Source organism: Dendrobates tinctorius, unplaced genomic scaffold (assembly GCF_039654945.1).
Source record: "Dendrobates tinctorius isolate UK_male_01 unplaced genomic scaffold, ASM3965494v1 ptg000111l, whole genome shotgun sequence".
Lineage (NCBI taxonomy): Eukaryota > Metazoa > Chordata > Amphibia > Anura > Dendrobatidae > Dendrobates > Dendrobates tinctorius.
In genome coordinates this window covers 30,633,850-30,769,121 of record NW_027361779.1, presented here as the reverse complement: position 1 = coordinate 30,769,121, position 135,272 = coordinate 30,633,850, and the positions used below count along the sequence as shown (strand labels likewise).

General features: G+C 44.2%; 1 protein-coding gene across 1 annotated transcript; it reads left to right on the top strand.

Moving 5' to 3' along the window:
- Positions 1–33,477: 33,477 nt before the first annotated feature.
- Positions 33,478–114,138, top strand: ZNF292 (zinc finger protein 292). The gene is made up of 8 exons (XM_073589619.1): positions 33,478–33,830; positions 66,114–66,268; positions 66,899–66,977; positions 77,195–77,330; positions 90,378–90,580; positions 99,618–99,754; positions 100,053–100,194; positions 104,720–114,138. Exons 1-8 carry the CDS (start codon positions 33,651–33,653, stop codon positions 111,686–111,688), a joined length of 8,001 nt encoding a protein of 2,666 aa, XP_073445720.1. The 5' UTR covers positions 33,478–33,650; the 3' UTR covers positions 111,689–114,138.
- The last annotated feature ends 21,134 nt before the right edge of the window (positions 114,139–135,272 follow it).

Genomic DNA, 135,272 nt, shown 5'->3' with positions numbered 1-135,272 from the left:
AAATGGTTGCAGCCAGAGTCCTCCACTCCAACCCAGATGGTCCAACCCGCGTCAAACGCAACATGCTGCAATTTAATGCGGTCGCCGCATCGTCAAAACGACGCATGCGGAGGTATCCACATACATCCACACGGCATGCATACCCAATGTTAAAGATAGGTACACAGGCCGCATGCAGACGTAGGCGGAGCTGACGGGAGGAGGTGCAGCTGTTGGTGAAGCTTCATAGAGGAAGTCCGCATCCCTCCGCAGCTCGGCCATTCACAAATGTGAACCTAGCCTTACCTGTTTGGTGTCCGAAAGTGCCAAATCCCCTGGCTTTTGGCAGAGGGTCGGAATATGTGACAGGGTCACTGGTGCCATACAAGAGGGGAGATATGTGTCACAAAGGTTGCTATCCTGCGTGATGTGAAAGCAATAAGTGTTTTCTCCAGCATGATATGTGCTGAGAGCAATCCAGTTGCTATATGGGCATGGCTTTTATGGTAGGTAGGTCAGAGATGGGTGGGACACCTACCCACCATATCTCCACCTCCAGGGTGTGGCTGGAAGTAGTTAAATATTTTTTTCTCTGTCTTTGTTGTGTGGAGATAGGAAACCTCCTGATTGCTAGCTCCTTCAAGAGCTGCCGTATGTGTTTTCCCAGAAGACCTGGGCAGGACTGTGTATGAACTGGTTATTTTCATTTTTAGCCAGAAAGGCTGTTTTTCTGTTACAAATTTGGCTTTTTGGTTTATGATGCAATAAACCACCCAGATATGTTAACCACACTATTGCAAAGGTCCACTAAGTCAGGCAACTTTCCTGATCACTGGTTACGCAGTTCCAGAGTTAGGCTCTTCAATAGTTCCAGGACAACCCTATTCATTCCTTCACATAATCCATTCTCTTGTGAGTGGTAAGCTGTCATCCTTATTATGCGACATCAGTATAACGCATAGAATTCTTGGAAAAGTTCAGCTTAAAAGGCTGGATCTTGATCAGTCAATATCTGGTTGGGGTAACCATGATGGTGACAAAAATGTTCTGTGGACACCTTAGCTGCTATCTTAACAGTAAGATCCTTAACTCATATGACCACTAGGAACTGGGGAATAATGGTCCGCAATAGTCAATGAAGACTGATATCCTGATTGACTGGGCATTAGCTTCACATGATCCAGGGCTACCATCTCCAATGGCTTGTGAGATCTTTCCCTTTTTAGTGCACACGGACCACATTCTATGTACCACTGCTCAACGGAGCTTCCGGCTGAAGTGGCCACTCTGATCATGGTAGGCTGTTAGGACCATGGGGACATCTTCTTTCAGTACCAACAATTGCCATATGACTACATGGGTCCATGGTTTGATGTAGCGTCGAATCAAATTTGCATTCTTTAATAAAATCTTTTTCTCTCTTTCCAGAGCTGATAGACGTCTGGGGGTTCTTCTTTTTCAGGAGATGATCCTCATCCATCGATCTTCATGCATCAGAAGCTGCTTCACGTGGCACAGCACTGGATCTTTGCCTTTGGCTGCCTCCCAACCGAAATGGACAGGGGGTCGGCAGGCAGTCTTCTGGACCCTGGAGGCTTCACAGTCATTTGACAGGAGTCTTGCTGCACAGACCCATGATAGTAAGCTGGCATTTCTACCTCTTCCAGCAAGATAGGGTCTTCTTCCCTTGTAGGAGAATTCAACATTTGAGACAACACATAAGCATTACTTTTTTTTTGCCAGCCCAATACTTTATCCGATTCATACAGAAGGCCTGCTGTCATGATCCAGTTTGGATCTGACAGTTTAAATTCACAAAGTGAACTTTTTTTCCTTTGGCTTGGTGCCAAAGTGGTGTGATTGCCCCCCGGTGGCCATTAGAATTATTACACGTGGTGTCGTTCATTCTAAGTTGCCCCGGTGGTGGTGAGCGGTAGTGCGGTAGTTTCTTTGGTTTAAGGTGCACTTAATTACAAATCAGGTGTTAGGCTCTATAAAAGAGAGTCAGGTGTGTTCAATCACTGTTGGTGATATTGTGTGTTCTTTTGGCAAGTAAGCCTGGGGTGAGGAAGGAGCTGAACATGAGTCCTGCGCAGCCCAGCCAGAGGGGATGAGTGGCAGCTATGTGGTCTGCAAGAAGGGCTGGCATGGCGTGGTGGAGTCACAGTTTATGGTGTCGGCAGGAAGTGCTTGCATGGCTTGGTGGAGTGGCGACGATGGAGAGAGTTGCACTCAGCATGCGGGACTTGGTTGCTGAGAGCTGGACTCAAGCATGCTTGACTTTTTGGGCAGGAGCTGAACTCATCTTTGGGACTCTGTTACTGGACTTCTGCAATTGGTGGTGGACTCTGCTCCAAGGCTACACTATGGTGAAGGATCCAGTTATGGTGATGGATCCGGGTGGAGGAGAAGATGCACGCAGGTGGTGGACTCTGTTGCTAGGAGCGTACGCAACAGAGCAAAGCTAAGTGGTGTTTCCCCTGTTTTGTCATCTTTCCTCATGTGTGTTTTAGTGCAGTGGTGGGATTAGTTTCTGCACCGACCAATTCCCTAGTGAGGGTTTAGGTCAGGGCGGGCTAGGGTTTTTAGGTTCCTGTGCGCGCCCGGTGCGGAACCGGCATAGGGAACGTTAGGAGTGCAGGGACACTGGCTCAGGGGAGCTCAGGAGGTCTCCACTTCCCAATTCCCTATCGCAGGGCCCACCATTGTTAATGTTTCCCAGGTTTCCCTTATTGTTTAAATTCGCCTTACTGGAGGCGGGGTTTCCAGACTTGTATATACGTGTAATGTCTAAATTCGCCAGTTGGAGGCGGTGTATCCAGCTGCACGTGTTTATTATTTAAATTCGCCCCACTGGAGGCGGTGTATCCAGGGTCACGTGTGTCATATGGGTTCGCCTTGCGGTACTCGCTGCGTCCAGACACATGTGACCGTGACACCTGCTATGCACTGCTCTTTTATCATTTTATCTGCCTCTCAGATGCTTCTAGTCTGCTGAATGGCCCTTAGGCCCTCTTGAAGGGGGTATACTGATGAAGGAGTATCTGAAACGTGCATAGGGGCGGGTGGGCCAACTCCTGAAAATTCCACTACTACCACTGTAAGTTTATTAATGACTTGAGCATTTTCTTGTGCATACCTTTTTGAGCCACTGGTCATTGTACCATATAAATCCTATACCCATTCATTAGCTCTGAATAGCTATATTTGTATCTACCTATATTTAACTAATTAATTATTTATTGTTTGAATATTGCTATGTGGATCCTTTTCATGGTGGTATACTGAATTGTATTGTGAAATGCACTAGATGACTTGTCGTACCCACCCCTGGCACTGCAGGGCTGGTTTTATCCACCTTTTAACTTCATCCACCTTAACTTGTGTATTTGATCAATAAAAATAATTTGCACTGTATACATATGGACTTTATGATTGTTATTTTGGTTCTTTCTTCCCCCCTAAGAGAGGTAGAACAGCTAAGACTTGACAGACTGCAGATTAATAAACAGCTGCAGGAAATGGGAAGACTATGGCGACCATTTTCAACCCGAGGTATAGATAGACGAAATGGTTCTCTAAAGACTGTAAGTACTCAGTCTGAAGCTAAAATGGAAAGTAGAGAAAAATGGAATGATTGGCCTCTGGTTGATAAAGACAATAGTAGAAATTTCCAACAGAGAGACAACCGAAGGTGGCTTGATGAAAGACACGGAAGGGTTAGAAGTAGTGACTCCTCTGTTAGCCCAGTGCTGAGTGATCTAGGCAGGAGACCCTGTAGCGGATGTGGTGACAAAGAGTCAGACCAGACAGTAGGTATGAATGCAAGGGAATCGCAATACCGGACTCACCTCCTCTGACAAAGGGGATAGCAAAGCCACTAAAGAAGACTTAAGGTCTCCAAAAATTCATTTTTAAACAGCAGACAAAAAGGCAGCAACACTTACCTGCCCAGATTTAAGAACAAATGCACTGCAGGGTGCAGCCTGCCCATAAAGCAAGATGTTAGCAACACAGGTGCTAAATACCAGAATAACAGCCACTTTCCACCTACCCATTCCTGGAGGGGGTGACTTCCCAGTATACAATTGCACAATACAGGTCCGCATAGGGTGCTGTTCACACAAGGAAACTGCATAGTGTCTGGTTCACAGTCTATTAGTCACGCCCCTACTATTCGATTAGGCGGGCTGGCCAGCACACCCTCAATGCATCCCAGTGTGAACACCCCTCATACGAGACCAGACGTGTCTGGGCTCGGCTGCACCCCGCAGTGGGTGCTTTATGGGCTGGCTGCACCCTGCAGTGCATTTGTTCTTAGATCTGGGCAGGTAAGTGTTGCTGTCTTTTTGTCTGCTCTGACAAAGGGGCAACTCTATCAGAGGAGGTGACGGAGTCAGATGACGTTTTGTTTCAAAATGATTCAGTTACAGTGCACGATTTTGACAGACGGGTTTACTTTCAAAGGCAACCAAGAAGGGTTTCTGGTCGGGTAATGGAAAGTGCCACGCCCCACGGGTTTAGGCAGAGGGGGGAGGTATGTGGTATAGCGACTGGTCATGTGGTTAATGGGCAGTATGTGTCACATAGGTGGGTGGGCTTTGTGATGGAAGACTGAGCTTGTTTGGCTCAGAAGATCTACTACTGAGGTTGGATTATATGTTGGGCAGGCTTCCAGGTGACTTGGAGTAGATGGGTGGGTCCAGTCACTTACACACCCAATCCAATAGGTGTGTTTCAACACACAAGATGGAGCCTGTGTTTTGTTGACCCAGTTGGCAGTGCTGGCTAGTCTGAGCCAGAGTGAGGAGGCCTGTGATATACCTCCAGAGAGGACGGCTTGGCAACCGTGAGTGATACTGACCAGTGTCAGCGAGAAGTGCTTGTAGGTTGCCTCTAAGGATAAGAGGTATCTGAGAACCTGTGTGGTCGCTGACAGTCAATGGACAGTAATCCATACTACATACACAGGGCTGCACATTAGGAATTTCCTGGAGAGTGGTTTATGTTGTGCTCTAATAAACCGAATAGACTTTTCAACCCTGAACCTCCAGGTATATTCCTCAATGACCAGCCGAGTGAGTACTCCCTGTCAAATAGGTGAACAGGGAGTAACAGGTTATGCATTCTTCATCACTTCCCACACAGTACACGGCAGATACGGACTGGGGCAGAAATTCAGTCCTGGCATTTGAAATCATACAGACCCATGCTGTCCCCGTCCCCGAGCACCCGATGGGATATATTACTAATATTACCCTGGATGGAGGAAAGGAAGATTTTCTACAAGACCAATATTTCTAATGATACCTGTGGCCTGGTGGGGTAAATGACGGAGTCAGCAACTTTGTGCTCCGTCACAACTCTTAACAGTATGAGTGTCTTGAGAACACCAATTCTGTTAACAACGTAGCAGACAAGGCAGCCCATAACCAGACAGGCCCTTCTGGCATTTGCCAGAATTGCCAGATGGCCAGTCCGGCCCTGGTACACAAGCTACATTATCAGAGTTACAGTTTGCAGTTTGTTTCTGGCAACAGGTATGGCACAGTAATGAGGACAAATCTTAAATACCTGCATTTCCTTAGAGGTAGGGTCATACGGGTCCATGTGTGTCATTATGCCCTGATACTCACTGTCCTTACACCCAGGGGCCACTCACAGAAATGTGCTCCCTATTATAGTTCCTGCAGCAAGGTGATGCCTTATCCCCTTCTATTTCTTGCTGGACAGCAGTACCTTCAGTACCCACAGCAGGGTGCTACCTCGTCCTAAGGTCCCCTTCTTTCTGGACAGTACACTTTAACTAGATCCTTTTCCTCATGAGCATTGTAGTTCCACATTAGAAAAAACTTGCCTTGCCTTTCCTCCTTCTCTTCCTCTTCTTGACAGACTAAAATGGAGTCCCCTCTCCTCTGAATCCACAGAACTCTCTCCCACTATGGGCTGTACTTTAACCCCTTTGAGACCTAGACTGTTTTCACCAGGCCAATTTTCACAATCGTGACCATTGTCATTTTATGAGGTAATAACTCTGGAACGCTTCAATAGATCCTGGTGAATCTGAGACTGTTTTCTCGTGACATATTGTACTTTATGATAGCGGTAAAATTTCTTTGATATTACTTGCATTTGTGAAAAAAACGGATATTTGACGAAAAGTTTGAAAATTTCACAATTTTCAAACTTTCAATTTTTATGCCCTTAAATCAGAGAGTTATATCGCACACAATAGTTAATAAATAACATATTCCACATATCTACTTTACATCAGCGCAATTTTGGAACCAAAAGTTTTTTTTTGTTAGGAAGTTATAAGGGTTAAAAGTTGACCAGCAATTTTTCATTTTTTCAACAAATTTTACAAAACCATTTTTTAGGGACCACATCACATTTGAAGTCACTTTGATGGGTCTTATATGAAAGAAAATACCCAAAAGTTACACCATTCTAAAAACTGCACCTCTCGTGGTGCTCAAAACCACATTCAATAAGTTTATTAACCCTTCAGGTGCTTCACATGAATTTTTGGAATGTGGAAGGAAAAAATAAACATTTACTTTTCTTTCACAAAAATTTTCCTTTGGACCTAATTTTTTTTTTACTTTCGCAAGGGTAACAGGAGAAAATGGACCATACATTTTGTTGTGCAATTTCTCCTGAGCATGCCAATACCCCATATGTGGGGGAAATCTGTTTGGGCACACAACAGGGCTCGGAAGGAAAGGAGCGCTATTTGACTTTTTGAATATATAAAATATGCTGGAATAATTAGCGGCCGCCATGTCGCATTTGGAGAGCCCCTAATGTGCCTATACAGTTGGAAACCCCAACAAATGACACCATTTTGGAAAGTAGACCCCTTAGGTAATTTATCTAGAAGTGTATTGAGCACGTTAAACCCCCAGGTGCTTCACAGAAGTTTATAACGTAGAGTCGTGGAAATAAAATTAATATTTTTCCCAAATAAATATTTTTAGCTTCATATTTTGCATTTTCAAAAGGGTAATAGGAGAAATTGCTCCATAAAATTTGTTGTGAAATTTCTCCTGAGCACGCCGATATCCCATATGTGAGGGAATACTACTGTTTGGGCGCACGGCAGGGCTTGGAAGGGAAGGAGCGCCATTTGACTGCAAAATTTGAGGGAATAATTAGCGAATGCCATGCCGCGTTTGAAAAGCCATGATGTGCATAAACAGTGGAAACCTCCCACAAAGGACACCATTTTAGAAACTAGACCCCTTAAGGAACTTATCTAGATGGTATTGAGCACCTTGAACCCACAGGTGCTTCACAGACATTTATTACATAGAGCCACGGACATAAAAACAAAATCACATTTTTCCCAAATAAACCTTTTTTAGCTGTGAGTTTTGTATTTTCACAAGGGCAAAGGGAGAAAATGGACCCCAAAGTTTGTTGTGCAATTTCTCCTGAGTTCATTGAAGCCCATTATGTGGTCAAAAATTACTTTTCAGGCACAGTGCAAAGCTCAGAAGGGAAGTAGTGCCATATTACAGTGCAGATTTTGCTGCACTTGATTGAGGGTGCCATGTTACATTGACAGAGCCCCTGAGGTGCCAGAAAAGCAGAACCTCCATAAGTGAACCCATTTTGCCAATTAAACCTCTCAATAAATTCATCTAGGGGTGCAGTGATCATATTGACTCCACAGGTGTGTCACAAACTTTTATACCATTGGGCAGTGAAGAAAAAATAATTTACATTTTTACCACCAAGATTGTGTGCTAGCCCTAAGTTTTACATTTTACATATGTGGCTGCACAGTACAATTTTGCCATACGGAGTGATTCGGCAGGGACAGAATGGTATTTGTCTTCTAGAGCGCAGATATTCCTAGACTAGTTTGTGGATTCCATATAAGGAGCCCCTAAGTGATAGAAAAGTAGAATCCCCCTCAAGTGACCCCATTTTGGAAATTACAATCCTTTGGGAATTTATCTACAGATGTAGTGAAGATTTTGACTCCAAGGGTGTTTTCCAGAAACAAGCAGCAGTGGATGTTGCTGAGTGAAAATTGCAAGCTGCCATTGTAGTGACCAGTAGATTATGCCCAGCTATCTGCTTCTGGAGACATACACCTGTAAATTAGGCGGGCTCTCATCACTACAGAAATGCCAAACATGTGGGTGCTAAATGTTGCTTAGGCACACTGGGGCTCAAAAGGGAGGGGGGCATTTGGATTTGGGAGAGGAGAATTTGGTGAATTTCTTTTGGTGGGTGAGGAGCCATTTAGCTTTTCCAGAGCCTTTGTGCTACCAGTAACGTGGAAGCCCCCTATATTTCCATTAGCAGATGACAGATCTGCATGGAGACTTGCTTTTTTTGTGGATTGAGTGGAAGCTTTCATTGGGAACATTTTACCTAACATTTGGGATCACATTTATCCGATGCTCATCGCTGATCACTTACTTTGGGGTTTCCATCTAATTCTCTGAGTGACGTGATTCCGATGAAACCCCCGATGGATCCATTCAATATAGTGAGGCAGCAGAGTTAATCTGGACTCCGTCTGACCTTTGTTTAGCAGTGTCCTTCTTTTCAGAAGTGCACAAAACTGTGGCCGACAGCACTTTTATGCAATCCTAAAAAGACGGACGCCGCCTGATCTCAAGTCAGTCAATGTCCACAGTGCCTCCATCTCATTATAGGGAATCTTCAGCCAGAGGTTCAGTCTGAATCACATATTTCAGATATTTACACAGAAACTCCAGTGTAAGCGCTCAGCACAGAGCGCAGGATAAATGTGCGCCGAGCCTTACTGCGATCTTTAGGAAGTAAAATTAAAAATTCAACAGCATGTGAAGAATTGGTTTTATTTATTTTTTATGCCATTCCTCGTGTGGTATAAGTGATAAGACAACGTTATTCTTGGGTCGGTGTGATTACAGGGATACCAGATTTATATCAGGTTTTATATTTGGCTGCTGTCACACACTAAAAGACTCTTTTTATTGCGAAAACTACTTTTTGCATCACCATATTTTGAGAGCTAAAATTTTTTTATATTTTGGCCGATAGAGTTATGTTTGGGCTTGTTTTTTACAGGACGAGTTAACGTTTCTATTGGTACCATTTTCAGGCATATGACATTTTTTGATCGCTTCCTATTCCGATTTTTGGGAGACAGAATGAACGAGAACCAGCAATTCAGGAATTGCTTTTTTTTTTTTTTTTTATACCATTCTGCGTGTGGTCAAATTGGTAAGGCAGTTTTATTCTTCGGGTCAGTATGATTACAGCAATACCTCATTTATATGTTTTTTTATGTTTTGGTGCTTTTACACAAAAAAAACTATCTTATTGAAAAAATAATTATTTTTGCATCGCTTCATTCTGAGAGCTATAACTTTTTTATTTTTCTGCTGCTAGAGCCGTACGGCAGTTTGGTTTTTTGCGATACAAAATGACGATTTCAGCAGTACCATTTTTATTTAAATCCGTCTTTTTTATCACGTTTTATTGCACTTTTTGTTCGGCAATGTGATGATAAAGCATTGTTTTTTGCCTCGTTTTTTACGTAATTTCTTTATGGTGTTCACACTAAAGGGGTAACTAGAGAAAACAAAAAGCAAAAAACACAAATATCCTGAACTAAAAGTAAAAAATATACTGCAAATAATGCATAAAGGTAATAATAATAATAATAATAATAATAAGGGTATTTAGTAAACATAATTTTGATCAAAATAATGTACAAGCCATCCCGCCACGTCACGGCAACCCTTGTGGGACAGTCCCTACTCTAGTATTTAAAACCTTTTCACTTGCCAAGTGGCGTGAATGTGAATAAGGGTCGAGCGGCTGAACCACTTGTAACAGCTTAGGCCAGACTGGATGTTTTTTTTTTTGTTTTTTTTATTAAAGGGGTAACTAGTGGGGAAGTTTTATAGAGCAGGTCATTACAGACGTGGCGATACCAAATATGTGTACTTTTATTGTTTTTTTATTTACAGAAATAGATGTAGTTATTGTAAAAATATTTATTTTTTATTTTTTTCTTTATTTAGAGATTGTTAAAAAATATTTTTACACGTTATATTTTTTTTTTTTTACTTTTTTTTACATTGTCCCAGTATGGACACATCACTGTACAACACTGCACTGCAGAATATCAGATCAGCGATCTGACAGGAAGAGAAGGAGGCATGCCGGCACCTGCTCTCAGCAGGCACTCACAAGCCACCCCTCCTTGCAGGACCTAGAAGGATCCCACAGCCATCTTGGAACCAGAGGTCTCTATGGAGACCACCAGAACAACTGGCAGGGAATCCTCCTCCCTGCGCGATGCTTCTCTATACTGACAGTGGCATCAGAGCGGCTAAATGCCCACAATTGGTGTTAGTAAAGTGCTGAGGAATTAATGGCATTAAATGAGTAAAATAAATAAAAATAAATGTGATGCTCTGTCACCACTGTGGATGTGATGTGGAGACATGTGAAGCTCTATCACCACTGTGGATGTGATGTGGAGATATATGAAGCTCTTTCACCACAGTGTATGTGATGTGGGGACATGTGAAGCTCTATCACCACTGTGGATATGATGCTCTCTCACCACTGTGAATGTTAATGTGGAGACATGTGAAGCTCTTTTACCACTGTGGATGTGATGTGAGGACTTGTGATGCTTTATCACCACTGTGGATGTGATGTAGGTAAATTTGATGCTCTATCATCACAGTGGATGTGATGTGGGGACATGTGATGCTCTCTCACCACTCTGGATGTGATGTGGAGACATGTGAAACTCTATCACCACTGTGGATGTGATGTGGAGACGTGATGCTCTATCACAACTGTGGATGTGATGTGGGGGATATGAGATGCTCTCTCACCACTGTGGATGTGATGTGGAGACATGTGATGCTCTCTCACCACTGTGGATATGATGCTCTCTCACCACTGTGAATGTTAATGTGGAGACATGTGAAGCTCTTTTACCACTGTGGATGTGATGTGAGGACTTGTGATGCTTTATCACCACTGTGGATGTGATGTAGGTACATTTGATGCTTTATCACTATAGTGAATGTGATGTGGAGACATGTGATGCTCTATCACCACAGTGGATGTGATGTGGGGACATGTGATGCTCTCTCACCACAGTGGATGAGATGTGGGGACATGTGATGCTCTCTCACCACTGTGGATGTGATGTGGAGACATGTGATGTTCTATCACCACAGTGGATGTGATGTGGGGCATGTGATGCTCTATCACCACAGTGGATGTGATGTGGGGACATGTGATGCTCTCTCACCACTCTGGATGTGATGTGGAGACATGTGAAACTCTATCACCACTGTGGATGTGATATGGGGACATGTGATTCTCTCTCACCACTGTGGATGTGATGTGGGGACATGTGATGCTCTCTCACCACTCTGGATGTGATGTGGAGACATGTGAAACTCTATCACCACTGTGGATGTGATGTGGAGACGTGATGCTCTATCACCACTGTGGATGTGATGTGGGGGATATGTGATGCTCTCTCACCACTGTGGATGTGATGTGGAAACATGTGATGCTTTCTCACCACTGTGGATGTGATGTGGAGACATGTGATGCTCTCTCACCACTGTGGATGTGATGTGGAGACATGTGATGCTCTCTCACCACTGTGGATGTGATGTGGAGACATGTGATGCTCTCTCACCACTGTGGATGTGATGTGGAGACATGTGAAGCTCTGTCAACACTATGGATGTGACATTAAACATTAAGGTTTCAGGTTTATTAATCTTTTGATTGACTGACAGGAGTGGGGTAGTTGGCCATAGGATGCACAACTAATTCATCAAAAGTTACGCCACCAAAATGTCATAAATGGAAACAGAAATGTACACTAATTAGCAGCTTGAGTTCTTGCACATTATGCCAAATGAATTGGACACATCTTACTCCATAGCGCTGGCATGCAAAAAGCTAGTCTTGATGAATCAGAGCCTTAGTCTGTGGCGCAGTATCACTCAATGACTGGCAGGCTTTTGTTCATGAGCAGAGATTTTAATCAAACAATAACTAGTTATCCAGAATCTTTTCTCATAAAATAATATATTAATCTGCTCAGCTCCTCCGGATCTGCCGTCTACAAATATGACAGCGTGGGAAATGTGACAGATCTAATAATTGGCTAAGTCACTTGTCATGTTCTCTTAACATTCATTAAGTTGCTCTTCAAAGGAGAACGCAGTCAGCAATAGATTGATGAGGGAAATCAACGTACAGCCTGTGATACCGGCTAGTTGTTACAAGCTGACTCATAACCTGAACTCTGTAATTCTGTTTTTTAAGCATCATGTCCCTAACAACCAGCGTGCTACAAATGACAAGCTACGCCAGCGATCTGGTGCACTGCCAGTGAGCGGAGAAGGGAAAGCTGTGGGAGACAGTGAAGCTGCGTCCTTGCCCACAGCAGCTAACCTCAGTGATTCTATAAAAGTCTGCAAAGCCTTTACTAAATCTCGTTTTCAATACGTCTTGGCTTATGGATGTCTTTTGGAATGCAGAATGATTTCATTTTTTATTTTAAATATTTCCATTTGTGGAAAAACAATACATGAGAAAAATGTAATGTATAAAGAAATATGCAGAAATATTCCATTACATTGTCTCTAAACAATACAAACACACATAACGTCGTGAACCTCTTCAGATGCACCTATGATTTCCTACATTTGGCCAGACAACACAGATATTGAGTCCAATAAGTAGATGTTTGTTACGTGTGATTTCTTTAGTCACATTTAACCTTCTCTACAACCTTCATTATGTGTAATAAATACAATTTCTCTCTCCTATTCTTGCCCCCAATAAAGTCAGCCATATTTGTTGTCCATTCGAGGCTTCCTTCCTTCTACTCATTCTGTTTTTATCCTAAAAAAAAAATGTACAGCCTAGGGGAGGGGTGGGGGGAACATCACATATACAGTTCTGTAAGTGTCTCCGAGGTCAGTTGTGTATCTAAAAAAATACTACATTGCATTCCATATATTCCTGTTATTTGAAAATTTAGAATTGCATCCTAGATGCATCAGATCATAGCTGGATACATGAAACTGTGTTTACGCTTGAAAATATTGAAGATTCACTCTGTGTAAATGTTTTAGAAGACGTTTGAGCGATTCTCTCGGCCTCTTCACATACAGAGGATGGAAGCAGTCAGAGATTGTGAGCTATAGATACACAGGATGCATTTTACTTGACATTTTAAGTATCTAGTTGATAGGAAATTGAGATTCAATTCTTTATTAGTAGTTTAGGCCCCAACTTTACAACTACCCCCTCTATGTTTGTCCACCATGTCATGCCGCCCCTCCCTTGTGTTCATCCTCTACCGAGTAGCCACTCCTTCCTCTACAGCCTTGCTCTTTCACTTCATTACTGACTCTCTGTCTACTCTGCAATCCTCTGTCTCTGATCTCTCTACCATCCTAACACCTCCCTAACAAGCAGAATATTCACTTATTTCCTAAGCACAGCACTGAAGTCTATGGGAAAATCAGGACATTTTCCAGTAAAGTGGAAAGGCTGCTCTTCACCCTTTTAGACAAAGCCATCTTCCAGCTCTTCCTTGCATTGCAATCTCTCAGCTCTTTCCTCAGACCTTGGCTTGTTTGCAGTTTCCCCAGCTATCATGTTCTTCTGCCATTCAGGTCGTCATCTTTTCCAGCCCTCTGTGTAATGGAAACTGCTGAAGACCAGAAATATGTGGCCCCACCTCTATGTGACACAGTATCAGGAGATCAGGAAACAGAAGAGGATAGACCAGCTTGCTTCATACGTAAGGTGCCTGCTCCTAGGAAGTAATTGAACAGGAGGGAAAAGTATGCATTTTGTCTATACAATCAGCAATAAATTGGAACTCCATTAATGAAGTTGAAACTTTGGGTTGCTGAAACTACAAAGGTTCTTCCCAATTTGGAAAGAAAATGCGAAAATAAGACAATATTGAGTATGTTTCTACATAGACTGAAAATATTGGAAGTGCAAACATGCACTTGGGGGCTACATGGCTTTAAGATGTGTGAATGGAATACTGCAGAACAAGGAAGAAAAAACAGGACAGCATTTGGTTCGGGAGTGTTTTTATGCCCAGTCTGCATTACACTGCTGCTGTTTGAGCTTCAGTTAAGGATATTCTGCAACCATGTCTACTTTTCTGTAACCGGATGTAATGAGACAAGCAGTTGTCACGCCGGATCCTGCAAAATGAAAGCATGACACATGGAACCAATGGGCCCAATTCAAGCAACAGTTCTTCAAGGACCTACTTCTAAAAGAACATAATCCATTTGCTGGTTCCGTTCAATTGAGACAGGTACTACAAATCGAAAAAAATCATCAAAAATTAACATTTCTTACAGCTAAAAGTAGTTTTGGCGTTTTATGATGTAATGTTCACTATTTTACAGAAGGCCTATGGAGGATCTGCAGCATGTGCAGTTTTTATGGCCTAGACAGAAAGTATGTCTTGTTTTCAAGTGACCTCTCTTGGAAAGCATGCTTGACACGGTTGTTTTCAAGGTTGAAGTTGTGGCCTACCTGGATATCTCATAGCCTTGTAATATGTAAGATTTCCATTGTACATTTAGAGGTGGGGGACACTAGTTCAGTCCTCACCCCCATAGTACATTAATATCTTTTTATACGTGAACAGGGTTGGAGATTATGTTCATTGTGGATCCAGTAGGCTAACTCTTCTTTTTGTCTTTATATTTGGTCTAGACGTCTAGTTGTTCCTGGCATTTGAGGTATCCGGCAGTGGAAGCTGCTGGCCTATTGAATTGTGCAGAGAGGAGACATGTTTTCAAATGTGAGTCCCAAATTGTAACCACTTGCAAAGTGGTGGTTAAGATTTATTAAAGCTTTTACTCCAGTAACCTGGTGTAAAAAAGCTTTTAAAAGGTGCAAAACGAAGTTGCACAAAAATTTTGAAAGTTTGCGTTTTCTCGCCAGTTTCTCCCAGCTGTATCAATATGGGGGCGTGGGAGTGACACCATAATGAATTCAAGATGCCCTGTAGTGACCCTTATGCCACAAACGTGTTTATCTCTAACATGCTGCAGAGAGAATAGTTGGATAATCAGGTCCCCGGTAGATTCTTCCAGCCAGCAGCATGTATAGGAAGAGACCTGTCACTCCAGGTCAGCGGGAGAGGAAAAGCCGCTGGGGAACCACCTGTCTGACTAGTCTCCCATGCAGCTATTAAACTGTTTTTTTATAAAACTTTGCAATGTTTCAAAGTTAACCCATTCCCACCTTAGACGTATCCATACATCCAGGTGGCCTGGTACTTTCCGACCTGGGATGTAATGGATACATCCAGGAACAGACGCTGTACGCGCACGATCACCGCCCGGTGTCCGCTGATTCTGATAGCTGACACACAGCACTTAGTGCCAGGAGTGGTCCCGCTCCCGACACTTTAAGTTCCTAAATGCTGCGATCGAACTCGATTGCAGAATTTCGGGAACAGGCAGAGGAAAGAAAGCACCTCTGCCCATGGATCAGAGACCCCATGACGTCATTGCGGGGTCCCAATCGTTACCATCATAACCCGATGTCGGCATGACGACATCCGGGTCAACAGAGCTAGCAAAGTTGCTAAATCATGCTCAGAGCATGATGAAGCAAGTTTGTCTGTCAGTGCAGTGCTGACAGCTTACATAACATAGAGATGCTCCTGCATCCATATGGTATACAAGCGATCAGCCTGCAAAAAATGAAAGTCCAATAGTGGGACTTTCATTGTGAAAAAAATCAAGTGAAAAAAAATAATTAAAAAAGAATAAAATATATTGTACCCATAAATTAATATTTTTATGAATTTTAAAAATATAAACAATTATGCATGAATAGTTGGTATTGCTGCATCCGGAACGACCCGACCTATAAGGCTATGTGCACACGGTGCGGATTCCGCTGCGCATCCACAGCGTTTCTGGCACTGCGGGTCCGCAGCAGTTTCTGCTGCGTTGTACTGTACCATTCTTTGCAATGGTAAAACCAAAAACAGTTACAATCCGCAGCATGTCAATTTTTTGTGCGGATCCCGCTGCGGTTTCACACCTTCACCATTGTGAGGTGTGAAACCGCAGGGCTAAACCGCAGGCTAATCCGCAGGTATTTTGACCTGCGGATTTACCTAGGGAGTTTTCAAAATCCGCAGCACTTCCAACTACGTGTGCACATAGCCTAAAACTGTCCCACTAGTTAACCCCTTTAGTGAACACCGTAAAAAATAAAAATTAAAAACAAGGCAAAAAACAATGCTTTATCATCATACCGCCGAAAAAAATGGAATAAAACGCGATCAAAAAGACGAATATAAATAGACATGGTACCGCTGAAAGCGCCATCTTATCCCTCCAAAAAATAAAGTGATGCAAAAACAATTGCCATATTTTTCGTACTATAAGACGCACGAAAATGGGGGGTACGTCTTATAGTCCAGATGCACCGGCTGTGGTAGGGAGGTGGGAGAGCGGTTTTGGTGGAGCTGCAGGTCACAGAGGCAGGAGCCGGCTGCTGCAGCTACCTCCTGTGCCAGATGCTAAAGAAAAATGAATATTCATTGCATTCTATGCCCATGGGTGTGGAGGACAATGAATATTCATTTCTCTTTAATGGCATCCTGGTATGATGGGCCCTCATCCCGGTCCTGATATGCATGGTCCCATCCTTTCCTTTTCCTGGTATGATCGGCCCCTACCCCCTTCCTGGTATGCATGGCCCCATCAGAAAACATTAAAAAAACAAACCATTACACTTACCTTCCCGGCGCTCACTCGCAGCGTCCTGCTCTGATGCCAGCAGCTGCTTAATGCTTGAAAGCAGAGCATGGCAGGGACGTTGTGTGCTGCTTGCAAGCCGAAGGGCAGCTGCCGGAATACTCAATCCTCTGAACACCGGGACTGTGTGCGCGCAAAGCAGTGAGTAATCACTGCCCTCTAGCAAGCATAGTGTCAGCCAGAGCCTTCCTGCTGCTGCCGGGCAGTCACATGTGCCGCTGCTTAAGAAAAATGAATATTCACCCCATTCCATGAATATTTATTTTTTAATGTTTTCTGATAGGGCCATGCATACCAGGATGGGGGCGGTGACCAATCATACCAGGACCAGGATGGGGGACAATCATACCAGGTTAAGGATGGGGCCCTGCATACCAGGATAAGGATGGGTCATGCATACTAAGACGAGATGAGGACCCTGCATACGAGGATAGGGATGAGGGCGATCATTCCTGCCAGGATAGGGATGAGGGGGACTATTCCTACCAGGAAAGGGATGAGGTGGACCATTCCTACCAGGCTAGGGATAAGGGGAGCATGCATACCATGCTAGGGATGAGGAGGTATGCATACAAGGATGGGGATGAAGGCCATGCACACCAGGATAGGGATAAGGGTGGCATGCACACTAGGATAGAGATGAGGGAATCATCAATACCAGGATAGGGATGAGGGAGCAATGCATACCAGGGTAGGGATGGGGGGGCCATGCATACAGAGATAGGGATGAGGGGGCCATGTGTATCAGGATAATACCAGGATAGAGGATATTAAGTACAGAATTGACCACATTTTTGCTTCGATTTTTTCCCCTAATTTCCTCCTCTAAAACTTAGGTGCGTCTTATAATCCGAAAAATACGGTATTTTTTTTCTATAAAATAGTATTTCTTGTGCAAAAGCGCCAAAACATAAAAACACTATATAAATGTTTATTGCTGTAATCGTATTGACCCTAAGAATAAAGCTGCCTACCACATGCAGAATGAGAATGACATTTAAAAAAAAAAATCACGAAATGCTGCTTTTTTTTTCATTTTGCCTTCCAAAAATCATAGTAGAAAGCGATCAAAAAGTTTCATGTGCCCGTAAACAGTAGAAACAAAAAAATTAACTCGTCCCGCAAAAAACAAGCCCTCACATGACTCTGTCAGCCAAAATATGGAAACGTTATAGCTCCCAAAATATGGTGATTCAAAGACTAATTTTTGCAATAAAAAGCAGTTTTTTAGTGTGTGACAGTTGCCAAACATAAAAACGCGATTTAAATCTGGTATCGCAGTAATCGTACAAACCCGAAGAAGAATAAAGTAACCTAATCATTTATTTTGCTAGAGGAACTGCGTAAAAACAAACTAAAACCAATTCTTCACCTGTTGTTGATTTGTTAATTCTGCTTCCCAAAGATCGCCAAAAGGCACGGCTGACATTTACTCTGCGCTGAGTGCTTACATCGAGGTCTCCATGTGAATCTCTGAAATACGTGATTCAGACAGAACCCACAACAGAAGACTCCCTATGATGAGGCATATGGAGGCACTGTGAAAACCATCTGGTCTGTGATCGAGTGGTGTCTGTCTGTTTAGGCGTGTATAAAAGTGCAGTCAGCCACAGTCTTGTGCACTTCTGAAAAGAAGGACACCATTGAACAGCGGCCAGATGGAATCCAGACTGACTCTGCTGCCTTACTGTAGTGAATGGATCCCTTGGGTTTCATTTGAATCACGTCACTCAGAGATTTAGATGGAAACCCCAATGTACCGTATATACTCGAGTATAAGCCGATCCAAGTATAAGCCGACCCCCCTATTTTTGCCACAAAAAACTGGGAAAACTTATTGACTCGTGTATAAGCCGAGGTTGCACAGTGAGTGGCCCCAGTTATCTGCAGTGTGTGGCCCCAGTTATGATGCACAGTGAGTGGCCCCAGCTTTTCTGCACAGTGAGTGGCCCCAGTTATCTGCACAGTGAGTGGCCCCAGTTATGCACAGTGAGTGGCCCCAGTTATGCACAGTGAGTGGCCCCAGCTTTGCTGCACAGTGAGTGGCCCCAGCTTTTCTGCACAGTGAGTGGCCCCAGCTTTTCTGCACAGTGAGTGGCCCCAGCTTTTCTGCACAGTGAGTGGCCCCAGCTTTTCTGCACAGTGAGTGGCCCCAGCTTTGCTGCACAGTGAGTGGCCCCATCATGTTGCTGCTGCCGCTGCCTCCCTTACAAAAAAAACAAAAACCTGCATACTCACCTCAGTCGCTGCCCCCTGTTCATCAGCGTTGCGCTCTGCAGTGACTGTGCAGGCAGAGAGCGATAGTGCCCTCTGACCTGAATGTCACTGCAGAGGACACAAGACAGCAGAGCGCAGGGACAGGTGACTATGCCTCCCAACCCCCCGCGTTCATACTCACCGGGTCCTGGCGCTTGTCTCTGCAGCTCCCCTGCTTGTTGTTCCATGTTGTCGGCGCTGCTCTCTTCCTGGTTCAGCGGTCATGTGGTACCCACTCATTAAATATGCGCATATTTAATGAGCGGGTACCATTGACAGCTGAAGCAGGAAGAGAGCAGCGCCGACAACATGTAACAAGCAGGGGAGCTGCAGAGAAGGGTGAGTATGATCTGACACCCCCGCTCCCCCTCCCCTGCCGATCCCCCCGGTATATGACTTGTGTATAAGCCGAGAGGGGGACTTTCAGCCCCAAAAAATGGGCTGAAAATCTCGGGTTATACACGAGTATATACGGTAAGTGCTCATTGTAAAATGCAGGATAAATGTGATCCCAAACATTATATAAAATGTTCCCAATAAAAGCTTCAACTTAATCCACAAATAAAGCAAGTCCCCACTTAGGTCTGTCATCTGTTAACAAAAATATAGGGGACTTCCATGTCACTAGTAGTACAAAGACTGTTGAAATATGAAATGGCTCCTCACCCGCCAAAAGAAATTCAGCAAATTCTGCACTCCCAAATCTTAATGCCCCCTCTCCCTTCTAAGCCCCAGTGTGCCTAAACCACATATTGCATCCACATGTTTGGCATTTCTGCAGTTATGAAAGCCCACCTAATTTATGGGTGCGCATCTTCAGAAGCATGAGCTGGGCATAATGTACTGGTTACTATAAGGTACTGGTCACTACAGCTTAATGGTCAATACAACAGCAGTTTGCACTTTTCACTCAGTAACATCCACTGTTGCCTGTTTCTGGAAAACACCAATGAACTCAAAACCATCATTACACCTGTACATAAATTCCATAAGGGGTATAATTTCCAAAATTGGTTAATTTGAGGGAGAGATTCTGCTCTTCTGGCACTTAGGGGTTCTGTATATGGAGTCCGCAAACTATTCTTGGAAAATCTGCGCTCCAGGAGGTAAATAGCGCTCCATCCCTCCCGAGTCTCCCTATGTGGCTAAGCAGTACTGTACACTGGCGTACTCAGGAGAAATTACACAACAAGTTTTAGGGGCCATTTTCTCCTGCTGTCCTTGTGAAAATAAAAAAAATGGGGCTAAGATAACATTTTTGTGGGAAAAGTTAGATTTTTTTATTTTCACTGCTCTACGTTATAAACTTCTGTTGAGCAGCTGGGGGTTCAAGTTGCTCACCACACATCTAGATATGTTGGGTCTAGCTTTCAAAATGGTGTCAATTGTGGGGGTTTCCACTGTTTAGGCACATCAGTGGCTCTCGAAATTAGACTTGACACCAGCAGACCATTCCATCAAAGTATGCATTCCAAAACGTCACTCCTTTTCTGAGCCCTGTCATGAGCCTAAACAGTATTTACTTAGGAGAAATTGCACAACAAACTGTAAGGTGCAATTTCTCCTGCTACCTTTGTGAAAATGCAAATTTTAGGGCCAAAAATAATTTTTGTGGGGAAAATGTGATTTTTTTTCTTTTTATGGCTTAATGTTATAAACTTCTGTGAAGCACCTGGGGGTTCAAGGTGCACACCACACATCTAGATAAGTTTCCTGAGGAGTCTAGTTTCCAAAATGGGGTCACTTGTGTGGGGATTCCACTGTTTAGGCACATCAGGGGCTCTCCAAATGCGACATGGCATCTGCTAATCATTACAGCAAGTTTTGCATTCAAAAGTCAAATGGCACTCCTTCCCTTCAAAGCCCTACTGTGCGCCCAAAAAGTAGTTTTCCCCCATATATGGGGTAACGGCGTACTCAGGAGAAATTGCAGAACAAATTGTATGGTGCAATTTCTCCTGTTACCCTTGTGAAAATGCTAAATTTGGGGCTAAAATTCATTTTTATGGGGAAAATGTGTTTTTTTTTTTACTTTCACAGCTCAATGTTATAAACTTCTCTGAGGCACCTGGGGATTTAAGACGCACATCACACATCTAAATAAGTTCCCTGAGGGGTCTAGTTTCCAAAATGGGGTCAATTGTGTGCGGTTTCAACCGTTTAGGCACATCACGGGTTTTCCAAATGCGACATGGCGTCCGCCAATTATTCCAGCAAATTTTGCAGTAAAAAAATCAAATGGCACTTCTTCCCTTCCAGACCCTAATGTGCACACAAACAGTAGCTTTCCCCCGCATATGGGGCATCACCATACTCAAGAGAAATTTCACAACAAATTGTATGGTGCAATTCCTCCTGTTACCCTGCTAAAAATGCAAAATTTGATTTTTTATTTTCACGGCTCAATATTATAAACTTCTGTGAAGCACCTGGAGGTTCAAGGTGCACATCACACATCTAGATAAGTTGTCTGAGGAGTCTACTTTCCAAAACAGTATCACTTGTGAGCGGTTTAAACTATTTAGGCACATCTGGGGCTCTCCAAACGAAACATGGCGCCTGATAATTATTCAAGCAAATTTTATATTCAAAACATCAAATGACGCTCCTTCCCTTCCGAACCATGCCGTGTACTCAGTGGTCCTCTCCCACATATGAGGTATCGTCTTTCTCAGGAGAAATTGCACAAAAAATTTTGGGTTCCATTTTTTCCTGTTACCCCTGCAAAAATAAAAAAATTGGGTCTAAGTAAAATGTTTGTGAAGCCCCGGAAGGGTTAATAAACTTCTTGAATGTGGTTTTGAGCACCTTGAGGGGTGCAGTTTTTTGAATGGTGTCGCTTTTAAACATTTTCTGTCATATAGGCCCCTCAAAGTCACTTCAAATGTGATGTGGTCTCTAAAAAAATGATTTTATAAATTTTAGTTGGAAAAATGAGATATCACCTGTCAAAATGATTTTGAAAATTTTAGTTGGAAAAATGAGAAATCACCTGTCAACGTTTAACCTTTATAACTTAGTAACAAAGAAAAATTATGTTTCAAAAATTCTGCTGATGCAAAGTAGTCATGTGGGAAGTGTTTTTATTAACTGTTTTGTGTGACATGATTCTGATTTAAGGGCATAAAAATTAAAACTGTGAAAATTGAAAAATTTTCCACATTTTCACCAAATTTCAGATTTTTTCACAGATAAACCCAAGTCATATAGAATAAATTTTACCACTATCATGAAGTACAATATGTCCTGAAAAAACAGAATCAGTGGCATCCGTTGAAGTGTTGCAAAGTTATTACCATATAAAGTGCCACTGGTCAAAATTGTAAAATTTGGCACGGTCATGAAGGTAAAAACAGGCTCAGGGATGAAGGGGTTAATGTCGCCCACAATCTGTACAATTCCATTGAAAAATAAATCTTTTTGGCTGGAAAAATTGAAATAAATTAACTAAAATAATGTAGTTCCACACACCCTTAGGACTCATTCGCACGACAGTATTTTTGCATCCGTGTTTGTATGCCTAAGGCTGGGTTCACATAGCGTTTAGGGGCTGCGTTTAACGCATCTGTTACATAGCGGCATTAACACTATGTAACGGATGCGTTAACGCACCCATTCACTGCTATAGACGAGCGCATCGCTAACGCATGTCATAATCGGCATGCGTTAGCAATGTGCCGTCATTCTGTGACAGACCCTCAGATGTGGGCTGCAGCATCCAAGGGTCCGTCACTGCTAGCGCGGATGAAGCATCTGCGCTAGCGGGCTCACATAATGCGATCGCGTTATGTGAGTAGCGTTAATGCAGTCTGTCAACGCTATGCGTTGAACGGACTGCATTAACGCTATCTGAACCTGGCCTAAGCCAGGAGTGAAACTTACAGAGAAAGGCTTTAACTGAAAAAATGACAGCTATTCTGTGGTTTGGAGACACTCCTGGTTTTGGCATACAAACACTAATGAAATACTGATGCAAAAATACTGACATGTGAATGAGGCCTTAAACCAATATTCTGTGGTAGTAGTCTTTGAATAAGTGACAGCTTTATGTCTTTTTTTGGTAGTAATCTATCAGCATTGCACATCTAGAATTGGCAACCTTTACCCAGTCTTCCTAGCAGTAGTGCTCCAAATGTGTCAGATTGCGAGGGCATCGCCTGTGTACAGCCAACTTCTGTCAACCCAAAGATTTTCAACTGGATTCAGATCTGAGCTCAGACTAGGCCATTCCAAAGCTCTGATCTTCAGACTAAGTCATTCTTTTGTTGATTCTTTTGTTCATTATCATGTCGAAAGTGGAAATTCCTCTTCAGCTTTTTAGTAGCTTTAGCCTCAAGGTTTTGTTGCAAAACTGGCAGATATTTGGAATTGTTCATAATTCCCTCCATTTTGACTGAAACCCCAGTTCTAGCTGCCAAGCAGCCCCAAAGCATAATGTTGCCTCTACCATGCTTCACTGTGGGTATGGTGTTCATTTGGGAATGTGCAGTGTTCACTTTGAACAACACATACAGTACCTTTTGAAATTTTGGCCAAAAAGTTAAACTTTGGGTTCATCAGATCATATCAAGTTTTACCACGTTTTTGACACACTTCATGTAGGTTTTTGCAAAACATAACCAAGCTTGGATGTTTTCTTTTGTAGGAAAAAGCTTCCATCTTGGTACTTACTCCACAGGCAAGACATATGAAGTATATGAGAGATTGTTGCCACATGCTGTACATGACGATTACTGTAGTACCTTGTGGCAGTCTCCCAAACTAATATTCTTCATTTCTATTCATCAATTTTTGTGCGATGTTCAGATCTAAGTAATGTCACTGTTGTGACAAATTAAAGCCACTTCTTGAAGACCGTCTTCACAGTGTTCCATTGTATATCTAATGCCTTAGACTATTTTTTCTCCTATCTAATAGCTTTCAGCAATGAGATTCCTGTGCTGTATTATAAGCTGTTTACAGACCATGACTTTTGCTGTAAAATGCAACAAAAAATGACAGGAAAATCCTACTAGAACAGCTAAACTTTATATGGGGTTAGTGAGAATCACTTGATTTGATATGATGGCTGTTGGCGACTGGCTAATTTTGAACCCAACCATATGCCAAATATAACAGCAACCACATTATTTTAGAGTTATGTTTATTTACACCCACAACATAATTTCATTTTTTTTCTCAATGGATTTGTACAGATTTTGGGTGACATTAAAGGTAGAGAAAGTTCTGAAATGAGTCTTTATATATATATATATATATATATATATATATATGTGTATATATATACACACACACACAGTGGGGAAAAAAGTATTTAGTCAGGCACCAATTGTGCACGTTCTCCCACTTAAAAAAATGAGAGAGACCTTTAATTGACCATAACTATTAGAGTCAAATTGAGAAAACAAATCCAGAAAATCACCTTGTCTGATTTGGCAAGATTTATTTTGAAAATTATGGTGGAAAATAAGTATTTGGTCACTGAAAAACATGCAAGATTTCTGGCTCTCACAGATCTGTATCTTCTTTAGGAGGCTCCTCTGTCCTCCACTCATTACCTGTAGTAATGGCATCTGTTTGAACTTGTTATCAGTATAAAAGACACCTGTCCACAAACTCAAGCAGTCACACTCCAAACTCCACTATGGTGAAGACCAAAGAGCTGTCAAAGGACACCAGAAACAGAACTGCAGCCCTGCATCAGGCTGGGAAGACTGTTTCTGCAATAAGCAAGCAGCTTGGTGTGATTAAATCAACTGTTGGAGCAACAATAAGAAAATGGAAGACATACAAGACCACTGATAATCTCCCTTGATCTGGGGCTCCACGCAAGATCTCACCCCGAGGGGTCAAAATTATCACAAAAACGGTGAGCAAAAATCCCAGAACCACATGGGGGACCTAGTGAATGTCCTGCATAGAGCTGGGACCACCTTAACAAAGGCTAACATCAGTAACACAAATAAATCTTGCCAAATCAGACAATGTGATTTTCTGGATTTCTTTTCTCATTTTGACTCTCATAGTATATATATACATATATATATATATATATATACTGTATATATATATATATATATATGTTGTGGTAGATCGGCTCACTCGGCTGTAAACGGAAACACTGCGGCTTTAGGAATGCACTTGGTTTATTTAGATGCGGCAATAAACCAAAGTGAGGCACAAAGTAAACACAACCCTCTGGGCAAAACAGTAAAACAAAATGGTAGCACTAGGCACAGTTCTTGTATTAGCGGGGATCAGCCCCACAGGATCAGCAAGGCCCATGGCTCAGGCATAAGAAAAAAAACACAAACACATCTTTGGAGCCACTCCTGCCTCTGGAGGCCAGCTACTTAAGCCCCATACCACACCCTGGGGTGGAGATAAGGTGGACATGGATGTCCACATAAAAGCCAGCCCATTATACAAATTAACTTAACCCCTCACCGCACTTAGTGTGCTGGAGGAAAAGCTCTGGGTTTTAATCACTGACGTCATTAAGCGTAGTGAAACATATCTCCCCTCCAGCACTTTACCAGTAACTTTGTCACAATATATTTATATATATATTGTAAGGTTTTATTCACTTGGCTTTTCATAAAATGTTCCATCAGGTTTATACGCTCCATAAACCTGCTTAAGTTTAAGCAAACAAAAGATAGCCTTCTGTGGCACAAAAATGGAAAACGACCAGAGAAGCAAACAGTTCATATATCACTGCGGGTCCGCCCACTCAGGTCAGTTTCTTAGCACACACACACACTGAAGGCCGCCATGCCTCCAGTCACAGACCATGTGCCACACAGCAACCTCCATTATATCGGCTGTAACCACACCCAGAAGTGAGGTATGTTGATGTTAGGGACGGCGGAACGCACTAAATATTAAATAACATAAAGTGCGTTCGACGCCCGGGGTCCACTGAGCAGAAGGTGTAAACACTGCTGCTAGATAATGGCGGATGTGTAATAAGGCGATATAACGCACGAGGGTTAGACGTCACCCAGGGTGCGCTGAGCAATCTCTGTTTATTCACAGAGACGCCTAAGTGTTAAACACAAAAGACTGAGCCTGTTAACATCACAGGTCTCAGAGGAGTGCACGCACGGTATATGGTCACAGGAGCTGGGCCCTACGCAGAGGGTCAGAGTCCGTCTAGACCTACCGTGCGTGCGGCGTCGCAACCGCGGACGCCAAGAGCTGCTGACTGCAGCGCGGCGACAGACACTGCCGCTATACAAAAATGCCCGGTAGCAGTCGCACTGTCGGACGCTAGCACTGTGGTGGATGAGTCCTGTGGCCTGTAGCGTGCCACTGACTGGCGCTGACTCTATTACTAGATCCCTATACACACTCGTAATATCAGAGGGAGAGTAATCTTAATGAGTTATTTGCAGTCCATACATCCACCAACATTCACACAGTAGCAATTAGAGCCTATACTAGTGCATGGCCGAGCGGCCATGCGAACCTTTTATAGCCGGGACTTTCCGGAAGCTTCCAGATCCCTGAGATGGACCAACCAGATCACGAGAAGGACCTGGGCATGTGACTCCCGATCTCCAATGGGAGATCGTCTTGTGAGCATGCCCAGTAGAGTGGCGGTGGGACTTAGCCTCTGGAGAGATTTGCTGCTGAGCAGCCTGCATTGCTATTGCTGACCCAAAGGTGGCAGCAACTGCCAGACCCACAGAGCAGGACTGGGCAGAGCGTCTGGGACGCCGGGACTGCTGAGCAATCTCCTCTGCGGTCGATAGATAATGGAAGACCGCAGAATGTAAGGCTCTGGATTCCTGTTGAGCCGCTGCAGGAACCCGACACCTAACATGTGGGTAGCCAGATCCGCACATCCCTCATAGCTACCCGCAACCCGGTCCCAGGTGCACCAAATGAACCTCTTAGTGCTTATGTGCACTAAAGTAAATACTCCGGGTTACATCACAGAGAGCAGCCATCTCTGTGACACATACCTCCCATCGACTACGCGACCAGATAAGCTCAATCGGCTGTACATGGAGGTAGACACAAGAACACTCTAGCTTTATGAATGTCTTTGGTTTATTAGATGCGGCATTAACCAAGGTGAAGCACAAAGCAAACATGGCCCTCTGGGCAAAACAAAACAATAATGGTAGCAGTAGGCACTGTCCTTGCAATAGCGGAGATCAACATGCTCAAGGTTAGCAAGACCTACGGTTCAGGTATAAGCAAACCACAAACACATCTCTGGAGTGTTCTTCTCCAGACACTGAAGCACTACTTCCTCTAGAGGCCAGCTGTTTAAGCCCCACACCACACTGTGGGGTGGAGATGATGTGAACATCCTCCAACCCTCTCTATGGATGTCCACATAAAACTCAACCCATTATACAAATTAGCTCTAACCCCTCACCACTCTTAGTGTGCTGGAGGAAAATCTCTGGGTTTTATATCACTAATGCCATTAAGTGCAGTGAAACATTTCACCCCTTTGACAATTAACCAGTGACTCTCTCACATATCCCCCGCCCAAAGCCAGGGGTTTTGGTATCTTCACTCGCTAAGCAGGGAAGTCTGTACAGGGCATGTTCGTTCCCATGAAACTTCCCTGGCCTGTGCTCGACATGAAAATTAAAGTCCTGGAGCACTAAAAACCATCTAGTCACCTTGGCATTCTTCCCCTTCCTTTCCCACATCCATCTCAGGAGCGTATGATGAGACTAGCCTGAACTTCCTGCCTAACAGATAGTATCTCAGGGTGTTGATTGCCCAGTTGATGGCCAAGCACTCTTTTTCTACGATGGCATAGTTCTTTTCACAGGAGGAGAGTTTCCTACTCAGGTATAGGACTGGATGTTCGTCCCCATCTATCTCCTGGGACATCACAGCTCCCACCCTAACGGAGGCATCCGTCTGCAGCATGAACTTCTCAGTGAAATCTGGTGCGACCAAGACTAGCTGTCTGCACAGGGCGAACTCCTGGAATGCCATCTCAGTATCAAAGGACCATTTGACCATCACTTTATGATTTTGAGAAGATCAGTCAGGGTGGCGGCTATCATCGCGAAATTCAGGATAAATCGCCGATAGTATCCCACAATTCCCCGAAATGCCCTGACTTGCTTTTTGGAGACCGGTTGTGGCCACTTTTGGATTGCCTTTACCTTGCCTACTTGCGATTTTATCTCACTCCTCCCAATGATGTGGCCTAAGTATTTTGCCTCTTCTTTCCCCATGGCACACTTCTTTGAGTTTATTGTAAACCCTGCCTTCCTCAGTGCATGCAGGACCGCATGGATCTTCTGCAGGTGACATTCCCAGTCTGGGCTGAATATCACAATATCATCCAGATAAGCTGTGTTGTACTTTTTGTGAGGGGCTAGGATCCGGCTCTGGAAGGTAGCTGAGGATCCTTGAAGTCCGAATGGCATCCGGGTATACTGAAAGCACCAGTCAGGTGTAGGCGGCTTCTTTGTGTGTAGAGAAGGCCATCTTCTCCTTGGCACTTGGAGACACAAGAATTTGCCAGTAACCTTTCGTTAGGTCGAAGATGGTGATATATCTGGATGACCCTAGCCTCTCAATAAGCTCATGGACCAGGGGCATCAGATATGCGTCGAGCTTGGACACATCATTGAACTTCCTGTAATCCATACAGAAGTGCCACTCTCCATCCAGCTTCGGCACAAGGAAAATAGGGCTGGACCAGCTGCTCTTTGACCCCTCATTGACACCCAGGCTTAACATTCTCTTCACTTCCTTGGAGATCACCTCACGGCGGGCTTCGAAAATCCAATACGGCTTTTGGTTCACCCTCACATGCGGTTCAGTCCGGATTTCATGCCCCACAACCTGCATACATCCTGGTAACTTCCAAAATAAGTCCCAGTTCCGCTGAAGCAGCTCTCGGCACTTTTGTTTCTGGGCCGGAGATGGTGTCTCTGCCACTGTGACATCATCGACCCTGGCTTCAGGATGGGTCCCTAGTTGCTTCTATTGAATCCCTGTCTCGCCCCGGTTTCAGTAGGTTAATGTGGTTCACTTGGTACGGCTTTCTTCTCCCTGGTTGGTGAGCCTTGTAATTGACGTCACTCAACTTTTCTACCACCTCGTATGGCCCTTGCCACTTGGCCTGGAATTTACTTTCAACTGTGGGGATCAACACCAACACACGGTCTCCAGGGCTAAACTGTTTCAGTCTTGCTCACAAATTGTAGACCCTAGTCTGGGCCTCTTGTGCTTGGAGGAGGCTCTCCCTCACAATATGCATCACACTCGCGATCCCGTCCTGCATCTGGGCCAGATGTTCGATAATGTTTCAATGTCCAGAAGCCCCCGGGGGTGCCGTCCGTATAACAGCTCAAACGGTGAGAACCCCGTAGAGACCTGTGGGACTTCTCTAATGAAGAACAGTAGGTATGGCAGCAAGCAATCCCAATCTCAGCCATCTTTCTTCACAACCTTCTCCAACATAAATTTCAAGATCTTGTTGAACCTCTCTGCCAGGCTGCCATCTGTGGATGGTACACCGACGTCCTGGGTAATCTGGAGGGCCTTACACACTACCTTGGACATGAACGGTGTCCCTTGGTCTGTCAGGGTCTCCTTTGGCATGCCCGTCCTGGAGAAAATATGAACTAGCTCTCATGCTATACTCCTGGTGGAGGAGTTTCTCAGTGGTACAGCGTAGCATATGTACCAGGATGTATTGATGATCCCTCGTTGACTTAACTAAGGGCGTGACCAAGTCCATGGCAATCTGGTCAAATTGGCCTTCGATTATGGGCAACGGCACTAGCGGATTGCGAAAATGAGATATGGGAGCAGTTAGCTGACAGGTAGGGCAGGATCGGCAGAAATTAACAATTTCTCTGTGACACCCAGGCCAGTAGAACCTCTGAAGTACACGCTCGTAAGTCTTGTCTACTCCCAGATGCCCACCCAAGACATGAGAATGGGCCAGATCTAATACCCTACGCTTAAAGGGACCCAGCACCAACACTTCCCCTCAAGGTTTGGTGACCCAATAAAGCAGTTATTCATTTAAAGTGAAATATGGAAACCTGTTGTCGGAAACGGGCACTTGAACAACCCCATTTATCACAGTCACATTGTCAAACACATTTTTTAAAATAAGATCCTGCATTTGGGCGGTCCCAAAATATCACACAGAAACCCCCAACTCAGGAATCTCGGCCTCATTGGTCACTGTCTCGTCCTCATCACCAGCAAGAACACACAGGGTGAACTCATCTGCCTCCAACTGTGATGGGGAATCTTTATGGGTGGACTGGCTCCTGTCTGCGTTAGTGGGTACCCTCGCTTTTTCCCACAAGTCCTCCCAAAACAGGCTAAAGTCACGCCCGATGATCACTGGATGTAGCAAGTCTTTGACTACCCCGACCTCATGGGACTCAGTACCATGGTTTACTTTAATTGTCATTTTGGTGACGGGGTAGTCCTCGGCGTCACCATGGATACAGCAGACACCCATGTGTTTTCCTGGGATCAACTGGTGGGAAAGTGTGGCCCTTATCATGGTCACCAACCTTCCTGAGTTCTGACAGCAGGACAGCTCGACTGACAGCAGAGCCTATACACCACATAGCGCTGTACTGACAGCAGAGCTCATACACCACATAGCACCATGCGAACAGCAGAGGTCATACACCACATAGCACCGTACTGACAGCAGAGCTCATACACTCATAAAGTATTGCCACACTGTTTAACCGTCACCCTGTGTTGTCTGAGTAGTATTACGCTCACAGTAAAAGGAGAGCGGGCGTTTGGTGGGATGAGCTCTGGTCCATGCAGTTTCAGGCTAGGGGAGTAGAGCACCTTCTGACCCCCGTGTCTCCTCATTTTGGTGGCAGCAGTTGGATACTACTCAGCCTGGATGAGCTGCTGAAGTCTGGTGTTCTTAGACAAAGTCCAAGGGCTACACAACCAGGGAGGCATACAGACAGACCCAGCAGACCATAGGTGAGGCATACACAGGTTTCGGACCCCACTTTGTCCAACCCCACCAGCTCTGCCTTGGGAAGAGTACCAGTGTGGATGTATAACCTCAACAAGAAATGGCAACTACAGGAGCTGTGCTAGCTTCGATGGACTGAATTCCAGGCCATTGACATTCGATTAGATTTAATCTAGGAACCACAGGGTGTGGAGAACACTGTGTGTGGACGCAATGGATATGAGTCGGTTCTTCTTAGTAACGTGTGGAACGTATCCTCAAGGAAGACATGGAATATGCTCTGAGGAAACTGTATGAAACAAAGTTTTGTTCACATGAATGTGAGAGATACATCATTGGATTCAGCTTCTCTTTACCACCTTCATTACGTGTATTACTACGTGGTGGTCTCTCCCCGCAGTCCCTGTATGGCTACGTACCCGTCTCCGCCCGCAATTCCTGTAAGGCAGGGGTGGGGAACCTCAGACCTCAGGGCCATTTAAGGCCCTCGATGACCTTTTATCAGGCCCCTGAACAGATCCTCAGGGACTGCATTTTGATTGCCACAAGCTCATTAATTTCTTCTTGCTCTGTTAGCACACACACGCAGTGCTCACTACTGAACATTGAAGGGCATGAAATGAAAGATTAAGTCATGAAACCAGTGTTAGAGTCAGGATGTACTTTGTGGGCGGAGTTTGTACGGCCCCCAAAGGATGGTATAAATATCCAAATGGCCCTTGGCAGAAAAGATTCCCCACCCCTGCTGTATGGCTACATGCTGGTCTCTATCAGCAGTCCACATATGGCTATTTGCTGGTTTCTCCCTTCAGCCCCATGTATCATTTATAATCATAACAATTTATTATGGGTTTTTTTTATAAAGTGTCCAGAAAAAATAAAGTCAAGTTGACAAACCTGCTGATTTCTCCCCGCAGTCCCTGTATGACTACATGTTGGTTTCTCCCCTCAGTCCCTGTATGACTAAGTACTAGTCTCTTCCCACAGTCCCTACATGACTAGGTGCTGGCTATTCCCCAAAGTCCCTGTATGTCTACGTTCTGGTTTCTCCCCGCAGTCCCTGTATGACTACATGTTGGTTTCTCCCCTCAGTCCCTGTATGACTAAGTACTAGTCTCTTCCCACAGTCCCTACATGACTAGGTGCTGGCTATTCCCCAAAGTCCCTGTATGTCTACGTTCTGGTTTCTCCCCACAGTTCCTGTATGGCTACATGTCAGTATCTCCCCTGTCCTTGTATGACTATGTGCTGGTTTCTCCCCAGTCACTGTATGATTAGGTCCTATACTCTTTCCACTGTCCATATATGACTGGGTGCTGGTCTCTTCCCTCAGTCCCTGTATGACTGGGTACTAGTCTCTTTCCACAGTCCCTGTATGGCTTGTTGCTGGTTTCTCCCCACAGTCCCTGTATGACTAGGTACTAGTCCAGTGGTTCCCAAACTCCAGTCCTCGTAGACCCCAACAGGTCATGTTTTCAGGATTTCCATAGTGTTACATATGTGAGAGAATTCCTGATGCCTTGATGATACTACCATCACCTGTGAAATACTAAGGAAATCCTGAAAACATGACATGTTGGGAGCCGCGAGGACTGGAGTTTGGGAAACACTGTATTAGTTTCTTCCCACAGTCCCTACATGACTAGGTGCTGGCTATTCCCCAAAGTCCCTGTATGTCTACGTTCCGGTTTCTCCCCACAGTTCCTGTATGGCTAGGTGCTATACTCTTTCCACTGTCCATATATGAATGGGTGCTGGTCTCTCCCCTCAGTCCCTGTATGGCTTGTTGCTGGTTTTTCCCCTCAGTCCCTACATGACTAGGTGCTGGTCTCTTCCCACAGTCCCTGTATGGCTTGTTGCTGGTCTCTCCCCTCAGTCCCTGTATGGCTTGTTGCTGGTTTTTCCCCTCAGTCCCTACATGACTAGGTGCTGGTCTCATCCCACAGTCCCTGTATGGCTTGTTGCTGGTCTCTCCCCTCAGTCCCTGTATGGCTTGTTGCTGGTTTTTCCCCTCAGTCCCTACATGACTAGGTGCTGGTCTCTTCCCACAGTCCCTGTATGGCTTGTTGCTGGTCTCTCCCCTCAGTCCCTGTATGGCTTGTTGCTGTTTTTTCCCCTCAGTCCCTACATGACTAGGTGCTGGTCTCTTCCCACAGTCCCTGTATGGCTTGTTGCTGGTCTCTCCCCTCAGTCCCTGTATGGCTTGTTGCTGGTTTTTCCCCTCAGTCCCTACATGACTAGGTGCTGGTCTCTCCCCTCAGTCCCTGTATGGCTTGATGCTGGTTTTTCCCCTCAGTCCCTACATGACTAGGTGCTGGTCTCTTCCCACAGTCCTTGTATTACTTGTGCTGCTTTCTAGCCACACTCCTTGTAATACAATGTGCTAGTCTCTCCTCGCTGTACGTGTATTACTAAGAGCTGGTTTCTCTCCGCTGTGCCTGTATTGCTACGTGCTGGTTTCTCTGCCGGCCGCGCAATGAATGCGAAAGGAAAGGCCAAGTCACGTGAGCGCTGATAGCACGTGACGCTCACGTCAGACCTAGCAGGCGCAACTCCATTCTAGACACGACCGCCGAGTGGCGGTGTGTGAGGGAGAGAGAGTTTGTGTGTACGAGACGGAGCGGGGTGTGAATATGGCGGACGGGGAGGCCGAGAGGGAGAGCGGCCTCAGCTCCGGCCCCGACGTCTCCGCCGAACTCCCCCACCTGGAGGAGAGGCTGCAGGAGCTAGAGAGCCACCTGCGGACGGTAGGAGGCGCGGGAGAGGACGAGGCCTTGCAGGCAGCCAGCGACTACTGCCAGCGCTTCTGTCAGGTCAGTAAGTGTGGCGCTGCGGGAGAATGGCCGCTCCAGGCGGGTCTGGCTCCCCCTCTCCCGCCGTGTCCCACCGTGCATTGTGGGCACGGGCCCCGCTGCCGTAATGGAGGCCCCGGGTACTGGGCGGGACCGCGGCTCCTTTGTGTGTTTACATGCTACATACATGTGCGGGCCTGTCACCGGTGCCCGCTGCACGTCCTGCCCTGCTCAGGAGCTATTGCGTGGGCATCACGGGCACGGAGAGGCCGCTGCGAGCTCCATGCTAGGCCGGAGACCAGAGGTGGGTAACCCTGCACGGAGGGAAGGCCACGGCCATTGTACGTGCGGCTCCGTGACCTCGGCCCACAGCACTGGCTGGCGGACATCCTCCGTGGGGCTCCACGCCCTCCTGCTGTGGTCGCGGCTGCCCACCCCTGACAGTGCAGCCTGGGAGTGAGGGTTGCATTGTGAGGGCAGAGATCGGATTGTGCAGCCCCCTCCCATCTCCATTCAAGCCTGAGCCAGCTGCAGCGGAGCCTGTGAGGGGATTATGGATTAACCCTCTGCCTGCTGCTGACCCTGATACTTGCCCACAAGGCCCAGTACAGACCTGCCACTGGGCAATCACTGGTTGCATGTTGTCAATACTTTATGGCTTTGTTCTCTCATACATTTATATAAGGAATCCTTGTTGCCTTTAGCAACCAAGCAGGGGCAGCATTTAAAGGGCACCAGTTACATTATGCACATGACTGCTGCAGCCAATCACAGAGCTCAGCAATCTCATCGTGAGACCAGTGATTGGCTACAACAGTCACATGATGTCATTGCTGCAGTTAGCAGGTGAGTAATGACTGTTTCCTGCTGTTAGGCCGCTATCCTAAAAAGGTTGTGCACTACGGGCCAAGCCCATATTGATGAGTCTGGGGTACTCTGCTATTTAGTATTCAACCTTGATCTGATGCAGAATTCGGTGGTGCCCCCGCTGGAAGTTGACACCAGCAGAGGACACAGCGCTGGTCCAGGAGGTGAAGCGTTCATTATATTTTACTCACTTCCCTGAGCACCCTTCATGACGGGGCCAATTTCCATTTTTGCTTAATCATTTTTTTCCTCCCCTTCTTTCCAGAGCCATAACTTTATAATTTTTCCGTCCCTATAGCTGTATGAGGGCTTGTTTGTTTTGTTCGGCCGAGTTGTACTTTTGTAATGACAGCATGGATTTTGCCATATAGTGTACTGGAAAACGGGAACAAAAATCTCAGATGTGGAGAAATTGTGAAAAATAAAAACCTCAATTCTGACTGTTTTTTTGGGGGGGAATTTGTTTTTGCGGTTTATATTTGGTAAAAATGACCTCGTGATATGATTCTGCTTATCAGTACAATTACTGCGATACCAAGCTAATAACATTTTTTTATTATTATTTTAGGGTTTAAAACAAAATAAGAAGTGTGCCCCAAAAAATTTTGGTGTGCTTGTTGACATTTTTCAAGACTCATATTTTTTATTTTTCAGTCGCTGGAGCAGTGTGACATCTTATTTTCGTGGGGTGAGATGACATTTTCATTGATACCATTTTGGCATAGCTGTGAGATTTTGATTGCTTGTTATAGCATTTTTTGAGGACTTGCAGCTACCCAAAAAAAACTGTAATTTTGCTGTTCTTTAGTTTTTTGTTTTTTTTTTGTTTACTGATCAGGTTAATTACTTATATATTTTGATTGGATTTCTCTGAACACAGCGATACCAAATGTAATTTTTTTTATCTTTATTTTAAATAGGGGAAAATTGGGTCATTTTAACTCACTTTTTTTCCCCACTGTTCTTGTTTGTCTTCTTAGGCTGGTTTCACATTAGCGTTTTTAGCGCAGCGCATAGTGCGCGTCCTTGCGCCCCTATGTTTAACATGGGGGCGCATGGTCTAGCGTTTGCACGCGTTTTTGTGCGCATGCGTTTTTCGTAGTGTGCGCCTAGGCGCGCCGGACGCAACCTGTTGCATCTTTGATCCGTCCAACCTGTGTCAAAAGCACGCATGCGCAAGGAATGTGCCAAAATAACATATTACAGTCTTTGGGAACGCAGGCGTGCGCATGGACATGCGCATGCCTGCGTTTAAAATCGCATGCGTTTTAAGAGTTAACATGGCTAGAAACGCATGCGCCTAAATAAAACAAACAGGCAAAACGCATGATGCGTTTTTTGCATGCGTTTCTATTGCGCACGAAGCGCAGCGTTAAAAAACGCTAATGTGAAAGTAGCCTTAGGGGGACATAAAGCTGCGATCATCTGATCACTTGTGCTATATGCAGAAAAGCAACAGCATTGCTGTAAGTGGCAGCAATCGTGGTCTCCTTTGAGGCCCAGCCACAGGCAGGGTTTAAAAGCAGCCCTGTAATGACAAGCATTGAGGTAGGTCATCAATAGGCCATCTTTGCTGGCATAGCAACCCATTGGCAACCAGTGATCACGTCACAGGGGTGTCAGTAGGCTCATAGAATGATGTGCTCCCATTCCCACGTGTTAAATGCTGCTGTCAGGGATGCCAATATCTAGATTGTGGGCAACATAGATGAATTCTAAAAAGAGCATCTACAAATGTGTCCTTGAATTTCATTGTTTAAGGGACTCCAAAATGCTATTGTGTAATTTTTCCAGGATATTTTTTTAATTTGATTAGACATGACACTGCGCTTTATACTATGACTAGAGATGAGCGAATTTGATTGGGTCCCTTCTTATTTGGAAAGCTATAGCGCTTGCTGAATAAGCTGCAGAGGGAACCCGGATACATGGAGTGCGGCAGCTGATCAACTGTCCGGGGCCGAAGCTGCATGTGTCATCACTGTGTCACTGTCACAGCACATGCTATAGCTTGCCGAATAAGCAGGGACCCGATCAAATTCGCTCAACTCTAAGGGTGTGTGCAGATGCTGCGGATTAATCCGCACGGATTTTGCAAAAACCGCAGATAAACCGCAGGTCAAAAGACCTGCGGATTATCTGCGGTTTTGCCTGCGGTTTGGTCCTGTGGATTCACCATCTCCACAGAAAGAATTGACATGTCACTTCTTTCTGCGGTTTCAAAACCGCAGCAAATCCGCGCTGATTTTTCCGCAACGTCTACACAGCGTTTTTTTTTTTTTTTACCATTCATTTGAATGGTACTGTACACCGCAGCTAAAACTGCTGCGGGTCCGCAGCGGCCAAAACCGCTGCGGAAACGCAGCAGAATCCGCAGCGTGTGCACATACCCTAACTATGATTCTACACAAAGGCTAGACGCAGAATAGCATATTTTTTTGTCACTTGAGAAAATTGGATCAATTACCGTATACAAATGATACTGACCAGAGTGCAAATAATGTGATCCAGTTTCTCTGACGTTGAGACGATAGAGAAAAAAATTCTCCATTCTGTGAGTCTGTGGAAATCGGACTGCACTTTTTTGCCAAGGTCTTGGCCGAGTGCAAATAGTTCACTTTGCCATTTCTTTCCCCGGACAGTCTTTGTCGTAATTAAAACCGGAGAAGTGCACTTGCCCGATAGACTAACATTAGTCTGAGTGCAGTCAAATGTTTTGTTGGATTGCACTCAGACCGAACATACAATTGTCTGTACAAGCCCTTTCCATCATGTGAAGCAGTTTTAGCTTCACCTATGACAGCAAAAGCACGAATGGATCTGCCCCAGGACAGGAAAACTACCGTATTTTGCAGACTCTAAAATGCATAGAACCATTAGATGCACCCCAAATTTTGGGGAGGAAAATGGGAAAAACATTTTTTTAAAAAAAATAAAATTGTGGTGCGTCTTATAGTCAGTCCAACTTTACGGTAGCTTACCAAGGGGTCAGCTGTTGTGGAGCAACGGGGGTCCCAGGAGACAGGGTAGCTGTTTCAGCAGGCCGACGGCAACCAGGGTGTGGCAAAGCTGCAGGCCCCGGGCTGAGAGTAAGGGGGTGTCTGGGTGCTGTGGGCTCTCCTAAGATGTTGTTACTGTGCGGAGTCCCTTTCCCATTGATTTCCCAGCGGCAAGCTGTGGGAAAATCGGAGGCACATTCGCAGGTTGAGATCTATGGAGATAAGTTCTCATCGGTCCACCCCTCCTCTCCCCAGCAAGCTACCTTCAGATTATAAGATGCACCCCTACTTTCCTCCCATATGTGTGCGGGGGGAAAAGTGTGCCTTGGTACTTCATTAATTACTATAATTTTCTGATTATGAGGGGCCATATTCACATGCAACGGATTAACATTTTTGCACTAACAACATAAAACTGGACACAAGGATTTTCCTGCTTTTAAAAAGGAAACTTGTAAGTTGTCATTTCTAGTCCTCAAAATCGCCTCCACGTTTTTTTACTTGGAATTCTGTTCACGCAGTGCATAGTCGCCCAGGTAGTTCAGAGAGACCCAGCACATGCGTACTGCAGTACTTTGGTCTGCACTCAACAGGGCAGATAGGTACGCCTGCGCAGGAGTGCAATGCCGGGAGCGATGATGCAAACAGGAGGGCGTCGTCACAAGAAGATGGATGGTGCTGGACCCGGACCTGCATCACCCATCGGACCGGACCGCCCCCCTGGGTGAGTATGTTAAAATTCACATGTAAAGCGCCATGGAATAAATGGCGCTATAAGGGTATGTGCACACGTTGCAGATTTGCTTAGGATCCGCAGTGGATTTTCCGTGCGGATTCGCTGCAGATCTGCAAGTGTGTGACCAACCAATGTAATTCAGTAGGAAAAAAAAGCTGCGCACGATTTTTTTTGCTGATCCGCATGCTTTCCTACACCCATTCTATTAATGAAATCCGCAGGGCTAAAAGCACATGCCAATCCGCAAAGAATCCACACAAAAAAACACAAAATCCGCAAAAAAAGCGCAGATTTTAACCTGTGTTTTCTGCCAAGAGATACAGATTCCGTGCAAAAAATTTTGCAGGCAAATCTGCAACGTGTGCACATAACTTTTATTATTATTAATTCTAAGGTTATTTTTCTTCACTTGCACGTCTGATCGGGGGCTTATCTACAGCATTATAGAATGCTGTAGATAAGCACTGAAAGGCAGTGTCCACATCTTATAGCGGCCAAAACAGGTGACAGGTTCCCTTTAACCATTAAGTGAATGTCAGCTGAACTTACCAGTCACTTAATGTGTGGGGGGCATGTAATGAATTTTTTCTATCATCAAATATTTAGGAGGGGGGAGGAGTCAAGTATGTTGGATTAAAACATGCACAATACACCAACATTGAGAATATATGCACACTGTATACAGCTGATCATGGTTTTGTCTGGAAGAACAGCTTCAGTCATCAACACCTCCAAAAAGAGAGGTTAACAAACACACAAAAATTGCATGAACTTTTCAAGGGAACTTATCATTTCATGACCAAGGCTGGCTGCAGGATTGTTGGTCAGTTATGTTTTTCTCTGAAGTGCTCCGTCATTTGAGAAAACTTAGTTTGATCCAACAAGGGGGACTATAGGAATAGACAATACTAGTGTAACGCCCACCTGGCAGGCTTCTCCTCACACCACTTCAGTTGCTTGACAGGACTTTTCCCACTTGTGTACATATAGTCGTGCAACCAGATTCTGATTCATGCTGCCAATGGTTTTGGCAGTATGAATCCACTGACATTTTCCATTTAAAGGGAATGTGTCATGAGAAAATGCACATTTGTTTAACCCCTTCGCACCCGAGCCTGTTTTTGCCTTCGTGACCGGGCCAATTTTTTCATTTCTGACCAGTGTCACTTTATGAGGTCATAACTCTAGAACGCTTCAACGGATCCTACTGATTCTGACATTGTTTTCTCATGACATATTGTACTTCATAATGGTGGTAAAAAATTTTAGATATGATCTGCGCTTATTTGTTAAAAAAATCAAAATTTGGCGAAAATTTTGCAATTTTCAAACTTTTAATTTTTATGCCCTTAAATCAGAGGGTGATATCGCACAAAATAAATAACATTTCCCACATGTCTACTTTACATCTGCACAATTTTGGAAACACAATTTTTTTTTTTAGGAAGTTATAAGGGTTAAAAGTTGACCAGCGATTTCTCATTTTTACAACAAAATTTGCAACACCATTTTTTTTAGGGACCACCTCACATTTGAAGTGAGTTTGGGGGGTCAATATGACAGAAAATACCCAAAAGTGACACCATTCTAAAAACTGCACCTCTTAGGCTACTTTCACACATCAGGTTTTCGGCGTCAGGCGCGATCCGGCGTCGTGCCGGAGCGCCGGATACGGCAAATATTTCATAAAACCGGATGTGACGGATCCGTTTTTCTGCCGGATCCGTCTTGTTCTTGACAGACAAAACCGGATCCGTCTCATCCGGTTCATCCGTTTTTCGATCCGTTTTTCGACTGATTACGCCGGATCCGGTTTTTAAAAACACCCCTTGTGGCCTTCCGAACGGGATTGGCTACTGGAAAACTATATATAGCGTGTTCCTACAGCCCTTCTTTGACAGGTTGTAGAGGAGAAAGTGCAGGTTGGAGAGAAGAGCAAGTTACTGGCGAAGATGGATGTTGTCATTGGAAATATTTTGAAGAATTTGGCGGATTTTACAGTGGAGGCGAATCGTTTGAGGGTGATTGTTCTGGAGAAGGAGAGAGCGAGACAGCAGCGCATCAGGCATCGTAGACGATGTTTGTGGATCCACCCCATCACAGCCAAGAGAATGACGCGTGCGGTCTATTCTACACTCTGCATGGACCTTCGACGAAACCCGGATACATTTTTTGGATATGTTCGGATGAAAATGGAGAATTTTGATTACTTGGTGGAGCGCATTGCACACCTCATAAGAAAAGCAGACACCTATTGCCGCTCCTCTGTTTCACCCGCAGAGCGTCTGATGGTGACTTTAAGGTAAGCCACATTTATTGGATATGCTCGCATCAGAGCACACTTTCACTGCAATCTTGTTGGTGGTAGTTTGTATCTCCAAGTGTTATAGCTGAGTTTTGGTATGTAATGCTGTGATTTAAAACTAATTGATTGTTTTTTAATTCCCCACAGATTTCTTGCAACTGGAGAATCCCTTTCGTCACTGCATTTCCAGTACAGACTCGGGATTTCCACCATATCTGGAATAGTGAAGTACACATGCCGTGCACTGTGGGACTCCTTAGCTGAAGAGTTTTTACCAGAGCCCACAACAGAGAAGTGGATTGAAATTTCAGAAAAGTTTCAACAGATATGTCAGTTTCCCAACTGCTTGGGCGCTGTGGACGGGAAACATATCCGCATTGTAAAGCCAGCCGGATCGGTATCGGAATATTTCAATTACAAGAAATATTTTTCCATTGTCCTCATGGCCATCGCTGACGCGGAATACAAATTTATTGCTGTTGATATTGGGGCCTATGGCCGCTCCAATGACTCTCAAGTTTTCAAACTGTCTGCCATGGGGCGTAAACTGTATGGAAACACCTTCCAGTTCCCACCCCCTAGACCGCTGCCGCAAACATCTGGTCCACCTATGCCATTTGTCTGTGTAGGGGATGAAGCCTTCCAGCTGTCAGAACACCTTTTGAAACCGTACGGTAGCAGAGGATTGTCAAGAACAAAACGCATTTTTAATTACCGCCTCACAAGAGCAAGAAGAATGGTTGAATGTACCTTTGGTATTCTGACAGCCAAATGGCGGGTCCTATTGACTGCGATCAACCTCAAGACAGAATCTGTGGACGAGGTGATCAAAGCTTGCGTGGTACTCCACAATTTTGTTATCTGCAAGGAACCCATTTCCATTGAGGACACCTCTGAAGAAACCACCTTGCAAGATTACCATGACATTACCACTAGAAGTTCTGTGACGGTTTCAGTAATGAGGGACAATTTTGCACTATACTTTGTCACCTCAAGGCAGAGTACACTGGCAGGATGACAGAGTGTGAAAGATTTGTGCCCTTAACCAAAATTGTGTACCTTCTGTACCAACAGTATATAACTTTGCCAACCAAAGTTGGCTATCTTGTCATGGTCTTACTATTTTTAGCTTTAGGCCACAGGTGTGTACCTGGTTGTGTTTTATGCAAAGTTTTTCACCTTTTAACAAAAGTTGTGTACATTGTTAGGAAATCACCAACAATAAACACAACTTTTTAGGTGAAATACTTTGCTTCAAACACAACCAGGAACACAACTGTGGCAAAAAGCTAAAATTTACCCACAGTTATATACCTAGTTTTGAATACCATTTTACCTTTAAATACCCTGTATTTAACCTTTTTGGCCGCAGAAAGAAATGACAGACAACCAGTGTAAAATAATTTAACTTTTATTGAAAAATGTTTTTTTTTAGTAAACTGTTTTTAAATTTTAATAAACTTTTTTTAATAAAGCTTTGAAACCAGAAAACTGGTCATTTTTATTAAAATACACACATATTATAAATCTGTGTAGTGTGGGGTGGAAATACTGCTGGAGGGGCTGCGGGACACTTTGACACTGGGAGTGTGGAGAGAGGACTGGGATCGTGGTGGGGAAGGAACAGTTAGAGGTGAAGGTGTGGAAAAAGCTACAGAATGGGTGGACATGTGGGAGGCAGAAGAGGTGATGGGCGGTGGAGTGGAGGGTTGGGCAGGGACAGTAGGAGCAGATGATGTTGATGGCAAGTTGTATGGGGAAGGAGTTTGGTATGGGGCAGGTTGCTGGAAGTGGGGAGATGTCTGGTACTGGGGAGGTTGCTGGTACTGGGGAGGTTGCTGGTACTGGGGAGGTGGATGGTATGTAATAGGAGGGGGAGGATGGAAAGTGGCTGGAGGGGGTGCAGGTGGAGGAACTACTGGGGTGGGAAGAGGAGGTTGGGAGGTAACGTGCTGGAGAGCACCGTGGCATGAATGCATTACATGCATCTGCTGGGTAGGAGATAGCGTTTCCATGCGCTCCACAACAGACCTGAAAAAGGTGTGGTTTGGCGAAGATCTTGCTTCTGAATGCATGGTTTGCAGAAGTGTCTTCACCTCCAGAATGCTGGAGTTGATCTGCTGAAAGCCTGCGGAGATTTGCTCTGACAAGACTTTTAGACAGTTCTGGAAAGATGCATTCAGATGCAAGAACTCTGGCGCATAAGTCTTTTCCTGACCCCTCTGCCGCTGCCGCTCAGTACCCGCAGGTGTACTAGAGGTGGCAGGGGCAGAAGGGTGGGGTAAAGGGAAAGCGATCTCCTCACCAGCAGCTTCATGTAATGTAGGCGGCCACGATGCTCCTGTGCTGGTGGATGGGACAGAGGGGTTGAATGTGTGGGAAGGCTGTGAAGGTGCAGATGTACCGGGGCGGTCGAAGTGTCCCTCGGTGCCGGTCTCCCCAGGGATCGCCTCAGAAGGGTCCAACCGTGCAGGCTCCCGAGTGCTGCTCGTGCTGCTCACCGTGCTGTGGAATAAAGAGAAAAAAAACAATTAAAAAAGTGACATGGCATGGCCCTGGCTGAAAAAAAATTGTTACATCTAAACATTTTTTTTCACATGTGGTGTGTAATATTTACCTTCTGGTGACCATTGTATCCCGGAGGAACGACAGGGCTTGTGCGTACTTGTACTTGCTCCTGCGTCCTCCAGATCCACTCGGCGCCCGCATCTCTTTATTGAACTCCTTCTTGAAACGATCCCTCACAGACCGCCACCGCTTCACAATTCTGTCCCCTGAAACGAGAAAGGAGTGGTTAGTATACAACATCAGTGTTTCCCAAACTCCAGTCTTCATGGTCCCCAGGGGTCATGTTTTCAGGATTTCCATAGTAAATAGAAATCCTGAACACATGATCCGTGGGGACCACGAGGACTGTTGTTCGGGAAACACTGGTTTACATCAAGCAACCGGTACTGTATATACTTACGCTCTTTAATCTGGGCCCGAGCATCGAGGTCCTCCCAGCGGTCCACAAGGAGCGAACAGATTTCCTCCCAGAGTCGTCGGGTAACGATCAGGTCAGCGTGGCGGCGGTCAGCCATATTCCAGAGCGGCTCCCTTTCTCTGACGAGATCGATGAGGTGGTCCACATCGATTTCTCCATCCTCACCGTCCGAGTCGGGAGCACGCTGTGAAGGCTGTTAAAGAAAAAGACAAAAATAACATAATTAGCCTCCACAAAAGAAATGAAATAAAAAGTGCAAAAAAACAAAGCAAAAATATTTATACTTACACGCTGGTGACCGCCGCGTTGCTGTCGCCGACGACCCTGGGAGGCACTGCGAGGACCTCTTGGCCGAGCACCAGATTGGGAAGACTAGAGAAGAAAACAAAAAATGTTATGTCTTTGGATGTAGGCATTTGTTTGCTGTGTGTGGTCTGCAGAACATTGTTTTCTATGTGTTGTGTGTAGTGTGATGTTGTGTTTCTGCGTTTGATGCCAAAAACTTACCAATTGTGAGCCCACTCCAGGTGTCTGTCCACCCCTTCCTTCTTCTTCTGGGAGCTCCTCTTCATCTTGTGATTCCTGTTTTGAAATAAAAGGCAATGAATAGACATATATTACAGAGATGATGGATTTTGGAAATAAAAACTTACCGTCAAACGCTGACGATGAGAGGGAGGGCTCCCAGAAGAAGATGTGCTGTCTTCCTGCTGGCCAGACTCCATGCCTGTGGGTGGTGTTACAGCTGCTGCCAGTGCTGCTGCTGCATCTCTTGGGCGGCTGTTGAATAAAGAGAAACAAAGGGCCAATGAATATCTTGATATTCCATGGCCCTAGTTTGGAGGAATGGGGGATTTGATAATTACCGTCTCTCATCTGCTGCTGGACTCCCCTCCTCAGCATGTTCCATTTGCTGCTCCATTTGGCGTGGTGGTGGTGCTGATGGTGCTGCATTGGTCTTCTGCCTTCTCCTGCGCCTGGTTCCTGTCTTGGGTGGCATGTTGGGTGTGGCTGAGGGTCCCACTGTCTTGCTTTTATATATGTGTCTTGTGGACAGAGCTACTGAGCATGCTCAGACCAAAAAAACCGTATCCGGCTGTCGCCGGATCCGGCGCATTGCTGCGCTCATAGGCTTTCATTGTGTGAAAAAGCCGGACGCGCCGGATCCGGCGTGTCCGGCTTTTTCACCGGAGACAAAAAACGTTACAGTAGCCGTTTTTTCCAGACGCCGGATTGCGACACATTGCCGGATCCGGCGAAAACTGGATGAAACGCATGGCCATCCGGCGCAAATGCAAGTCAATGGGGGGGAAACCGGATCCGGCATTGCATTTCGCCGGATCCGGTTTTTGTCAAAAGCGCCGGATCGCGCCTGACTGCGAAAACCTGATGTGTGAAAGAGGCCTAAATGTACTCAAAACCACATTGAAGAAGTTTATTAACCCTTCAGGTGCTTCACATGAATGAATGGAATATGAAAGGAAAAAATAAACATTTAACTTTTTTTCACAAACATTTTACTTCAAAACCATTTTTTTTTGATTTTCACAAGTGTAAAAAGAGAAAATGAACCACAAAATTTTTTGTGCAATTTCTCCCAATACGCCAATACCCCGTATGTGGGGCTAAACCACTGTTTGAGCACACGGCAGAGCTCAGAACGGAAGGAGTGCCGTTTGACTTTTTCAATGCAGAATTGGCTGGAATTGAGATCGGATGCCATGTCGAATTTGGAGAGCCCCTGATGTACCTAAACAGTGGAAACCCCCCACGTGACCCCATTTTGGAAACTAGACCCCTTAAAGAACTTATCTAGATGTGTCGTGAACACTTTGAACCCCCAAGTGCTTCACAGAAGTTTATAAAGTAGAGCCATGAAAATAAAAAAATCACTTTTTTTTCTATAAAATGATCTTTTAGCCCCCAATTCCTTATTTTCACAAAGGTAACAGGAGAAATTGGACCCCAAAAGTTGTTGTCCAATTTGTTCTGAATACACTGGTACCCCATATGTGGAAGAAAACTGTTTGGGCACACGGTGGGGCTCGGAAGGGAAGTAGTGATGTTCTGGAATGCAGACTTTGATGGAATGGTCTGCGGGTGTCATGTCGCGTTTGCAGAGCCCCTGATGTACCTAAACCGTGGAAACCCCCCCACAAGTGACCCCATTTTTGAAATTAGACCCCCCCAAGGGACTTATCTAGATGTGTGGTGAGCACTTTGAACCCCCAAGTGTTTCAGTAAAGTTTATAATGTAGAGGCGTGAAAATAAAAAAAATCTATTTTTTTTTTCACAAAAATGATCTTTTAGCCCCCAATTTTTATTTTCACAAGGGTAACAGGAGAAATTGGACCCTAAGTTGTTGTCCAATTTGTCCTGAGTACGCTGGTACCCCATATGTGGGAGAAAACAACTGTTTGGGCACACGGTGGGGCTCGGAAGGGAAGTAGAAATGCAGACTTTGATGGAATGGTCTGCGGGCGTCAAATTGCATTTACAGAGCCCCTGATGTACCTAAACAGTGGAAACCCCCAATTCTAATTCCAACCCTAACCCCAACACACCCTTAACCCTAACCACAAACCTAACACCAACACACCCATAACCTTAATCCCAGCCCTAACCCTAGCCCTAACCTGTGTACCTGCTTTTTTTTTTTCTTTTTGTGACAAGATCGCTGCCCTGCGATCTGACTCATAGTAACGCCACTTCTCCTCTGATCTCACACTGACAGATGATCAGAGGTGAAGCAGCGTTACTATGTGACAAGATCGCTGCCTGGCACACAGTAACGTGACTTCTCCTCTGATCTTACACTGACAGATGATCAGAGGAGAAGCAGCGTTACTGTGTGACAAGATCGCTGCCTGGCACATCTGTGCCAGGCAGCGATCAGCTGTGCCAGGCAGCGATCTAGTCACACAGTAACGCTGCTTCTCCTCTGATCATCTGTCAGTGTGAGATCAGAGGAGAAGTCGCGTTACAATGAGTGAGATCGCCGGGAAACAAGCAGCTTTCCCAGCGAGCGCTCTCATTGGCTGCTGTGACGCTGACGTCATCAGGACCTGGACCAGAACCAATCAGGTCTCGATGACGTCGGGGGTCCCAGCATGCATTGTGCACCGGGATCCCCGCGTTATAAGGTATGTGGAGGTCCCGGGGGGCACAAAACCGCTGACAGTAGATAAACGTCGGCGCTGCACAAAGCCCAGCAAGCGCCAACGTTTATCTACAGTGGGTGGTCGGGAAGCGGTTAAATCAGTCTTTTGTGTCAATGTAAGGCCTGTTTCACACTTCAGTTTTTGATGTCAGTTAAAATCCGCCAAGGATTAAAAAAACGTATCCGTTTCCGTTTGACAACAAACGGATGCACCGGATCCGGTTTTGACGGATCCGTTTCAGCCACCAATGACTGAAATTTAAAGCAATAGGACTCTGGAAAAAGGAGGGAGAGAGATGTTTTTTGGCTGCCAGAACGGGTTTTGGGGTTAAATATCATCAAAGGAAATTCTTCCGGGCATTCTCAGTATAAAAAGGTGGATCCGTTGGCGAATTCCGTCAATTAACGGCAACGGATCCGTCGCCCATAGGCGTCCATTATAACGCATGGCGAACAGCTGTTTTAACACAGACAAAAAAAGTTTCATTATCCGTCCACTCCAGACAGCGGACACCAAAATTATGATGGATCCGTCAAACGGACGCAACTGATGACCATTCGTCAAAATCCGCCGCTATTGCAAGTCAGTGGGAAAAAATGGCGGATCCGTTTTTTTTTTTTTTTTTTTGCAAAACGGCGGATTTTGACTGACGTCAAACAACTGAAGTGTCAAACAAGTCTTAGGGTATGTGCACACACTGCGGATTCTGCTGCGGATCCGGAACGGTTTTGGCCCTGCGAATCCGCAGCAGAATTAGCTGCGTTGTACAGTACCATTATATCCTATGGAAAATGGAAACCGCAGTGCAGACAGTGCGGAATTTTCCGCGCGGTCTTTGCTGCAGTTTCCAATCCGCAGTACGAATTGACATGTCATTCTTTTCTGCGGATTCCGCTGCGGTTTGCCATCTCCTCCATTGTAGAGAGGCAAAACCGCAGGCTAATTCGCAAATAATTTTGCAAAATCTGCAGCGTGGCACATAGCCTTAAACACACCGACTATTACCCTGCATAAAGGCCATAAAGCAAAAAAGAGATAATGTAGCACCAAAAAAAGCTTTACGCACAGCCAAATAACAATAGTATACTTTATTGAAAAATATATACTAAAAAAATTATAAAAACATGGGGCAAAACACCACAAATACCGAAAAGAAAGGTGGTAACATGCGGAATTATAAATACAACCGTTTTGTAAATATGTGTACACCAAAAAAATATTAATGACTAAAGCCCATAATTCACAAATAAATAGAAACCAACCATAGTAGTAGAAAAAATATCAGATTAACGCTCACAGTAGGTGCTACCAGTAGATTTGTGCAGCAAGGGACACATCGAAGTATATGTGTAACAAATAAGGCTATATATATATATATATATATATATGTGTGTGTGTATATATATCTATCTGTATATACAGTACAGACCAAAAGATTCACTCTGAAGGCATCAAAACTATGAATTAACACATGTGGAATTATATGATTAACAAAGTGTGAAACAACTGAAAATATGTCTTATATTCTAGGTTCTTCAAAGTAGCCACCTTTTGCTTTGATTACTGCTTTGCACACTCTTGGCGTTCTCTTGATGAGCTTCAAGAGGCAGTCACCGGAAATGGTCTTCCAACAGTCTTGAAGGAGTTTCCAGAGATGCTTAGCACTTGTTGGCCCTTTTGCCTTCACTCTGCGGTCCAGCTCATGCCAAACCATCTCGATTGGGTTCAGGTCTGGTGACTGGAGGCCGGGTCATCTGGCGTAGCACCCCATCACACTCCTTCTTGGTCAAATAGCCCTTACACAGCCTGGAGGTATGTTTGGGGTCATTGTGCTGTTGAAAAATAAATGATGGTACAACTAAACGCAAACCAGATGGAATAGCATGGCACTGCAAGATGCTGTGGTATCCATGCTGGTTCAGTATGCTTTCAATTTTGAATAAATCCCCAGCAGTGTCACCAGCAAAGCACCCCCACACCATCACACCTCCTCCTCCATGCTTCACGGTGGGAACCAGGCATGTAGAGTCCATCCGTTCACCTTTTCTGCGTCGCACAAAGACACGGTGGTTGAAACCAAAGATCTCAAATTTGGACTCATCAGACCAAAGCACAGATTTCCACAGGTCTAATGTCCATTCCTTGTGTTCTTTAGCCCAAACAAGTCTCTTTTCCTTGTTGCCTGTCCTTAGCAGTGGTTTCCTAGTAGCTATTTTACCATGAAAGCCTGCTGCACAAAGTCTCCTCTAACAGTTGTTGTAGAGATGTGTCTGCTGCTAGAACTCTGTGTGGCATTGACCTGGTCTCTAATCTGAGCTGCTGTTAACCTGCGATTTCTGAGGCTGGTGACTCGGATGAACTTATCCTCCGCAGCAGAGGTGACTCTTGGTATTCCTTTCTTGGGGCGGTCCTCATGTGAGCCAGTTTCTTTGAAGCGCTTGATGGTTTTTGCCACTGCACTTGGGGACACTTTCAAAGTTTTCCCAATTTTTCAGACTGACTGACCTTCATTTCTTAAAGTAATGATGGCCTCTCGTTTTTCTTAGCTGCTTTTTTCTTGCTATAATACAAATTCTAACAGTCTATTCAGTAGGACTATCAGCTGTGTATCCACCTTCTGCACAACACAACTGATGGTCCCAACCCCATTTATAAGGCAAGAAATCCCACTTATTAAACCTGACAGGGGACACTGTGAAGTGAAAACCATTTCCGGTGACTACCTCTTGAAGCTCATCAAGAGAATGCCAAGAGTGTGCAAAGCAGAAGTCAAAGAAAAAGGTAGCTACTTTGAAGAACCTAGAATGACATTTTCAGTTGTTTCACACTTTTTTGTTAATTATATAATTCCATATGTGTTAATTCATAGTTTTGATGCCTTCAGAGTGAATCTACAATTTTCATAGTCACGAAAATAAATAAAACTCCTTGAATGAGGTGTGTCCAAACTTTTGGTCTGCACTGTGTGTGTGTGTGTGTGTGTGTGTGTGTGTGTGTGTGTATATATATATATATATATATATATATATATGTGTGTATGTATGTGTATATTGATCAAAGAGACAGATATAAATAAACGTGGTACCGCTGAAAACATCACCTTGTCCCACAAAAAACAAGTCCCGTCATCAGTGAAAAAAATAAAAAAAAGTATAGCACTCAGAATAAAACGATGGAAAAATAATTATTTTTTCATATAAAATAGTTTTTATCGTATAAAGGCACCAAAGCATAAAAAGGATATAAATGAGGTATTGCTGTAATCGTACTGACCCGAAGAATAAAGCTGCCTTATCAATTTTACCACACGCGAATGGTGTAAATGCCCCCCCCCCCCAAAAAAAAAAATAAAATAAATTCATGAATTGCTGGTTTCTGCTCATTCTGACTCCCAAAAATCAGAATAGAAAGCGATCAAAAAATGTAATGTGCCCAAAAATTATACCAATAGAAACGTCAGCTCATCTCGGAGAAAACAAGACCACACATGACTCTGTGGGCCAAAAAATATGGAAAAATTATAGCTCTTAGTGTGGTGATAAAAAAAACTATTTTTTTTTCAATCAAAAGCGTCTTAGCGTGTGACAGCTGCCAAACATAAAAACCCGCTACAACGCCTCTTTCACAAGTCCTGATATTTTCGGTACCGGAGATGTCAGTGTCTGTGTGTGTGTGTATTACTTGTGGCACATGTGGATGGACGCCAGTTAAGCCATGCAGTAAGCGCTGTTCCGTGGCGCCGGGTGCTGAAACGCGGCTCTCATCATTCTTCCCTGCTCTGCAGGAGATCGGCGCAAGCAGGAGAGAATGGTGGGAATTACATTTAATCCCTTAACGACTGCTGATACGCCTTTTAACGGCGGCAGTTAAGGGTACTTAAACCACAATGCCGCGCTTTTTTTTATTTTTTTTATTTTTTTTTTTAACGGCGCTGGGGTCTCGGTTACCAGGGGTAGCCGAGACCCCAGAGAACATGATTCGGGTCGGTTTTTACCGACCCCGGAGTTGCGATTGCCGTTATTAACGGTATAACGGCGACCGCAAAAAAAAGTCTCATTTTCCATTTAATTTCTCCTCTGATGTGCTGAGAGAAATAGAGTCCCTCAATTCCCCCCCCCCCCCATACCTACGTTGTGCCTGGAGGCCTTCCTGAAGTTCCCTGGGCCGCCGGCTTCTTCGGGGAGAAAATGGCGGGCGCATGCGCAGTGCGGTGTCCGAGATCTGCTGGCCGACACCCAGCAACAATAAGAGATTTTTTACCTAATGGTTAATTTTGATTGCTGTGATAGACCCTATCGCAGTGATCAAAATAAAATAGTAAATCAAACCCCCCTTTATCACTCCCTTAGTTAGGGAAAAATAATAAAATAAAAATAGTGTCTTTTTTTCCATTTCCCATTAGGGTTAGAGTTGGGCTAGGGATAGGGGCTAAAGTTAGGGTTAGGTTTGGGGCTAAAGTTGGTTAGGGTTGAGGCTAAAGTTAGGGGTAGGGTTTGGGCTAGAGTTGGGATTAGGGTTAGGGGTGTGTTAGGGTTAGTTTTGTGATTAGGGTTATGGTTAGGGCTGGGATTAGGGTTGGGGTGTGTTGGGGTTAGGGTTGGTTTTAGAATTGAGGGGTTTCCACTGTTTAGGCACATCAGGGGCTCTGCTGTGCGCCCAAACAGTGACTTATTGGGTATCAGCATACTCGGGACAAATTGGACAACAACTTTTGGGGTCCAATTTCTCCTGTTACCCTAGGTAAAATAATAAAAATTGTATCTGAAGTAAATTTTTTGTGAAAAAAAGTTAATGTTCAATTTTTTTTTTTTCAAACATTTCAAAAATTCCTGTGAAGTACTTGAAGGGTTAATAAACTTGAATGTGGTTTTGAACACCTTGAGGGGTGCAGTTTTTAGACTGGTGTGACTTTTGGGTATTTTCTGTCATATAGACCCCTCAAAGTGACTTCAAATGTGATGTGGTCCCAAAAAAAAATGGTATTGTAAAAATGAGAAATTGCTGTTTAACTTTTAACCCTTAGGCTGTGTGCACACGCTGCGGATTAGGTGCGGATTCATCCGCGCGGATTTTGTAAAATCCGCAGGTGAAACCGCAGGTCAAAAGAACTGCGGGGTTTTACCTGCGGATTGCTCTGCGGTTTGGCCCTGCGGTTTTTCATCTCCTCAGTGGAGGAGATGGCAAACCGCAGGGGAATCCGCAGAAAGAATTGACATGTCAATTCTTTCTGCGGATTGAAAACCGCAGATTGAAAACCGCAGATAATCCGCGCGGAAAATTCCGCACCGTCTGCACTGCGGTTTTTGATTCCCATAGGGAATCATGGTACTGTACACCGCAGCAAAAACTGCTGCGGGTCCGCAGCGGCCAAGGAACCGCAGCAAAATCCGCAGCGTGTGTTTCACACTAGCGTTTTTTTGCACTGCGCCTCGTGCGCATACCAAATGCATGCAAAAAAAGCATCATGCGTTTTGCACGCGTTTGCTTTTTTTGCGCATGCGATGTAACCAGTTTGTCACCATGTTAACTCAAAAAACGCATGCGTGTGCATGTCCCAGCGCACGCGTGCGTTCCCATAGACTGTAATGCTGTTTTTTTGCGCATTCTGTGCGGTAACGTGCACATGCGTTTTTTGGAACAGGTCGGACAGACCAAAAATGCAACAGGTTGCGTCCGGCGCGCCTAGGCGCACACTAGAAAAAAAAAAAAGCATGCTCACGAAAACGCATACGAACGCGTGCATGCGCTAGACCATGCATACCCATGTTAAAGATAGGGCAGCAATGCGCATGCGCACGAGGTGCAGCACTAAAAAACACAAGTGTGAAACCAGCCTTATAACTTCCTAACTAAAAAAAAAAAAAAAAAAAAAATTTTTGCTTCCAAAATTGTGCTGATGTGAAGTAAACATGTGGGAATTAAGTATTTTGTGTGACATATTTCTGTGATTTAAGGGCATGAAAATTCAAAGTTGGAAAATTTTCAAAATTTTCTCCAAATTTCCGTGTTTTGTTTTTTTTTTCACATATAAACTCAAGTTATATCAAAGAAATTTTACCACTATCATGAAGTACAATATGTCACGAGAAAACAATGTCAGAATCACCGGGATCAATGGAAGCGTTTCAGAGTTATTACCTCATAAAGGGACAGTGGTCAGAATTTTAAAAACTGTCCCGGTCATGAATGTGCAAACCACCCTTGGGGGTAAAGGGGTTAATCTAATAGCACACGTGTGTGCTGAGGCCTTATACCTGCAGACTGTACTTTTTTCCATTACTACTCCAATCATTTACAACCACTGATAAAAATGAGGGAGGAAGATGGGAAAATACCCTTTATTTTTTGTTTATTTATTTTATTCACTTATGCAGCACCATTAATTCCACAGCACTTTACAGGCAATATCGGCACTGTCCCCTTTAGGGCTCATAATCTAGATTCCCTTTAAGTATGGGTCCCGTTACATTTAGCGATGCACCAGCGACCCCGACAATGATACGACCTGGTCAGGATCGCTGGTGCATCGCTAAATCATCGCTAGTGAGCTGCCAAACAAGCAGATCTCACCAGCGACGCAGCAGCGATAAGCGATCCGTCGGCGGTCGCTGTTACCTTCCACACCACAGAGATGATGACGACTTCCCCCTGCGTCCATGCGTCGCTAGTTAGCGCCAGTGGGACGGCAATAACGAAAAAATGGCCCAGGACATTCGAGCGCGATCAGCGATCTTCCAGCGGGGGGGGGGGGGGGGAGGTCGGTTGCAGGTACGTGTCACACAAAGCGAGATCGCTGTTGCGTCACAAATTCGGTGATGCTTTAGCGATATCGCTAGTGATCGCGCTATGTGTGAAAGGCCCTTAAGTCTTTGTGGAGTGTGGGAGGAAACCCACACAAACACTGGGAGAACATACAGGCTCCTTGCAGATGTCCTTAGTGCAATTTGAACCCAGGACCCCTGCGCTGCAAGGCTGCATTACTAACCACTGAGGCACTGTACTGCCCCTTTTCTAATGAATTAGTGAGTAATACCATAAACTTAGAGCTTTACTTGTTCCTGTAGAGTTGTCGTTAATGCACAGTGCAGAGCTGATATGTTTGTGGCTCAGAAGAACATCTAGCCGCACGTGTCTGCTGAAAGCAATACAACAGTGTTGCTGACCTTGGAGTCCAAACAATGTAATATAGCCTTATTCGTGAATGAGTACTGATAAGGCAATGTGACTTGTGTGCGAACGCTCACGTATTAGAAGCTGGATGCATATCAATTCTCAATGCTGTAATTATGTGGAGTCCTGCCTTTTAAGTTTGGTAATTTAACCTTAGAAAAGGCCATCAGCATTAGATTGTTGAGTCCAACTATCCCCCTTCAAATCAGTTGTTTGGAGAGGCTTTGGCACAGGTGTTCATGCCTTTTTTTTTTATTCTTGCTTCATATTTTTTTAGCTGCCATGTAGGCTAAGGCTGAGTTAACACGTTGCATTTTTTTCGCGTTTCCGCGGCGGTTTTTGCGCGATTTTGCCGCGAAAACGCAAAAAATAAGCATCCCATGCATTCCTATGGGATTCCGCAATGCTGTGCTAATGCTGTGGTTTTTACCGCGGCGGAATCGCTTCGCGGTAAAAAACGCAGCATGCTCATTATTTTGCGGAATCGCGGCGATCCCACACCCATAGGAATGCATTGTTCCGCTTATTTCCCGCATGTGGCTGTGCCCACCTTGCGGAAAGTAAGCAGAACAATTGCGGATGGTACCCACGGTCAGGAGGAGAGGAGACTGTCCTCCGGGCTTTGGGTACCATATCCCTGTAAAAAATAGAATTTAAAAATAAAAAATATTGTTATTCTCACCTTCCGGCGTCCTGCGCAGACTTCCCGCCTCTCTCCACGCTCCGGTCCCAGTAGTCCTTTGTGAAAATGCTCGCGATGACGTCCGTTCTCGCGGGATCGCGAAGTCTCGCGGTCATTCGCGCGACGTCATCGCGAATTACCGCGAGACGTCGCGATCCCGCGAGAACTGACGTCATCGCGGGCATTTTCGCAAAGGATTACTGGGAACGGATGCGTGGGACGTCGGAGGGTGAGAATAACACCGTTTTTTATTTTTTTTTACATTCTATATTTTACTACTGATGCTGCATAGGCGGCCTCAGTAGTAAAAAGTTGGTCACACTCGTCAAACACTATGTTTGACGAGTGTGACCAACCTGTCAATCAGTTCTCCAAGCGATGCTACAGATCGCTTGGAAAACGCTAACATTTTGCAAGCTAAATACGCTTGCAAAATGCTAGTTTTTCCGCGGGAAAATCGCGGGAATTTAAAATGCGATTTTCCCGCGGACTGGAATTCCGGAATTCTCGCGGTAATTTCCGCGAGAGTTCCGGTACGTGTGCACTTTGCAGTATTGTTTCAGTGAAGTGAATGGAGTAATGTTACACTCTCTTGAACGGCTGTAAAAAAAACAAAAATATACTGCACAAGTGGGTACAAAACAGCCTGAAAACCTGACAAACTGTGAGAAGGGAGGGTGTGGCATTCGCATGAGTGCTGTTAATCGGGCCCCCATCTTGTAGCCACGGAATAAGACATCAGTATTAGAAGGCTGGATAACCCCTTTAAACTGATGACTGATTTCCTTTACTGGTTTTAATATTTTGATTGAATAAAGCCAGCTTGTAATCACATTGGCTCAAATAAAAATAGAATATTTCTCCTTTTCATGTTCAGTGTTTAATACAGTGGTCCCCAACCTTTCTGACCTAGAGAGCCACATTCCGATCTGTGAGAGCATCGCGAGCCACATACCGCTCTGAGACGACGTCGCAAGCCACATCTAGCTCTCTCCCCCTCACAGTAGTGGCAACCAGAGCCCCCATTATGGGTATAATGATAAACAAAGCTTTTCCACAGAAATCACCCCGCAGCAGTATAACAAGATCCAGCAGTCCCCACAATACTTCCATTCAGTATTCTCCCATCCAGCACTCTCAACACACTGTCATATCCAGCTTCAGACACCTTGTCCAACAGGTAGTATCATCCTGTCTCCAGCATATCATACTTAAATTATCTCTAAACCCCTAAGACCAGTATATATGCATCAGATCTGCTCTTCTGTGCAGGGCTACACACAAAATTCACCATTTTTAGATTTTATCCTCATATCTGTTTGCTAGACCTGCAGCTAATGCACCAAGCTAGCAGACAGCCGCGAGCCACGATTCATGGGGCCGCGAGTCACATGTGGCTCCCGAGCTACAGGTTGGGGACCCCTGGTTTAATACATTAGTCGCAACAGAGTTGTCATTTTTTTAGCTTCTAAAATAATAAACAAGCACCAGATAAATAGTCTCTGGAATCACTTGACCTGAGGGAGATGCTCTTCACCAGCCAGGCAGCCACGTGGTGTAAAGCATAGCTCTGTGATTGGTGAGCCCTTATGTATGACTGAGGTCACTCCTGGTCATTTTACACTGCACTCACTACTTCCCAGTACTGCCATGCTGGACTCCCATGAAACACTGGCTGTGTGACATCTTCAGGAACAGGCAGCAGTATGAGAGTGATCAAGACTACCTACATGCCTCCTTACAGCTTATGCAAATCACATTTTCAGAGCCATTTAGTAATATTTACCATAGCTCAGCCTAATAGGGATATTCCTATGTATGAGATGTAAAGTAGATGACAGCTTATGCTTACTGCACATGCACTGTTTTCATTGTTACAATTTTGTTGTCCATATGATTTTTAATCTTTTTGTTCCATTTTTTTGTACGGTGATATGGGCATTACTACTATTATTATTTTCCACTCCATTGAGTGTTGAGTGGTGGCACACTTCCTCCTTACATGTTCAGCATGAGTTGCCACTTTTGACAATTTTATTAAACAGATGTTAAGTGGCAGATGTATATATTTGTAGATGTTCTCAGGTGTGAGATTAACTGAATCCCATCCCATTGGACAGGGAGATAAGATGACAGAACAAGCCCCCCACCCTGTTGCTGTCCTCTTAAATGCTGCGGTCACTATTGCATCCAAGTTCCACTATCTGAGCAGAAGAGTGAAACTCCTGAAAACAAAACTGTACGAGTGTCAAAATCCGCTCCATGCAGTTTCTGTCCAGGTGTCCATCATTTTACTGAAAATTATTGAACAACTAAACATGCTCAATACATCGTCACAACTGCCACAGAACAAATACAGCGGATGGCAGAAAGGAATTGAAATGTATATGTGATGCAACTGTAAACATTTGCACCACATTGAGGAAAAGGTTAATGGAAAGAAGAGATAATTCTCTCTAGTGAAACTGTCATCAAATACATGCTGGTTGAGCTATGGGTGGAATGAGTAAGACACTGGCTGCGTGATTGTATCCTTTTGTATGCAACGTTTTAGAGAAAACATACGGTACTTTGAAATGCCGGTTGAGGTTTTCGTTCTTTGGCTGACTATTCTGAGGCCGGTTCCTGATGGCTTCTCCCCAACCTGATGACTTTCATTGACAAGTCTCTCCCTATATGTGTACATGCAGAGAGACCTATGAGACTTAAGGAGCTGGGAGTGGGGAAAGCCACTGAGTGCCTTCCTTGGACTAGTCATACAAGATGCATAGTCCGCGAGCAAGTTTTCAAGGAATGTTTTCAATAACGCAGCCATTGTCTGATTCATGTTTCCTGTGTCTCACAAAGCATATATCGGCTCACATGTTCACTTTAATATTTTTTTTTAGCAAAGCTTTCTTCTTCTGAGTTCTGATCTTATTGAAACTGTATGATATATACATTTGACGGTGGAAGCCTACTAGAGAGCACCATGGAATGAATTTGCAACTTTGTGATGATGCAATCAAAATCAACATGATCCCGTAGGCTCAATGCTAAATAGGGCAACAGTGGCCTAAGAACGGCTTCCATATCTGTTGTTTATTGTGGTATATTGTATACATATACCACAAAATCCTATTTAATAATGTAAGCCATCAGCTGAAAAAAATGGGCCTGCTATAATGCAGTAAGGCAAAACTGGATGTGTTTTTAAAGGTTTTTTCCCCATTTGGTTGGGGTCCAGTATCAGGCAATCATAAGAAAGAAGGGGACTCAAGACTGCATTCCATTCTATGTTTTTCTTATCCAACACTTCACATTTAATTCTCATTTGATCTATTGCTTCAATCTGTAAGTCCAAAGCAAGTGTGAATTGAACTTTACAGAACGTAGTTACACGTTGCAAAAACAAAAATGAAAGGCAACCTGTCAGTGGATATACGCTGGCATAACCAAGAGCAGCATTAACCAAGCAGACAGGATCCATTTTTACAAACTGCAATCTTTCACTTTCTATTGTTGGGGCTTTCTGAAGAAAACATAGGCCTTGTGATTCATCAATGTACATTTTCCAGAAGTAACTCTGAGGCGGAAAAATATTATTTCTTTCTTCAGTCGTCCATGAGAGCACCACCTGAGAGAGGGGAGCCGCCCTTCAGGAACAGGAAACCTACAGATACAAAAGGGCGGCACCTCTCCCACGCATCAGTTGGTTTCCTGTTCCTAGAGGACAGGACTCCCTACAGGTCGTCCGTCATGGATCGTCAAGGATTTCCAGGCCGGCTGACCGACCCAGGTGGGGGGGGGCTCCTACCTCGGTCAGTGCGGGGTCCCTGGAAGCGGAGGCATGTCTGAGCCAGGGGTGCCGTGCCGACTCCTTTCCGCGCACTCCCGCGGTCTCAGATGAGCGGTGGAAGGGGCGGGGCCGGGAACGCCGAATCCGGAAGTCGGGTGCTGGCCAGCTTTCCTGTGCGTGCCGTGGAGGCGCGGCTGTCCTGGGCGGCGGCCGGGGTGGGGGGGAGGCTGAAGGGCGGGGAGGTCGCGGGGGGGTCCCGGGTGGGAGGTGTCTCGGCCAGAACCCTGCTGACCCGGACATAAGGAGGCTTTATAAAGCAGGCGGGGACGCGGCTGGGGTGCTTCTGAAGGCCCAGCAATGGATACAACAGAAGCCCACATAGATCAACTGGACGAGGTGCAGGAGCACCCACAGAAACAGGCCACAGTGAAGCCTCATACGAGTGGCCAGCAAAAGAAGCAGAGACGAACGAGCGGACAGAGCCGCAGAAGTTCCTCCAGACTAAAGGATCCCCCTGCCTCCCTCCGTGATCCGGGGAGGAAAGCTACGGGAAAACAGAGGCACAGGGAATGTGCCCTCTGTAGTTGCCCCTTGCCAGATGGCCACCCTAAAAAGTTATGTCAGGCATGCGTGCGACAGACAGTAGGGGTTGAAAGGGGAACAATAGTCCAGGGGTGGATTGACAGGCCCTTACACTCTCCTCCATTTATACAGGTAGCAGAAGAGATGCCTGACTTCACTACAAGCCTGAGGGAGATAATCAGGACAGAGATGAAAGCCCTATCCCAAGGGGAATCTTCTAGGAGAAGAGAGGCTAGTTTTTCAGGCTCGGAGTCCTCGGTCGCCCCTAGGAAAGACGTTGACTCCTCGGAGTCCCCGGCATCCTCTTCGTCTTCTTCAGATGAAGACTAGCCGGTTCTGCTTCCCCTTAGACCAAATGGATAAGCTAGTCAAAGCAATAAGGTCCACCATGGAGGTAGCAGACACAAAGCCGTAACTCTCAGCACAGGACATAATGTTCGGGGGTCTAGACCCCAGGAAGCGCAGGGCCTTTCCATTAAATTATAAAGTCCAGAGTCTGATAGATAGAGAATGGAAGAGGCCTGAAAAAAGGGGCACCTTGCCACCAGCCTTCAAGCGGAGGTACCCTTTTGATGACCCAGTGGTGGGCAGATGGGATAAAGCCCCTAAGCTGGACGCGGCAGTAGCCAAAGCCTCCAAAAAAAATCCTCCATACCTTTTGATGGCATGGCCTCCTTAAAAGATCCGCTGGATAAAAAAACGGATTTAAAAGCGGATTCTTTCCTAAAGGGAACATGGGAGATGTCAGCGGGCGCCCTAAGACCTGCGATAGCTGCCACATGTACAGCCAGATCCATGATGGTCTGGCTAGATCAACTGGATTCTCAGCTGAAAGACGGAGCTTCGAGAGCATCCATTCGTAAAAATCTGCCGATCATCCAAAATTCCGCTGCGTTTTTAGCTGATGCTTCGGCGGACTCTGCAAGGATGGCGGCTTGAACCACGAGATTGTCTAATGCAGCTCGAAGGGCCCTCTAGTTAAAATGCCGGCCGGGAGATATCCAGGCCAGGTCCCGACTCTGTTCCATTCCATGTGAGGGGAATATCTATTCGGCCCCGTCCTGGACGAACTATTAGAAAAAGCCGGGGATGATAAAAAGAAATTCCCCAGTCTGCCGAACTCTTCTTATAGACGTCCCTTTACCAGGAAGGGATATTTCCGTAGAAGGCCGTCCCGAGATCAAGGCAGATGGGATGACAAAAGAAGGAAAGGTACAGGATTTGTGTTTGGAGGAAGGGGGCGCCAGGAAGGTCCAGCATGTGACACTAAAAAGCCGTCCCAATGACTAGTTGCTCCGGTAGGAGGGAGACTAGCTGCCTTCTACCCAGCCTGGTCGCTGATCTCCAGTAGCAACTGGATACTGGGGGTGATAGCTGCGGGACTACGACTAGAATTCTCCTGGGTTCCCCAAGATCGATTTAAGGTCACCCCACTCAGATCTTCCACATAAGAGCAGGCTGCCCTGGAGGCCGAGGTGCGTGATCTATGCCGCAAGAAGGTCCTAACAGAGGTTCCAGAGGGGGAAAGGTTTCTACTCCCCTCTGTTCCTGGTACGAAAGCCAGACAGCTCCTTCAGGACTATAATAAATCTTAAGGCCCTCAACGAGTTCCTGGTCATACGTCTGTTCAAAATGGAAACAATCAATTCTACAATAAAATTGCTGTTTCAAAATTGCTTTATGATGGTGTTAGATTTAAAGGACGCATACTAACATATACCCATTCATGCAGCTCATCAGCGCTTCCTCAGAGTGGCGGTTCAGTTAGATGGGTCAGTTCAACATTTCCAATATGCTGCCCTCCCCTTTGGGGTGGCAGTTGCTCCCCGGGTGTTTACTAAAGTGGTAGCGGAAGTTATGGCCCATCTACGTGAATCAGACATTCTAGTAGTCCCCTACTTGGATGACTTCCTTATTGTAGGCAAAACGGCGGATCATTGTTTGGAACAGCTACAGAGGGCAATGTCTGCCCTAGAGCGGTTAGGATGGTTGCTGAACATAAAAAAATCTCGGTTACAGCCGATGAGAGTCCAGCAATTCTTAGGCCTAATCCTAGATTCTGAGAAACAGGAATGCCATCTGCCTCCAGAGAAGCTTGTTCGCCTACACTACCAGGTCCTGAATGCTTCCAATAACCCCACCATGTCCCTCAGGAAAGCCATGTCCCTTCTAGGTTCCCTCTCATCCTGTATCCCGGCAGTCCAGTGGGCCCAGTTTCATGCAAGGAAACTACAGGGCGAGGTTTTATTACATCAAAGAGTCCTTGGGGGTTACTTAGAGGGCCAGCTAACCTTGTCCCTGAACACAAGGGAGTCTCTAGAGTGGTGGCTAGACAAGGATAATTTATCCAGAGGAGTACCCTGGGAGTATAACATAACCCGCATACTCACCACGGATGCTAGCCCTTCCGGTTGGGGGGCTCATATGGGTGAGATCCTGGTCCAGGGCCTATGGGAGCATCATCAGGTAGAAATTTCATCTAACCTGAGAGAATTGACAGTGGTGGAGCAGGTAGCTAAAAAGCTCCTTATGTATCTGCAGGGTCATCCTGTACGAGTGTTCTCTGACAATCAGGTCACCGTGGCTTATATCAACCACCAAGGCGGGATTCGTTCCAAGCCCCTGATGAATGTAGCAGAGTGTTTGTTCCATCTAGCAGAGCAGCTTTTTCTATCTTTAACAGCTCTACATATAAAAGGGAAAGAAAACATCACGGCAGATTTCTTAAGCCGCAATCTGCTAAAGCAAGGAGAATGGTCCCTAAAAACCTCCATCTTCAACCTGATTGTACAAAGGTGGGGACAACCAGAGGTAGATCTCTTCGCCACCAAAGAAAACAGGAAATTAAGACAGTTCTGCTCCCTAAATCCCAGAGAAGATCCTCTGGCGGTGGATGCCTTTCTGATAAAGTGGGACTTCAGGCTAGCCTACGCCTTCCCCCCTATCTCTCCTACCCCTGGTGTTGAGGAAAATCTGGAAAGACAGAGCAAGGGTTATAGTTATCGCTCCATTTTGGCCCAGGAGGGCATGGTTCTCATGCCTCAGGACCATGTCGGTGTCCGATCCTTGGGTTCTTCCGGACATCCTGGATCTCCTATCCCAGGGCCCAGTTTTCCATCCTCAGGTGGCTGGCCTACATCTGACGGCGTGGAGTTTGAACGGTCACTGCTAAAGGATAAAGGTTTCTCCCCAGACCTGATTAACACCCTACTTTAAAAGTAGAAAAATCATTGCTACCAAAATTTACGTCAGAGTTTGGAACAAATTCCTGCAGAACTCAGGAGTAGTCGCTGGGGATTCAGCGCCTATAATTCGAATCTTAGAGTTTCTTCAGAAGGGTCTGGACATGGGTCTTTCCACCAGTACCCTTAAAGTACAAGTATCAGCCTTGGGGGCCCTCTTTAGCTGCACCATCGCGGTTAATTACTGGGTCAGTAGATCCATTAAGGCGGCAGGTAGATCCAGGCCAATAGTGAAGGATAGAATCATGCCGTGGGACTTGAACCTAGTCCTCACGGCTATGACGGAAGCTCCATTTGAACCTATCTCATCAGCTTCAATAAAAAACCTGTCCCTCAAAGTAGCCTTCCTGGTAGCTCTGACATCAGCTCGTAGAGTAAGCAACATCCAGGCATTATCTAGGCGTCCTCCTTATATACAGTTTAAAGACGATAGGGTAATACTTAGGCCTGATCCAGCGTGCTTAACTAAGGTAGCTTCTAGCTTTCATAGGACACAGGAAATAGTCCTTCCATCCTTCCTAATCCATCTAACGAGAAGGAAGAGAAACTACACACCCTGGATGTTAGGAGATGCCTCATAGAATATCTGGCAGTTACCGATCCCTGGAAAAAAGATAATGCCTTAGCCAGGTGGATTAGAGAGGCGATTTCAATAGCATACCCCTCAAAAGGCAGGTCGGCATCCGGGAAGCTGAGGGCGCATTCAACCAGAGCCATGGTGACCTCGTGGGCTGAGAGATCGGAAGTCTCCATTGACCAGATATGTAAGATGGCTACTTGGTCCTCTCCGAGCACCTTTTATAGTCATTATAGGCTAGACCTGGGTGCTTCCGCAGACCTCTCCTTTGGTATAAGGGTACTGCAGGCTGTAGTCCCCCCCCCCCCCCCTAAAGTTATTACTCTCTGTAATTCTCTCAGGTGGTGCTGTCATGGACGACCGAATAAAGTCTTAGTTACTCACCGGTTAACGGTATTTTTCGGAGTCCATGACAGCACCCGTATATTCCCTTCCCTTAGTTAAATCGGGTGTGCACTTCTTCCTCTTGTATATGTCCACTGGTGATAAATATTTAGATAATAATAGTACTGTACATAAATCATGCATTAACCTTGGAGGTCCTCTTGTGCTCTGTAATCCAACTGATGCGTGGGAGAGGTGCCTCCCTTTTGTATCTGTAGGTTTCCTTTCCTGAAGGGCGGATCCCCTCTCTCAGGTGGTGCTGTTATGGACTCCGAAAAATACCGTTAACCGGTGAGTAACTAAGACTTTTGGCTATTTCATGACACATTTGTCCAGACCAACCAAAGTAGGTGGTACGACAGCAGATTGATGCCACAGATGATCTAATTCATCATGACCTGTGCTGTTCCTTACTCAAGAAATCTTCCATACCTGACTGGAGTAAGATTTTGTGGTAGTACCTGTACCACTTTTCAGATGCTCCTGATTTATTAAGAGGCTGGTGGGGAGCCTCCCTCATGATTTTTCTCATTGCTTTTTTGTTTATAACGCATATAAGTAGATTTGTCACCGGATTTCACAATACAAACCGCATTAATAAACACACTTTTCAAAAAAATAACGGGAACTCTAAAATACCGAAATATCACTGAATAAAAAAAATTCCTGTTGGAAATATTTATTCATTACATAGTGGAATGCATTGAGAACAATAAAACATAAAAATAATCAATGTAAATCAAAATTAATATCCCATGGAGGTCTGGATTTGGATTGATACTCAAAATCAAAGTGGAAAATTACAGGCTGATCCAACTTCAGTGGAAATACCACAAGACAAGGAAATGATGGTTAATAGTGTGTGTGGCGTCGTCGTGCATGTATGACCAATCTGCAATGCCAGGGGATGGTCCTGATGAGAAAGCAGATATTCTCCTGAGGGATCTCCTCTAAGACCCGGACTAAAGAATCGGTCAACTCCTGCACAGTCTGTAGTGCAACATGGCCTTGGTGTATGGAACAAGACATGATGTCCCAAATATGCTTGATTGGATTCAGATCTGGGAAATGGGCAGTCCAGCGCATAGCATCAATGTCTTCATCATGCAGGGACTGCTGACACACTTCAGCCACATGAGGCCTAGCATTGTCATGCATTAGAAGGAACCCAGGTCCCAGTGCACCTGCATATGGTCTCGCAATGGGTCTGAGGATCTCATCCTAGTACCAAATGACAGTCAGGGTCCCTGTGGCTAGTACATGGAGGGCTGTGCGGCCCTCCAAAGAAATACCTCCCTACACCATTACTGATCCACTGCCAAACTGGTCATGCTGGAGGATGTTGCAGGCAGCAGAACAATCTCCACTGTGCCTCCAGACTCTGTCACGTGCTCAGTGTGAACTTGCTCTCATCCATGAAGAGCACAGTGCTCTAATGTCGAATCTGCCAATTTTTGTGTTCTCTGGCAAATACCACTCGCCCTGCATGGTCTTGGGCTGTAAGCACTCGCTTGTGGATGTCGGGTATTCATTCCACCCTCATGGAGTCTGTTTCTGAAGACACATGGATGTTAGTGGGCTGCTGGAGGTCATTTTACAGGCTTCTAGCACTGCTCCTCCTGTTCATCCTTGCACAAAGGAGGAGGTAGCGATCCTGCTGCTGGGTTATTGCCCTCGTACCACCCCCTCCACATCTCTTGCTGTACTGACCTGTCTCCTGGTATCTTCTTCATACTCTGGACACTGTGCTGACAAACACAGCTACCCTTCTTGCCATAACTCGCATTGATGTGTCATCCTGGGTGAGCTACACTACCTGAGCAACTTCTGGTTGTAGACACAGCCTTGTGCTACTGTACAGTACCTCTAGGGGTGAGAACAATGACAATGCAAAAGTAACCAAAACAGAAAGGATGACAACAGAGAAATGGTCTGTCGTCACCACTGCAGAGCCACTCATTTATAGGGGTTGTATTTCTAATTGCCTATCATTTCTACCTGTTGTCTGTTCCATTTGCACAACGGCTGGAGAAATTGATTCACTATCTGTGTTGCCTCGTAACTGGACAGGTTGATTTCACAGAAGTGTGATTGACTTAGAGTTACATTATGTTGTTTAAGTGTTCCCTTTATTTTTTTTTGAGCAGTGTACATCTTAGGTCTCATAATAAGGCAGCTATCCTTACTTTACTATCCCTTAAACCACAGGAGATGTCAGGACCCCATTCTGGGGGCTAGTTAGGAATCCTAGCAGGTAAACGGCAAGCGATCATATATGAATCTTGTGAATGGGTGGTCATTTGTCTGATGGGAAATCCCTATGACATGGATTTTTAAAATAAGTTACCAAAATGAGGGTTTCCAAATCGCCTGTAAATTGACCGGTAGTCCACTTTTATCACCACCACCACTTCAGTATGTATTAAATTGAGTGCAGTGCAGTGCAGTTATGTCAATCAGTCCTGGACAGTGAATGGGGGAGATGGTTACTCATGTGCAGCACACCTCCAGTCATACATGGAGGGGATGTTGGGACCCCATTCTCTAGATTGGGGATCGTGCGATCATACAGTTATCCTATATTCTAGTGATAGTGGAGAACACCTATAATTGTAATACAATAAATTCCGCATTTCCCAAAGCTGCCAACCATCTATTGACTTTTGTATCATAAGAGCGGGTTTGATAAAGATACATATCTGATCAGTTATCACAGGGGGCACTGCTTTTTTAAACAGTTTTTATTCTATAAGTTTTATGTTAATGATTTTACATTGGTTGGATTTGTATGCACTATCTGTACGTTAGCCTAAATGTTCCTCCTTTTCAAACAGACTCTTCTCGAGTATGCTGAGAAATGGAAAGCTTCTGAAGACTCTCTGCCCCTACTGGAAGTGTACACAGTGGCTATCCAAAGTTACTCCAATGCCAGGCCATATCTCACATCGCAGTGTGAAAATGTCAGCTTGGTGCTGGAGCGGCTAGCTTTGTAAGTATGCTCAACAAAAAAAAAAAATCTTTTATCTTTTGTTTTCTTAGTAATTTTTTTGTCTGTCTTGCTAACATGATGTTAAAAAACGGCACTAATGTGAGGAGCATCTACATTTTTTTTACTACAGCATAGGATCCAAAATAATGATTTATTGAATCATATCTTTACTTTACTAAATAGTTTTAGGCCGTGTTCGGACAGACCATTGAAACCCAGCTACAATTTAGAGTATAGTGCTTGTGGACAAGGTTTTTTAGAAGTGGAAAAGCCATCACAGAAATCAGGGCACCTGTCGACATGTCATTCTTTTGTGAAAATGTTGCAATACATTTAGTTACATCTGCAGATAATTCTGTAAGTAGGAAAAAATTTGTAAGAGGATGCCTCTGTTACACTTGATTTTTCCCTTCATCTATATAGAAATTACAGGAAATATGTACAATTACAACCAATAGACAACTGCAAAATAGTTTTTATTCCCATGGGGTAATGGTTCTTGCCACCCAGGGAACAGCAGGGAAAAAGGCAATTAAGAAATGGACTCCTAAAAAGTTTGCATTATCTCTTATCTAATTTTTTCTTACAAATCATAAAAGCACACAATACACTTTCTCATTTGTTTTGTAGAAGCTGTGTTGAACTCCTATTATGTTTGCCTCAAGAGTTACCCAATGATCACTGGGAAAGATTTCAAGGCACGATAAAGGTAAAGTCTTTTATGTCAAAATGTTAAAGGGAACTTGTTGCCAGGTTTTTGCCACCTAATGTGAGGGCAGCATAATTTGGAGAGGCCTTGTTTACAGTCATGTGCCACTTACTTGAGCTGCTTGCTGTAGTTTTGATAAAATCACACTGTTTTATCAGCAGGAGATTATCATTAGAGGTCTAGTAAACCAGTTGCATGCAGTCCTTCACATTCATTAGCTCTGTATAACTCCGGAGGCTCAAACCATGATTGGCAACTTTCTGCCTATGCACAATGTACACAGAAAGCTGCCAATCTGTTTATTTTTTATTTTTTAAACTTTTTATTGAAGGATTCCACAATATAGTTGTCAGGAACACCGCACTGAGCTTGCTCACTGAGCCAGTGTGCGTGTCCTGAGTAAAGCGAACTGTGTTCAAAGATACCTGTGGAGCGGGCAGCAGCCGAATAGGTGCGTACTTCAGAACAGCAGGACCTGAAGCACGTGACTGCTGGGGGCGTGGCCTAAACTTTAGAGAGCAAGGAGCTGCAAGAGAACTCCTAGCAGGGTAACTGCAAGACAAAGTTACCAAGGGGAATAGACAGGGAGGATAGTCAGGATGTTGCCAATGAGTCATACCCAGAGATAGCTGCAAGGTACAAGAGGGGCGAGCAGAGAGTAGTCAAATAACAGGCAACGAGTCATACACAGAGAGGGTAGCGCAGTACAGAATCAACAGGCAAACTCACAACGGGGAACAGAACCATATAAACAAGCTATAACAACGAACAGGCACACAGAGGTCACCACACTCTGCCAAAGGCAAAGTATAACTGACAGGGATTGGAGCTTCCCAGGGGTTTAAGAAGCTCTCCCAGAACCAAAAAGAGGCCACAATCATTAACCTGAGGTGTGCAGGTCAAAACCTGCACTGAGCTCTAGACATTAACCCCTGACGTGCAGCTCAAAAACCTGCACTGGGATCATGACAGTACCCCCCTCTAAACGGGGGGTCTCTGGACCCCCAGGCTTCCCCGGGTACTTGGCATGGAAAGCCCGAACCAGGCGATCTGCATGTACAGAGCGAGCAGGGACCCATGAGCGCTCCTCTGGTCCATATCCCTTCCAGTGGACCAGATACTGCAAAGAGCGGCGCACCCGCCGAGAGTCCACAATATGTCCGACCTCATACTCCAATTGACCCTCCACCAGCACTGGAGGAACAATAGGCTCGGAGTCCTCTTTGACAGAACCTACGGATTTCAACAGAGATTTATGGAACACATTGGATATTTTTAAGGAGGCGGGGAGACGCAACCTATATGCCACTGGGTTGACTATCTCCATAATCTTGTACGGACTAATGAACTTTGGTCCCAACTTAGCTGATGGTACCTTTAAGTTGATGTTACGTGTGGAAAGCCAAACTTTCTCTCCCACCTGAAACATGTCTCCCGAGGCTCTCTTTTTGTCAGCAAAATATTTGTACCTCCCTTGGGCCCGAGAGATATTACGCTGGACTTCAGCCCAGAGGTTTTTTAACTGTTGAATGGACCCCCTCTACCCCTGGACAACCGGAATCCACCCGTGAAACCTCCCCAAAATGCGGATTACACCCATAGTTAATCAGGAATGGGGACATGTTGGTGGACTGACTCACCCGGTTGTTAAAAGCGAATTCCGCCAACGGTAACCCATCACACCAATCCTCCTGTCTGGCGGAGGTCAGACACCTGAGAATTTGTTCCAGGGATTGATTGGTGCGTTCTCTCTGACCATTACTCTCCGGGTGATATGCCGACGAGAAGGAGAATGAGATGCCCAATTTCATACAAAACGTCCTCCAAATTTTGGCCACAAACTGCACACCTCTGTCAGACACCACATTCAGGGGTACCCCATGCAATCGGACCACATGCTGCACAAACAACCTTGATAATGTTTCTGCTGAGGGTAGTGCTGCCAAGGGAACGAAATGGGCCTGTTTAGAAAACCTATCCACCACCACCTGGAAGGTGGAAGGCCGGTAATAGGCCATGGACTCATCTTTCCATGGATTTTATCGGGAAACGGTAAAGGTATGAGTTCCCCAGCCAGCCGGTTCTGCGAGCTTTTGGAACGGACACACACACCACAAGCAGAAACAAATTTCTTGACATCGGACCTTAGTGAAGGCCACCAAAAACCCCTGGCTACTGCCTCTCTAGTGGCCGTGATACCTGGATGAGCACTCAGTCTAGACTCATGAAACTCCTGCAGAAGTCTAGGCCGCAATGAATCTGGAACAAACAATTTATCCCCTGGCCTGGTAGCCGGAGCTAGGGCCTGAGCCCTTAGAATTTCTTGTTCCAACTCAGATGAGACCCCCGCCACTACCACCCCTGGGGGAAGAATGGAGGATGGCTGCTTGGGGGGTCAAAACTTCTGGACAGGGCATTCACTTTAACATTTTTGGACCCTGGTCGAAAAGTAATGGAGAACTGAAATCGTGGGGGGGGGGGGGAAAAAAAAATGACCAACGGGCTTGTCTAGGAGTAAGCCTCTTGGCAGATTCAAGGTATGCCAGATTTTTGTGATCCGTGGTAGGGTGAGCCGCCCCTTCCAAAAAGTGCCTCCATTTCTCAAACGCCAGCTTGACCGCAGTTCTCTATTGCCTACATCATAGTTTCTCTCAGCTGAAGAGAACTTCTTGCAGAAGAAGGCACAGGGTCTGAGATTGGTAAGGGTGGCCGGACCCTGGGACAGCACTGCCCCCACCCCCACTTCAGAAGCATCCACCTCCACAATGAATGGTTTGGATGGGTCTGGTTGGACCAACACCGGGGCGGACATGAAACATTTCTTAATAGCTGAGAAGGACTCCTTAGCGAGTACAGACCAATTTTTTACATCAGCGCCCTTCCGGGTAAGATCCGTGAGTGGTTTAACCACTTGTGAGAAACCTTTAGTGAATCTCCGATAATAGTTCGCAAATCCTAAGAAACGCTGGAGCCCCTTGAGATCTCGAGGCTGAACCCAGTCAGCGATCGCCAGCACCTTCCTAGGATCCATATGAAACCCCTCACAGGACACAATCGACCCCAAAAAAGACAGTTCCTGTACAAAAAACGAACATTTTTCCAATTTGGCGAACAATTGGTTCTCCCTGAGTCTCTAGAGAACTGTCTGTAGATGTTGCAAGTGAGATTGGCTGTCCGGGGAATACACCAAAATGTCATCCAAATAAATAATAACAAAACGGCCTATCAGGTCAGAAAACACCACATTGATGAAATTCTGGAAAATAGCGGGCGCTTAGTTAACCCAAACGGCATTACCAGGTTTTCAAAGAGTCCTTCTGATGTGAGGAACGCAGTTTTCCACTCGTCCCCTTCCCGAACCCTTATCAAGTTGTAGGCCCCCCGGAGATCTAACTTGGAGAACCATTGGGCCCCAGCTAACTGGTTACATAAGTCTGGGATGAGGGGAAACGGGTAAGTGTTCCTAACCGTTATCTTGTTAAGTTCCCGAAAGTCGAGGCACGGCCGCAAGCCACCATCTTTCTTCTTCACAAAGAAGAATCCTGCTGCCACAGGTGACACAGAAGGTCTGATATACCCTTTGCGGAGACTCTCAGCGATGTACTCCTTCATGGCTTGGCGCTCAGGCCCAGACAAATTGAACAATCGAGCCTTAGGTAACTTGTCTCCGGGTACTAAATCAATGGCACAATCGTAGGGTCTATGTGGTGGCAGCCCATCAGCCTCACTTTCGGAAAAAACGTCTTTGAAATCCTTCAGGTACTCCGAAATACCTTCCAGACCGACAGACGACACAGATACGGATTTAACAGCGTTAACAAGGTGTCCCAGGTCACCACATTTATCCTTGCATCCCCATTGAGTGATCTCCCCTGTAGCCAAGGCATCCCCAGTACCAGTCCTGCAGGCAAGTTATCTAGCACAAGACAACTTAGTTTTTCCAAATGAGTGGAACCCACTTTTAAAGAAAAAAGTTCAGACCTGCAACAGATACTGTCCTGGGTAAGAGGGGACGAGTCAATTGCCACAAGTTTAACAGGATCCTGAAGCCTGACTGTCCCTATCTTATTAAGAGTCATAATTTGGGTATCAATCAGGTTCACAGCAGAACCACAGTCAACAAAAGCAGTAGTCTGAACCGGACCATTACCAAGTTCCAGTTCCACCTGCAGCACCATTTTTGCACGTGAGGAAAATTGTACCTGAAGGTGTGTGTAGCCTCCTCGACTACTACCCAGACCTAGTAGTTTCCCGCCATCTTGGAGGATGACGGACAGGAGGGGCAGTCATTCTTCCAGTGTCCAGATTCCCCACAATAGAAGCACAACTGCTTCTCCCGGCGGCGTCGTCTTTCCTTTTCCTCACAGGTGACAATGCTCACCTCCATAGCCACAGGAAGAGTCCGGGTCTCATCTCCACTGAAGAATAATGGTGTTTCCCGTTGCATAACACCTCTAGCCCGTAGTCTGCGATCCATGCGAACCACTTGGGTCATGGCATCCTCCAGGGAGTCAGGTGGAGGATGGAGTGCCAAGGCATCCTTTAGACGTTCACACAGGCCTCTACGGAACAGCCCCCGAAGGGCGGCATCACTCCAAGAAATCTCGGCTGCCCAACGTCTGAATTCCGTACAGAACCATTTGGCCGAGTGCTCCCCCTGACAGACACTCATCATCTTGTCCTCATCCAAACGCACTCTATCAAGCTCATAAATAAGCCCTAAGGGTGTGTGCACACGCTGCGGATTCTGCTGCGGTTCCGCAGCGGATTTGGCCGCTGCGGATGCGCAGCAGTTTTTGCTGCGGTGTACAGTACCATAATATCCTATGGACAGTACCATAATATCCTATGGATATTAAAAACCGCAGTGCAGATGCTGCGGATTTTTCCACGCGGTTTTCCTGCGGTTTCTAAACCACAGAAAGAATTGACATGTCAATTCTTTCTGCGGATTCTGCTGCGGTTTGCCATCTCCTCCATTGTGGAGATGAAAAACCGCAGGGCAAAACCGCAGGTCTTTTGACCTGCGGATTTTACAAAATCTGCGCGGCCAAATCCACACCCCAATCCGCAGCGTGTGCACATACCCTTAGGCTTCAAAAAACGCATCCACAGACATTCTCTCCAGGGCAGAAGAGGAAAGCGAAAATGCCCAGGCTTGTGGGGACCCCCTAAGCAGGGACATAACCACCAACACCCTCTTTCTCATCCCCAGAGGAGCGGGGTCTCAAAGAGAAAAAGAGCTTACAGCCCTCCTTAAATGCTCTGAATTCATCTTTGTTACCGGCAAACGTATCTGGCAATTTAACCGGAGATTTGGGTGGGACTAAAATGACATCTCTATTCCCCACCTGCTGAAAGCCTGCGGAAAGCACCCCCTGAACTGAGTCCTCAACTCGCCGTTGGGACTGAGCCAGAGCTTGGTGTTCCAAACTTAGCTTCTACAGCGACTGAGTCAAGCATTTCACCTGCTCAGATAAAGCACACATTGGGTCCATGCTGCAGAAGTGAGGAGAGAAAAAAAAAAATTCAAGGTCAGTTATAATGTCAGGAACACCGCACTGAGCTTGCTCACTGAGCCAGTGCGCGTGTCCTGAGTAAAGTGAACTGTGTTCAAAGATACCTGTGGAGCGGGCAGCAGCCGAATAGGTGCGTACATCAGAACAGCAGGACCTGAAGCACGTGACTGCTGGGGGCGTGGCCTAAACTCCAGAGAGCTAGGAGCTGCAAGAGAACTCCTAGCAGGGTAACTGCGAGACAAAGTTACCAAGAGGCATAGACAGGATAGTCAGGACGTAGCCAATGAGTCATACACAGAGATAGCTGCAAGGTACAAGAGGGGCGAGCAGAGAGTAGTCGGATAACAGGCAACGAGTCATACACAGAGAGGGTAGCGCAGTACAGAATCAACAGGCAAACTCACAACGGGAAACAGAACCGGGTCAGAACCATATAAACAAGCTATAACAACGAACAGGCACACAGAGGTCACCACACTCGGCCAAAGGCAAAAGTATAACTGACAGGGATTGAAGCTTCCCAGGGGTTTAAGAAGCTCTCCCAGAACCAAAAAGAGGCCACAATCATTAACCCGAGGTGTGCAGGTCAAAACCTGCACTGAGCTCCAGACATTAACCCCTGACGTGCAGCTCAAAAACCTGCACTGGGATCATGACAATAGTATATCAAACATAGGACATTACAATATAAAGTCAGGGTTATTCATAGTGACATAACCATGATATTACATTTCCCGCAATAAGAAGCAAACAAAACAAACATAGTATTCTACACAATACATTATACCATTCGTTGCATCTTCTAGTTTACAGGGTCAATTTAAGGATCCGTGAGCTCGTATCAGGTCAGAGTATAAAAGATACACATTCAAAAATTCACACAGATCAAAACTTGCATTTTCTAGAAGTGATATATATACATCAGGGATTATATCTCGAAATCGAAGAAACTATAGCATTAGGAGCCAAGTGTGTCAAAAGGGAATCGCACCACCTTTCCCAAATCTTATGGAACTTCTGGGGACATTTTCTGTTTTTATACAGTATGTTCTCGCAAGGTATTATATCATTTACAAATTTCTTCCACTGATTGATTGAAGGGGATTTCCCTCCCATCCATCTCAACACCACTGCCTTCCTAGCCATAAAAAAAACCTCTCGAAGAAATATTCTATCATAATGAACCCACATCACTTCATCCACAACACCCAGGAGACACAGCTCAGGAGTGCATTCAACCGGTATTCCCAATATTCGTTCCAATGTATATATGACATCACTCCAATACCCTCGCATACCACCACAGCTTCAGATAAGGTGCCAAAAATCCGCCCCTGATTCCCCACATCTGTGGCATTCATCCGTTGCCCTTCTACCAAATTTATGAAGTCTGTATGGGGTCATATAAGACTGGTGAAGAATATACAATTGGATTAGCTTGTTGTTTGCAGCTGGTGATACCATCGTGTGTACCTCCAGGGCATCATTCCATTGTTCATCAGTGATAGACGGTATCAGATGGCGTCACTTAAGGTACTGTCACACTAAGCGATATCGCTAGCAATATCGCTATAACTTGTGACCTTATAGCAATATTGCTTGCGATATCGCTGTGTCTGATACTTACCTACGACCCGCTCCCCCACTGGTTATCGCTGATCGTGCGAGAACGTTCAGGACCGCTTCTCGTCTTCAGCTTCCTGCGGCGCTTCATGTGGAGAGACGAGCGTGGAGCCGGGCGGGAGGACGCAGGATCGCCTAGTGTGACAAGTAAGTAGCGACCCCCATCCCCAGCGGTGTCGCTGGTGAGATCTGCCTGTGTTGGCAGCTCACTAGCGACCACTTAGCGATGTACCAGCGATCCTGACCGCGTCATATCGCTGGTCGGGATCGCTGGTACATCGCTATGTGTGACAGTACCTTTACTTTCTACAGCGAGCTGAGTGTATGCGATAATAGAATTCAATAGAAAGGTATAAAGAGAAGAAATCACCCCCGTAGGTCCCTGGGTGGATAATATTCCAATCAATGGATATTTAGATATTCTCATTCTAGGAAGCGGGAACTGGTATATTACGCCGTGTCAGCTGCACAATCTGTTTATTTTTATATGTTTCCATATTGGACTTTCCTGGAGGCAGGGAATGTCACATAGGTGTATTTTTTTGGTTTATTATGTTTAATAAGAGAAAAATAGAGGGATTTGAACATTTTTGTTTTTATCATATTTTAAAACTTTTTTATTTATTGAAATTATTAGTCCTTAGGGGGCTGAAACCCGTGATCGCCTGCCTTGTACTATATGCAGCAATGCTATAGTATTGCTTCATATAGTAAAAATCATTTTCTCCTATGAAGCCTGGCCACGTGCTGGGTTTCAAGAGTGCTATGTAATGACACACACAGAGTTCTTCAATAGACCCCCGGCTGTCAAAGCAACCAACCTGCACACAAATCGCATCATGACAGTGCCAATGGGTGCATATGATTTCGCTCTGGAGTGCCGTTAATGCCATTGTCTGAGTTTGACAGCTGCCATTAACAGGTTAACAGTCATGGCCAGAGCCTGCAGGTCCTGGCTGTAACACAAAAACATTCCAAGTGATGCAAACTTCTGGGGAACAAAAATTCTATTGTTTTTTGGGTTTTGTGGTGAAAATGACCAGGCAACTTGATTCTCCAGATCATTATGATTATGGCAAAACCAAATAGTTATTTATGATTTATGTAATAAAAAAAATGTGAAATGTAGTATTAAAGAAAAAGAAACTTGTTTCCATTTTCTGAGACACACAGCTTTTATATTTTCATATTGATAGAGCTGTGTAAGGGCTTTCTTTTTGTGTCCTGAGCTGTTATTTTTTTATTACCATTTTGGGGTACATATATTGTTTTCTTATTTATTTTGTTTGGGAAGTGTGGGGACCAAAAAATGGCACCTCTGGTGACATTACAGTTCTTCTATGGTGTTCAGTCTGTTGGTGACTGGGAGGGGGGGCTTCTAATGTCATGTGTTGCAGTTGCAGGCAAGTGTTAGCTGTGCAACACAGCTGGCATTTTCCCAGTGTGAAGCAGGCTCGTCTCCTGAGCTGACTTCACACTTTTTTTTTTTTTAAGTGACTTATAATGTAACTTTCATAGGTCACTAAGAATTTAATTCAGTGTATGTACAACAACAAAGCAACCGTTTGTGGCATTGGTTGGCATTTTCCTGACGACTCAGTCTCTGTCGTCATATTTTTTTTTTCTTATCTGAGTCTGTGAATCTGTGTGTTTTCAGCCAAAACCTGAATACTTTATTCTCACCATGAGTTTCTCTACAGTATTTGCATCACCCCCCTCCATCACTGTGGACAGATGGGTATTTGCCCTATCATACTAGTTGATGGTGGAAATCTGACAAAGAATACACGCTTTCCAGCTTTATTGTAAGCTAAGGATGCTGTAACCAGCATGTAATGCTACTTCAAATATAGTAACAGTGAAAACCTTGGATCCTGCTGTTAGTTTAAGTCAAGATCAGAACAGAGCATTTCAATAGTAAAAAATCTCTTTTATTGAATTAAATATAAAAGTTAAGACTTTCATGTTTACAAAAAAGTATACAAGAAAAAAGGAACACACGACTCCCATTTACATAAGGTTTGCTGTATGGTATTGGACCCTATAGCTAACACTCAATAGAGCTGCATGCTTGAGTAAACTCTTTGGATCTGCCAGTATGTGCTGGTTGAATCCCATGAATAAATTATCTGCTGTCCCAAAAAAACATACCCGGGAACCTCCATACACAGCTGCTCGTAAGTGGGCTTTAAGTAACCACGGTTTTATACTAGCCACAATCATACAACTTTCACTTTCCTGAGAGTTGAATGGGCCATATCTTTATAAAAATTATCGCCTAGGGGCAGAAGGACGGGTCTCCCACAAGACTTACACGTAACGCTGCTAGGATCCAGGTAATGGCCTCTGTAGCTTCAGCTTAAATTTGATATAATTCATGCATTTTGTATGGATCGTTGTAGGCGATAATTTTTATAAAGATATGGCCCATTCAACTCTCAGGAAAGTGGAGGTTGTATGATTGTGGCTAGTTTAAAACCGTGGTTACTTAAAGCCCCCTTACGAGCAGCTGTGTATGGAGGTACCAGGGTATGTTTTTTTTGGGGCAGCAGATAATTTATTCATGGGATTCCACCAGCACATACTGGCAGATCCAAAGAGTTTACTCAAGCATGCAGCTCTATTGAGTGTTAGCTATAGGGTCCAATACCATGCAGCAAACCTTATGTAAATGGGAGTCGTGTGTTCTTTTTTTCTTGTACACTTTTTTCTAAACATGAAAGTCTTTTAACTTTTATATTTAATTCAATAAAAGAGATTTTTTACTATTGAACAGCAGGATCCAAGGTTTTCATTGTTTGTTATAAGAGCATAACATATATTGATTATTGTGGCATTTTTGGGATTGACTAAATATAGTAACAGGTATAATTCATGGGTAAAGGCACCCATACACATTAAAGTAGTCTGAACACACTAATTTCAGCTGGACCTGCCAACCATATGTTTTGTTTCTCTAGGAAGCCTTACATACCAAACTCCTGATGGGTAGAATGTGTTTGAGAGAATGTACTTTTCATTCAAATTTTGCATTTGTCCTTTTGGAGCACCTGCTAACTTTATTTCCTCTCTCAGGCCGCACATACTAAATTGACGGAAAATGGCAGTCACGAGCTTGTGCTTTTGTACAATATGTCTCAAGAAGATGGTGTGTGGAGGGATACAATTTTGGATAAAATTCTTAATGATGAAATCAAGGATCCTTATCAGGGTAAGCACTGCATGACCTCTGTAAAGCTGGAGTCACACATAGCGACTCACCAGCGATCCCGACAACGATATCAAATTGTCAGGATCGCTGGTAAGTCGCTATGTGATCGCTGGTGAGCTGTCAAACAGACAGCTTCACCAGCGATTAGCACAGCGACGCCGCGTGCGCGACATCGCTCTGTTCGTTAGCGCTGATGCCATATTCATGTCAAAAATAGAATTAAAATAAAAAATGTTGTTGTTCTCACCTTCCGACGTCCCGCGCAGTATTCCTGCCTCTCTCCACGCTCCGGTCCCAGTAATCCTTTGCGAGAATTACCGTGATGACGTCCGTTCTTGCGGGATCGTGAAGTCTCGCGGTCATTCTTGCAAAGGATTACTGGGACCAGGAGCGTGGAGAGAGGCGAGAACACTGCGAGGGACGTCGGAAGGTGAGAATAACAATATTTTTTATTTTTTTTATTATTTTACAGCTGATCACTGGTCTCCCGCCTGTCACACGCATCGATGCATGCTGGCCAGTGGGAGATCAGCGATAAAAAAAAATGTCCAGAGGTTTCTTGCAGCGATCGGCGATACCGGGAGGGGGGCTGGTCGCTGATCGCTGTCACACACAGTGATCTCGCTGGTGAGATCGCTGTTGTGTCACAAAAGTTGTGACTCAGCAGCGATCTCGCTAGCGAGATTGCTATGTGTGATGGGGCCCTTAATGCTAGTCACTTGTGAAGAGGGAGCATTTTATTTCAGATGATAATGTACAGTATTGTTCAAAATAATTACAGTGCCTTGCGAAAGTATTCGGCCCCCTGGAACTTTTCAACCTTTTCCCACATATCATGCTTCAGACATAAAGATAAATGTAAATTTTTGGTGAAGAAACAACAAGTGGAACACAATTGTGAAGTTGAACGAAATTTATTGGTTATTTTAAATTTTTGTGGAAATTCAAAAATTCAAAAGTGGGGCGTGCAATATTATTCGGCCCCTTTAATACTTTATTGCGCCACCGTTTGCTGCGATTACAGCTGCAAGTTGCTTGGGGTATGTCTATATCAATTTTGTACATCGAGAGACTGAAATTCTTGTCTATTCTTCCTTGGCAAACAGCTCGAGCTCAATGAGTTTTATGGTGATCGTTTGTGAACAGCAGTTTTCAGCTCTTTCCACAGATTCTCAATTGGATTCAGGGCTGGACTTTGACTTGGCCATTCTAACACCTGGATACGTTTATTTGTGAACCATTCCATTGTAGATTTTGCTTTATGTTTGGGATCATTGTCTTGTTCGAAGACAAATCTCCGTCCCAGTCTCAGGTCGTTTGCAGATTCCAACAGGTTTTCTTCAAGAATGGTCCTGTATTTGGCTCCATCCATCTTCCCATCAATCTTAACCATCTTCCCTGTCCCTTCTGAAGAAAAGCAGGCCCAAACCATGATGCTGCCACCACCATGTTTGACAGTGGGGATGGTGTGTTCAGGGTGATGAGCTGTGTTGCCTTTATGCCAAACATATCGTTTGGCATTGTTGCCAAAAAGTTTGATTTTGGTTTCATCTGAACAGAGCACCTTCTTCCACATGTTTGGTGTCTCCCCCAGGTGGCTTGTTGCAAACTTTAAACAACACTTTTTATGGCTATCTTTGAGAAATGGCTTTCTTCTTGCCACTATTCCATAAATTCCAGATTTGTGCAGTGTGCGACTGATTGTTGTCCTATGGACAGACTGTCCCACCTCAGCTGTAGATCTCTGCAGTTCATCCAGAGTGATCATGGGCCTCTTTGTTGCATCTCTGATCAGTCTTCTTGTTTAGAGGGACTGCCGGGTCTTGGTAGATTTGCAGTGGTATGATACTCCTTCCATTTCAATATGATCGCTCACCCAGTGCTCCTTGGGATGTTTAAAGTTTTCGAAATCATTTTGTATCCAAGTCCGACTTTAAACTTCTCCACAACAGTATCACGGACCTGCCTGTTGTGTTGCTTGGTCTTCATGATGCTCTCTGTGCTTCAAACAGAACCCTGAGACTATCACAGAGCATTTATACGGAGACTTGATTACGCACAGGGGGATTATATTTATCATCATTAGTCATTTAGGACAACATTGGATCATTCAGAGATCCACAATGAACTTCTGGAGTGAGTTTGCTGCACTGAAGTAAAGGGGCCGAATAATATTGCACGCCCCACTTTTCAGTTTTTGAATTTCCACAAAAATTTAAAATAACCAATTTTCGTTCAACTTCACAATTGTGTCCCACTTGTTGATTCTTCACCAAAAATTTACATTTATCTTTGTTTGAAGCATGATATGTGGGCAAAGGTTGAAAAGTTCCAGGAGGCCGAATACTTTCGCAAGGCACTGTAGCAGTGTGTTCAAAAACGCAAGTTAATCACAAAATCTTTATACTAGTTTTCATTTCCATGCATTGGGAACATTGCATGCTGTTTTCTAATTCAAAACATGATGAAAAATGTATATAATTTTAACTACATTACAGAAAATAACAAAAATGGACATAAAAATTGCGTCTGCTTTTGTCTTTGCAAATGCACAATGTGTACTGTTGTTTATGACGATTTAGCATTCCTGTGAATCAGTAACCTCATATTTAGTTGTATACCCACAGTTTTTAGAACTGCTTCACATCTATGATGCATAGGGTCAACTAACTTCAGGCACCTGTCGCCTGTTATTCCAGCCCAGGATGCTTTGACTACAATTCTTTGACATTTGTTGGCTTTGCCTCAGAAACAGCATTTTTGATGTCACCCCACAAGTGTTCTACCGGATTAAGGTCCAGGGATTGGGCTGGGGCTGATAGCCTAAGCCTCAATTTTGTTGGACTAGAACCAAGATTTTGCTTGTATATTGGTGTGTTTAGAGTTGTTGTCTTGTTAAAAGACCCAATTCAAGGGCATTTCCTCTTCAGCGTAAGGTAACATGACCTCTTCAAGTATTTTTATATATGCAAACTGGTTCATGATCCCTGGTATGCGGTAAATAGATCCGGCACCACAGTAAGAGAAACATGCCCATATCATGATGTTTGCACCACCATGCTTCACTGACTTCAGAGTATACTGTGGGTTGAATGCAGAGTTTGGGGGTCGTCTGACAAACTGTCTGCGGCCCTTGGGACCCCCAAAGAACAATTTTACTTTCATCAGTCCACCAAATGTTTCTCCATTTCTCTTTAGGCCAGTTGATGTGTTCTTTGGCAGTTTGTATCCGCTTCAGTACATGTCTTTTTTTTAATAGTGGGACTTTGCGGGGACTTCTTGCTAAGACTTTAGCTTCACACAGGCGTGTTCTAACTGTCACATTCCTCACAGGTAACTTAACCCTTCATGATAGTGTTTTTTTTTTTCATTTTTCGCTCCTCCCCTCCTTCCCAGGGCCATAACTTTTTTATTTTTCCGTCAATATGGCCATGTGAGGGCTTATTTTTTACGGGACGAGATTTACTTTTGAACGACGTCATTGGTTTTAGCATGTCGTGTACTCGAAAATGGGAAAAAAATTCCAAGTGCGGTGATATTGGGGAAAAAAAGTGCAATCCCACACTTGTTTTTTGCTTGGCTTTTTTGCTAGGTTCAATAAATACAAAAACTGACATTCCATTATGATTCTCCAGGTCATTACGATTTCATAGACACCAAACATGTCTGTTCTCTTTTATCTAAGGCCTGTTTCACACTTCCGCTTTTTGACGTCAGTCAAAATCCGCCAATTTTTGAAAACAGATCCGCCAAAAAAGGGGCGGAGCCGTTCCCCCCCCCCCCCCATAGACGTACATTAGTGGCGGATCTTGACTGACGTTCGTCCGTCCCACCCGTTTTTTGACGGATCCGCCAAGATTTCAGCATCTTCCGGGTGGATGGGATGGACACGGCAACGTTTTTTTGTCTTTGACGGTCCACTATTTTGCTGTGCGCAAGCCCGGAAGCTTCACGCCGGGAAGCATTGTAACTATGACATGCCGTTCCGGGGAGCGGCAAAAATTCTCTCTCTCTCTCGTGGCACTCCTTAGTATCTTAACGGACACGGATCCGTTCTCCACCTTTTTCACGGATTGCAACTGACAGAAAAAATTTAAGTGTGATACAGGCCTAATAAAAAAAAAAAAAAAATGCACAATTTTCCAACACCCGTAGCGTCTTCATTTTCACCGGCCACCGGGCGGCGCTTAAAGCGAACTGCCTTCAACAACCATAGAGGTCTCTATGCGACCTCTGGTTGTCCAGGCAACAGGGGTCCTCGATGACCTCACTTTTGGCCCGGCAGCCGGAAGCTCTAGTTAAATCTCCGCTGCCAGCGCGATTTAACTAGTTAATATTGCAGGCACATGTCAGCTGTTCATAACAGCTGATATGTCGCGGCTTTGAGGTGGGCTCACCGCTGGAGCCTACCTCAAAGCAGGGGAGTCTGACTGCTTACGTACTATCCCGTCGCCTGTCTTTGATCATCCTAGAGCTGATCATTGGTTGAACCTTTGCCATTCTGACTGTTCTTCCATCCATTTGAATGGCAGTCTTCCTCTTTCTTCCACGTCTCTCTGGTTTGGCTTTCCATTTTAAAGCTTTGGAGATCATTTTAGCTGAACAGCCTATCATTGTCTGCACTTCTTTGTTACCATCTCCAATCGACTTTATAATCAAAGTACGCTGTTCTTCTGAACAATGTTTCGAATGACCCATATGTCTCAGTCTTTCAAGGAGAAATACATGGTACAACATGTCCTGGCTTCACCCATAAGTAAGGGCCACCTGATTCACACCTGTTTCTTCACAGAATGATTGACCTCACTAATTAAACTCCACAGTGCTATTATTTTGAACACACACTTTCAATTAATTATTCTAATATGCAGATCATGAATGCAGAGTCTGTTGGTTTACTTAAGCGCCCGTTGCACATAGCGATATCGCTAGCAATATCACTGTAACGTCACCGATTTTGTGACGTTGCAGCGATATTGCAAGTGATATCGCTACATGTGATACTTACCTCCGACCGGCTCCCCCGCTGGTTATAGCTGATCGCCCGAGAAGGTCCTGGACCATTTCTCATCGGGCACTTCCTGTGGTGCCGACGAGCGACGCGTGGACACAGGCGGGAGGACGTCGGGATCACCGCGTCTGACAGGTAAGTAGCGACCCCCGACTGCTGCTATGTCGCTGGTGAGGTCTGCCTGTGTAGCAGCTCACTAGTGACCACTTAGCGATGCACCAGCGTTCCATATCGTTGTCGGGATCGCTGGTGCATCGCTAAGTGTAATGGTACCCTTAGACTCTACTGCACCGACTGGTGAATTGTTTGACGTATGGTAATGTAATTTATACCAAAAACAGTGATTAATCTGGTTAGTCAAATTGGACTGCTATTATTTTGAACACTACTGTATGTTGTGTTTTGCCTCAAAGCTTTTTGTTATCTTGCCATGGTCGTTTAAGGCTGGGTTCACATGTAACGGAACTCTCGCAGAAATTACCTCGCGAATTCCAGAATTCCATTCTGCGGCAAAATCATATTTTAAATTCCCGCGATTTTCCCGCGGAAAAGCTAGCATTTTGCAAGCGTAATTAGCTTGCAGAATTGCTAGCGTTTTCCAAGCGATCTGAAGCATCGCTTGGAGAACTGATTGACAGGTTGGTCACACTCGTCAAACATAGTGTTTGACGAGTGTGACCAACTTTTTACTATTGAGGCCGCCTATGCGGCGTCAATAGTAAAAGATGGGATGTAAAAAATAATAATAAAAAAAAAAAAGTTATTCTCGCCTTCCGACGTCCCGCGCTGCCTTCCCGCCTCTCCACGCTCCCGGTCCCAATAGTCCTTTGCGCGAATTACCGCGATGACGTCCGTTCTCGCGGGATCGCGACGTCTCATGGTCATTCGCGATGACCGCGAGACTTCGCGATCCCGTGAGAACGGAGGTCATCACTCGCAAAGGCTTACTGGGACCGGGAGCGTGGAGAGAGGCGGGAAGGCTGCGCGGGACGTCGGAAGGTGAGAATAAGAATATTTTTTATTTTAAATTCTATTTTTTACAGGGACATGGTACCCAAAGCCCGGAGGACAGTCTCCTCTCCTCCGGGCCGTGGGTACCATCTGCTAATGTTCTGCTTACTTTTCGCATGGTGTGCACAGCCACATGCAGAAAGTAAGCAGAACAATGCATTCCTATGGGTGCGGGATCGCCGCGATTCTGCAAAATTAATGAGCATGTTGCGTTTTTTACCGTGAAGCAAATCCGCCGCGGTAAAAACCGCTGCATTAGCACAGCATTGCGGAATCCCATAGGAATGCATGGGATGCTTATTTTTCGCGGCAAAATCGCGCGGTTAAAACCGCCGCGGAAACGCGAACAAAAAACGCCACGTGTGAACTCCGCCTAAGAGTGTTGCGCTCTAAGCTGTTGAAGATAATTTCCTTGATCTGACTCGGATAGATCTGGCTGCGTGGGGTACCAAGGTCATAAATATTAGGCAGTCTAACATCATTTCAATTAAATTGATTGCACTTGCAAGTATAAAATATCCTGGCTTTCCGCTGATGTTATCTTTCAGTATTTTGTTTCATACATTTGCTTTAAGTTGATGTTGTACTGTGCATATTCAAAAACATGTAAGGTTACAGGTACGCAGTGCATTTGTACATGTTGTTATGCATGATAAATATGAAAGGTTACTTGGTTTGCAAAACTCAAAATAAGACTTGCGTGATACCGATTAAATAACAGCTCTACACTTAAAGGAGTTGTTCGTTACTGGACCAGGCCCCTATTGAATCACTTTGGGGCCCCAAAGAAACTAAAAACAATATATACTCCCTGCAGTGACACCCTTCTTTTGATCTTGGCGCTGCAATCCTTGGAAGGTCACGTGACAGATGCAGGCTGAATATTCCTGTTTATAGTAGAGTAGGCCAAGATACAGTGTGGGAAAAAAGTATTTAGTCAGCCACCAATTGTGCAAGCTCTCCCACTTAAAAAGATGATAGAGGCCTGTAATTGACACCATAGGTAGACCACAACTATGAGAAAACAAATCCAGAAAATCACCTTGTCTGATTTGGCAAGATTTATTTTAACAAAAGTTCATCTCAGTATTTTGTTATATATCCTTTATTGGCAATGACAGATGTCAAACGTTTTCTGTAAGTTTTCACCAGGGTGGCATACACTGTTGGTGGTATGTTGGCCCTTACCTCCATGCAGATCTCCTCTAGAGCAGTGATGTTTTGGGCCTGTCTCTGGGCAACACAGACATTCAACTCCCTCCAAAGGTTTTCTATGGGGTTGAGATCTGGGGACTGGCTAGGCCACTCCAGAACCTTCATATGCTTCTTACGAAGCCACTCCTTCGTTGCCCTGGCATTGTGCTTGGGATCATTACCATGCTGAAAGACCCATCCACGTTTCATCTTCAATGCTTTTGCTTATGGAAGGCGGTTTGCACTCAAAATCTCACAGTACATGGCCCCATTCATTCTTTCATGTACACGGATCAGTCTTCTTAGTCCCTTTGCAGAGAAACAGCCCCAAAGCATAATGTTGCCACCCCCATGCTTTACAGTAGGTAGGGCGTTCTTTGGATGCAACTCAGCATTTTGTCTCCTCCAAACATGACGAGTTTTGTTTCTATCAGACAGTTTTACCTTGGTTTCATCAGACCATATGACATTCTCCCAATACTCTTCTGGATAATCCAAATGCCCTATAGCAAACTTCAAGTATGAGATTCAATGGCTAGCACACGATAGGTACGGGGGTATGTATGGTGCTAGTGAAGGAGGCTCATGAGTCCCACATAAATCTCTATTAGAATCATTGCACACATATACTTAAGGAGTATTTGCTTATTAGTGAAATTTATTGAAAACAAGTGCTCTTATAGTGATTGCGACAGAATGACGTTTCGGTCATTCAAGACCTTGATCACATAAGTCGCCTTGAACAATGTAGTGGTTCATGAAGGATGTGGTCCTTATGATCAAAATAGGGACAGCGAGTATGCCTGTAGTAGTTCTGAACTAAGGGCTGTCCTGAATTAGGTAATGGTCACTTATGCCTTTAGGTTAGCCAGGGTCAGAGCGGTCGCTCTATGTGGGGTGGTGGCGAGACGGTGGAGTGTGTTAACACTCAGTTGTAGCAAGGAGGAGTGAGGAGGAGTGCTGCCCCATGGCTGTGGAATAAAATTCTTCAGGATATTTTGACCAGAATCAACAAGACACGGTGCTGTGGAATAAAAGCATTTAATGCTGGCAAAGAATACTTATTTTTGCCAGTGCAGCACACAGTACCTGCAGAGTTTATTTTGTGCAGTTTAAATTGTATGGGGCCTGCTTCCTGAAATCAGACCACCCCTTTAAGGCAAGCTACCTTAAAAAAAAATACCTATTGATTAAATCTTGTTTTATCCAATGTATTTTTTTAATACCCCATTTTATTTAATTTGCCTAATCTGTATTAAAACTAAAAAAATATCAATTTTTCAATTTTCGCACTGGTGCTTTTTAAGCTCTCCTTTTGTTCAAGAAGTAAAACACATGCATTAGCCACAATAGCCGAAACCTGACCCTATCCTATTGAAATGTCTAATGAACGTGTGCAAAGGTCATTATGAGGGGAGGGGGAGCAGGGTCTTGGTTACTTTTTTTTTTTTTTTAAATAAATGATTAAAACAATAGGTTGTTTTCCCCCTGATAGTACCCTTTATAAAAAAAAAATAAATAAATAAAAGAGATTATTAAAATATGGTACAAATCTTATGGCGAATGAGTTGTATATAGCAAAGCCATTAAAAAAGGATGGTGGTTCAGTGGTTAGGAGTGTTGCCTTGCAGCGCTGTGGTCCTGGGTTCAAATCCCACCAAGGACAACATCTGCAAGGAGTTTCGTCCATGTTTTTGTTGGTTTCTTCTGTTTTCTCCTGTTTCCTCCCACACTCCATAGACATACAGATAGAGAATTTAGATTGTGAGCACCAATGGAGACTGTGATAATGTCTGTAATGCGCTGCAGAATATTATAGCGCTATATAAGCAATGCATAATAAATAATAAAATAGATCAAAATGAAAAGTACGCCAGACAGTAGGAGAAACCAACAATGAATTGTGGGCCAAGTGAAGTAATCTGTGTATAGGAGGAGCAGGATAAGGCCTCTTTCACACTTCAGTTTTTTACAATCAGTCACAATCCGCCAGGTTTTGAAAAAAACGGATCCTCAATTTTCTTTTGAGGATCCGTTTTTTTCCCCATTGACTTCCATTACTGACGGATTGCCGTCCGTTGCATCCGTTTTTTTTTGCGGATCCGCCAAAAGTTGCTGTCCGTCACCATCCTCAAAGATTTGAAAACGGAGCTTGCAACGTTTTTTTTTCTGGCGGATCCTCCAGACACTAATTTAACCCGAAATTCTTCTGGGTGCCGGACATCTCTCTCTCTCTCTCTCTCTCTCTCTCTCTCTCTCTCTCTCTCTCTCTCTCTCTCTCTCTCTCTCTCTCTCTCTCTCTCTCTCTCTCTCTCTCTCTCTCTCTCTCTCTCTCTCTCTCTCCTGATGCAAAAAACTGAAGTGTGAAAGAGGCCTAAGAAAAAGCTCAACCTATTAAAGAGGTTGTCCACTGCATTGTGTAATTCCCACACCGATTTAAACCTTGTAAGGAAGTACTTTTGTAAAAGCCTCTTGTCATCTGTGCCTGTGAGCAGCACTATCGCTGACTGCTAACTCGGCATCAGGTGACCCCGGCTGCAGCAGCCGCCGATGTCACTTTCCAGAATGCATTGCATCACCCAGACGTGACCCCTGATTGACTGGGTTGTGGGTGTAGTATCACCGCACATCACAGCCCAGTATCCAGTGCGCTATTCCTCTCCTCTACTTTTATTAGCCCCAAGTGTGCATTGGATACTGGGCTGTGATGTGGCGAAACTCTACCCACAGCACAGTCAACCAGGAGGGGTAATGCAAGACATTCTGGGTCACGCCTGGGTGATGCAAGGCATTCTGGTACTTGACGTGACATCAGCAGCGGCTACAACCTGGGGTCACGTGAAGCCGAGTAAGTGGTCAGCGATAGCACAGCTCACAGGCACAGTTGACAAGAGATGTTTACAAAAATACTTTTTTACAATGTTGCTATTCCTGATTGTGGGCACATACCTTAAGGCTGTGTGCCCACGATTTGATTTTTAAGCGTTTTTGCTGCGATTTTCGTCGAGAAAACGCTGCGAAAACATTTAAAAAACTCGTACAGAACGCACCCCATGCATTCCTATGGCATTCCGCACATGCTGTGCTAATGCTGCGCTTTTTTCCGTGGCGGAATTGCATCGCGGAATAAAACGCAGCATGCTCATTTTTTTTGCGGAATCGCAAAGAATTGCTGCGATTCCGCACCCATAGGAATGCATGAGAACCGCTTACTTCAGGCTATGCTCACCATGCGCAAAGTTAAGCGTCTCATGTGCGGATGGTACCCACGGTGTGGAGGAGAGGAGACTGTCCTCCAGACCCTGGGTACCATACCCCTGTAAAAAAAAGAATAAAAAATAAAAAATCGTGGTATATTTACCTTCCGGCGTCACGAGCAGCCTTCCCGGGTCTCAGCGTTCCTAGTAATGCCTTGCGGCAAGGTCCTGTGATGACGTAGTCTCGCGTTACTCTAGTGGTCTCGTGAGATCACTATAGCAACGCGAGACCAACGTCATCACAGGTCTCACAAGGCATCGCTGGGAACGGGAGCGTCGCTGAGACTGCGCGGGACGTCGGAAGGTAAATATACCTAGATTTTTAATTTTTTTTAATCATTTTTAACATTCTATCTTTTACTATTGATGCCGCATAGGCAGCCTCAATAGTAAAAAGCTGGTCACACTTGTCAAACACTATGTTTGATGAGTGTGACCAACCTGTCAATCACTTTCCAAGCGATGCTTGGAAAGTGCTTGAATTTCGCACGCGACAATCGCGGCAAAAACGCGAACATAATCGCGGTAAAATCGTGCGGGGGGAAAAAAACGCGCGTTTTCTGGGAAGGAGTCCGGTTTTGAGCGTCCGGTTTAAAACGCTACGTGGGCACATAGCCTAAGGGATAAAGAAAATTATCCATTAGATGTCACTTGATTAAGCCATGAAGAAATGCTTTAAAGGGAATCTGCCACCCCTTGGGACATATATAACCAATTTAATTTGGGCATATAGGTGATAGAAATGTTAGACTAGTCCTACCTGTATGCCTCATATGTGTTGTTTTTGAGAAATTACATTTTATTTCTGTATGATATTGATTTTTTTTTTTTCCCACACTGCGTGGCGGGCGGTGCCTGGGAGAAGTCTCTGCCTCCTGTCTTCGTTATCATACCAACCCCCCCTCCCATCAGCGTCAGTGCCCCTGTGACGTATAATGGTGACCCCAATATCCAACGCCTGCTCCATGCAATAGCGCAATTACACAATACCTATTTTGCGTCGCTATGGGCATTGGCTTCAGCGTTCTGCGCAGGTGCCAGTGAGTCGCTGCTACTTCCGATAAGGTGCTCTCCCCACCATGAATACATGGGTGACAGGGGCATCAGTAACTGTATGGTTCTTAACTATGCAGGGCAGAAGTAATTGGGGATAGCACCGTATCACCGCGCACGCCTGCACAGAGGAACACTGAAGCCAATGCTCATAGAAGGATGGAATAGGTTCTGTATCGCTCCATTGCAGGCGTGTTATTCCAGGGCCAACAGTACACATCACAAAGCACTGTGACGATGATGGGGGGGGTATGATAATGAAGCCAGGAGGCAGAGATTTCTTCGAGGCACTGCATGCCCTAGAGACTGGAAAAAATCATTAGGATACAGAAATAAAATATGATTTCTAAATAATACTGAAAATATGAGGTGTACAGGTAGGACTAGTGTAACATTTCTATCACTTGTATGCCCACATTAATAGGTTATATGCATTGCAGGGCATGACAGATTTCATTTGAATATATTCTTGTAGACAAGGCATTGGGTCTGGATAGCATTCACCCCCTCCAAATTCTGAAGGAATAAGTTACCCCCTCTCCTATCAATACTTAACTTATTTACTCTCTAAACCATTATTAACATTTGAGCCAGAGTGTGCAGTGCATACTTGTGTTTTCATACTGTGACCATTTAAAGCACCAAAACCAACGTTTATTTCTTTTTATTATTGCATTGCTGGAGTGGTGCTTTAAATACAGTTCTCCTGCTCCCTGTCTGATACTCACTTTCTGGTAATTTCATCTGTTTTCACTGCTGCTCCCCTCATTCTCCAGTGAAAAGCGACCTACCAAGCTGCTCCAGTGTTTCATGACTCTTCACGGAGGTCATTTTTCAATACAAGTCTGAGAGCCTTATTCTGGCTCTCATTGACTTGTATTGAGAGCTTGTGACTTAACTTCTGGACAGTCAGAAGCTACTGTCACAAAATGTTGCTACCGGAAAACCGTGAAGACGCCAAACAGTGAGTATGTAACTGGGGGCAGGGGGCTTACATTTAAAGCGCCACTGCAGCGCTGGAAAAAAAAATGTGGAGTGGTGATTTAACGAGATGAACCTAAGGTAAAAATAAAATGTGCAAATAACAGTAATATTGATCAGGGGTGCCCACACTTTTACATGCCACTGTATATAAACAAAATGAACAGTCCAAAAATGGGAACCTTGCCCAAGTTTTTATAAAGTACAAAACAAAAACTTGTATACTCTGCATAGCACCTTTAATACAATAATGTTGCCATCAGTCTGGTTTTTTTTCCTCTCTGAGAATCAACACTTATAAGGGACTTGGACCCGTTTTCATTTTTTAACTAGATCATGTATGTAATGTACACTAATTAGTAACAACTTTAAATTTACTTCTCATCTTTTCCCTTTTAAATTGATCTTTTTTGAGTGTTTTTTACATTTCACTTTAAATACTGCATAATAAAATTAAATTTGCCATCACATCCTTTTACATTATCCATGTTCCCAATAAATGGGGGTATCGTACCTAATTTTTGCCTCACTTTTCCACAGCCGAACAGTTTCTTCACTCTGAGGGCCCATTGCTACTGGAAATGAGAATTAAGCGTCTTCTGAAACTCAGCAAGGTGGCAGCAGCAACATGCTTGGCAAAGATCTGTTCAGATCACCAAGAAATGAGCAGGAAAGGACACTTCAAGCAGCTCTACCTGAAATGCCTGTGTGCAGCCTCACCAAATATAAAGCTTATTGAGGAGGTTAGTGATGATTAAACAGTTTAATTAAACATACTTTATTTTAGAAGACATTCATACAAACATTTAAAACATGGGTACACTTAAACCCCTTTTGACATTGGACGCAGCAGTACATCCTATTTACCTAGATATTGCTGCAAATTAATTCATCAGTACGTCCAGGTGATCATACATGTACAAGGCTGTGCTTGGCGTGACCATAAAGGCCCATCAGCTTCCTCCAGTAGAAAAGCAGCTGTCTCATGTGTGAGGTGTTTTGTAGCACATTTTTTTTTGGCTTAAATCAATTGTGAACACAATGTCGCATTTGAAGAGCCTTGGAGGTGTCAAAACTTTAAAAAAAAACAAAAAAAAAACACAAGTTACCTCATTTTGGAAACTACACATCTCAAGGCATTCATTTAGGGGTGTACTGAGAATTATTTTAACCCCTCAGGCAAGCCACAGAATTGTATGACGATTGAAATAATTTCCTTTTTTCCACTAAAATGTCACATTTGTGATGTCTGTCAGAGGTGTGTGTGTGTGTGTGTGTGTGTGTGTGTGTGTATAAATATATACACACACACACAAATATATATAAATGTGTATATATATGTATATATATATATATATATATACATACACACACAGTACAGACCAAAAGTTTAGACACTTTCTCATTCAAAGATTATTTTTTTTTTTTTTTTTACTTTCATGACTATGAAAATTGTGGATTCACTCTGAAGGCATCAAAACTATGAATTAACACATGTGAAACTATATAATTAACAAAAAAGTGTGAAACAACTGAAAATATGTCTTATATTCTAGGTTCTTCAAAGTAGCCACCTTTTGCTTTCATTACTGCTTTGCACACTCTTGGCATTCTCTTGATGAGCTTCAAGAGGTAGTCACTGGAAATGGTTTTCACTTCACTGGTGTGCCCTGTTCAGGTTTAATAAGTGGGATTTCTTGCCTTATAAATGGGGTTGGGACCATCAGTTGTGTTGTGCAGAAGTCTGGTGGATACACAGCTGATAGTCGTACTGAATAGACTGTTAGAATTTGTATTATGGCAAGAAAAAATCTGCTAAGTAAAGAAAAACGAGTGGCCATCATTACTTTAAGAAATGAAGGTCAGTCAGTCCGAAAAATTGGGAAAACTTTGAAAGCGTCCCCAAGTGCAGTGGCAAAAACCATCAAGTGCTGCAAAGAAACTGGCTCACATGAGGACCGCCCCAGGAAAGGAAGTCCAAGAGTCACCTCTGCTGTGGAGGATAAGTTAATCCGAGTCACCAGCCTCAGAAATCGCAGGTTAACAGCAGCTCAGATTAGAGACCATGTCAATGCCACGCAGAGTTCTAGCAGCAGACACATCTCTACAACAACTGTTAAGAGGAGAATTTGTGCAGCAGACCTTCATGGTAAAATAGCTGCTAGGAAACCACTGCCAAGGACAGGCAACAAGCAGAAGAGACTTGTTTGGGCTAAAGAACACAAGGAATGGACATTAGACCAGTGGAAATCTGTGCTTTGGTCTGATGAGTCCAAATTTGAGATCTTTGGTTCCAACCACCATGTCTTTGTGCGAAGCAGAAAAGGTGAACAGATGGATTCTACATGCCTGGTTCCATCCGTGAAGCATGGAGGAGGTGGTGTGATGGTGTGGGAGTGCTTTGCTGGTGACACTGTTGGGGATTTATTCAAAATTGAAGGCATACTGAGCCAGCATGGCTACCACAGCATCTTGCAGCGGCATGCTATTCCATCCGGTTTGTGTTTAGTTGGACCATCATTTATTTTTCAACAGAACAATGACCCCAAACACACCTCCAGGCTGTGTAAGGGCTATTTGACCAAGAAGGAGAGTGATGGGGTGCTACGCCAGATGACCTGGCCTCCACAGTCACCAGACCTGAACCCAATCGAGATGGTTTGGGGTGAGCTGGACCGCAGAGTGAAGGCAAAAGGGCCAATAAGTGCTAAGCATCTCTGGGAACACCTTCAGGACTGTTGGAAGACCATTTCCAGTGATTACCTCTTGAAGCTCATCAAGAGAATGCCAAGAGTGTGCAAAGCAGTAATCAAAGCAAAAGGTGGCTACTTTGAAGAACCTAGAATATAAGACATATTTTTCCATTCTACATGACGGCACCACGAGAGAGAGGAGATCCTCCCAGTGAGGAAAGGAAACCTTCAAGATAAAAGGGGCGGCTCCTCTCTCCGCATCAGTTGGTTTCCTGTCCTCGATGGGGAACATTCAAGATGAAAACCTCTTGGAAGATTCTTGAAGAAAGAAGAAAAGAAGAGGATACCTGGGTCAGGTGATTACTGGCAGGCCACTGGTCTGCTACACCCGTCACCAGATACCGGTAGTTGCCTCTGGGGCCATATATTCCTATGCCCCCCCTGAGCGAGTGCATGGCCACAGCCCGTGAGGAAATTTGCCCGGGTGAAGTTAGAGCCTAGGAGACCACATTGGGTGTACCCTCCCAGATGCCAACAGTCCCCATGGAAGTCCACGGAGGCCACTTTTGTGCTCCCTCCCTGTTGACGCCATGTAGCCCGTGAGACACATCGGTGCCCGGGCAAAGGTAAGACTCCTCGGAGGCCCTTTCAGGATCCCTCCCTGTCGAGCCCAGGACGCCGGTCACCGTTTGGGCCATGGAAGAAGAAGCAGCACCTGCATGAATATGGTCAGCCGCATGATCGCTCCCTCCAGGTAAAATCCGGCAGGTATGGAGGAGGTGGCGGTGACCAGGCGGCATGGTAGCCAGGGTTGGTGCAGTGTTGTCGCCCCCTCTGCACAGGTCCAGGTATGGAGGGCGCGGCGCTACCGGGTGTCATGGCGGTTGGGTAGAAGAACGCCAGGGGGAAAAAAAAAAAACCGGGAGCTGGGCGCGCACCGGAAGTGACGAACGCGGGATAGAGGACGCGCCAGGAACTGGCCATAGAGACTCCCCGAGCATAGGAAAGGGAGTGCGCACCCCGGGGGGAAAGGCCGGCGCGATCCGATCACACGCACTACCAGGAGTTCAGCACACACCAGTAATGGTTACTGGTGGTGCGCGCAAGCCGGGGAACAGAAGTGCCACCTGGAAGGAGTGTGCACTGAAGGGCGTGATCGCTCTTTCCAGGTAAAATCCGGCACAGGTATGGAGAACATTATCCCCAGGCCGGATACAACCGGGTAGTAATCTGGTCACTAGATAATACAGCACGCACCAGATGTAGTTGCCGTGTGCACGCATAGGCCAGCTGTAATGCGCATGCATGGGGGTACATCCAGGAAGCGCAAGTGGCCAGCAGGTGCAGGATCATCCAGGTGTTCAAAAAAAAAAATGGGGTAATGCTGACAGAAGTGCTGGCAGGGGTCACCAACCTTTCTAGGTTGAATGTGACTGTTCTCATCTGAAAGCGGCAGCAGCTATCTTAAGATTGAGAGCCTTTTTCGCCAGAGCACTTACAGCCGCGCCAGAAGGTGCAGGAGTGGCGGTCTCACTCAGATGAGAGGAGCCAGACGCGCCATATCTACAGTGGAAGCCGCTCGGGCAGCGTACGGGAGGATCATCATGGTGTTTAAAAGGAGGGGTCCACAGTCCCGATGGGAGTCATGTGTACAGACCAGTCAGCCTCCAGATTTGGTACCCGTCCTGTGAAACGTCGGAGTGGTAAGTGAGCTTCGAGAATGTCCAGTACGATAATGTCTGTTCTCTTTCTCTCTCTCTCTCTCTCTCTCTCTCTCTCTCTCTCTCTCTCTCTCTCTCTCTCTCTCTCTCTCTCTCTCTCTCTCTCTCTCTCTCTCTTGTCTCCTCTCTCCCCTCTTTTTACATTCATTGGTGGGGTAGAGCTTTGAGGTCCCTAGAAAAGGGGTAAATCAAAGGCTAGGAATAAGGAATATTCCTTAGTAAAAAAAACCCTTAGGAATAAGAAGTTGTCAGGCCTGTATTAATAAAATAGAGCCTGAGATCCATGATACAGTCAGAAGTCTGTAAGTCAGGAAGGACCTTGCAGTCAACACACAGATGGTAAAGCAAGAGATAGGCCAGCCCCTCATTGATCTCTCAGGAGGACTCCATAAGGATCAGAGGAGGACTTGGTTAAATCTCGCTACTGAGAAGGTAGCTCAGATATGAAAGCTACGTTCCTATTGGAAGCTACAGTACGGACAAGCTTATTAAAGCAGTCCGGCCTACCATGGGGCTGGTAGATGCGAAAGCCATAGAACTCATGTTCGACAGCTTGCTATAAGGAAAATGTAGAGCCTTCCCTATTAAGCTAACAGTGGCAAGGACTCAGTAAAGGGAATGGGGAAAATCAGAAGAAGAAGTCACACATAATTCCCTGAAAAGGAGGTACCCCCTTGAGGAAGAGATCCTCATCCTGTGATAGCGCTCCAAAAGATTGATGTAGCGATCTCAAAAGTCGCCAGAAAGTCCTCCCTGCTCTTTGAGGATTCAGGTTCCCTGTAAGAACGACAGATAATTGTCTTAAAACAGCCTGGGAGGCCTCGGCTGGGCACTAACTGCCACTGGCCCTGCTAGGCCGAGCATGAGTGCATTCGCCAGTTGGCGGTTCCTAAAGGCAATACCGGCCACGAGAGCAGCGGCAGTATTCCTAGCTGAGATTTCAGCAGGATTCAGCAAGGCTAGCAGCAAAATCAGCAGCTTTGGTTAATGTGGGACGCCAAGTAGTATGGCTTAAATGCTGGCGAGAGGTCACACAGGCAAAGATGTAACTCTGCTCCTTGCCATGTGAAGAAAATTTCCTGTTTTTGGACAGACATTAGATGACGTATTAAGAAATGCCGACAAAAAAAAGAAGCTATTTCACGTCTTTTTGGCGCTCCTTTCAGAATGGAAGCCAACAGGAAGGTGGAAATCCAGGAGATATGGATCAAGGCAGAAACAACTCTGACTAGCGATCCAAAAGTGGGAGAGGCTTCTACATGCCCTGGAAGAGATTTCAGTAGAAGGATAGAAGTTTACTCCCCCCCCCCCCCCCCCCTATTTCAAAAAAGAAAAACACCCCAGATATTTCCTGGAGGACAACTATAAATTAGAAAAGACCTCAAACAGGTATCTGATAATCCCGTCTTCCAAGGTGGAGACGATAAGGTCAGCAGTGGAACTCCTCCTTCCTCAGAGTTATATAGCAGTCCTGGGCCTCAAGAACTCTTATCTCCACATTCTAGCCGGCAATAAGGCCGCAAATACCACAGAGTGGCAGTCAAGATGAGGTCTCAGTGGCATCACTTTCAATACGGGGCTCTTCCCTTTGGAGTAGCAATAGTCCTCAAGTTTTCACAAAGTTTAATTGCAGAAGTCACAGCGCACCTCAGAGAAAAGATACTGTGGTGATACCATACTGTATCTGGACAACTTGATAGTGGGAAGAAGTCTCCCTTACCGTCGAGAACAAGTCAGAATAGTGATGGAAAAACTACAGACACTGGGGTGGCAGTTGAACCTCAAAATGATCCAAACTGGAACCGGAAAAAAGAGCCAGGAATGGCTCTGTGAAGGACCATGTCTGTATTGGGGGGCCCTCACCTCCTTCATAACAGCAGTGAAATGGGTCCAGTTCCACACAAGGGAACTGTAAGGGTGTGTGCTGCAGAACAACTGGGAATGTCAGGGACGGTTAGAGCAAAAGCTCACCCTCCAGACACTCAGGTGGTGGTTACAGATAGTCATCTCCAAGAGGAGTACCCTACACACACACACACAACCTCCAAGGTGGTCACAACGGATGCCAGTACTTGGGGGTGGAAAGCCCACCTAGACTAGACACATTATGGCTCCAGGATCCCTAGACCAAGAAGGAAAGAAATCTATCCTCGAACGATTAAGAACTTCTAACAAATCGAAAAAACACTAAAGGAATTGGTATCACACTTAAAGAGGACACCATGTGAGAGTTCAATTAGACAACCAAACAGTGGTTGCATGTGTAAACCACCAGGGAGACACCCGTTCTTAGTCTTTGATGACCGATAGTCACCGGTCCTTTTAGGCGGAAGGTGACTGCTCTGGTCAAAGGGCCTCCGCTAGGCAATTTGAGGCCGGATCATAACTCTGGCAGAGCACCAGTTCCTCTCATTATTGGATGCATATCTGAGGTATAGACAACCTGAAGGCAGACTGTCTGAGCAGGAACCACTTGAGGCAAGGAGAATGGTACCTAAAAGAATCCATTTTTCAACGGATAATGCACATGTGGGAAAAACCCAGTATAGATCTCTCCGCCTCAAAAAAGCCAACAGAAAGGTTCGGAAATTCTGCTCCCTAAGTCCAGCAGACGGACCATTGGCAGTAGTCTCCTTCAGGATGGAGTGGAAATCAGGTCTTCCGTACACCTTCCCTCCAATATGCCTCATACCAGCGGTTTTGAGGAAGATCAGGGAGGACAGAGCCAGAGTGATTATGATAGCCCCCTTTGACCAAAAAGACCATGGTCCTTCTGGCTGACAGTGATGTCAGTGGCAGAGGTCTAGGCCTCTTCAATCACCCTCGAGATCCAGGCTGCAGTTGACAGCCTAAAATTTAAAAGGTCACTACTAAGAGGGATTCTCAGCAGCGTTAATATCCACCTTACTCAGTAGCAAAAAACCAGTGACTACAAAAAATTGTAGGAGGATACGTAAAAAATTCTTATCTACCTCAGGCCAAATACAGGAAGGGAAAGTCCTGATGGTGGCAATACTGGAATTTCTGTAGAAAGGTTTATGATTGGGGTTAACTGTCAGTACCCTAAAAGTACACATCTCAGCCCTGGCAGCCTTATTCAACTGCGACCTGGCAAACAATAGGTGGGTGACCAGGTTTATCCGGGCCTGTACTAAGCTTACTCTGTCCCGTCCTCTACTCCTCCTCCTTGGGATCTAAGTTTAGTCCTATCACCTTAGACAGAAAGTCCGTTTGAACCACTAAACACAACATTAGATAAGGATTCTAACATTAAACAGCCTTATTAATGGTGCTCATGTCGGCCAGTAGGTGGAGGATTTACTCACATTATCAACAAGACCCTCCCTACACTCAGGCCATAGACGATAGAGTTGTGTAAAAATTAGATCCTGCATATCTTCCAAAGGTGGTATCAAAATTCCATAGGGCTCAGGAGATAATCTTATCATCTCTTTTGTCCTGACCCTAAAGGCCCCTTTACACTTAGCGATGCACCAGCGATCCCGACAACGATATGACCCGGTCAGGATCGCTGGTGCATCGCTAAATAGTCGCTAGTGAGCTGTCACACAGGCAGATCTCACAGCGATGCAGCAGCGGTCGTTACTTACCTTTCAAACCCGGCGATCCTGACGTCCTCCCGCCTGCGTCCACGCGTCGCTCGTCGGCGCCAGCAGGAAGCGCCCGACGAGAAATGGAACTGGACGATCTCGCGCAATCAGCTACAGATAGCGGGGGAGCCGGTCGGAAGTAAGTATCACACATAGCGATATCGCTGCTGCGTCACAAAATCGGTGACGCTTTAGCGATATCGCTATGTGTAAAGGCCCGTTTACTACCAGAAGGAGGAGAGACTCAATTGACTAGAGATGAGGAGATGTCTCCTGTAGTATTTAGAGGTAACGAGACCTTGGAAGAAACAGGGGGCCTTATTTGTCTCATTCCAAGGGGCAAGGAAGGGCCTTTAAAAGCCTCTAAACATACTATAGCTAGATGAGTGAAAATGGCCATTATGCCAGCATATAGCAGTACAGGCAGGGCTATTCCAGAAGGTATAAAAGCCCACTCCACGAGGGCCATGACGACGCCCTGGACGGAGAGAGCAGACGCTCCCACAGACCAAATCTGTAAGGCGACCTCTTGGTCCGCTCCGTCTACCTTTGTCAGATATTATAGGTTAGACCTATTGCTACCTCTGATCTCACATTCGGGAGAAGAGGGTTACAAGCAGTGATCCCTCCCTAAGAGAATACAAATCTCTGTAACTCTCGTGGTGCCGTCATGTAGAATGGAAAAACACGGGTATTACATACCTGGTAATGTGTTTTTTCATGAGATATGACGGCACCCTTATATTCCCTCCCGACTGATCACATCATTAGTGGGGGAGGCATTATTAACATTACACACTCCCTTGGGGGTTGGAAATTTAGTAGTGTAAAGGATGTATTATATATGTACACTAACCAGCGGAGTTCCTCTCGTGCTCTGTAAAACAACTGATGTGGAGAGAGGAGCCGCCCCTTTTATCTTGAAGGTTTCCTGTCCTCATTTTGCGGATCCCCTCTCTCTCGTGGAGCCGTCATGTCTCATGAAAAAACACATTACCAGGTATGTAATACCCGTATTTTCAGTTGGTTCACACTTTTTTGTTAATTATATAATTCCACATGTGTTAGTTCATAGTTTTGATACCTTCAGAGTGAATCTACAATATTCATAGTCATGAAAATAAAGAAAACACTTTGAGAAGGTGTGTCCAAACTTTTGGTCTGTATGTGTATGTATGTGTGTTAATATATATATAATATATATTTTATCCTCTGGTAGACTCTATTGGCGGCCTGTAACTTGGGCAACAAGCAGTATAATTAAAATTCCTTCCAGTATTGAGAGCTGTAAGAATATTTCCAATAACGTCAAGTTCATGATGCCATATATCGGTGTCCTAGCACGGACTGCGACTTCAGGACTGACAGCAGGTTTCCTGCCCTGGACTTAACATCTAACATTCTTATGTTAATATGAAGATTATAGTCTGTAAATGTGATATACAAAGGTCTTAATTCATCTTTATACAAAAATAAATGGCTGTATTCTTTTGTCCTTGCTAAATGAGCATATTTGGTAACTATGCAATTTTTTTTTTTAAATTATATATTGTATTACATACTTTTTTGCTATTTAGTTCTGAGTTGCACTGTTATAAGGAACTAAAATTCAATTTTATAGAATAGTTGTTAATGCAGAGAGCATGACCAATCATATAAAGAGGTGTACCAGACAAATACACACAGGATTTATGTTTTATTGTCCTATTGCGTGATTATCAGTCTGCACTACTTAAATCGTGCCTTGTTTTTTAGATTGCCAAAGTAGATTGCAAGGATGCATTGGAAATGATATGCAATCTGGAGTCTGAAGGTGATGAAAAAACATCACTTATCCTGTGTGCAGCTTTTCTGTCCCGCCAGCTCCAATTTGGGGAAATGTATTGTGCCTGGTAAGTATGTAGAAAATGTAAGATAAGTCTTAGGTCTTACTAAGAATGACGTTCATTTTGGAGTTTTCTACAAATGAGTTACTGTAAACCCTAACATTGAGATTAATGATCAGGACAACCCATTGGCCAAACATTTATGCCGTGTTTAATTACTGTCATGTGTGTTTTGGGGTCAAACCGACCATACTGCAGTACAAGGCAGATATCAAGGAAAATCCTTCCTTACCCTCTGTTTTCTCTCTTTCCACGTATATGGCTAGCTACTGCTGCTTATGTTTATGCATATATTTGTTCACAGGGAATTGACGCTGTTCTGGAGTAAGCTGCAGAGAAGAGTTGAACCATCTATACAAGTATATTTGGAAATATGTCGCCAGCTGTCTCAGCTAACGAAAACTGTGTATCACATCTTCTTTCTCATTAAGGTTATTCAGTCAGAGGTAAGCCTTCTAAGAAAGCCACCTAAGTAAAAATGAACAAACCGGTTTGCAATTTACTTCTATTTTTTTGTCTGCTTTCAGTGTGATATGAGAGGTTATATCTTGCATAGTGTACAGCTTGTTTCCAAGGAGATCAACCACCAAAACCTTGCCAAATATATTCAGTAGTTGTATTCCAGGAAGTTAACACCTATCTTTCCAACCACTTCTCCAGCCTCCTGCCAGATTTTTATATAGCCCCTTTCTGCTCACCACACAACTCTTCCTCCCTTCATCCCTTCCCTTCCTCCCTCCCTCTCAGCTCCCGACCAAGTTGCTGTTATCAGTCTCATGTAATAACAATCAATCCCTGGCATTCTTCCTCATGACTCTCACTGTCCTGAACGATGTGCATGTTCAGTTGCACTTTTATTTCTGCACTGCAAATACAGTGACATCAGTGTTTACTTCAAAACCAATCTCTGAGAGCTGAATTTGTCATAGCAGACCCTGTGCTGAGCTTTATAGTTCTACTAATACTACAGTTCTGCTACTCACTAGAACTGTCACGCATATAGAAGTGCCCAGCCTGACCGAAAGTAGAGACTGCAATGTTGTGAGCTTTTCAAAGGACCATTTGAGAAGAACCCTTTAATACTGAATACATATGTTTATACCATTTCTGTAAGCAATTTTTTTCGATGCACATATCTCGTACAATAAGTTTCACATGCTAAAGGTTTATTCCCATCACCAAGATCCTATCCCTGTATGTAGTAGGTGTAAAAATAATAGCAAATTCTTCCAATTAGAAATGTAATATAGTTCTTCTGATTCGCTATGTCTTTTTCCTCATGTGCAGGCATTGCAGTACCTTAGGGATCCATGGTTACGACCACTAACAACTTGCTAACTGTCACTATATCAGTGGTCGTAGCCATGCTTATTGAAGGTATTTGATAATAATATTATTATTGCACCTACTACATATTGGGGTAGGATCTTGGAGATGGGAATACGCCTTTAAGATTGTTTCAGATAAAAAAAAAAATAGACAAAAGTCCAGTGATGCGCCACTACTCTCAAAACACAGCACTATCTTGGCTTTATTGCATACTGATTGGTGTTTGATTTAGGATCTATTTTTTTAATTCGCTTTTTTTTTTTTAACTTTCTATTGACCAAATACATCGCCCTGAGAACTTCTCCCTCCTGAAATGAGCGCATCTCCAGTATTTAAGTTTAAGCTTGGGTCTTAGACCCAGACCTCCTTTGATCTGCAAAATGTTTAAGGATACAGGTTACAGGTAGAGTGATATATACATATATCTCTCTACCTATAATTGAAAGTTTATGTATGCTTTCTAGCATAACGAGGAGGAAGCCAGCCTCCTAGATGTAAGTAAGGGGATTGTCCACTACTTGTGTTACCCCGTTCTCAATTCCTATGTTTCTATCTTGTGAAATAAAACCTATACTTCATATCCAGTTCTGGCGCTGTCCCTCAAGTGTCTGCAGTGACTCTCCTGGGCATAATAACATCACTCGATTTTTGCTGCCAATCAGTGTTTGGATCACTCTACCCACTTTCTAACGAATCACGTACTTCCAGAGGAAGTGAGAAAGGAGCAGCAGCGCTCACTTCTTCCAGATATGTGTGATGTCATATTCATGCCAGTGCTGACACTGCTGTAACTGAATCGTAGGTGACTTATAGGCATTATTATTTTACAAGGGGGAAACAGGTGAGTGAAACGGGATTGTCAAAGTAGTGGACAACCCCTTGTAAATTCCTTTTTCTTAAAGGGAACCTGTCACCCCCCCCCCAGGCGGTTTTAAGTAAAAGAGCCACCTTGTGCAGCACTAATGCTGCATTCTGTCAAGGTGGCTCTGTTACTTAGCGTCCCTTCCACCGCATAAATAATCGTTTTTAAAATTGTTCAAAAATACCTGAATTTTGACAGGGGGCAGGTTTTTCCCCTCTCACAGACGCCTCGCATCCATCAGTCATTTCGTATTTGGCGCCGCTTCCTCAGTGTTCTTTTGAAATGCTGGCGCCTGCGCTGTACTATAGTTTTGTGGGCATGCGCAGTTAGCGCTGCCTGACGTGCCCGTGCTCTCAGATCACATCCTGGCCTTCATATCGCACGGCCACAGATCCCGCCCCGCAGTCGCTTATGATTTATTCACACCGGGACTGGGAATCTTGGGCATGAAAGCCACACTCCTAGTGCTGTTATCAGAGATTTGACAGTGGTATTTAACCCCTTCATTGCCAGAGGTATTTTCCTTTTTGAATTATTTTTTTTTTTTTTTTTTTTTTTTTGCTCCCCTTTTTCCCAGAGGATTAACTTTTTTATTTTCTGGTCAAAATGGCCCTGTGAGGGCTTGTTTTTTTGCAGGACGAGTTGTACTTTTGAACAATACCATTGGACTGACGTTTTTACTTATACCATTTTGGGATATATAAGGTTTTCATCACCTCTTGGTTGCACTTTATTTCAGTGTTGCTGCGGCCAAAAAAATTAATTCTGTCATTTTGATCTTTTCTTGTTAGTATTTTGATAGATCAGACTTACAAGCTGAGCAGGACCAAATGTTTTTTAGAATTTTTCGATTTTTATTTTTAGTGGAGCAAAATAGGGGTGATTTGAACTTTTTGTGTGTTTTTTTCTTTTTCTTTTTTAACATTATTAAGAACTTAACCGGTTTTTGTTTTTTTTTAGTCCCTTTAAGGGAATTAAAGCTGTGATTGTCTGATCATGTGTGCTGTACATAGCAGTGTACTGCTATGTCTAGAGAAAATCACGATCTCCTTTGAACACCAGCCACAGGAGTATCTTAACCCCTTAATGACGAGAGGTATTTTTGGTTTTGCATTTTCATTTTTTCTCCCATTTTTCCCAAAGCCCCATAACTTTTTGGTAAAAATGACCATGTGAGGTCTTGTTTTTTTGCGGGACGAGTTGTACTTTTGAACGACACAATTGGTTTTACCATGTCATGTACTAGAAAACGGGAAAAAATTCCAAGTGCGGTGAAATTGCAAAAAAAAGTGCCATCCCACGCTTGTTTTTTGTTTTGCTTTTTTACTAGGTTCACTAAATGCCAAAACTGACCTGCCATTATGATTCTCCAGGACATTACGAGTTCATAGACATCTAACATGTCTAGGTTCTTTTTTTTATCTAAGTGGCGAAAAAAAATTCCAAACTTTGTTAAAAAAAAAATTAATAGCGTCATCTTCCGTTACCCGTAGCGTCTCCGTTTTTCGTGATCTCGGGTTGGGTGAGGGCTTATTTTTTTGCCCGCCGAGCTGACGTTTTTAATGGTACCATTATGATGCAGATATGATCTTTTGATCGCTTGTTAATGCATTTTTAATGCAATGTCATGGCAACAAAAAAGCGTAATTCTGGCTTTTTTTTACTTGTTTTCTCGCTATGCCATTTAGCGATCAGGTTAATCCTTTTTTTATTGATGGATCTGGTGATTCTGAATGAACGCGGCAACTTTTTTTTTTTTTTTACTTTTGGCATGCTTCAATAGTCTCCATGGGAGACTAGAAGCTGCCATAACCCGATCGCCTCTGCTACATGCAGGTGATGATCAGATCTCCTGTATGTAACAGAATTACTCACTTGCTCACAGCAATCAGGCAGTGACAACCATAGAGATCTGCAGGGGACCTCTGGTTGTTATGCCAACCAACCCATCAGTGACCCGTGTCACTGGTGGGTGGGATTTCCGGAACAATTGCCGGAAGCGCATGTTAAATGCCGCTGTCAGCGGTTGACTGTTGCATTTAATGGGTTAATAGCCATCCACCAGCGGCTGTTGTGGGAACATGTCAGCTGCTCAAAACAGCAGACATGTGCCGGGAAAGATGTGGGCTTACCACCGGAACTCACATCACAGGGAGGGAATCCGACATCAGCGTAAATTTACACCCATTGTCAGACAGGAGTTAATGACAGGCACAGGGGTCATCAGCAAACACCTGTTGACATGACAACCCATCGACAGACCCACCGATGGGAGTGAGGAATGACAAACCCCCATGCCTGTGTGTGAAATACCGCTGTCAGAATTTGACAGTGGGATTTAGCAGGTTAACAGTCATGGACGGATCCTCCATTTCACTGCTTGACATGATGTCTGATTAAATCAGCCGTCATGTGCGGGGAAATATGGGGCACGCCGAGCAGGGACATGACACGTAAGTTTACATCATATGTCGTGAATGATTAAAAACATAGGTACAACTGTAATTAGTTGACTGATTCTATGCAGTGCTATTTTGTGTGGTCTGATGAATGATTGCATGTTTATAACCGTTGACACAGAATTGGGTTCTAAGTGACATGAGCTTTGTATGCATTGTTGCATGTTGATCTACTGTTCTTTTTTTGAATCTTTTTAAAATACTTTAGAACATGCATTGTATGGTTAGGTAATCTTTGCAGCCTATAGAAAATTGCTGAAGGAAAAGTCTGTATTTCAGCCAAATACTACTAATGTTTAACTTTTACTTTTGTTATTTCAGACCGAGGCAGCAGGGCTTCCAACTTGTATTGAGCTGTGTGTACGAGCCCTTCGCTTAGAATCAAGTGACAATGCCAAGGTGAAAATCTCCATCTGCAAAACAATCTCTTGTTTGTTGCCTGATGACTTGGAGGTCAAGAGAGCTTGCCAACTTACTGAATTCCTTTTGGAGCCCACTGTGGATGCTTACTATGCCGTGGAGATGCTCTATAACCAACCAGACCAAAAATACGATGAAGAAAGTCTTCCTGTACCAAACTCCTTACGATGCGAGTTGTTGCTGGTCTTAAAAACTCTCTGGCCATTTGATCCTGAGTTTTGGGACTGGAAAACTTTGAAGCGACAATGTCTGGCATTGATGGGAGAAGAGGCATCTATTGTTTCTTCAATCGATGAACTAAATGATGAGGCATATGATCAAGTGGATGAGTTCCAACAATTGACTAAGGACACTACAGAAAATGGAATTGATTTCTTTACTGACCCCTCTCCTTCCCCAGGGGTCACTGAGGAAAAGAAGAAAAAGAAACGTATAAGGAAAATACAAGATCAAGGATATATATCTGCAAAATTTAGAAACTGGGAAGCTTACATGCAGTACTGTGTCTTGTGTGACAAAGAGTTTCTGGGTCACCGCATAATTCGACATGCTCAAACACACTGCATAGATGGCATCTATAGTTGTCCTATCTGTGCAAAACAATATACCAATAAAGAAATCTTTATCCCTCATGTAACATTACATGTCAAACAGTCCTGCAAAGAGAGACTGGAAACGATGCAGCCTCACAAGAAATTGGTGGATGTGCCTAAAAAGCCTCAGACTTGTAAGAATAAGAAAACTGTGACTATCACCAAACAAGAGCGACAAGTGAAGAAAAACACCCTTTACTCAGATGACTTTATAGTTTTTAATGATAATGACAACTCTGATGAAAATGATAAGGGTACTCAGTCCGAAAATTTACAGGCAGACAAAACCACATTAGTTAATGAGTTTCCTTGCCCCGTACAGTTTTGCAACAAAGGATTTAAATATTTTAAAAATTTAATTGCACACGTGAAGGGTCATAAAGACAGTGAAGAAGCTACACGTTTCCTAGCGATACAGAGCAAAAAGGTAATTTGTCAGTATTGCCGAAGGCAGTTTGTCAATTTAACTCACCTGAATGATCATTTGCAAATGCACTGCGGAAGCCAACCATATATTTGTATACAAATGAAGTGCAAGGCAACCTTTGACACTTACGCAGATTTACTAACTCACAGAAAGGAGCATCGGGATTTCAAAGCAAAGTGTATGTTTCCAAAATGTGGGAGGATATTTTCTGCAGCTTATATGCTTTTTGACCATGAAGCACAACACTACAACACATTCACCTGCAAAATCCCTGGCTGTGGAAAGATATATCATTCCGAACTTCAATTACAAAAGCACTCATCTGAGCATTCACCAGATTCTTCAGTGCCAGAGACTAACAAGCCTGGAGATCTGCCTAAGGTAGCAACAATGGTTGTGGATCTTAAATGTGTAAGCGTCAAAGGAAAATCACTACAAAAGTCCAAAGCAAATAAAGTTTTTAAGTTCCTGTCCCTACATTCATCAGATGTCCCCAGTTCTACCATGGCTAAAGATCCTAGTATGTCTGATGCATCACTCCTGGACCGGAAAGCCCTTCCGGTGTGTTCCAGTGGATTAGAGAATTCTATGCATATGCTAAACCAACTACTTCCATCTTCCAGTGAGGCTCTCCCTAATTCTGAATTGTTAGGTCCAGTTTTACCAACTGCTGCTGTAGCTCCCACTATTTTACCTAAAGCAGACATATTGGTCCATCCTTCTTACCCAGCTGAATCTAGAAATATTAAATTACCATCTCTTGTTGAAGGGTTTCATGACCTCTTGAGCGAAAATAAACCGCTTCCCAGTGCTGATCCTGCAGATAAGACACAAGTAATAGCTAATTCTGGTATGGTAGAACAGTGCCTCTCGTTTCAGAATGCAAAAAATACCAACCATGGTCAGCCCAGTACAGTTCAATCTGATGCTACTCAGCTGAAGGTGGAAACAGACCATCCCATAAGTAACATAATGCCATTTAATGTTACAGACCAAACTGCCCAGATGTGTGAGAATAATCTAGATTTATCTGCGTATGACAGCGCAAAGACACAACACCTTTTGCCACTGTCGCTTGAAACAAGTAATACACTCTCAAATGTGTTGCCTCCTATCAGTGATGTCAAATTGACTCCATTACCACCAGCTCCACCTGAACGGTTCAAATGCAATGTAGAGGGATGCACACGAATATATAATTCAGTTCAGAGCATTGGCAAACACATGAAGAGTACCCACCCTGAGCATTATAATTACTTTAAGACAGAACGCAAGAACAGAAAAAGACAAAAGCCTGTAATATCTGATGAAAAACCTACCTACCTTATACTTCCTGGACTTGGGAAGCAAAATAATTCTAACTTGCTGTCTCCTCTGCAGAATGCTGTGAACCCTAGTTTCTGTAACCAGTTGCAACATCTACCAAATCCAGTCTTCCCAACTCATCTTGGAAACATAGTTAATCCTTTGAGTCCTATACAAACTGTTATGTCCCAAGGTATGTCTAAAAATGTGTCGGAAACACTCTTAGGTCCTGAAGTTGGAAATTTGAGTAATTCTACCTTGACATCACAAATAGATGATTTGGCAAAAGTTTTGCCTTTGAAATTTGAAAACGGTTCTGACCCATTTCTCCCAATGCCAACGGAAAATGATCCTCTACCAATCATGTCTTCTTTGAGTGGAAGTACAATGTTCTCTCAGCTTGGAGGCAGTTCAGATCATGTTCTAGCAGCCAATGAGGCTCTTTTAAAAGAAGAAGCTGATTCTGAGACACAGTATTCCAAACAGGTTGATGGAACTGAAATGGATGCTAATTTTAATTTGGATAAATCTTCTGCCATGCTATCAAATTCTGCAGATAAGAATAGTGCTGACAGGACAAGCAAAATGAGAGAGCGAAAGTCAAAGCAAAGTCCTCGTGCTAAATGCCCTGCAATTATCAGAGATGGCAAGTTTATTTGTAGCAGATGTTATAGAATGTTTGATAATCCACGTTCTTTGGGTGGCCATTTGTCCAAAAGAGCTGTGTGTAAGCCCCATAATGATTATGACCTTCCTCCAGTACTTTCACAAAAAGATGGTCAGCCCTCTGTTTTAGCAAGTATGATTCTTTCATCTAGTCCACAGCAAAACGCACAGTCACCTGCGCAGACTTTTAGCCCTGAAGTGACTGTTAAAGATGAGCCGTATTTGACACCTGTTCACTCCGACAACGAGAACACTCAATATTTGCACAGTGCTTTTATACATCCCAGCATATCTAGCTATTCACCATCTGAGAACAACATGAGAAGTCCGGTAAAGCAACATTTTGAAACCTGCGAAAATATAAGTGCCAAAGCGCTCCCTCCCACAATTTCAGATGATTGCATCGGCACTGGTCATCAGATAAACCCAGCTGAATCATCAACTTCAGTCCCCACACAGGTCTTGCTAAATAACTGCAGCATTGAGGGTGAGCACAATCTGGAAAATCTTAATATGAATAACTGTACTAACAGGTGTGAAGTTCTTGTAGACCAAGCAAATAGTAATGTGTGTCCTAATTTAATGGCTAATTCCGTTGAGGGAAACCATTGCATTCCAAAACCAGTAAGCAGCACTCGAGTATCTGTTATTAGTGGACCTCAGAGCGCTTCAACCACCACAAAGAAAAGAAGCAACAGTTCTAAAAGAAAGAAAAAAACTGACACTCCTGTGGTAGAGGCATCACATGAACTGGCAAAAAATATTTTGGCAGCTGTTGGAAGCTTACCAATGTGTTCTGACATCCAACCAAACTTTATGACCTATGGTTCTGATTTATTGGAAAACCTTGCCAAACATTTAAGCAGTGCCGACAAAGAGTTGCTTATGTCTTGCATCAATGGAGGTCTTAAAGCTAGCCCGGAGACACCTGAAATATGCCAGCTTTCTGAAAAGCAAGAGAAAAGTGACACATTGCAATGTCCTGAATTAGCTTCAGATCATAACAGAACTGAAAAACTAAATGTCCACCCTGAGTTTAAGGAGAAAACATTTCAATCATTGCCCTGCGACCCCACTGAAGTTTACTCTGTTAATGGCAACATTCAAAATATTTGTTCTACTTTTCCGCAGAGTCAGTCTAGTGTTTCTAGCTGTATGGATGATGATGTAACTGGTGTCATGCATAGCATGATATCTACGAATACTGCTGCCAGTCCTAATAACAAAATGAACATACCTATCTGCTCAGTGTCTCCCACTCAGGAAGCTAGTGTCGGGTATGATGAACAGGTGTTGGAAATCATGGACCTGGTGCAGAAACTTCAGCTTGTAGATAATGTGATGTGCGCAGGATTAGGAGAAGAGAAATGTCCACATTTTGAATCATTACCCATAATGTCTAGTGTAATTGTTCCAAATCCTAGTGTAAGTTTGTCTGAACAAACACCTGATGCATCTTCACAGTTAGGTGAAAAATGTAATGACAGACCTTTTATTTGTCGAGAGGAGGGCTGTAACTATCGCGCAATGACTAAAGATGCTTTGTTCAAGCATTATACAAAAGTCCATTATTACACAAAAGAAAAACTAGGTGAGATAAAGAAACATCAGCTTAAGTTTGCTCCTTTCAGATGCATCATACCTTCATGTACAAAGACATTCACTAGAAACTCAAATCTCCGTGCCCACTGCATGTCAATGCATCACTTTACCTCAGAACAAATGATACAGTTAAAAATAAAAAGGCCTTATGGTAGAAAATCTGCTGTTGAAAACATTGACTTGTCTCCTGAAATGCCAAGTGGAAGTCCTGAAATAAAAAAAGACATTGAACCCTATGAAGTTGCTCAAGGTATGACAAAACCAGAACCTTTAGATCAGAATCCAGAGATTTGCCAAGAATTGCCAACTGTGAAAGCAGAAGTCCCCAAAGTTGAAGAAGTTAAAGTGCCGCTTGATCTGCCTTCTGTAGAGTCACATTCAATTGCAGTTGATCAGAAAAGAAAAAAGAGGCGAAGGAAGCCGAAAGAAAAAGAACTGAAGCTTAAAAAGGCAATGGAAAAAGAAGGCAAGCCTACACCGACTTCTAACACGTATAAACCTTACAAATGTGTTCATGAGGGCTGCACAGCAGCTTTTACAATTCAGCAGAACCTAATACTTCATTACCAAATTTTCCACAAGTCAGATGCCTCAAAGTTCTCTCTAGAAGAAGACACAAGAGAAGATAGCAATGGACCAATCCTCAAAGAGTTCAGATGTACAGAGGCGGACTGCTCACGAATATTTGCCAGTTTTGCAAGTTTAATCCAACATTATGTGAAACTTCATGAGATGATTGCTGAGGAAATTGAAAATGTGTTCTCCACCGGTGATGTAGGACAGTTTAATTGTGATCAAAGTCAGTGTACGGCTACTTTTACCACTTGTTCAAATTACATTGAACACCTCGAGGAAGTCCATAGCCTAAAAATGAAGCCTATTAAAATGGAAGGGGAGGAAATGTACAAGTGTGATTGCGAAGGCTGTGACCGTGTATATGCCACTAGATCGAATTTGCTTCGGCATATTTATATTAAGCACAAAGATAAACATAAGGAACATTTAATTAGGCCCAGGAAGATTAGTGCAAATGATCAGGAAATTATTGATGACAAACCTGCTAAAGAAAAAATTAAAGTTCCCAGACAAAAGAGTGAAAATGATAGTGTTGTTCCTAAAGCAAAAAAACGTAAAATTGTCAATAGAGCAAAAAAAATTAAAAGCTGCAAAACTCGCCAAAATGAGACAAGGCCTTCAACCCTTAAATCTGGTAGACATACATACTCTTTAAAAGAAAAAGAAGCTGCGCTGGCAGAATGCAGTAACCTTAATACAAAGCAGTATCCTTGCATGGTGCGTGGTTGTACGTCAGTTGTTGCCTCTGAAAACAATATGATTCGACATTATAAGTCCCACAAACTATCTAGACCATTCATTAAAAAGCACAAAAAAACACTTGTTGTATGCAAAAGAAGTGTACGTCCAAAAGTTAAGGAGCCTGAGTTGCCTAAGTTAGAGCCGGCCGAAGTCATTGAAAAGCCAGAGGTTATTGAGGGCCCCAGTGATACATTACCTCCGACAAAACAAGTAACTTCAAATTCACTTGAAAGCAGTGATGAGTCCACTATTTCAACTTCCCAACAGAGTGAAACTGAAAAGGATGAGATGGATGAACTAACGGAACTATTTATTTCAAAACTAAGCAATGAGGAGAGCACTAGCTCAGAGAGCCAATCGAGAACCTCTCCCATTGTAGGCAGCGACTTATTGGAATCTTGTCTGTCGGAGCCACAGAGGCCTGTAACTGTTGTTAAAAGAACCAGTAAGCAAAAGCATGGAACGCCTAATCGAAAAAGAAAAATTGATGCACATGATGAAATATTGTCTGGTGAGACTAGTAGCACACTTAGCTGCGAGGACATATTGGTTTCTGATAGTTGTGATGAGACACCAGCATTTGACTTGAGTTCCTTCAAACCTATGGGATTTGAAGTGTCATTCCTCAAGTTCCTCGAAGAATCTGTTGTCAAGGAAAAGACAACTGTAGAAAAAGATAATTGTACAACTGAAACAGAGGCAGCTCCACAGCCAAGTGCAGAAAATCCAAGGCTTTCAGTTGATGAGGACTTTGACACTGATATTCGGTTACTTTTTTCTAACCCATTACATGTACCCAACATGGATAATGTAAAAATAATTTTAAATGAGGCTTTCAATGATTACATTGAGCTTATTCTTAAGCAGCTAAATGAACTGAAACCTGTTGTGATTTTAAAAAGACGAGACTTTTGCTGCAAAGAACTTCCTAATGTTTCGATGGAACAAAATATAGACTAAGACGATAAAGCCACATTATAGAACGGTCCTAGTATATTCAAAGCCTGTACATTTATTGTGAACTAGAAATTATCCGGCATGCCAATAAATGTATTTTTATTAGGGTTTTTTTGTGAAAATTACTTAAATTGGCAAAAAAGAGAAAAAAAATGCCATGGCTAAAGTCATGCAATGGTTTTTATTCCATTTTATCCCTATGGGACTTACGGAAAGACATTTTATTCAGTTCTGTAAATAATGCTCCAAACCCTTTTTATTTCTATTGATAAATTGTCATTTCCACAAACAGTTTGTGTATTATGTGTGTAATTTGATTTATTTACCAGGTTCACTGCTCATGTTTTACATGATAATTGTACATAGTTTTTTTTGTCTTTTTTCGGGGAGGTGGGGGGGGGTAATTTTTTTTTTTTTTTTTTTTTTTTTTTTTTTTTTAATTCCTGTTTCGTAAATATCGGTGTCACACATTGCTGCCTACGTCTAAACTATTAAATTACACATTTATATGCGGATTTTAATTTGTTAATCTAGCGATCACATTTTTTAAAGAAGATTTGTATTGGAATTATTTTGGGTTGCACATTTTATGTAAGTACTTACAGAGCATCTATTGATAGTTTTTAATATGTAAATACTTGAAATCTTGGTTGCATTACACGTGTGTACAATGCTTACTGCTGCAAGCCAGTCTGACCGTATGGTTGACACATGTACAATCAATACATAAGAAATTAGGGTTTTTAATCTTTCAATTAGGAATGGATTTAATGGGTGCTGTTTACCTTCAGATGTTTTTACAGTTACGCTGCTGTGCAAAATACCAGTCAGCAGGATCCCCTGTTGGGCTGAATAAAATTTCATCCGATTTCCATGCTTCCACCTCACCATGTATCAGTATGTCACGGATAATTGCAGGGTTGATAAAATTCCATTTTAATTAACACTGTAGTATAGGTTTTCAGAATTCGACCACTTCTAACATGGAGATAACATTTTGTAACTAAACCTACTGGCTTGTGATAAAATAATAGTAATGGTAGATATTCAGTATCTGAAATGGGTCTTGCTGGGGAGAAAAAAAACTGATCATGTCACATATATTTATCCCATTTATTATTTTAAATCTTTAGTACATCGTTGTTGTTTTGTTTTTTTTCTTCATTTACACATTGAATGAGCCTCCTTCAAGAATAGGTCACGTGGAGCTATTTCAGCATTTTGTTGCTGGCTATCTGGTTAGTCTTCATAATGGTCCTTTTTACAATCTTACACTCTATAAATAAGCAAATTACACCATGGATTTTCAGTAAAATCGGAAAACGTTGGCAGAAGCTCAGGACTTTTTCCACTGATACATGCAGATTGAATTTTATTGTGCTAATCTGTGGAACTTTTGTGTTTAATCCAAACTTAAACATACAGACTGCAGATTATGAAGTCCAAGGATGTTATCATTAAAGGGAATTTGTCAGCAGGTTTTTGCTACTTTATCAGAGCAGCATGATAAAGTGGTAGGAGACCCTGTTTCCAGCAATGTGTGACTTACTGGGCTTCTTGTTGATAGTTTCAATAAAATCAGTGTTTTATCAGCATGAGATAATCACTAGAGGCCTAGTCTCTTGTGCCATGTAATCCTCCTCTCTGTAACCATGCCTCCAACACTGATTGGCAGCTTTCTGGTTATGCACAGTGTACACAGAAAGCTACCCCATAAGTGGTGTATGCATGTTTATACAGAGCTCAGCATTCAAGAGCACTGCTAGGTCTGTAGCCTATAAAATTGATTTTTATCGAAGTGTCAGTGTGCAGAACAGTATGTCTCCGCTGGAGTCATTTCATCATGCTGCTCTCAGATAACAGCAAATGCCTGGTGGCTGACTCCTTATAAAATTTATGGGGGAACAAAAGACCAATTTAAATGAATTGCACACACAATCTGCACTGGATACTCAATGTGTGTACATGGTCTTAAAGGCTTTGGTAGTACTATTTACTAAAGGAAATTGAACACACAATTGTACTTGCAGCTAGACCTTTGCAGTTTGTGGCTAGTGCACTGTACCCAGTTATCTGTTATATAACATTGGCTACTCATTAATAACCATTCACAAATTCACAAATATTCTACAAATGCAGCAAACCCGATCAAATCTTTTGTCCTGGATGTAATAATTACGGTTACAGGGTTGTCCTTGAGCGGTTAATGAATTCTGAAGTCTCAAGTCCCAGCAGTGGTAATATTTTGTAATGCCAGGGACCAAAGAACAGCCATTCTCAATTTTATCATGAAGTGAAAGTATGCAGTCCAACCTTGTGTGTGTGTCACTGTGTTAAGGGAACCTTATGTGAATGTCCTGGAACATTTATAGTTATGTAAAGCAATGTATATATTTCAGGTGATTTGTGAAGTAGCCCAGTGTTGCCTTAAATAAAAGTTACATTTTTATAGACTTATTTGTTCATTCAATTTTGAATTTTTTTATTTTTTATTATATTTTTAAAACTTTATGGCCAGGATAATACAAAATTGGTAAATCTTAGCCAAGTTGCACATAAAGGTTTATTGCCAAGTTTTGTTTTGTAAGTTTTGGGGGTTTTTTTCCAATTATTTGTGGCCACATCTTTGCAGGTAGCAGTTTCACTGTGGCTCAAAAGCTGAACATAATTAACACATTTTGACATATAATGGCAGCCACATTCTTTTTTTTTTTTTTTTTTTTTTTAAATAAGACTATTCCTTACTGTATAAAATGTATTGACTGCACATAAAAATCTCCAAAACTTTCCGACCCTTTTATTATGGCAACTTAGATAGTGGTGATGTGTAGTAGAATCGTGTAACTGTATATGTAAATACCCTGGTGGGACATTTCTCCTTTTGCACAAAGTTAGGTGTACGGTAAAAGCTTTGAGCTTTGAAAATTCCATATTAATTCTACTCAGATGTGGTATATAAATTGAAAACCCAATGTATGTTGATTAATATCTACAGCTCTGGCAAAAATTAAGAAACCACTGCACAGTTTTATAAAAATCAGCTTCTCTACATGTCTGACAGCCATTCCATTCCATTGTCAGTTGAATTCCAACCAGAGTACACCTCATTCTACTCAATGTGCTTCTGAATAGGTAATCACCTGAACCAAATCTTATTCAACGAAGGAAAGTATAAAAAACACTGCTGTGGTGTTCACAATCCTCTTGCAATAGGACAAGCTGGATGGCAAAACAAGTGCTAGTAATATCCCAAAAGTAATAGGAATGAAAAAATAACTTTTAACCATGCCAAAGGAGTTGAAAAGAAAAGTCTTGAGCAATTGAAGATGGGCTCAATTCTGGCTTTACTAGCAGAGGGATACAGTGAGCATCATGTTTCCTCCATCCTTAAAATTTCTAAGACGGCAGTCCATTACAACAAGGTCAAGCAGCAGACATTGAGGACAACAAAGCTACAGACCGGCAGAGGGTGAAATCGACTCTCCACTGACCTGGATGACCTTCATCTTATTTGAATGTCACTCTGCAACCACTGGATGACATCAAGTGACCTACAAAAGGAATGGCAGCTAGGGTGAAGTGCACGGCAAGAACAGTTTGTAACAGGCTACTAGAGGCAGGGCTCAAGGCGTGTAAAGCTAGGAAATAGCTTTTCATCAATTAGAAGTAAAGGAGATCCAGACTGAAGTTTGCCAAAGACCATAAGGATTGGTCCATAGAGGACTGGAGTAAGGTAATATTCTCTGAGTCTAATTTTCAGCTTTGCCCAACACTTAGGCCTCTAATGGTTAGACAAGAGACCTGGAGAGGCGTACAAGCCACAGTGTCTTGAAATTTGGTGGAGGATCGGTGATGATCTGGGGATGCTTCAGCAAGGCTGGAATTGGGCAGGTTAATCTTTGTGAAGGACGTATGATTCAAGCCACCTACAAGGTTATCCAGGAAAAAGTTGATTCCTTCTGCTGAGGCAATGTTCCCCAACTCTGAGGACTGTTTTTTCCAGCAGGACAATGCGCCATGCCACACAGCTAGGTCAATCAATGTGTGGATGAAGGACCACCACATCAAATCCCCTTCATGGCCAGCTCAATCTCCAGACCTGAACCCCATTGAAAACCTCTGGAATGTAATCAAGAGGATGATGGATAGTCACAAGCCATCAAACAAGAAGAACTGCTTAAATTTTTGTACCAGTAGTGGCATAAAGTCACCCAAAAGCAGTGTGACAGATTGGAGGCAAGCATGCCAAGATGCATGAAAGCTGTGATTAAAATATTGATTTCTGAACTCTTTATGAATTAAAACATTAGTATTGTTGTTTCTAAATGATTATGAACTTGTTTTCTTAGCATTATTTTAGTTCTGCCAGCACTGCATTTTTTTTGTTCTTTTGACCATTTCTCATTTTCTGAAAATAAATGCACAATGAAGTGCTTGGAAATTTGAAGACGTCAGTAGTTTATAGAATAAAAGAGATTTACATTTTACTAAAAATATACGTATAAAGAGAAAAATCAGACAAACTGAAAATTTTGCAGTGGTCTCTAAATTTTTTCCAGAGCTATAGATTCCCAATATTGCATTTTGTTTAGTAAACCCAAGGTGGCAGTATAAAATAAGAAAACGTACCAGCTGGGTCAGCAAGTAATGTTATGTTCTTCTGTTTATACGTTTTTCTTGTCTTCTATTAGCTCTTTAGTATTTATTTTGCTTTTAAGAGATTCACAATTAGCGATGCTGGATCCATGCCGTTAGAAAGGTGTCCATCACAGTCCACTTTTTACTTGGCCCCTTTATCCATATCCTGAACCTTTGTAGCAGTTTCCAATATTTTTATTCAGGTTGTTAAAAGAAACTAATATTTTATGGATGCAGGCAATTTTTTTTGTCATGCCTGATCATCGTTCCACCACCTTTAGGTCTGTTTTGAGACTGGGTTCATATAAAAAAAAAATAGATCTAGCTCTGTTTCCCCTGTGCTGCACAAATAAAGCTTCACAGTATTAGAAAAAAAATAAAAATTCTTGGGTCATTTAATGTTTCATAATTAAAATTGATCATTTATAAAGATCCTATATCTTTTGCCCATTGTTCCCCTAAACGACTGTTTTGAAGTGAAACGTTATGGTATGCAAGCACACTCCTTGGTTAGACCATATAATGTGCATATAACTAAATTTAACGTTTTTTGTAGTAGAGTTTGCGGTTGCTTTTCTTGGTCTGTGGAAGAAACAGGTTTGTTTCTAGCTGCACGTTCAAATATACAAAGTATGTTCTCAGCTCTCGACACTGTGATGTGAGGTTGGAGGATGGAAAAGATTTATTCTCGGTATTGGGAGAAGTTCTGCCTAATAGAAGGAAGAATAGAATACATGCATCTCATGTCCCGTTGTCACAGTCCCTTTACACAGGCAGTGCTATGATTGACAGATGCCCATTTCCATGTCACTGTTTGTAGGGAATAATGGGTTTTGTGCAGTTTTGTACACAATGTTATGACCCATGACTACTATATGGAGAGCAGGGCTGTGAAAATGATCTAATTACCCATCGGTCCTTCTGAGCTTTGTAGGATACTGTCTTTAGTATGACCGATCAGTAAAAATTGAATCATGTAGATAGCACTTAATATTACATATGCCTCCAATTTTGTTTGTTTATTTTAAACATCCTTATTAGACCTTATTTAACTTGTACACCGCCCAAATACTTTAAACTTCTGAACCTGCTGCATTTTACTCTGCAGTGACATTCTAAAATGCCAATGCAAGAAAAACAGCTGCACAAGATTTTGCAAGAGCAGGGAGCCAGATGTCTAACACAGCCAGACTCTCCTCCCCATAGAGAAAGCAAAGATGGTTTATTACCATATCTGCCTTCCTGATCACTGTATACACTGTGCTGAACACAATATAGGAAGCACTAACAGTGCTTCTACTTCCGGACATGGCAATCATCATTGGGTGCCAGGAGTTCGCAGAGCAAGAGGCTATTCAAGCACGAGGTTGAATTTGTTCTGTAACTGGGACTTAACCACTTTCTGACATGACGTACTATCCCGTCCATGTGCCCTGGGCCTTAATGCCTATGGATAGGTTAGTACGTCATACGCGATCAGCCACGCTCTCGGGAGGAGCGCGGCTGATAGTGGCCGGGTGTCAGCTGATTATCACCAGGGCTGTGGAGTCGGAGTCGGTGCTCATTTTGGTGGAGTTGGAGTCGGTATAAAATGGACCGACTCCGACTCCTAAAATATATAATAAATTGGGTACAGTAATTCAATGCAGGATGTGCTGAATATTTTTTCATAGGAGTTTGGGAAAGTTATGAAATGTCCTATAAATGACTGTTCTATTCCTGATCTAAGGCTACATTCACACACAGCGTTTTTCCTGCGTTTTTTGAGGATACGTTTTTCAGCTGCAAAAGCTGATCATCTTTTTAAAAAACTGCATCACCTGAAAGGTTTTTGAGCTCATAGATAATGTTTTCAATAGCAAAAGCAGATTAGAAATCTGCTCTATCTATATATCCATTTATCCATAATTGTCCATCCATATCATATCTGTACCAAAAAGAATGAAAGCTGGGTAGTACACCAATATATATTCTGTTCTATCTAAATATCTTGATTATTGGATCATAAAAATGATTAAATGTCTGAGGTTCACATTGTACTACAATAAATTTTTCACTTAAATATAAGCAATATGTGTGGGAGTCGGAGTCGTGGAGTCGGAGTCGCAGGTTTGGCTTACCGACTCCACAGCCCTGATTATCACAGCTGACACCTGGCACTAAGTGCCAAGAGCGGTCACGGACCGCTCCCGGCACTTTAACCCCTGGCACACTGCAATCAAACATGATCGCAGCATTCCGGTGGCATAGAGAAGCATTGAGCAGGGAGGGGGCTCCCTGCGTGCTTCCCTCAGAACAACGTGATGTGATTACGTTCTGAGGTTCTCCCTGTCTGCAAGACCCCCTGATCCAAGATGGCCGAGGGGGCCTGCAGGGAGGTGGCTTTTCAATGCTAGCTGAGTGCAGGACCTGGGAGGCAGTGACGAAGGCTTGTCAGCTGATCTGACACAGTGCTGTGCAAAGTGTCAGATCAGCGATCTGACTTTATACAGTGATGTTCCACACTGGGACAATGTAAAGTAAAGAAAAATATAGTATGTAAAAATATTTTTTTAAAAATCCTAAATAAAGAAAATATTTTTCCAATAAATACATTGCTTTATGTAAATTAAAAAAACAATAAGTACACATATTTAGTATTGCCGTGTCCGTAATGACCCAATCTATAAAACTGTCCCACTAGTTAACCCCTTCAGTGAACACAGTAAAAAAAAGGCAAAAAACAATGCTTTATCATACCGCTGAACAAAAAGTGGAATAACACGATCAAAAAGACGGATATAAATAAACATGGTACCACTGAAACCGTCATCTTGTCCCGCCAAAAATGAGCCGCCATACAGCGTCATCAGCAAAAAAAATAAGTTATAGCTCTCAGAATAAAGCGATGCAAAAAACTTTTTTATATAAAAGTTTTCATTGTATAAAAGCTCCAAGACAAAAAAAAGATATAAATGAGGTATCGCTGTAATCGTACTAACCCGAAGAATAAAACTGCTGTGTCAATTTTACCACACGGGGAACGGTATAAACGCCCCACCCCAAAGAAATTCATGAATTGCTGGTTTTTGTTCATTCTGCCTCCCAAAAATCGTAATAAAAAGCGATCATAAAATATGTGCCCAAAAATGGTACCAATAAAAAAGTCAACTCGTCCCGCAAAAAAACATGACCTCGCATGACTCTGGGACAAAATATGGAAAAATTATAGCTCTGAAAATGTGGTGATGCAAAAACTTTTTTTGCAATAAAAAGTCTTTTAGCGTGTGACAGCTGCCAAACAAAAACCCGCTATAAATAGTAAATCATCGCCACCTTAGTTAGGGAAAAATAAAATAAAAAAAGTATTTCCATTTTCCCATTAGGTTTGGGGCTAAGGTTAGGGTTTGGATTATGGTTAGGGGTGTGTTAGAATTAGGTTTTGGTTAGGGGTGTGTTGGGGGTATGGTTGGAGTTAGAATTGGGGGGGTATCCACTGTGTAGGCACATCAGGGGCTCTCCAAACGCGACATGGCGTCCAATCTCAAATCCAGCCAATTCTGTGTTGAAAAAGCCAAACGGTGCCCCTTCCCTTCCGAGCTCTGCTGTGTTCCCAAACAGTGATTTACCGCGACATATATGGTATTGGCGTACTCGGGACAAATTGGTCAACAACTTTTGTGGTCCAATTTCTTCTGTTACCCTTGAGAAAATATCATTTTTGTGAAAAAAAATAATTTTTTATTTTTACGATTCTACGTTATAAACTTCTGTGTACTTGGGGCTTCAAAGCACTGACCACACATCTAGATAAGTTCCTTAGGGGGTCTAGTTTCCAAAATGGTGTCACTTGTGGGGGGTTTCCACTGTTTAGGCACATTAGCGGCTCGCCAAATGGGACATGGCGTCCAATCTCAATTCCAGCCAATTTTAGTTTGAAAAAGTCAAACGGCGCTCCTTCCCTTCCGAGCTCTGCCATGCGCCCAAACAGTCCAACTTTTGTGGTCCAATTTCTCCTGTTAACCTTGGTAAAATGAAAAAAATTGGATCTGAAGTACATTTTTTGTGGAAAAAAAAAGTTAAATGTTCATTTTTTTAAAAACATTCCAAAACCTACTGTCAAGCACCTGAAGGGATAATAAACTTCTTGAATGTGCTTTTGAGCACCTTCATGGGTGCAGTTTTTAGAATGGTGTCACTTTTGGGTGTTTTCTATCATATAGACTCCTCAAAGTGACTTCAAATGTCATGTCCCAAAAAAAAAAAAAAAATGGTGTTTTAAAAATGAGAAGTCACTGGTCAACTTTTAACCCTTATAACTTCCTTACAAAAAAAAATTTGGTTCCAAAATTGTGCTGATGTAAAGTAAACATGTGAATTGTTACTTAAGTTTTTTGTGTGCCATATCTGTGATTTAAGGGCATAAAATTTTCAAAATTTTCACCAAATTTCGTTTTTTTTTTTCACAAATAAACACGTTAAATGAATGAAATTTTACTACTAACATGAAGTACAATATGTCACGAGAAAAACATTGTCAGAATCACCGGGATCCATGGAAGCGTTCCAGAGTTAGTACCTCACAAAGGGACAGTGGTCAGAATTGTAAAAATTGGCCCGGTCATTTACATGCAAACCACATTTGAAGTCACTTTGAGGGGTCTATATGATAGAAAATACCCAAAAGTGATACCATTCTAAAAACTGCACCCCTGACGGTACTCAAAACCACATTCAAGACGTTTATTAACCATTCAGGTGCTTCACAGGAATTTTTTGAATGTTTAAAAAAAAAATGAACATTTACCGGTAACTTTTTCTCTTTCCCCCATGACGGCACCACGGAAAGAGAGGGATCAGCCCTCAGGAACAGGAAACCTACAGATGAAAAAGGCGGTACCTCCCACATCAGTTGGTTTCCTGTCCCTGACTGGGAACCTACAGCACATACCTGCAGTCGATGCAGGATTCTGGGGACCAAACCATTCTGATAATAGGCAGCGGGGCTCCCTGCCTCAGCTGGGTCGAGGCCTCGTGCGGGCTTCCCCCGAAGCACCACCACCGGGGTCGGCAGGCCTTGAGGGTGAGTGGGGGAGAGGCAGCGAAGATTGGACAAAGGAAGCCTGCCGATCCCAGGAAGATAGAAAAAGAGGGGGGCTGCCTCCTACAGGTAGTGGTGGCGGCCACTAAAGGAGAGCCCCCCGCCGAGCGCTGGACTCAGAAGCTGGGGGAGGCTGGCGGCCACCAGGGGCCGCAAGTCATAAGGCCTCTGCCAGACCTCAGAGCGGCCTGGTGGTGGCGGCCACTGGGAGCCGCGACATACAGGGCCTATGGAAAGGATGGCTGCGGCCACCGGGAGCCGTGGACAGGGCCTCTGCAGATGGGCGCCGGCGGCGCGCGCGTGAGCTCAGCGCGCTTGAATAAGGTGCAATGCACTGCTGGGAAATTTCGCAGTGCGCATGCGCGGGCCGCCACTTTCAGCGGGGGCGCAGGGACCTCTGGGTAAGAGGGTGGCGCCAAATTCTAAAAAAAAATTAGGCTCATATTTAAAACCCCACTAAAGGGGCGATCACCATGAGTGAAAAGCCACAGAAGGAGACGCGGCGGCGGTCCCCGAAGCAGGGGCTGAGGTAAGCGCTGGAACAGTGCCAGCATTTGCAGCGTCAGCACAACTTCCCAGCAGTGCAGCAGCAGCGGTCATGCAGGATCGCGGCGCAGCCAGACCTCCACCATGGCGGCACAGCCAGAAGTGGATTCAGCGGTGGGAATAATTCCTACACCCGAGCCGGTATCATTCCACAAGGAGGGTGAGTGATCTCCGTGAAAGCCTGCTCGCTAATGTGCGATTATTAATTTTCTCTTTTTCAGGGGCGTAAATGCACAGCCAAATCAAAACACATGGTATGTGCTATATGCACGGAGGAGCTACCCTCTACGTGGGAGAAAAAGCTCTGTGGCATGCATAGAACAGACCATACAGGAGGAATCCCTGAGGTTTGCTTTAGACCTCAAAACACTAATAAAGACCCAGGTTGAAGATGCCCTTAAGGGCGTTAGAGCCTCAAAGAAAAAACTTAAGTCCAGGCATAGATCTCCAGAGTCCAGTGTTAGTGAGTCAGGAAGCAAACTGACTCAAGTAATTCATCATCCTCCCAGTTCTCTTCATCATCCTCAGAAGGGGGATGCAGCTGCTTCCCCATTGAGGAAACGGACACCCTGGTAAAAGCAGTGAGGACAACAATGGAACTGGTAGATGAACGCCCTAAGAAAACGGCCCAAGATATAATGTTCGGTGGGCTGGAACAAAAAAAACGGAGGGCTTTCCCGGTCAAAAAAAATCCACTCCCTAATTAAACGAGAAAGGAGGACTTTTTTGTCTGGCTTTCTCCAAACACCCAAGAAGAAATACTCCTTTGACGACCTGGCCTGCTCCCTATGGAGTAGAGCACCTATATTAGACGTAGCGGTTGCAAAAGCTTCTAAAAAATTTGCCCTGCCCTTCGAAGACATGGGCACCCTGAAAGACCCAATGGATAAAAAAGCAGAAACTTTAAAAAAAAAAAATGCTTGGGAAGCTGCAGGAGGGGGCTAAAGCCAGCCATAGCAGCCACGTGCACAGCACGCACTCTAATGGTCTGGCTGGATCACTTAGATTCACAAATAAAGGAAAAAGTCCCAAGAGAAACAATGCAAAGGTCAGTTTCTGTAATGAAGGGAGCAGCAGGTTTTTTGGCGGATGCGTCAGTAGACTCGAATAGGCTGGCAGCCAGGACAGCAGCTTTTTCGAATGCCACGAGACGTGCTTTATAGCTGAAATGCTGGCCGGGAGACTTGCAGACAAAAACCAAATTGTGCGCAATCCTGTGCGAAGGGGAATTTTTATTTGGCCCAACGCTAGGCGACATCTTGGAAAATGCAGGGGACAAGAAAAAATCCTTCCCCGGGTTCCCTAGTCAAGCATATAAACGGCCCTTTCGGAACAGAAGATTCATGCAACGAAAGCCCCCAAAAGGGAACAAAGAAGGGTGGGAGAATAGAAGAAATAAAAATAAAGGCTTTATGTTGAACAAACCCCCCGACAACAAAAATCCACAATGAAGGTACTCCCCGGGTCGGGGGAAGATTATCCTGCTTTCTCCAGGCCTGGGAAAAAATATCCACGAGTTCATGGATACTAAGCATAATAAAGGAAGGCCTGAGGCTAAAATTCAATACCCTCCCAAACAACTCTTTTGTGATAACGCCCCAAAGGACATCACAGGAGAAGCTAGCTCTACAACAAGAAATCATGAATCTGAGGGAGAAGGACGTACTACAAGAAGTCCCCTACCAGGACAGGCAAAGGCTTCTACTCCCCTCTCTTCCTTCGCAGGAAGCCAGATGGATCGTACATAAATCTGAAAACACTGAACGAGTTCCTGGAAATTCAGCACTTCAAAATGGAGACAATAAAATCCTGTATAAAAATGCTTCCCCCATCTTGTTTCATAGCGGTATTAGACTTGAGAGACGCATATTACCATGTACCTATTCACAAAGAATACACAGGAAATACCTCAGGGTGGCGGTGACGATCCAGGGGGAGATAAAACATCAGTTCAGAGCCCTCCCCTTCAGGCTAGCTATTGCTCCAAGGGTATTTACAAAGGTAATGTCAGAATTAATGGCCCACTTAAGGGAGCAAAATATCCTGATCGTTCCATACCTGGACGACCTCTTAATAGTAGGCGTCACCTTTCACCACTGCAAACAACAATTGGACATGGTCTACTGAGCCTATGATGGATGCTGAATTTGCCCAAATCCAGACTTGTACCAAGTCAGGTGCAAGAGTACTTGGGGATAATACTGGACTCGACCGAACAAAAATGCTATCTTCCGCAGACAAAGATTCAAAAGATGACACTGATGGTGTCACAAATGATAGCTTCCCCAGTCACTACCCTGAGAAAAGCAATGTCTCTATTGGGGTCAATGACAGCCTGCATACCAGCAGTACAGTGGGCACAAAGCCATACTCGAGACTTACAGTGGGAAATAATAGACGCAGACCTTTCCCTACACGAGAATTTAGACAGGCAATTGGACATCTCACCAAGCACAATACATTCCTTAACATGGTGGGTGGATCCAGTCAATCTAACCAAGGGGGTTCCTTGGGCGTTACCAGCGACAAAGATCCTGACTACGGACAGAAGCCCCTGGGGGTGGGGTGCACATCTAGGCAACCAGGTGGCGCAAGGGCCCTGGACTCAGTGAAGAGAGTCAGCTTCCTCAAATATAAAGGAGCTACTGGCAATAAAGCTAGCTCTCATTCATTTTCTAGATTCACTTCGCTCCCAACATACAAGGGTCTTCTCAGACAACCAGGTAGTGGTAGCATATCCAAACCACCAGGGGGGCACCAGATCTCGAGCGCTGATGGAGGTGACAAAATCCATCTTTCACATAGCAGAACACAATCTAGAATCCCTGACAGCCATTCACATAAAAGATTTGGAAAACCGAACAGTGGACTTCTTAAGCAGAACACGCCTAAAACGGGGAGTGGGAACTCAGCCAGTCAGTCTTCAGCCAAATTGTGAAACTCTGGGGCCGGCCAGAAATAGACTTATTTGCGAACAGTCAGAACAGCAAGTTGAAATGTTCTGCTCGATCGATCCCCAGGGGGGGCCCAGTAGCTCTAAACGCCTTCACCATCCTCTGGGATTATCATCTGGCTTACGCCTTCCCTCCAATATCTCTCATCCCTTTAGTACTGAGGAAAATATGGGGGGACAAGGCGACGGTAGTGGTAATAGCGTCCTTCTGGCCACGGAGAATATGGTTCCCCTGGCTAAGAAGAATGTCCGTAACAGATCCCTGGGTTCTGCCAGAAACTCCAGACCTATCCCAGGAACCAGTATATCACCCCCATATAAAAAACTTACACATGACAGCTTGGCTTTTGAGAGGGAACTCCTAAGCAATAGGGGCTTCTCGTCAAACTTGGTTTCCACGCTACTACAAAGCAGAAAGCCAGTAACCACTAAAGCGTATGGCAAAGTATGGAAAAAATTCATGTCAGTGTCAGGCTCCGACCCAATGGGAGACATCCCAATAGACAAAATTCTGGAATTCCTACAGAAGGGGTTGGAAAAGGGGTTAGCTACCAGCACCTTAAAAGTACAGGTGGCGGCCTTGGGAGCTTTGTATAACCATGACCTAGCCAAAAAATAGATGTGTTATGAGATTTATGAGAGCCTCAAGTAGATCCAGGCCGATCCCTTTACGCACCACACCCCCCTGGGATCTAAACCTAGTGCTCAACGCACTAACCAAATCTCCCTTCGAACCCCTAGCGGAGGTTCCCTTAAAAATATTGTCCCTTAAGACCTCCCTCGTAGCCTTAACTTCTGCCCGCCGCATTAGTGATATCCAAGCTTTGTCTGCCCACTCATCCTTCAGGCAAATACTGGATGATAGGGTAATTCTTAGAATCGACCCAGCATATCTCCCCAAGGTATCGTCAGTTTCATAGGACCCAGGAAATCTCCCTACCCTCCTTCTGTCCCAATCCCAATAACAAAACAGAAGAGGTATTACACACTTTAGATGTAAAATGGTGCCTGGTCCAATACTTGTTAACCACAAGGGAGTTTAGGAAGGATAGGGCTCTGTTTGTGTTTTCAGGGTCCTCGGAAGGGTCAAAAAGCATCGAAGGCCACACTGGCGAGATGGATAAGAGAGGCCATCACCCTGTCCTACTCTTGCGGGGCGGCTATCCCGGAGGACGTAAGGGCCCATTCAACCAGGGCAGTGGCATCATCCTGGGCGGAGAAAGCCGGCGCTTCAATAGACCAGATATGTAGAGCTGCCACTTGGTCTTCCCCCTCTACATTTTTCAAACATTACCGTCTAGACTTGACCTCTTCAGATCTCACCTTTGGGAAAAGGGTTCTGGAGGCAGTGGTCCCTCCTTAGATGTACACTCTTTGTAATTCTCTCCATGGTGCCGTCATGGGGGAAAGAGAAAATCGTAGTTACTTAACGATAAAGGTATTTCTCTGATCCCATGACGGCACCCGTACATCCCCTCCCTTTCACACATAGGTGTGCACATTAGAGTGATTGAGTTAGTTAGCTTTAGTACTTAGCCACACGGTGCCTCTATTAAGCTTAATTTGATTAATTTCGGATTTTTTATAACCATTTGAGTTGCAGCTGAAAGTTCTGTGTAATGCTCTGTAAACCAACTGATGTGGGAGAGAGGTACCACATTTTTCATCTGTAGGTTTCCTGTCCCTGAGGGCGGATCCCTCTCTGTCCGTGGTGCAGTCATTTCATCAGAGAAATACCGTTATCGGTAAGTAACTACGATTTTTTTCACAAAAAATGTACTAAAGGTCCAATTTTTTTTTTATTTTACCAGAAGTAAAACCTGAGTTTTGCTACAAAATGAGGTCCTCTAAGGGGACATTAGCAATACTTGCCACCATTTATTAATTGGTGATTTTTACTTATTAACATCTATCTGCAGGTGCTTATTGTTTTTTTTAAGAAAACGTGGAGCCATTTATTGGTGATACTTTGTTAGCACTATTTAAAGAGTAATTAGTTTGTTAGAGCAATTCACCAGTTTCTTGACATCCAAATAGAGGAGCGTTTGAATGAGAAAACAAAAAAATTCTCGTTTATGATGAAATTTATTTGGAAAAACTTGAAAAAGCAAGGACCAAAAAAAGAGGTCAGCGGACAATATACATTGTTGTCTTGCAGTCCACCCATTAATGTTAACTAGATATAAACAGATCTGTAAAGTTACATGTTGGTTAGGCATGAAGGACTGCTCCCATGGACTTTGAGCGTTAATAGAAATGACAAGAAGACCTCTCATGTGGTAACAGTCTTCACATATAGCAGGGGTCCCCAACCTGTAGCTCGGGAGCCACATGTGGCTCAGTCCTATGAATTGTGGCTCGCGGGTGTCTGCCAGCTTGGTGCATTAGCTCCAGGTCTAGTAAACAGGTATGAGGAGCATATCTCAAAATGGTGTATTCTGTGAGTAGCTCTGCACAGAAGAGCAGATCTGGATGCAAATACACACGGTCAAAATTGTTAGTACCCCTCGTTTATTGACGAAAAACCCACAATGATGACAGAAATAACTTGAATCTGACAAAAGTAATTGGTGATGAGCGTGTATACTCGTTGCTCGGGTTTTCCTGAGCATGCTTGGGTGTCCTCCGAGTATTTTGGCGTGCTTGGAGATTTAGCTTTCATCGCCGTAGCTGCATGATTTGCGACTACTAGACAGCCTGAATACATGTGAGGGTTGCATGTTTGTTAGGGAATTCCCACATGTATTCAGCCTGTCTAGCAGCTGCAAATCATGCAGCTGAGGCGACGAAAACTAAATCTCCGAGCACATAATAATGAATAAAACTATGAAAATGAAAGTCAGCCATTGCTTTTCAACCATGCTTCCATGCTTTTAAAAAATAAAACTCATGAAATAGGCCTGGACAGAAATGATGGTACCCTTAACTTAATATTTTATTGCCAGGTATTTTGGCCCACTCCTCAAGAGCATACTGCTCCAGCTGTCTCGTGCTTGAAGGTTGCCTTTTTTAGACGGCATGTTTCAGCTCTTTCCAAAGATGTTCAATAGGATTTAGGTCAGGGCTAGTGATGAGCGAGTATACTCATTGCTCAGGTGGTCTCCTAGTATTTTGGTGTGCTCAGAGATTTAGCTTTCGTGGCTTCAGCTTCATGATTTGCGACTGCTAGACTGCTTGAATACATGTGTGGAATGCCTGTTTGTTAGGGAATTCCCACATGTATTCAGCCTGTCTATAAGTCACAAATCATGCTGCTGAGATGCTGAAAACAATCTCCGAGCATGCCAAAATACTCGGAGATCACCCGAGCATTCTCGGGGAGACTCGAGCAACGATGCTACTCGCCCATCACTAGTCAGGGCTCATAGAAGGCCACTTCAGACTAGTCCAATGTTTTCCCTGTCATGATTTGTAGTCTTGCCCTGTCCTGTATTTTGTATAATATGTCATTTAACTTTCCTCTGGTTCATTTGCTGTAAATTAACCATGTCTCCTTCCCCCAATACTTTGCAATGTCTTGTGATGTACCTGGACCATAATCTAATTTAGGCTTGTGTCAACAGCTAGTGGAACTTTGGCTATTGTTTTCCTAAGCAGAAGATAACCTACAATACACATCCTGTAGACTAAGTGGAGCCCTTACATTTCTAGAATCTTCTGATGGACCAAACCATTGAATAGTAGGTGTGACCCCTACCCCCCTTCAGATGGACTGATCCCAGGAGCCCTGACAATACATTCTTGCTTTAAGATCAGATGTGAGTTGGATGCTAAAAGAGAAGGACGAGGCTGTCTGAGGAAGCTTCGGCCTCTGTGTGATCGTGGTGGATTTCTGGGACTCTTAAAGGACTATGGTTTTGTGATCTGGCACAAGGATTGTCAGGAGGTGCCCCCGAATCAGTTTCCTGTGGACTTATTTTGGGACTCTGCAAATTACCTTCGTGTTGTTCCTGTTTTTTGGTCAATAAATCTGTTGGATTATTCCCAGGCCTGTTGTCCCTCCTTGCTCTGGAGAATACTCCCGTCACAAACTGGTGGCAGCGGTGGGATCAGAGCAGAAGGAATGGAGGACAACGGCCCATCAACATCTGGAACCAGCACCGCAGAGTACAAGAACTGGACTGCGGTGAACCTACAAACAAAGGCCCGTGAACTGGGAGTCAGCTACAAGGGACTCTCCAAGGAGCAGCTGATTGAGGCTTTGGAAGCAGTTCACCTGCAAGATGATGCTGAGGAAGGATCCTCACAGCAAAGAGAGGAAAGGCGGCAGTCGGAGGTAAATACCCAAAAAAGTCAGTGGGTTGTGTGGTACGAGGAGGAGATGGCCTTGCTGGGAGAAGAGGCTACCATAGAAGATAAGAGGGAGGTCATGCGCACAGCCAAGGAGAGGCAGCGCAGGATGGAGGAGAGGGCAATGCTGGAGAGGGAGATCACTTTGGAGGCAGCGAGAAGCTCCAGACAGACTGTACCCACAGCATCCCCCATGAGGGAACTCCCCAGAGTGTCCCGCAAAGACTTCAAGCCGTTTAATGAGGCTTCCGGTGACATTGAGGGCTTCTTCCTGGACTTTGAGCATCAGTGTCGATTAATGGAAGTCCCGGAAAGGGAGCGCGTCCGACATCTTGTGGGGCTCTTAGAGGGTGGAGCTGCCGCAGCCTATAGAGCTATGGACCCTCGGTTGAACTGTGAGTATGCGGAGATTAAACAGACTATTCTAGAACATTATGCTGTGACCCCAGACACTTACAGGACTCAGTTCCGTACTTTAGCCTGTGATGAGGAAGTGTCCTTCAAGATGTATGCTCACAAACTCAAACATATATGTCATCGCTGGCTGGAGGCAGAGGAGGCCATAACCTGGGAAACGTTCCTGCAGGTCATCCTAAAAGAGCAGTTTTATTTTAAGTGCCCCGCTGAGATACGGGAATGGGTGCGTGAAAGGAGACCAGCAACAGTGGAGGAAGCTGCAGCTCTAGCTGATGAGGCTCTCACCATCAAGCCTCAGTGGAAAAAATTACTACTCAGGGAGAAAAACACTACCAGCCCCCCAACGCTGGCGGCCCCTGGTCCTTCTGCCTCCAATATTCACCATCCCACTAGACCATCAACTCATGGTGACCTTCGTGTGACTGTGCCTCGCATTACTCCTGCTCCACCTTTGGGACTACGACGTGGAGGAAGAATCCCAGAGCGCAGATGCTATGGATGTGGGCAGCCCGGGCATATGCAATTCCAATGTCCAGGTGTACGGAGGCAGAACACCTACAGACCGCCTTTGCCTGTTCATTACCTACAGACCCCCTCACCTGGAGAAGAGAGAGATTCAGTGCCTGATGACTTGCCAAGTGACTCTGATATCCTGGCTTCCCTACCAGGAGTCTATGGGGTGCGAGCCCCAGCCACCTGTTCTTCTGATCTTCAGCACAAACATCTACAGGAGGTCGTGCTGGATGGTCAAAAAGTTGTTGGCTTCCGTGACACTGGGGCTTTTCTCACCATAGCCGATCCCCGAGTAATTCAACCAGAAGCAATTCAAAAGGGACCAGGAATTGCCATTGAATTGGCTGGAGGTACCCAGAGATATATTCCAAGAGCGAGTGTGACCCTGGATTATGGCTTTGGGGCCAAACAATGCATGGTCGGTGTGATGAGCGGCCTCCCTGCAGACGTTCTTCTAGGAAATGATGTGGGGAATCTTCATTGCCACTTTGTCGGTGCGGTAACCCGAAGTCAAGCCAAGAGAGCAGCAAATGTGGACGTGTACAACCCATCCATGGAAATGAGGCCACCAGAACCGCCGTCACAGCCGGTGAGTGATTCTTCTTGTGGGGATAATATGAATGTTACCTGGGATAAAGTTCAGTTTAGACAAGAAGTGGAGACTGACCCCACCCTAGCTAGTTTTAGAGCTCGAGCTGAAATAGGGCAGCTAGGGGAGAATGGAGAAAGAATTATCAGAGAAAATGGACTTCTGTATCGGGTTACCAATGCCGACTCCCTAGATAAGCCCTGGACTTATAGCAAACAGCTGATTGTTCCTCAGAAATACAGAATTCCCCTATTACACCTTGCTCATGATATTCCTACTGCTGGCCATCAAGGCAAAACCCGCACCGAGAGGCGATTGACTCAATCTTTCTATTGGCCTGGGATTTCCCAAGCAGTGGCGCATTTCTGCCGAACTTGCGACATATGTCAGCGTAGAGGGCGACCCGGAGATCACCCAAAGGCACCCCTGCAACCGCTCCCTATAATAGAAGAACCCTTTCAAAGAGTAGCTGTTGATATCATTGGACCTCTGGCTAAACCAAGTAAATCTGGAAAGCAGTACATTCTCACTGTTGTGGACTATGCCACCCGATATCCAGAAGCGGTGGCCTTGTCAAGTATTTCTGCAGCCAAGGTGGCCGAGGCCCTGGTTACCATTTTCACCAGAGTAGGATTTCCCAGTGAGATCTTGTCGGACCAAGGCTCCCAGTTCATGTCAGAGCTGGTCCAGTGTCTGTGGCGCACCTGTGGAGTACGAGCGATCCGCACGACCCCGTATCATCCCCAAACAAATGGACTTTGTGAACGATTTAATGGCACTCTGAAGAATATGCTGAGGGCCTTCACTGACAGAGATTCAAACTGGGAGAAGTACCTACCCCATCTCTTGTTTGCCTATCGGGAAGTTCCCCAGGAGTCCACTGGGTTCTCCCCCTTTGAACTACTCTATGGAAGAAAGGTCCGAGGACCCTTAACCCTGCTCAAGGAATACTGGGAGGGGCAAGTTGAAGATACAGGGGCCCCTGTTGTCCCTTATGTCCTAAAGCTGCGAGAAACCCTGGCCCAACTTGCTAGTTTTGCCCAGAGTCATGTGCGGATGGCTCAAACCAGACAGAAGACATGGTATGACCGTAAAGCACGCTACCGGGAGTTTGTAGAAGGACAACAGGTCTTAATGATTGTTCCCCATCGGCAGAATAAACTGCAGACAACATGGGAGGGTCCCTTCCGGGTTCTCAGAAAACTGAATGACACCAATTACCTTCTTGCTTTAGATGATCAGGGGCTAAGACAAAAGACTGTCCATGTGAATATGATTAAGGAGTACCATGACCGGACCCTTCCAATGATGGCAAGCTGTCGGCTAGCTTCAGAGGACGGTCAAGAGGATGAGGACTCCCTACCTGATCTCGTGGAAGCAGCGAGAGCCCCATCCACTGTGGAACAGGTTCCTCTGGGAGATCACCTGGATTCCTTACAGAAAAACCAGATGCTGGGAGTGCTTCAACAGAGACGTGCTGCTTTCTCATCCCAACCAGGTCGAACCACCGTCACCCAACATCATGTGGACACTCAGGGCATCCGTCCCATACAACAGGCTCCTTACCGGGTACCTGAATCAGTTCGAAACACCATGCAGCACGAACTGGAGGAGATGCTACAGCTTGGGGTAATCCAGGCCTCCCATAGCCCTTGGGCCTCTCCTGTGGTGTTAGTACCCAAGAAGGATGGGAGTACTCGATTTTGTGTGGACTATCGACGACTAAACGACCATACCATCAGTGATCCTTACCCAATGCCTCGTATTGACGAACTTCTAGACCGACTGGCTGGATCCCGATATGTCACTATCTTTGATCTCAGTAAGGGATACTGGCAAATCCCTCTGACGGAGGAGGGGAGAGAACGGTCCGCTTTTATAACCCCCTTTGGTCTGTATGAATTCCTAAATATGCCCTTTGGAATGAAGAATGCCCCGGCCACCTTCCAGAGAATGGTGGACCAGATCCTCCGGGGATGTGGTGACTTTGCTTGTGCCTACTTGGATGATATCGCCATCTTCAGCCAGACGTGGGTGGAACATCTGAACCAAGTAGCCGTTATTCTTGACCTGCTTCTTGCAGCAGGCCTAACCATTCGACCAGATAAATGCCAATTGGGGATGGGTGAAGTCCAGTGCCTAGGGCATAGAGTAGGAGGAGGGAAGCTCCGTCCCGAACCTGCCAAAATCCAGGCTATTAGAGACTGGCCTGTACCCCAAACTAAGAAACAAGTTATGGCTTTTTTGGGCACTGCCAGTTATTACCGAAAATTTGTTTCTCATTTCAGCACTGTGGCCAAGCCTCTTACCGACCTGACCAAGAAAACGATGCCCCGGCTGGTGATCTGGACTCCAGCCTGTGATGAGGCTTTTAACCAGCTGAAGGACGCTCTGGTCTGTGACCCTGTTCTGGCTGCTCCAGATTACAAGAGGAGATTCATTGTGCAGACGGACGCCTCTGCTTATGGACTGGGAGCTGTCCTCAGCCAGGTGAATGCAGCTGGGGACGAGCACCCCATTGCCTACCTCAGTCGGAAACTGCTGGACCGAGAAGTGGCCTATGCAACTGTTGAAAAAGAATGTCTGGCTGTAGTGTGGGCCCTTAGGAAACTAAGGCCGTATCTGTATGGACGAGAATTCACTGTGGTTACTGATCACAATCCCCTCACCTGGCTGAACAGAGTCTCTGGGGACAATGGACGCTTACTACGATGGAGCCTGGCACTGCAGCCCTATAACTTTACCATACAGTATAGAAGAGGCAGCCAACACCAAAATGCAGATGGACTGTCCAGGCAAGAGGAGCCCTGAGTCCTGTCAGCCATGCCTGTGTGTACTTAACCAGTGACCGGTAGAGGTCCCTAGTACGTACACAAATTGGGAGGGGAAGGGATTGTCATGATTTGTAGTCTTGCCCTGTCCTGTATTTTGTATAATATGTCATTTAACTTTCCTCTGGTTCACTTGCTGTAAATTAACCATGTCTCCTTCCCCCAATACTTTGCAATGTCTTGTGATGTACCTGGACCATAATCTAATTTAGGCTTGTGTCAACAGCTAGTGGAACTTTGGCTATTGTTTTCCTAAGCAGAAGATAACCTACAATACACATCCTGTAGACTAAGTGGAGCCCTTACATTTCTAGAATCTTCTGATGGACCAAACCATTGAATAGTTGGTGTGACCCCCTACCCCCCTTCAGATGGACTGATCCCAGGAGCCCTGACAATACATTCTTGCTTTAAGATCAGATGTGAGTTGGATGCTAAAAGAGAAGGACGAGGCTGTCTGAGGAAGCTTCGGCCTCTGTGTGATCGTGGTGGATTTCTGGGACTCTTAAAGGACTATGGTTTTGTGATCTGGCACAAGGATTGTCGGGAGGTGCCCCCGAATCAGTTTCCTGTGGACTTATTTTGGGACTCTGCAAATTACCTTCGTGTTGTTCCTGTTTTTTGGTCAATAAATCTGTTGGATTATTCCCAGGCCTGTTGTCCCTCCTTGCTCTGGAGAATACTCCCGTCACATTCCCCTTAGCCATTCTTGGGTGTTTTTAGCTGTGTTTTGGGTCATTATCCTGTTGCAAGACCCATGACCTGCGACTGAGACCAAGCTTTCTGACACTGGGCATCACATTTCTCTCTAGAATACCTTGATAGTCTTGAGATTTCTTTGTACCCTGCCCAGATTCTAGACACCCTGTGTGAGATGCAGCAAAGCAGCCCCAGAACATAAGAGCCTCCTTCATGTTTCACAGGAGGGACAGTGTTCTTTTCTTGATATGCTTCATTTTTCCATCTGTGAACATAGTGCTGATGTGCCTTGCCAAAAAGTTCCATTTTTGTCTCATCTGTCAAAAGCACATTCTCCCAGAAGCTTTGTGGCTTGTCAACCTGTAGTTTGGCAAATTCCAGTCTGGCTTTTTTATGATTTCTTTTCAACAATGGTCTCCTCCTTGGTCATCTCCCATTAAGTCCACTTTGGCTCAAGCTGCATGGAGATGGTCTTATAACTTTTACCTTTAACATGTTTGTCTATAATTCTAATTTCCTGAGACAACTCTTTCCTTCGCTTCCTCTGTTCCATGTTGAGTGTGATACACACCATGTCACCAAACAGCATAGTGAGTATCTGTGGCCCTCTATACAGGCCCACTTACTGATTCCAAGATTGTAGACACCTGTGATGCTAATTAATGGACACATCTTGATTTAACATGTCCCGTTTGTCACATTATTTTCAGAGGTACCAACATTTCTGTCCTGGCCTATTTCATGAGTTTATTTTTTTTAATTCTGTGGAAGCATGGTTGGAAAGCAATGTCTGAACAAATGAAAGTCATTTTCATAGATTTTTTATTTATTATTATTTTTGTCTGATTCAAGGTATTTCTGTCACCATTGTGTGTTTTTCTGTCATTAAACGAGGGGTACTAACAATTTTGGCCACGTGTGTATACTGATCTTAGAGCTTTCGATTTAATTTAAATATTGTACGCTGGAGACTGAATGATACTACCTGTGAGAGGTGGTGCCTGAAGCTGGATATGACAGTGTGTTGAGAG

Coding starts and splice junctions, on each gene's coding strand:
- ZNF292 (XM_073589619.1), top strand. CDS start 33,651: ATGGCGGACGGGGAGGCCGAGAGGGAGAGCGGCCTCAGCTCCGGCCCC. Junction 66,978..77,194: donor GATTTCAAGGCACGATAAAG/GTAAAGTCTTTT, acceptor TTCCTCTCTCAG/GCCGCACATACTAAATTGAC. Junction 90,581..99,617: donor ATATAAAGCTTATTGAGGAG/GTTAGTGATGAT, acceptor CTTGTTTTTTAG/ATTGCCAAAGTAGATTGCAA.